Source organism: Melanotaenia boesemani, chromosome 7, assembly GCF_017639745.1.
Source record: "Melanotaenia boesemani isolate fMelBoe1 chromosome 7, fMelBoe1.pri, whole genome shotgun sequence".
Lineage (NCBI taxonomy): Eukaryota > Metazoa > Chordata > Actinopteri > Atheriniformes > Melanotaeniidae > Melanotaenia > Melanotaenia boesemani.
Window position 1 is genome coordinate 27,019,157 of NC_055688.1, and position 140,494 is coordinate 27,159,650.

Below are 140,494 nucleotides of genomic sequence, written 5' to 3' on the forward strand. Positions count from 1 at the left end.
AAACACATTTATAGCCCACATGATAAAGAGCAGTAAGTGAAAGATCAAGCAAGTGTAAAGACGATTACAGATTTTCAAGGAATGAGAAATGTGCTGGAGGGTTTGTGACTCATCTGCTATAAATGGAGCCTCACGTGAAGGTCTTCTTAAAGATCGCTGCTATGTGTTTGTGTTATGCATAAACACACACTCACAGATGAAGCGAGCACGTGTATAGCTCTCACATGCACATCAGCTAATCTGCATGCTTTGCATTCCATGCTGTAAACAATAAGGTCATACATGTATAAACATCCACAATCTGTATATTTTTTTATTCACATAGCATCATTCATTTTGGCAGATTTGTGTTCTCTCACAGTTTGTGTCTTCTGACAAAAATGTACAAAAAAATAAATCTGTTTGTCTGATTTGTTTTTCTTTCTGCTTATCAACCTGTTATTTTTTCCATGCTTCCTCTTTCTCTTCCATCTGTGTCTTCTCTGCCTGTGTTTTTGCCCTCCATCAGTACAGTTACCCGGAGACAGAGCTGGGGCTGAGGAAATGGATGGTGAGTCTATTTTTAGAATCAGGGAAGGAGGGCAAACAAAAAGTAAGCCATACAGAGAGAGGGAGCATGAGGGAGCGCGGGTGGAGGAGGGATGTGAAGAGGAGATAAATCTCCATTCTACCTCTGCCTCCAGTTAGAGGCAGCTGAGGCTACAGAGCAGCATAACTGGATGGAAACGGGATTATACATAACAAAAAGCAGACAGATGCAGGTTGATATTTGAAACTACAAGAGCACAAGAGGGAAGAATACATCAAGTGGGCTTAACAAAGACCATCTGTGAACAGGTGAGTGTAAAAGCCAATTGTGCAGAAATCCTGCATGAAAACTGAAAATGCATGCAATAAAAAAAAAAAATAAACATAAACACACACTAGCTACCTATTGTGTGTTTTAGCCTTGAGCTGCAGCTAGGGAGCCATTTTCGGATGCTATATACCGAAGATGGGGTCTAAATTTAGTAATGGTTACCCCTCAGAAGAGACTGGAAGAGGCTGGCACTTTGGTTTGGCATGCTCTATTTTTGGCTTGGAGCTTGAGTCAGAAATATATTGTGGGCTTCACTCGGGGTTACGACAATATGGGGTTGCATAAGAAAACATAGACTGAGACATTCTGTGGCTTTATATGACTGAGATGGTAGTTAAAATAGTGGTCTATTTATGCAGCCTCCTGCTCCTTGTAAGGATGTTTGTATTTTGGGCTGTTAATGCTGCCACTCCAAAGTAAGCAGGGACCGATGAACAAGATCAGCAAGATGAGAGTCAGGAGGAGCAGAGGGAGGCTTATATGTTTGATGTGATTGATACTGTCGGAGAATGGTAGTGTTTGGAAACAGGCTACTAGCTGTTTTGTATCATGTGAGCAACCTCTAGATTATGTCACTGGAAAAATACATTAGTCTGATCAGATGTTTGAAAAAAGAAGGTAGTGTTACAAAATGCATGTAGTCTGATTTTGGATGTATAATAGATTACACTGTCAGAAGCTCTATTCAGTGCCTTACAGTCAAAGCCTTATTACCACTGCTATCACAACACCAGCCTTCTGAAAAGATATGGCAAATTTACTGGAAAACACTAAACAAATTAATGGGAAAACAGCATTTCTGAGGATTGTGTTGCATTGCCTGCATGCTCCTGTACAGCTGAGGAATCTGAAGGCTCTTTTACCTCTTAGAAATGACCTTTCCCCCCTGATCTTTCTCTCAGCTATGCGGCCACGGTCCAGATTGCTGTTCAAGAGAGGACTCATGCTGCCCACAATCAGAGAGGGCACAGAAGAGACAGTGAGGGATTTCAATGAAGCCATCACACTTCACATTGGCGATCATGGCCAGGCTGTCTCATCAGAGGACTACCTTCTCTCCATCTGCCACTTGGCCTGCCCCACCTTCCCCAGCAGAGATGTTTCCCCTGAAAACATCCACTTACGGCAGCAGGACGCTGTTCAGCATAGGCTGAGGCCATCGCGGCTCATTGGGCCTACGGTAACAAGTTTGGAAAAGGAAGCACAAAACAGTGACGTGCAGCAGGGGGAGGAAAAAGAACTGAATGGAGAGTCAATATACGGCAGCTATGACCCTCTGGAGTATCTTTACGGACACCAGAACAACCTCTCAACCCTTTCCGGAAGTGTTAGAAAAGCATTTGTTGAGGAAAGGTTTGTGAGGCAACATGGGAGTGTCTGGGAGAGCCAGGCTCGCCCCAGAACCAACAGCATCCCCCTTGCTTCAGTTCCAGATTGCCCAAGCCGGCGAAAGAGCAGCTGTCCTGAAATCCACACCAACACCAAGATTTCAATTCCAAATGTCTCCCCAAAACACAGCTTATCCATGTCAGAGGCAATGCGAGTTTGCCCAGTGGACCAAGGAGCAGAGAGGGAAAGACTGAGTCCAGTCCTCAAACAGTCCCTCATCTCCCAGTGGATCTCTGACTGCAGGTCAGCTTGGAGGGAGGCACGCGTACGTGCTTGTATGTTGCCTGCCATTGCTGAGGTCTAAGAAGCACATTGTAACATTCCTCAAAACATATCATAATCTTATTGTGTAAGAGCATGAGACATTAAGAAATATGTAGAAATACATGTTTGAAAAATCCAGAGACAGTAAATATTGTCAAGATTGAAATTCTGTTTGGTTTTTAGCAGTGTTTTTATTTATTGTAATATCGTTCCCATTCTGGTGATCATGCAGTTATGGAAATGGATAAGCCTGGGAGACCTGTTTTATATCTTCCATTGTTTGGTGAATTGTAAATCAGTAAATAAACAAGTCTTTTTATACTCTTTTGACAGCATCAGTGGTTATCTTATAACTCAAATTTGTGTTTCTTGCCTACTGAAACCCCTGAAAAGATGAACTCCACTCTCAGCTCTGGTGGTGCCTGGCAGTGGAGTTTCTATGGTAACTGTCGTGGGATCCTGCACTGGTAAACACAAGTGTGGAGGAACACAGGCTGAGCAAAGATGACACCACTGAGCCCACACATGCAAGATGCGGGTCATTTGTTGTTGCACTGGAACAACAGCAGCGCCTGAATTGTAAGAAAAAAAGAAAAACACAAGATCTCTGTGGACAATGAACGGTCTGGTGATGACAGGGAGTCACACTGATAGGCAAACATATTATCATGACAAATACTAGATTATTCTGAATTTATTTGTAGAATAATCCACCTATTGTTGACATTTTGATTTCTAGGAGATTCGAATGTAACCACAACACAAATTTGAATTTGAACTTTTAAATCTGAACCACTAGAGGGCAGACTTGTGTTGTTATCCATAAAATGCTTTGCATAACCCATCACTCGTTTTATAACATCAAATCCCCTCTAAGCTGATCAAACTCCTGCAGTATTTTTGACATAGAGGTAACTGTTAAATGTGTGAAGAAGAAGAAGAAGAAGAAGAAGAAGAAGAAGAAAAATTGAGTATTTTAATATTTTTTGTTGCATTTAGTTTTATTCAAATTGCTGATATCTGTTAGATTAAATCAAAGCTTTTAAATTTATTAACATGTTCATAAGATGTTTTATAAGACATAAGCAAAACTGGCCATCAATGCCACAGGTAAGGATGCCCTACAATCTCAAATGGGTAAGATTTTATGTTCCTAGTAAAATTTTGCACACAACTGGACAATATATATATATATATATATATATATATATATATATATTTGAAAGGGCTAGATATAGACTTGAGATTAAAGAGATGTGAATTTTCTCCCAATTTTTTTCTTGAGTCCGGCTTTAAAGGGTAAATAACAATAATCTTATATATGCATGGGGACAAATGTAGAGAGAAACAGGGTGAAGTCCCCAGCATTCTGATCCTATGGCAGCATAACATTAACCATAAGCTTTATTTGATGGGACTTATTGAGACTAAAATACAGGATACAATAAGTGTTGTTATTAACTGCCACAACACTGTGAATATCAAGTACTTAGATTTACCAACATTATGCAAGTTTATTTCCAAATAGCAAGCAGTAAATGTTAAATTTTTTTTATCTTTAAAGCAAACAAATTTAATTTAAACTTTAAAAAGTACTGCAAATTAAGTGATTTGCAATATGTTTTGTGAAACAGAAAGTGAATACATAACCATTCAAATGCTTCCACTTGCATGTGAGCTTGTTAATCATGCTTCCTATTCTTGAGAATCACTGTGTTTCAAAGAACTGGCCACAGCAAAACAGAATCAGAGTAAACAGAGACAACAGTGTCACCTGTTGGCCAGCTGAGATATAGACAGGCCCAGAAAAGCACAATCAGATCCCCAGTAACTGAATGAGGCAAAAGACGCATATGGCCATGAGAAGCTCTTTCATAGCAGAAACTAGTCTTTTAAATAAATGTATAGTGTGGCATTGTTAACATTTTTCTAACCCATGTTGTTTTTTTCCTCGCCAAGTAGACAGTACAAGTAAAGACTGTGAACGTTTGCTGCTATAAGTGCAATAAAACATTTTAAAGGAATAAATCCATCTGAATCTTTTACCAAATCACCTGTTTATGAAGCTCAGACAAGTTGAAAAGAAATAGTTTTAATTCGCCCCCATTCATTACCACTAAGTTTGACACTATCATAGCAAGTTTCCTGTATGGCAACGTGTCCCTGAGTGACACGTCGCTCAGAAAAGGTAGAGCACGACGGCAATAATCAATGGCTCAATCATGTCCCCTTAATAAAACAAATGGTCAAAACAAAACATTTTTACACCATCAAATAAATAAAAAGAGGAAAGTCATTCAGATAATTTTTGGTGCTTAATAAAATCCTTCATGATATATGATGGGAGGCACTATTTGTGCCCCGAAGCTGCTTTATGGTTCAAAGCCATGAAAATTAACTATCCAATCAATTTAAAGCCTTTAAAATTCTCCATTAACTACACCCTTGAGCTTGCTTAATCTATGGTCAACATGAAACAGAGTGTTGCTGTAATAAGTGGGATAAATGTAGTATTTTCAAAATATTAACTTAATTTTAAACCTGTTTGTTCTATTTTTTTGTATATTATTGTTTCAACCATTCAAATATCAAAATATTGAGCTCTTTCGGGAGATGGGTGCTATGACTTTTGGTATGTATAACTTTTATCCTTTTTAAAATATTAAAATTAAAAACAAATTGTCATTGAAATGAATGAAGGAAGCTTCAGGTCATCAAAAAAACTGTTACCTCTTTTGCCAGGACAGAGTGTCTGATGCCATCCCCACTATCTTTTTAGGCCTTCTCACTTATTCAAACAGATGATTCTCACTCCTTCAGCTTTTATTGTTCTGCTAACAAATTATACATCAAAAGTTTGGAAAATGTTCCTAATGTTCCTGTGAATTACAGATTTTGAGCTACGCTGCTCCTACTTAGAAACACATTTATGGGCAAAGAGATATAAAACTGGTATAAGTAAAAAAAAATGTGCCAGCAAATGAAAGCGCTTACTATGTAACAGGAAACTTAAAATTTAAGGTCTGGAGACTTGTGTGGTTGACTGTCAGCTTACTTTTCACACCTACCTCAGCAAACCCCAGAAAGAAAGTCTGTTCTTACCAAACATTTGAAAACTTGATGGTATGTAAAATCTAGGCTGTGAAAAACTATTAAATGGATTTAGCCTTTATTACTTTACCACAAACTTGAAAAGTTTTCACGGAAAAACCATATTTTATGGCAAATTGTTTTGATCTTTGCTGTAGATCTTTGCACTTGTAGAAAGTGAATGAATGAAAAACTGATTCGTTCTGTGGAAGATTTCAGGCACATTTGGGTCATACAAAGGAGCAGTAGTTCTTGAAATGTCAAATGGTGCTACTTTTTACCCTTTTGACCTTTATCCAGGGAACAAAAAACACTGTAATACTCTGTCTGTGCACAATAGCCTTGGCTAATGGGCCGCTTATGATTCAAAGCTGTATTCAGAGAAAAGTCTTTTGATTTCTGCTTGATCTGTATGCATAAAACGAGCAAATCAAGATTAGTCATTTTTTGTTTATTTCCCCCTGTGTTCACTTCATGAACACTTATTTTTCTCACATATTTTCATTTTCTTTAAATAAGTGAAATTTTGTTATAAGGGAAATGAGAAGTGCAACCAGGCTGGAGAGAGTAGTCTACAGAGGAAGAGGCACTGCTGATGTTGCTTGTTCCGGGGTCACGCTGTGTGGTATTCACGCAGGGTTAAAAAAAGGAGAAGAAAAAATGAGGTGCCTCATAAAGATCAAGCATATTAAAGCTGGTAATCCCCTTACGCATATCCAAACCCACATTCAGCCCAGAATTAACAAGGCAGTTAGAAATACAAAGTTTCTACAAACCACTCTGGGCCTGACTGAACCGAAACCACTGTTTTAGATTCGTACCAGCTCAGGAATTTACAGGGACTTTGCAGAGACAAAGCACTCTTCAACTATTAATATGCAAACACAATTATAATATTAATAAAGAAAAATACGAAATATTCATGCTTAACAGGCCGGCAGCAACATCCTGCTTTTTTTTCTTAAATCTCACTGAAGAGTTTCTTCTTTTAATGCATTCATCATTTTGAACCTCATACATATTCATCCATTTAAGATTCATATGTACTTCGAGTGACTAATACATTCTGTGCGTGTGTGTCAGTACTATTCCACTGTATGAGCCATTATTAGTTAGTTCCTTCAGTAGATCTCAAGGTAGATGTCAAGGTCAACTATGTGGGAGCTGGTTTTCGAGCCAAATAACATGAAAGGAGCACACAGAGAGAAAAATCACTCTTGCTTTTTACAACTTTGGTTCTTTCCTCAGTTGAATAGATGTGGCAACCGCATACACTCATCTGAACCTCGGCCGAGCAATATTCTGTATAATACAAATAAATTGTTATACTTGAGGAATAAAATTTTGTCTTGACTTTTCTTCTAGCAGCCAACCTGAACATTGCTTACCTTTTTCTTCACTGGAAATTATTTATAAAAAGGCTTAATGTGACAAAGTATAAGGTCTTTTGTAACTGGGACTCTTTTCAAAGAAATCACACTTGCTGACCACCTAAGCACTTTTTGTCAGTCTGTGCTGTACGCAGCAGTAGATGGAAATCCCTTTCATGGCACTGTTATATCAGGGAAAACCCCTGTTTCGTAATTTAGAACAGCTGGACTCTGACCTGTTGTTTTGATTTAGATTTTTATTTGTCTCACATTTAGTATTTCATACATATGAATTTCAAAATATAAGGATTTGGATTTTTGGGGGGGTAGTTTTGAAGGAGTGCATGCTTCATAGACACTCACAAAGCCATTTTAAAGATGCACTGTTGGATCACTTCACCCAAAATTGAACAAGACAGCATAATTTTACATTTACCATTAAATAACAGCTCGTCCGTCGATTGTTTTGATTTAGTGGTTAGATTTTGAGATAGCAATCTTTGACACTTCACCCACTTCCTACTTAAAAAGATTTTTATCTCAAAACCCCCGCAAATATTACCAAATGTAGTAAGAGGATTTCACGGCATTGCTGATGGGAGACGTTTTGCTAGCATGATTATTTACACTGTGAGAAGCATCACGGCCAGCCGGTGCAAAGCTGCTCTCCTAATGCGTTGATGAGTGTGAAAATGAAGTAATGTACCATGGTTCTCACTGTTGGCACATCAAAACTAAGCTGGATTGATGTGAAAGACGAAACTCTTCAGAACAACAACCAAAAAATTTGAGGAAATTTTAATTCCATTTTCTCAGTTCCACAGACATCTGCTATATAATTAGTGCTGGATGCATGTGGTGTTGGATTTTTTACCAAAGATCTGAGCCTTTATTAATAAATTAAAAAAGAATTAGTCATTCTTTGTAGCTTAGTCCATCATGTCCATTACAAACAGTTGAACACATTACAAGAAAGGAGTTCAGGTTTTTTGTTTTGTTTCATTGCAGCTTTGTGGTATACAGTGGCCCAAAGAAACCTGCAGATTATAAAAATAGAGAAGGAAACAAAGCATTTCGCTTTGTTTATAAAAAATGAAAGAGGATACAAAACTGAAACTAAATTTAAAGCATTTTTTCTACTGAAACCAAACATTTTCTTTAGAACCATGATCCTGAGAGCAGATCATTTCAGGTTTACACTCTCTTAGGGTGATGTTGCTATCAAACAGCTATTACCTAAATGAAGATGATACTCCTTTACATTACCAGATTAGACTGATATAACAGATTTATTCACATAAAATGTCACAAGCAAAGACCACGCAACAAGTGGAAAAAAAATGTAAATTTCCTTTTTTCCGAGAGCTCATATGCTGATGCTGCAAATGCTAGAGGTGTTAACCACCGGCGCACACTGAATATACAAGGAAACCTCTGCTGCAAAAGATCATCAGCCCACAGTTTGAGGTGCCAAATAGAAAAAGCCCAAATGTCAAATGTTTGGAGTTTTTCTTTCTTTAAAAACAAAATAATAATCAAAAATCTGAAGAATATCAGAATTACAAGACTGGGTTTCAGTCCAGTCACATGTTGAATAATCAGATTTGTTTTGTTGTTTTATTTGTTTGATTTTTCAAAACTATTTAAAAAGATTTACTGTTTTATTCTTTTTGTCCCATTCTTATATTTTATTTTTCTCCATGTAATTTTAATGATGCTGTGAGTGACATTGTGTCATTAACAGCATAAATTTATTAGCTAATTAGCTCAGAAAGACTTAACAGGAAGTAACAAATCTTATTTTTCCAACACTGTGTTCATATGCTTTTCTTTTGCACATGGGGGAAACAAAAGGGAAATACAAAGAAGAAATGAAACAAATGAAACAATTTAACTTTCATAAGTTTTACTTATATCCTCAAGATTCTATTCTTGTTCATCCTTATTGAAATAATCTTTTCATGCCAGCATGTGATCACATGTGAGAAAATAATAAAAGGGATGAAGTAGAGTGGGACGGGACACTGTTTTTTTCCTTCTGTGGCTTTCGGGTTTCACTTTCCAGTCTGAAAAATTTCCCCATTGTCTCCGGAAACATGAGGTATGCGGCTTAAGAGAAAGTATTTAAGAGGACCATCGTCCTCTACCCCTCACAGAGCTCCTGTCAACAAACTTGCTTTAACTCTTGCAGAGACATCTTGCTGCACTTTCAGCGTCATCCAGCTTTTTTTCCAGCCTCAGCATCAGCTCGATTGAAGTGGAAAGCCAACCATGTCCATCATCATCAAGGGATTTCTGCTGCTGGCCATCGTGGTCTGCATCTCTTACGCCCAGGGTAAATTTTAAATAATTTTTTCATCAGTTCGTACCAACAAAATTGTGATATTTTTACAAAAATGAACTACAATTTGAACAATAAGATGATGAGTCTATGTTTTCTTTTTGCTTTTTGCATTTCTAGTAAATGAAGCAGGACAGCAGTGTCTGTGTCAGCGTGTCAGGAACCGCATGGAAAAAAGGTCTGAAATAAAGGACATCCAGATCTACCAGGCTACCGTCTTCTGTACAAAAGTAGAGATTGTGTAAGTTATGAAAATTAAAATTTTAGAAATATCAGATTTTATTTAGAAATCCAGTGTTTTATTATAAAACACTATAAAGATTCTTGAATAAACTGTAATTGTAATTGTAACTGTAATGAACACTTCCAGTAATTGTTTATGTACAAGGCTTATTAGTGTATATTTTTATGTTTTTCTGATGTGTTTTTAACAAAAAAATCTCCTTTATTCAACAGTGTTACCAACAACAACGGCCTTCGCTATTGCCTGAACCCTGATCTGAAAGCTGTAAAAATGATTGTGACCAACATTTTGTAAGTATTACAGGAACATGAGCATCTTATTAGTGATAATGTTTGGGGTAATCACTTCATAAATAACAGAATGCCAATCTAAATGGAACCTGTTTGCTTTTGTTTTACGTTTCTAGAAAGAATAAAAAGATTGCAGCCACCACTTCCACTGGTTTGACCTCTTCCACTTCCACTTAAGCCAAGACCTCAACCCCTTTCTGATTCTCCTCTTCACCAGCTTGTTAAAGAAGAAGCTTGTTTAAGCTCTGAGCCCTCAACGAATGTAGATGTGAACAAGTTGAAACTTGTGAAACTAAGCTATTTATCTTGTATTTATTCTAATGTGCTCTTACTACTTACTGTTTATCTAATCGTTTTCATATTGCTGTGTTTTGTAGGTAAATTTATGTTTACTATTTTTCTGTTTTTTTACTTGCTTCAGATGTTTTGTCAATGCATTCATATTTGTTCAACTTGTTCTATACATTGTGTTGTTTCAGATTTTTTTTCATAATAAAATAGAAAATCAACAGAGATCTAACAAATTGTTTTATTGTTCGAAGCCCGATACATTTTCTATCTAGTAACAACAGCCCCACCCTGTGGATTAAGTCTGCTGATGCAAGACATTTCCACAAAAACATTTTACTGTACTAATCCAATGGTCTCATGCATTCTTAGAGAATTGTGTTTTAAATATCAGGATTTAAAATGTTTTTATTCTAGACATATAAACATAGGCCTCTTCTAAATGTGACCGACAGCAACACTACACACTGATACCACAAGGTCAATAAACAGCAACACTAAATGTTTCCATGATGCTCAAATGTCCAACTGTGATGGTTTAAAGCTAAAGGGTTTTCTCCAAAAGCAAGCAAATGCAAACCTTATGTTAAATTATCTACTATACAAAACTGGGCTCTGCCATTTTATTGACAGAAATTTAAATTTGTTTTATTCAACCTATTTAATTATGTTTTAAAGTCCCAATCTGCCCTAAAGTTACTATAACTACAGCTCTAAGACTAATCGGATAGCGCACACATTTGGGCATGATTTGGGCTGCTTTTTTAGCTGGTTCAGCACTGGCAGGTGTTATTTGGGCCAGATGCCCAAAGAAGATGCAGATTTTTCTCATCGCTGAGTCAACATCAACAATAAGAAAAAGTCTAGACCAATAAAAGACAATAATTTAGGCTAAAATTTGTTTAATGTCTGGGGAAAGAGCAATGCTAACCTTCCAAAGATGTAGTGCGGTAAATAGCTAAATGTGGAACCACTGAAGAAAGGTACAAGTACCCCACCAGAATAAATTCCATGCCCATACATTCCAGCCCTCGGCCCTACATACCAACTAATTCATGGTATAGATGGATAATTTCCTGCATGTCAACCCTGATTCTTCTCCTTCTTTTTTCAACAATTCTTAACACAGCTTACTCAGCACAGACCACAGCCAGAAATGACAACTGTATCCACTGCTGAGTCATGTTTGGCCAAATTTTGCTTTGTTATCACTAATATGATTTCCAACAGTTGTGCATTTTATTTTATGCTGCAGCACTTGTCCCCGAAGATTCTGCAGGATTTAGAGGTTTCAGAAAGTTATTTCTACTGGCTGAGCGGCCAGATTTCTGTGTTCACTTGTGTCATGTGACACTGTGTGTGATCAGACTTGAACTTATAATAAAATCGATGAAAGAGACTTTGTTGTTTGTTTTTGTTTTCTCTTGTGGTTTTTTAGGTTTCACTTTCTAGTCTGAAAAATTCTCCACCGTCAACGGAAAGATGAGGTATGCGGTTTAGAGTATTTAAGAGGACCATTAACCTCTAACCCTCACAGAGTTCCTGTCAACAAACTTGCTTTAACTCTTGCAGAACCATCTTGCTGCACTTTCAGCGTCATCCAGCTTTTTTTTCAGCGTCAGCATCAGCTCGATTGAAACGGAAAGCCAACCATGTCCATCATCGTCAAGGGATTTCTGCTGCTGGCCATCATGGTCTGCATCTCTTACGCCCAGGGTAAATTTTAAAAAAAAAATCCATCAGTTTGTACCAACAAAATTGTGATATTTTTACAAAAATGAACTACAATTTGAACAATAAGATGATGAGTCTATGTTTTCTTTTTGTTTTTTGCTTTTCTAGTAAATGAAGCAGGACAGCAGTGTCTGTGTCAGCATTTTAGGAACAACATGGGCTCAAGGTTTCGAAATAAAGGACATCCAGATCTACCAGGCTACCGTCTTCTGTAGAAAAGTAGAGATTGTGTAAGTTATGAAAATGAATTTTTTAGAAATATCAGATTTTATTTAGAAATCCAGTGTTTTATTATAAAACACTATAAAGATTCTTGAATAAACTGTAATTGTAATTGTAACTGTAATGAACACTTCCAGTAATTGTTTATGTACAAGGCTTATTAGTGTATATTTTTATGTTTTTCTGATGTGTTTTTAACAAAAAAATCTCCTTTATTCAACAGTGTTACCAACAACAATGGCCTTCGCTATGATGCTGTGAGTGACATTATGTGATTAACAGCATAAATTTATTAGCTAATTAGCTCAGAAAGACTTAACAGGAAGTAACAAATCTTATTTTTCCAACACTGTGTTCATATGCTTTTCTTTTGCACATGGGGGAAACAAAAGGGAAATAAAAAGAAAAGTGAAACAAATGAAACAATTTAACTTTCATAAGTTTTACTTATATCCTCAAGATTTTATTCTTGTTCATCCTTATTGAAATAATCTTTTCATGCCAGCATGTGATCACATGTGAGAAAATAATAAAAGGGATGAAGTAGAGTGGGACGGGACACTGTTTTTTTCCTTCTGTGGCTTTCGGGTTTCATTTTCCAGTCTAAAAAATTTCCCCATTGTCTCCGGAAACATGAGGTATGAGGCTTAAGAGAAAGTATTTAAGAGGACCATCGTCCTCTACCCCTCACAGAGCTCCTGTCAACAAACTTGCTTTAACTCTTGCAGAACCATCTTGCTGCACTTTCAGCGTCATCCAGCTTTTATTCCAGCGTCAGCATCAGCTCGATTGAAGTGGAAAGCCAACCATGTCCATCATCGTCAAGGGATTTCTGCTGCTGGCCATCGTGGTCTGCATCTCTTACGCCCAGGGTAAGTTTTAAATAACTTTTTCATCAGTTCGTACCAACAAAATTGTGATATTTTTACAAAAATGAACTACAATTTGAACAATAAGATGATGAGTCTATGTTTTCTTTTTGCTTTTCTAGTAAATGAAGCAGGACAGCAGTGTCTGTGTCAGCGTGTCAGGAACCGCATGGAAAAAAGGTCTGAAATAAAGGACATCCAGATCTACCAGGCTACCGTCTTCTGTAGAAAAGTAGAGATTGTGTAAGTTAAGAAAATTAAATTTTTAGAAATATCAGATTTTATTTAGAAATCCAGTGTTTTATTATAAAACACTATAAAGATTCTTGAATAAACTGTAATTGTAATTGTAACTGTAATGAACACTTCCAGTAATTGTTTATGTACAAGGCTTATTAGTGTATATTTTTATGTTTTTCTGATGTGTTTTTAACAAAAAAATCTCCTTTATTCAACAGTGTTACCAACAACAACGGCCTTCGCTATTGCCTGAACCCTGATCTGAAAGCTGTAAAAATGATTGTGACCAACATTTTGTAAGTATTACAGGAACATGAGCATCTTCCTAGTGATAATGTTTGGGGTAATCACTCACCACCAATCTAAATGGAACCTGTTTGCTTTTGTTTTACGTTTCTAGAAATAATAAAAGATTGCAGCCACCACTTCCACTGGTTTGACCTCTTCCACTTCCACTCAAACCAAGACCTCAACCCCTTTCTAATTCTCCTCTTCACCAGCTTGTTAAAGAAGAAGCTTGTTTAAGCTCTGAGCCCTCAACGAATGTAGATGTGAACAAGTTGAAACTTGTGAAACTAAGCTATTTATCTTGTATTTATTCTAATGTGCTCTTACTACTTACTGTTTATCTAATCGTTTTCATATTGCTGTTGTGATCATGGCCAGGCTGTCTTATCAGAGGACTACCTTCTCTCCATCTGCCACTTGGCCTGCCCCACCTTTCCCAGTAGAGATGTTTCCACTGAAAACATCCATTCATTGCCTCTGATGTCAGAGGCAATGAGTGGATGAATGGATCCCTGGTGGTGCCTGGCAGTGGAGTTTCTATGGTAACTGTCGTGGGATCCTGCACTGGTAAACACAAGTGTGGAGGAACACAGGCTGAGCAAAGATGACACCACTAAGCCCACACATGCAAGATGCGGGTCATTTGTTGTTCATTTGCACTGGAACAACAGCAGCGCCTGAATAGTGAAAAAAAAGAAAAACACAAGATCTCTGTGGACAATGAACGGTCTGGTGATGACAGGAAGTCACACTGATAGGCAAACATATTATCATGAAAAATACTAGATTATTCTGAATTTATTTGTAGAATAATCCACCTATTGTTGACATTTTGATTTCTAAGAGATTCGAATGTAACCACAACACAAATTTGAATTTGAACTTTTAAATCTGAACCACTAGAGGGCAGACTTGTGTTGTTATCCATAAAATGCTTTGCATAACCCATCACTCGTTTTATAACATCAAATCCCCTCTAAGCTGATCAAGCTCCTGCAGTATTTTTGACATAGAGGTATTTGCTAAATTAGTGTATTTTTACTTTTAATAAATTCACGAATGGTGTAAGTATCAGAAACCTCTCATTTGCAGTCTACTGGCCTCAAATGTTTTTGCCAACACAGAATTCTGGGGAATCAGCTTTTTCAAGATTTTTTTAATTTGCTGCATCAATTGTCATGAGTCTATCACTTCACCTGTATGTCAAAACAAAGAAAAACTGAATGTTCTAACATTTGGTTGCATTTAGTTTTATTCAAATTCCTGAAATCTATTACACTGAATCAAAGCTTTTCAATTTATTAACATGTTCATAAGATGTTTTATAAGACATAAGCAAAACTGGCCATCAGTGCCACAGGTAGAGACCCCCTACAAGTAACAAGTAAAGTTTTGCATAAACTAATCCTGACTAATTTTGAGCAGCTACTAGCAGGCCTGGTTGCCACAGAAGTGACTATAAACACACAAACATACTAAAGACTCAAAATAGTAATATTTCCATCTTCTATGTCTTTAAACAAAACAAACCACTCTCTGCTCACTGAGCAGCTGTTAGTAGCCGTGGCTCTGGGTTGCTCGCTGATGTCAGCCTTCCTGATTCACTTCAATTAAATTCAGTTCAGCCCCATAAAGGCCCCTTTATTATCCCTTGTGTACATAAAAGGTATATCCAATTTATGTATGTCCATTTTAAGCGTTGTCATGCGTCACGCCCTTCACACTTTCATTCGTCTTCAAGTTGCCTTGGTTATGAAGTCAATTCATCCACTAGTGGGCAGTGATGAGTTCAGAGTTCACTCCTGCATTCTTAAGTCAGTTTCGGACACCGATTAGCAGCAGTAATGTGTTGCTATAACGAAAAGAACAAAACCATCTTCTCAGGTTTGTTCCTTTCGCGGGTCGCATGTCAGCTTAACTCCTCAAAACTGATCCTGTGGTTTCTGGTGATATTGCTCCTTTTGGTGTGTCAAGCGATGCAAGGTCCTTGAAAATGCACTAATTAACCAAATAAACAACGCAGGGGATGGACAAAGCTGTCTGTTGATCTGTGTATCCATATTCTGCGTCAAGCATAAATGGGACTTAACTCTAAAGACCCATTTATGCTCGACGCAGAAGAAGGATATGCAGACAGACAGTTTCATCCATCACCTGCGTCGGTTACGCACGAAATTTGGTCCATTATCCGTTGCATGACGCAGAAGACAGAGCAATTCCACCAGAAATCATGGGGTAGGGCTGAGCAGAATAGATGACAGCGAAAGAAACAAGCCAGAGAATTAGAAGAGGATCAGGAAGGAAAAAGAAAGAGCAGAAGAAGAATGCAGACGAGGACAACAAATTGCATGAGCTTTTGAAAAAAGGCTATAAGAGTGTTTAGGGTGTGTTGTGCCGCTGGAAACAACTTCAAAGTAGCGCATTACCACTGTCAACCGTTGTCTGAAACTGACATCGGATCGCAGGAATGAATTCTGAACTCAGCACTGCCCACTAGTGGAGAAATTGACTTAACAACCATGGCAACGTAAAAGAAGCATGGAAGTATGAGAACGGTTACTCGAGCTGTTTTCTGCCCCCTTATCATTTTGCACAGATAAAGACTTGAGATTAAAAAGATGTGAATTTTCTCACAAATTTTTTCTTGGGTTGGGCTTTAAAGGGAAAATGACAATAATCTCATATATACATGGGAACAAAAGTAGAGAGAAATGGAGGGGAGTATTCAGTGCATTGTGACATGTGATGTTGATGATGTTGGTCTTGGAAATATTGTTGACAGATAAATACAAAAATAAAAAAATTACAGACTGGAGATGGCGTGAACACAGACTTTATTTACTTCCTTGTTCCCCAGCCAGCTCACACTCTGACTGGCTATATTCTGTACCACATCACCATCCACACAGCCAGAATGTATGAGTTGTCGCCGTTCCTCAGAAATTGGCTCCGAAATATGTTCAATATTCCCGATTGTCGGCTACTACCCGTTTCGGAGCAGATTATTAGGACAAATCTGCTTGTAACACACCACAGACCAAATGATAATTGGACAGGCAAATCTCACGATTATCGGGCGTTTGCTGTCCGAGGTCAGGAAGAGGCAAAATCGGGACAAAAACAATCCAAAAATCGTTATGTGTGTACCAGGCTTAAGATTCAGGCTAACAATAACTATAAACTTTATAACACAGAAAAATTTTAAGCCTAATATTAAAGACCACCCAAGCGCAAACTGGAAGCTGGTTCGATAAGCCTGGGGCCTGTTAACTGAGGGCTTTGCCTCCCAACGCACGGCTTGGGCTCTGGAACCACTGTCCTTGAGAGGGGCTGGACCCTCTTCCATTCAATAGTTGCTCCCGGTGAGAGGTGCGGAGCATTTGTGGGCATGTTCATTGCCCCCCAACTTGGTGCCTGTACGTTGGAGTTTACCCCAGTGGACGAAAAGGTAACCTCCCTTCGTCTTCAGGTGGGGGGATGGGTCCTGACTGTTGTTTGTGCTTGTGCACCAAACAGCACTTCAGAGTATCCACCCTTTTTGGAGTCCTTGAAGGGGGTGTTGGAGAGCACTCCTTCCTGTAACCCTCTCGTTTTGCTGGGGGAATTCAATGCCCACGTGGGCAATGACAGCAAGACCTGGAAGGGCGTGATTGGGAGGAATGCCCCCCAATCTAAATCCGAGTGGTGTTTTGTTGTTGGACTTCTGTGCTTGTCATGGATTGTCCATAGCAAACACCTTGTTCAGGCATAAGAGTGTCCACATGTGCACTTGGCACCAGGACACTCTAGACTGCAGTTCGATGATCGACTTTGTAGTCATATCATCGGACTTGCGGCTGCATGTCTTGGACACTTGGGTGAAGAGAGGGGCGGAGCTGTCAACTGATCACCACCTGGTGGGGGGTTAGCTCAGATGGTGGGGGAGGATGCCAGTCAGGCCTGGCAGACCCAAGCGTGTTCTGAGGTTCTGCTGGGAACGTCTGGCAGAGTCCCCTGTCATAAAGAGTTTCAACTCCCATCTCCGGCAAAGCTTTAACCATGTCCCAGGTGAGACAGGGGACATTGAGTCCGAGTGGACTGTGTTCCTTGCCTCTACTGTTGAGGCAGCCAGCCGCAGCTGTGGCCATAAGGTCGTCGGTGCCTGTCGTGGCGGTAACCCTGAACTCGTTGGAGGACACCAGCAGTAAGGGATGCCATCATGCTGAAGGAAGAAGTAGATTATTTCCCTCAATCAATGGTGTCACAGATGACGGGATAGCGAATGGTTTGCGGTGGGAGGGAAGAATCAAAAGAGTCCAGCTTTGAATCAGTCCAAAAAGAAAAACTCTGTAAACTGGTTCTGAAGTGTGGCAAGCCTGATTTAACCAGTTTCAAAATTAGAACCACAAAAAGGGTATCAAGAAGATAAAAACATAAACTAAAAATGGAAGCATCAACTGGAAAAGGCATAAACTAAACAGAGTTAATCAGTCTAAAATAGAGCAAAATCAATTATGCATTTGAATGCAGGCCCAAACTTAGTATCTGGTGATGTGCTTACATCACGGCAACTTAATTCTTTGGCTTCATCTCGCCATCTCTCTCGGGAGAGACTTCAGTAGCAGTTCTATGGCCACTCTGTATCCATTCCGGGTCTGTACAAAGACATGTCGCACATGGAGCAAGTCTGAAGAACTTTTGTCCCCAGAAAATCATCAGAAGTACTAATTTTTTTGTTCTAAGTTTAAGAAAGTTAATGTGGTAATGCCCACATGGATGTGGGTTTAAGACCATTTCCACCAATGAGCACTCAGTGGATTTTGGCTGGGTCAGATTAAATAACAATGACACATCCCAATGGAAAGAGGCCCCAGGGAAGACCCAGGACACGCTGGATGGACCACATCTCTCGGCTGGCCTGGGAAATCCTTGGGTTCCCCCCTGATTAGCTGGTAAATATGGCCAGGGAGAAAAAAGTCTGGGTTTCCATGCTTAGGCAGCTGCCCCTGCAACCTGACTCCATATAAGCAGCAGAAGATGGATGGATGGATTGTTTTGATCTTTGTTGACTCCACTTGTAGAAATTGAACAAATGAAAAACTGAGGAAGTTTCTTATTCGTTCTGTGGAAGCTTTCAGTCACATTTAGGAGCCATACAAAGAGCAATATTCATGAAATGTCAAATTGTGCTACTTTTTACCCTCATCCAGGCAACACAAAACACTGCTGTATTTGCACAATAGACTTGGCAAATGGGTCACTTCTGATTCAAAACTGTATTCAGAGGAGAGTCTTTTTTATTTCTACTTGATCTGTATGCATAAAATGTGCAAATCATGATTAGTCATTTGGGGGTTTTATTTCCCCCTGTGTTCACTTCATAAACACTTATTTTTCTTACATTTTTTTCAATTTTAGTTTCATTGTGCATTTTCTTTAAATAAGCCTAATTTTGTTATAAGGAAAATGAGAAGTGCAGCCAGGCTAGAGAGAGGTCTATAGAGGAAGCGAGAGTGCTGACATTACTTGTTCCTCTCAATTCATTTCAACACTGGGTCACGCTGTGTGGTAGTTAGGCAGGCTTAAAAAATGAAAAAAATGAGGTGCCTCATAAAGATGAAACATATTAAAGAATCCCCTTTTGCATACCCAAACCCACATGCAGCCCAGAATTAACAAGGCAATTAGAAATACAAAGTTTCTACGAACCACTCTGGGCCTGGTTGAACCAAAACCACTGTTTTAGATCCGTACCAGCTCAGAAATTTACAGGGGCCTTGCAGTATTTTCCTGATGTGAGTCAAAGCACTCTTCAACTCTTAATATGCAAACACAATTAAATATTACCAAAAGAAAAATATGAAAGATTTATGCTCAACTAGACAGCAGCAGCATGGGAGATGTTTTGATAACATGATTACTTTTATTGAGAGAAGCATCACGGCCAGCTGGTGCAAAGCTGCTCTGCATGAAAGGTCACCTAATGCTTTGATGAGTGTGAAAATGAAGTAATGTAACATGGTTCTCACAGTTGGCAGATCAAAAATAAGCTGAAAGCCTATGGATTGGTGTGAAAGACAATACTCTAACAAAAAACAAAATACTAAAGAAAGGAAATCTTAATTCCATTTTCTCAGTTCCACAGACATGTACTATAGAATTAGTGCTGGTTGCATGTGGTGGCCCAAAATTTAAGACACTTTTTGCAGGATAAGATACTTTTACCAAACAAAGATCTGAGCTTCTGTGTCTCATTTTGTGTAGCTTAGTCCATCATGCCCATTACAAACAGTTTAACACATTTCAAGAAAGGAGTTCAGGTTTCCTAATGAAAACTTGTTTGTTGTTTCATTGCAGCTTTGTAGTATACAGTGGCCCAAACAAAACTGCAGTAAAAACAGAGAAGGAAGCAAAGCATCATAGTTTATTTACAAAAATGGAAGAGGATACAAAACTGAAACCAGATTTAAAGCACATTTTCTACTGAAACCAAACATTTTCTTTAGAACCATGATCCTGAGAGCAGATCATTTCAGGTTTACACTCTCTTAGGGTGATGTTGCTATCAAACAGCTATTACCTAAATGAAGATGATAATCCTTCACATTACCAGATTAGACTGATATAACAGATTTATTCACATAAAATGTCACAAGCAAAGACCACGTAACAAGTGGAAAAAAAATGTAAATTTCCTTTTTTCCGAGAGCTCATATGCTGATGCTGCAAACGCTAGAGGTGTTAACCACCGGCGCACACTGAATATACAAGGAAACCTCTGCTGCAAAAGATCATCAACCCACAGTTTGAGGTGCCAAATAGAAAAAGTCCAAATGTCACTAATATAATTCTTTATTTCTTTATTTGGAGTTTTTCTTCCTTTAAAAACAAAAATAATAATCAAAAATCTGAAGAATATCAGAATTACAAGACTGGGTTTCAGTCCAGTCACATGTTGAATAATCAGATTTGTTTTGTTGTTTTATTTGTTTGATTTTTCAAAACTATTTAAAAAGATTTACTGTTTTATTCTTTTTGTCCCATTCTTATATTTTATTTTTCTCCATGTAATTTTAATGATGCTGTGAGTGACATTGTGTCATTAACAGCATAAATTTATTACCTAATTAGCTCAGAAAGACTTAACAGGAAGTAACTAATCTTATTTTTCCAACACTGTGTTCATATGCTTTTCTTTTGCACATGGGGGAAACAAAAGGGAAATACAAAGAAGAAATGAAACAAATGAAACAATTTAACTTTCATAAGTTTTACTTATATCCTCAAGATTTTATTCTTGTTCATCCTTACTGTTTTTCTTTCTTTAAAAACAACATAATAATCAAGGATCTGAAGAATATCAGGATTACAAGACTGGGTTTCAGTCCAGTCACATGTTGAATAATCAGATTTGTTTTGCTGTTTTATTTATTTGTTTTTTCAAAACTATTTGAAAAGATTTACTATTTTATTCTTTTTTTTAATCAGCTATTATCTAAATGAAGATGATAATCCTTCACATTACCAGATTAGACTGGTATAACAGATTGTAGCAATGTCGTTATGTCAGGGGTTACCCAGCACAGAGAAACACTACAACTCGGCAGGCCTAGACACAAATTTATTGTCACACAGACACAAGCAGGATGTCTCTCCATGCTCCTTGTCCTTCCTCCCCGAGGCCCCAGCATGCTATTGCAGATAAAGAGTTCGGGATTAGACTTGCATTACAGCTGTGCCCCTGGTACAATCCGTACAGAATGGAGAATGCCATTTGTTCCCTAGACTCCTAGCAGTGAACAATCACCCCAGGGAGCGTCTCTCGATATGGTGTTGTATCAGGCTCACTAAGACTCTGGAGTCTCTGTCCATCTTATTTAGGTTGAGGTGATAAATTTGCACCGTCCCGGCCCTGTCAGCCCCTTGTGCCCCTTGTCTCCCAGCTAGAAACGTGTCAGCTGCACCCCCCATCATACAGATATTGCTGACACTCTTGCACCCGAAGCAAATTCTCCTGTGATATTTGCCTCAATGAATGGAGTTTTGCTCTCAGGTCCAAGACGTACTGGACGATACCTACTTGCACTTTGGTGAAACAGTCTGATTAAATCCATCCTGACGCGTTCATACGGCACCTCCAGTAAAGGGAGAGGCTGCAGGGGCGTCAGTGGTATAACAAGCGGATTCACCAGCTGGCATTCTGTGCAAGATGCACACCAACAGTGTAAATCAGCCCAAATACCAGGGAGGTAAAATCTGTCCACTATCCTGTTTAATGTGTTATTGGCTCCCATGTGACTGGCCATTGGGTTATAGTGAGCCGCCTGGAAAACCATTTCCTGCCGGCTCACTATAACCCAATGACCCATGACTCACTTGATATAACCGGTCTCTGATGATAACAAAATGTGGATATGTAGGAACTGCCTCTGGGCGCACCACCTAACCTTCAATTTTCATCACTTGGTCGAAGGTGGAGCATAATGTGTCATCGCGTTATTGCTTGAGTGGAAAGTCTTCCATGGGATGTATGACTGGAACCAGTGGGATCCCCTGTGGCGGTTCAGCTGACCACCCTCCCCAGCACCGTCCAACAACCTTGCGTCACCACCAAGGGCACTACACATTCCACATGGGTTCACTACTTGTGAACCCATCCCCACACACTGTCACACTAGGTCAGTGGTATTCAACTAAAATCTAAAGAGGTCCAGTTAGAGAAAAACTTTTGGAGCCAAGGTCTGGGAGATCATAATGACCACGCCATGCATATCTATGCATGTATGTCTTTGAAAATGAGTGAAGTCTTAAAAACTTGTATTTAAGTCTGAGTTCATTATAGTGCAGGTATACATTCTGATGGCTATCAGAAATTGTGACATAGATCACCCCTCTTATAGTCTGGACTCTTCTAACATAATATCCGGTATTGTGGACAGCTGTAAGAGAATCAGAGGGGCTTCATAACAGGAGCAAGACAAGCCCAAATAAGCAACTACACTCAGAACTACAACTACAAGCTAAAAAACCCACAACTGATCTTTGCAACAGACTTAACAGAAAAACCAGCTCAAAGTCGCTGATAACAGGCAGATTTAGCAAATCTGCTGCCTTTCTCCGGCCCATTCATCTTTTCCTTGCTTTGTTTGATCTAGCGGGCAGTTTACCGCCATGCCGGGAGCCTCATACATTGATTGCCTGAGTGCACCACATGGGATGGCTTACCTCACGTGCAATTGGTCCACATGTTTCCTGTTCAGTACCGTAAAGACTGTAAAAGTTGCGGCAGTTAAAATGAAAGCAGCCGGTAATATTTTATATTTCCATGTGGAACAGGATCTGGGTCCAGATCCGGATCACGCTCTGCTTGTTAGTGACCTCTGCACTAGGTTATCAAATCCCATCCAATCCGTACCAAGAATCAGGGGGTGTGTAAGGTGGGAAGTAACTGCTGCCTTAATTCTATGCTTTTTCACCTTTTAAACAATGCCAACCAGCACAAGAAGCTATTTGTGGACATCCCCATGTGTACACCTAATATCCACCTGAGAAGCTTCCATCAGAGCCCTGGGTCAAACTAGGCTTTGGTGGATCAGAGACTGATTACAGCCTGAATCCACCAGTGCCTGGTAGGTTCTTCTTCTCAACCTTACCGGAACACGGTATGCTGCTTCTGGACTGGGGAAAGTAGTTGGCGGACTGGCCACCTAAACCACCTGACCCACCTCCATGTGTGGACACTCACTGCAGAGGTGGCTGGGCTGCCCGCACTGCCAACACTCCTGCCAGGGCACACGAAAAGCCACCTGTGGGCTGGGAGCAGCAGCCCAGACTTGAGAGGGAGGCAGAGAGACATGATTAATGGATGTGGAAACAGCATGATTGTTGTTCTGAGAAGTGGGTGTGACAAGGGAATGTCAATGAGGTGCTTGAACTGGACAATTGATGAAGGAAAGCTGCGGTCCGTGCTCGAAATCCCAGAATGCATGACCATATGATCCTTGACAAGAGTAATCACTGCGTCCATGTCCTTTTAGCCGATGACAGTGCACCCATGCCGCTGTCCCAGGAGGAAACCCCTCCAGAAACTGCTCCAACACGACCATGCCCAACATCACCTTTTCTGCCACACATCACTAATATAATTCTTAATTTCTTTTATAGTTTTTCTTTCTTAAAAAAAAAAACAATAATCAAAAATCGGAAAAATATCAGGATTACAAGATTGGCTTTTGGTCCATTAACATGTTAAATAATCAGATTTTTTTTGTTGTTGTTTGTTTTTTCAAAACTATTTAAGAAGATTTACTATTTCACCTCTTTTTTCCCCCCCATTCTCATTTTTTATTTTTCTCCATATAATTTTGATGATGCTGTGAATGACTGTCATTAACGGCATAAATTCATTAGCTAATTAGCTCAGAAAGACTTAACAGGAAGTAACAAATCTTACTTTCCAACACTGCATTATATGCCTTTCCTTTGCACATGGGGGAAACAAAAGGGAAAAGAAACGACAAGTCAAACGAGTGTCACAATTCAACTTTCACATAACAACATTCCTTTTATTCTTGTGCTTCCTTATCAACATGTGAGATATAATAAAAGGGATGAAGGGACATCTTTTTTTTTTTTTTTTCTGTGGCTTTCGAGTTTCACATTCCAGTCTAAAAAAACTTCCCCTTTGTCTCCGGACACATGGGGTATGTGGCTTAAGAGAAAGTATTTAAGAGGACCATCGTCCTCTACCCCTCACAGAGCTCCTGTCAACAAACTTGCTTTAACTCTTGCAGAACCATCTTGCTGCACTTTCAGCTTCATCTAACTTTTTTTTCCAGCCTCAGCATCACCTTGATTGAAGCGGAAAGCCAACCATGTCCATCATCGTCAAGGGATTTCTGCTGCTGGCCATCGTGGTCTGCATCTCTTACGCCCAGGGTAAGTTTTAAATAATTTTTTCATCAGTTCGTACCAACAAAATTGTGATTTTTTACAAAAATGAGCTACAACTTGAGTAATCAGATGATGAGTCTATGTTTTCTTTTTCTTTTTTTTTTTTTTTTTTTGTTTCCCTTTTCTAGTAAATGAAGCAGGACAGCAGTGTCTGTGTCAGCGTGTCAGGAACCGCATGGAAAAAAGGTCTGAAATAAAGGACATCCAGATCTACCAGGCTACCGTCCTCTGTAGAAAAGTAGAGATTGTGTAAGTTATGAAAATGAAGATAACAAAAAAAGATCTCATTTGGAAATTGTGTTTTATTATAAAACACTATAAAGATTCTTGAATAAACTGTAATTGTAATTGTAATTGTCACTTCCAGTAATTGCTTATGTACAATGCCTATTCATGTATATCTTTATGTTTCTCTGAAGTGTTTTTACTGAACAAGCTTGATTATTCAACAGTGTTACCAACAACAACGGCCTTCGCTATTGCCTGAACCCTGATCTGAAAGCTGTAAAAATGATCGTGACCAACATTTTGTAAGTATTACAAGAATATGAGCACCTTCTTAAAGATGATGTGCGGGGTAATCACTTCCTAAATAACAGAATGATAATCTAAATGGTAATGCTTTTGTTTTACATTTCTAGAAGGATTAAAAAGATTGCACCCATCGATTCCACTGGTTTGACCTCTTCCACTTCACTCAAGCCAGAACCTCAGCCAGCTTCTGATTCTTCTCTTCACTAGCTTGTTAACCTGTTAAACCATAGGCGTTTTTTGGATGGGTGATTCGCCTAAACAGACCTTCCCAAATTAAATCAACAATAATTATCAAGTCAATAAGCATAATCTTGGTCTCATTGTATAGCTAAGACCCAACAAAATGTAATCCCAGTATCAGAAAAATTGTGAATGTTAATATGTCTGAGCAAATTGTGATAAACCAGAGGAAAAAAAAATTATTTTTATCCTCGCCTAATTGGTTTTTAATTTACACAGCAAAAAACATCATGATAGAAATGATTCTATGTATAAAGATGACTTTGCATGCATTCAGCAACACCTTGACTACAACTGTATCAAGTTAGATGAGAAAAGCTCAAAAATAATTGATTTTATTAAGGTTTTAGTTTGGATAGTACCAGGCGGACTCTGTATTTGGCCATTTGCCAAAGTGTGCCACATTGGTATTTTACTCTTTGGAAGAGAATCTGGCTACAAAATACTGTGTGCATACAATTCACCAACTGGCCCTGGCATTTAGCCATTATATCATCATTTCCTACCACTGTGCATAGTGTATCATGAAATCAGTGCCATAGTTAGCATTAGCATCGCTGCTAGCTTCAGAACTGGATATAACTGCATCTCTGTGTTTACTTGAGACCTTCTAAGAGGTTGCATTTATTTTTTCAAGGTCTCTTGGACATGCTGATCACTTTTAGCCTTCTTGTAAATGAGTAAGATCTCTAAATCTATGAAAGAAAAAAAGAATTTTGCATAAACAGAGATTTACTGTTATGTAAAATATATCTGCAGTTCTATATTGGGATATTGTGGGGACTAAAATTATGTTTGTAAATCACTTGCCAATAAAACAGTTAGTTGATGAAATGAGGAGAGTTTGTATGGGAGTTTCTTCAGGTCATAACCCCAAAGGAGAAATTTAATGTGTTTTACCTTTCCAAATGAAGTTAAAGTTTGCTTAATTATCGCTTTAATTGCTCCTTTGGGTACTGTTAGTGACTGAGCTGGGTAGATGAAGCGAGAAATGGTTTCAGTTTTTGTAAGTAGTGTTCAACCAATAATAGAAAGTTCTCTCTCAGACCAAGAATTGAGATGAGCTTTACATTTTTCCAAGTTTCCCCAGATATTAAGTTTGATTAATAAATTCATATCTTTAGTAATTTGTATGCCTAGATATTTAACTGTTGTTTTCACGAGGATGGAATGAATGGTTGACAAATTACAATCATGAATAGTGTTGTAGAAAAATGACCAAGAGTCTGGAATGAGTAAAAGTATATAAGGTTTGTTTACAGGAGAAGTATTGGAGAAATAATTACTTGCAAGTAAAAAGAGTGGTCGTCCTGACTCACATGAAGTCGAGAGAGACTCTGGGGATTCATCAAAGAGAAACTGTTTTATTCAGCTGGTCCCCAGCTGAAGGTCAAACAGCAAAATAATAAATGAGGAATAGACGACTGAGTGGCGCCACTTTCTTCCAGTTTTCAGAAAAAGCCCACATACCACAACAAGCTGATATCCCAAACAACTATTGCTATCTAGCAGGTCGAAAACCAGTCTCAACTCGGCCATATTAGAGTTCTGGGAAGAAAGTGGTCAGTCTGACCTCACACACACACCCACACACACACACAGTGAAAACTGTAACTTCCGTATTCTGTGGAATGAGAACACACAATATGAAAATGTAAAAGTGAATGGATTAACAATATTAAATTAATAAAGAAAACTGAATATATATGTGATTATTATGAGTATATATGAGTGATTACCATATGCAGCTAAATTTCTTTCACAATAGGTAGAAGTTCACATTTATTGAGGTTCAAGTTAGTTTTTCACAATCAGACTTTTTAAAAAAGAATAGATAGCATCTCGGCTGCAGTAATAAATAATAGCGGAAATAGGGCATCCCTGCTTAATTCCTTTTTAAATTGGAAATCTTGGGGATGTACCCTGTGGCAGAAGAACTGTACTATTTGTATTTTTATTAATTAATTTAACTCTGTTTATAAATTGTTCACCAAATCCTATTAGCTCTAATGTACGAAACATAAAGCTGTGTTCAACTGAATCAAACACAAGCAAATCATGTATAAGTCGAATATTATTATGTATTGAACGTCCCCTGATGAAGCCCGATTGTATGTCTGAGACTATGTCCTCAATCTCCAATCTAAGTCTGTTTGCAAAAATATGAGTCAGCAGTTTTTAATCGTTGTTAAGAAGAGTTATGGGTCAGAGATTATCAATTATCTATGAGTTTTTACCAGGTCTGGGAATTAGGGTGATGACTCCTTGTGTCATTGTAGTTGGTAAAATAAACATATTACATATTTCTTTGAGCATATTAAATAAAAGATCTTTTAGGTTATCCCAGAAATGCTTGTAAAAGTTACTCGTTATACCACCTGACCCTGGGAATTTATTTTATTTTAAGCAGTTTAGGGCTTTCTCAACTTCTTCTATTTTAATTTCAGTATCACAAGTATTTTTAAAACATTCATCAATCTTTGGGATCTGTTCATTGATTGGTTCAAAAGAAGTATCAGCAGCAACATGTGAATAAGAGGAAGAATATAATTGACCATAAAACTGGAAAATTGTTTTGGAGATCTTAGGATCAGTGCATTCTTGGTCGTCAATTATTAACATTTTTACAGCGTTCTGTTCCCGCGAGATGTAGAGCGGATGTATGCTCCTTTACCTTTATTAATATAAATGCAGTCCAGCGAGGAATCCAGAGTGGTCAATTTTTGTTTACCATCCTAATTTATCAAAGTTTTATTGCAAATATTACAGATTTTTTTTTTATATAATATGCATTTCTTTTTGTTTACAGTCTCTACATAAAACTTTGCTGAACGAGATGGAGATTTGACGTATTTTGTATTTTAAATATTCCCATTCATCTCTAAAACTCGTGAGTGATGAGTCACTGTTTATGTCTTTAATAGTTCTTTTTTATTTCTTGACAATAAGGATCATGATTGAGGAGATTTGAGGTGAATTTGCAATATCCTTTCATTTTTTTGCCCCTATGAGATGGTGTAACATTAATTTTAACCAGACAGTGATCTGTTAGTGGTGCAGCTGAGATGTGTGCATTTTATTTCAGAGTCAGGTTTAGTATTAGACATAAGCCAATAGTCTAACCTAGATTTAATTGTTCCATCTGGTTTAAACCAAGTAAACATTTGAGTATATGGGTTTGGATAGCTCCAAACATCTCTCAGTTTGAGAGAGTTACAGAATTCAACTAAAACTGTATTGTGGGGCATCTATCAAGCCAATCAGCTCTGTTAGAAGTTTTTTTGTTCTGGTTCTGGTTGTTAGAACCATAAATATCCCCTAGGATAAAAAAAATCTGTAACTCATTTCAAAAACACAAATTATCCAACGACCCAGAGGGTCCCTCGTTGTGGCTATTATTTTCCTAAGAAAGTTATTCAGGAGTATGGCGACCCCTGCTGACCTATTTGAACTGTGGCTAAAAATGATTTTGTCTCCCTGCTGATTTGATTTGACCAAAATTTTGCTGTGAGTTTCTTAAATAAGATAACCATGTGCTTTTCATTTTTTAAGTACAAAAATGTAGCTTTTCTTTTTATACAAGCTCTTAAACCCCTAGTGTTCAGTGTTGCAAACGGATCCCACTCTTCTTTGCAGAACTTCGAGTTTTAAGTCAGTCTCCAGATTTCATTCCTGTGATACCCCATGATGAATTGGATCATCATTTGAGGGTCCCTCTTATTTTCTGTTTTCCCAAGTTCATGAACACTGTCAACAACTGTTTCCATGGTAGGGGACCACTGTGGTGCAATCTCTGAAAGGATGCTTATGACTTATTGACGGATCTGTTCATTTTCGTTTTCTTTAAAACCTTGTATTTTAAGGTTCCAGCGCCGCTTGTATGTTTCCAGCTCAGTGACTCTCTCTTTAAAGGTCTTTATTTAAGTAACATAAATGCAGTACCAAACACTCTAAACTAGCCCAACACAAACCTCCATTAACATCTAAAGTTTAAACACAAATACTGAATCTAAGGCAGAACACAAAGAACCTCAAAGAGCAGCCAAAAGAGCTGTATGCTACACAAAGGCAAAGCCAAACCAAAACGAGACAACAAATACTACGAATACACAGTCAGGTTTAACCCTGCTGAAACCTCTAAGTAGCCTACGTACCAAATAGCCACCACTAAGCATAGCAAATATACAGTCAATTATTGACTATGTAGCATCCCCTATTCTTTTTATTAATATTCTGTCTCAAACTATACATGATTTTATTGCTAACAGAACATAGAAAACTTATAAATTTTTAAATTCAGATGGAAAATATGAACTCATCTTGAATTTGATGGCAGCTACATGCCTCAAAAAGGGTCATGTTTACCACTATGTAGCATCCCCTACTCTTTTTATTAATAGTCTGTCTCAAAGATATGGAAACTCAAGTTTAAAACCAACTCTCAACCTTCAAACACTTTTATATGAAAAACTGGCAAGCACTCTAAATGTTTCCATGACACTCAAATGCCCAACTGTGATGGTTTAAAGCTAAATGCAAGCAAATGCAAACCTTGTACATACATACAAACTAATTCATGGTATAGTTAGATTATTTCCTGCATGCCAACTCTGATTCTTTTCCTTCTTTTTTCACCACTTCTAAACACAGCTTACTCAGCACAGACCAGAGCCAAAAATGACAACTGTATCCACTGCTGAGTCATGTTTGGCCAAATTTTGCTTTGTTATCACTAATAAGATTTCCAACAGCTGTATATTTTATTTTATGTTGCAGCACTTGTTCCCAAAGATTCTGCAGGATTTCACGTTTCAGAAAGTTATTTCTACTGGCTGAGCGGCCAGATTTCTGTTTCCTTGTGCCATGTGACACTGTGTGTGATCAGATTTGAACTTATAATAAAGGAAAGAAGGAGACTTGGTTGGTGCTTTTTGTTTTCTTTTGTGGTTCTTTAGGTTTCACTTTCCAGTCTGAAAAATTCCCCACTGTCACCGGAAAGATGAGGTATGCGGCTTAAGAAAGTATTTAAGAGGACCATTAGCCTCTATCCCTCACAGAGCTCCTGTCATCAAACCTGCTACTACTCTTTCTGCTTTGTCGGCTCTACCTAACGTTTTCAGTGGTTGCATCATCTTAACGGCTGCAGAAAACCAACCATGTCCATCATCATTAAGGGTTTTCTCTTCCTGGCTGTCGTGGTCTGCATTTCTGAATCCCAAAGTAAGTTTACCTTTGTTTTATTTTATCTTTTCTGTTTGTTTGTTTTCATCAGATAATAAAAATGTGATTTTTTTTTTTTTACAGAGATTTATTACTGTTTGTTCAGTCAGATGACGAGTTGATTGTTTTTCTTGTTTCCCTTTTCTAGTAAATGAAGCAGGACAGCAGTGTCTGTGTCAGCGTGTCAGGAACCGCATGGACAAAAGGTCTGAGATAAAGGACATCCAGATCTACCAGGCTACCGTCTTCTGCAGAAAAGTAGAGATTGTGTAAGTTATGAAAATGAAATTTTTAGAAATATCAGATTTTATTTAGAAATCCAGTGTTTTATTATAAAGCACTATAAAGATTCTTGAATAAACTGTAATTGTAATTGTAACTGTAATGAACACTTCCAGTAATTGTTTATGTACAAGGCTTATTAGTGTATATTTTTATGTTTTTCTGATGTGTTTTTAACAAAAAAATCTCCTTTATTCAACAGCATTACCAACAAGAAAGGTCTTCGCTATTGCCTGAACCCTGCTCTGCAGCCTGTAAAAATGATCGTGACCAGAATGTTGTAAGTATTACATGAATATGTGCACCTTCCTCATTACATAGATTACCCAACTACCAGTTATGTTTGTAGTAACCGCTTTATAAATAACAGAATATCAGTCTAAATGGTAACCTGTTTGCTTTTTTGAAATTTCTAGAAATAATAAAAGATTGCAGCCACCACTTCCGCTGGTTTGACCTCTTCCACTTCCACTCAAGCCAGAACCTCAGCCCACTTCTGATTCTCCTCTTCACCAGTTTGTTAAAGAAGGAGCTTGTTTGACCTCTGACCCCTCAACAAATGTAAATATAAACAGGTTGAAACTTGAGAAACTGAACTATTTATCTTGTATTTATTCTAATGTGCTCTTACTACATACTGCATATCTAATCTGTCATAGTTTAATCTTTTTTTTATTGCCGTGTTTTGTAGGTAAATTTGTGTTTCCTATTTTTGGTTGTTTCAGATGTTTTGTTTATTTATGATTGTTATTTTTATGTATATTTTGTTGTTTCATTTATTTAATAATAAAAAAAAGAAAATAAATTAATTCATGCAGTCATCAATATGTCCACAAATAAGTCATTTTACATCAAAATATAGATTTTAGTACTGTACCATTGAATTTGTTTACCTGTATACTTAAATAAGATCATGCTGAGACAGCTGTGGCTTAGACTGAAGAGGGTCAGTGGTTCAGTTCCTAGCTTCCTCTGTCCAAATGCAAACACGTGGGCAAGAACCCACACATTTACACTACCAGTCACATTCACCCATTTACACACATATTCACATAGCACTGTCTGCAATGCATTAGGACATCAGGGGTAATTACATAAGTATATTATTTGTAGCCTTATTGCAAACGTTGCTCATTTATACAATAACATGTTACTTTACTTATCCAGTGGTCTCATGCAATGTGGGAGTTGTGCTTTAAAATATCAGTTTTATTCTAGACATGTAAACATAGGCATCTTCTAAACATGACTGACAGCAACACTACACACTGATAACACAAGGTCAATAAGCAGCAACACTAAATGTTTCCACTCTGTTCTGACAGGAGTGGCTCAGCTCTCTTGATCCTTATAGGCTGTTATTCCTCCACACCCCCCTCCACATATGCACAATGTCTCTTTAACATTGATCCAATTTCTTCACTTCTAATCACAAGCTTAGTCATACAGTTACAACTTTAATGCTGAGTGAAATGTAAATTCAAACAGAATGCAATCGTTGTCAGGACTCCTAAACTATTATTTTATTCCTAACAGAACATAGAAAACATATAAATGTTGAAATTCAGAAGGGAAATATGAACTCATCTTGAATTTGATGGCAGCTACATGCCTCGAAAGGGTCATATTTACCATTATGTAGCATCCCCTCTTCTTAACAATAGTCTGTCTCGAACATCTGGAAACTCGAGTTTAAAACCATCTCTAAACCTTCAAACACGCTTATATGGAAAAATGGAAAGCACTCTAAATGTTCCTGTTGTTTATTTGTTCTTGACAACATTGTGTAGTTTTGTGAAGTCATTCCAAAAACAACAGACATCCTCTAACTTATGTCTGACATCTTTCCTAAAGCTATCATGTAGGAAACATCTTGCACTGCTTCCTATGGAATTTACCTAACTTACATCATAGGGGTATTTTGAGAGTCATTGTGTTGTTTGTATCTTTATGAGAACTATGGAAGCAGACATTGTGTCTAAAATTATTTAGTAGATCTAAATGTGATCATACAACCTGCATAATGCTTAACCTATACAATGTTAAGGAATTATAATTATGAAATGCTGAGGACCAGACACTTCATTCTCACAATGCTCAAATGCCCAACTGTGATGGTTTAAAGTTAAAAGGTTTTCTCCAAAAGCAAGCAAATGCAAACCTTGTTTCATAAAAACATTAAAGCATTCTAAGTTAAATAAGTGTAGGATCCACCATACTAAATTGGGCTATGTAATTCTAATGTCAGAGTTGTTCACTAAAATAAATAAACAAAAATCAACCTATTTGATCACCTTTTTAAAGGCTAAATTTGATATAAAGTTACTTTACAACTTTAAGATTAATCAGATAGCACACACATCTGGCCTTGATTTCAGCTGCTTTTGGCACTGATAGCTGGTACAGCACTGGCAGGTGTTTTAGGGCCCACATAAGAAGCAAATAAAAGCTAATGGATATGTGGGTGGTCTGAGTAGGTCAACGTCAGCAGACAAGGACAAGTCTTGGCCAAAACACAAGACTTTAGGCCAAATTTTAAATCTGAGAAACGGGCTATTCCACCCCTCCAACCCCACCTGAGTGAAGGCTCTTGTTCACACATTCCAGCCCTGCATTCAAACTAAGACATGGTTTCATTTCCTGCATACCAACCCTGTCTCTTCTCCTTCTCTTCACCACACCTCAACACAGACCGAAGCCAAAAGTGACGTCTGCATTCACTGCTGAGTCACGTATATGGCCAAATATAACACTTTTAAAAAGCTGCTGACACCAGCTAAGCTGCTGACACTAACTGTATGTAGTATTTTGTGTTGTACTACTTTGTCCCTTAAAAATCTCCAGGGTTTCAAGTTTCAGTCACTTCCGCTGATTGGGCGCCCGGAATGTTGCGTTCACTGGTGCGGTGTGTCGATGTTCGCTGTTTGCTTGTCCAAAAGTCATGGGCGAACTAACCGGTCAACAAACATGCAGCAGTCGTTCCTACAGATCGTTTGCCAAATTGTCGCGACAGTAAGAAAGAAGTCAGTGCATCTGCGGAGTATTTTAACAGCGGAAAGGAAATATTGACATTTGAGGTGAGTGTTCCTGAAAATAGCATGCATGAGAAGCTGCTGCCCTTCATGCAAAACGCAACAGCAATTTACAAGCTGTGATTTAGTTAAGCAGATACAAGTTTGTCGATAAAGAAGTTGAAAATGGTTTAAATGTGAAGATAAAAACAAAGACACTGGATTTGCAACGCATAACTTGTCTCCCGGGAAATATAGTCATTGTCATCATTACCTTCATGTTTATTTTCTATAACAAATCTTACTTTGGGTGCTATCTTAACCCCCTTGGCGTGACTTCGGTTTTGCTTTTTGCAAGTCACGGTGCCGACGTGAACAGCAATCAGCTGTCAGGAAAGCAGCAGGATACTAAAGAGGAATTCACCGACACAAACATGGAAAAATCAGATTTCTGCCAAAGTAGTCTGGAGATTTTGAACCATATTCTCCTGCTTCGTCTAAGCAAGGAATTAATTTTCATATAAATGAGCTCAGATAAGGCTGACATAGAAAAAGTATTCATTATAAATAAGACATGGTTTGCCATTCTTGCTGTGTTATTTAGTAGGGAACCAACTAAAGCAGAATCCATGCCAAATTAACACTCACAGTTTCATTTCCATTTGGAAAAAAGAACCTATTTAAATTCAGCTTGGTTGTTTTGCTGATGATAAGCAGACTGATATGTGAGAGGGACTCTGATGTAAACTCATTGATGGCGGTGCTGTACAGTAACCAGACTCCAGTTCTATTTTAAAACCGGCCAAGAACAGGACACGGTGCACCTTGCACCTTACATATTTAGTCTGATCACTATATTATTTGATTTGACCAAAATTGCTTTGTGCGTTTTGTGTTTCTTTGTGGGACTTTCGGTCAAATCCTGTACTGAAATTATCTAAATGTTTGAGATATAAATCACAAGTGTGATCAATATTGTATCAAATCAGAGGATAAATGATTTGCCAAAATCACTAATTCTGTCACCATGCTATTTTAATCAAATTAAACTCATAAGCCAGCAAATGATGTGAAACAATATTACGCTGATTTAATCCAGTCGTCTTCAATCATATTACTCACATCACTCATCAAATTAAAATGAGAGATTTTGGTTGTTATAAAAAAGCAAATGGAAACTATTTCACATTTTCCCTAAATGCCTTCTACAAATGATTACTGTATCAATGTTTGATCAATGCTATTGGATTGTTGATCATCAATGGATGTAGACTGCTGAATTGCTTCACCCCTAGTAAATGTGTTGTTGCACTGCCCTTCAGTCTAATGACCCTTTTACCCTGTATAATGTCATGTGACGCAGGTCTAAGTGAATGTAGAGTCACCTTCCTGTTTCCATTGGTCAGACGTTTGATCTTGTGTCAAAATGGCTTCAGGGAGGGAAGACATTCCAGGTAATGCTTTCATTTAAATGAGATGCATGAACAAAAAGATGAGAGTTCTAATCTTTATCAGAAATGGTTTTTAATGCAAATTAAAGCACAGCGGCAACCTGCCTTCTCTGTTCCCATCTTTCAGCACTTGAGTCTGGCATGCCATCTGGCTTTTGTGCTGCCTTGTCATGTCCAATTGGGATAACTCGACACAATATCAGCTACGATGAGCACATGGAGACTCCCATGCATTCGCCTCCTCCAGACATGTCTGTCAAGATTTATTGGAAAGACCCAGTCATCCCAAAGCACAGATTCAGAAACACTGCAGAGGTGCTTTTCTTTTTGTTTTTTATGTTTTTTTTTTTCCTAACTTGCATTGTTTTGAACTGGTTCCCTGAACAAAATGTTGTTTTTTTGTTTTGTTTTGGCTTGTGTGAAACCTGTTTTTGAGGATTAGGTGCACACTTGGGTGCTATGGATTTGCTAACTTGGCTGGTGTGGAACTACTTTGTAAGTTAATCCTAACACTGTAAACTTGTGTGACTAGGAACGTGAGAGCGGTGGGAAGTTACTGCCACTTGAGGCAGCAGTGCCTCCAGCAGTGTCTCCAGTTCCTGTGGTGAAAACCAAAGCCACATCTTTAATGAGCTCACTTATGATAAGTAAGTCAACTAAATGAACTAAAATAATTAGACAAATATAATTTTCCTTTAAGTAATTACAGCCCCAATGCAAAAAAAAAGTTGAGATGCTGTGTAAATGTAAATAAAAACCAAATGCAATGATTTGCTAATCTTATTAACCCACATTTTATTCCCACCAGAATATAAACAACATATCGGATGTTGAAACTGAGACATTTTCCCATTTCAAGGAAAATATTGGCTTGTTTTTAATTTGATGCCAGCAATTGTTGTTTATGCTCCATCGGAAATAAAACATGGGTTTATAAGATGTGCAAATCAGTGCATTCTGTTTTTATTTGCACTGTATACAGCATCCCAACTCCAGTGGACATGAAAGTTCCAGGGACATTTTCTTTACTCCGTGTCACACACTCATGCATGCACACAGAACTGAAATCTTATTTCCCAAATGCTTGCTGCCTATAGACAAACAAACTGAAAAAAACAACCTGTGGTTCCAAATTAATTTCAGCACATTCATACTTTGACTATGAGCACATTTTAACTTCATGCCCATCTACACTTAGAACAAACCCAGGAGAACCTCCAGAAGTTTGAGCATCAGGCAGGATTGACAGATGATGTTTATTCGCCCCACAAGGGCCTCTCTGCTGAGGAAACCCGCTCTCACCGACTTGTTGATGGCACCTTACCAGTGAGTATGAAAAGGTGTGATGTATCAGGAGCTGTGTCACAAACAATAAAAAATGTGTGCGTGACATGACTTGGAAAAAAAGCTGCAAAAATATGACTTCTCCACATTTATTTACTTAAATCGTGTCATTAAAGTTTAGATGAATGTCAGGCATTTGGTTTAAGCTTTATTTACAGTACATGAAAGACCTTTTCAGGTATAGGCCTGCTTTATGAACTCAGGTCATTAATAAATCCTGTTTAAAAAAACAAAAAAAAAAAACAATGAGAAGAGGGTGAGTTTTGTCTACAAATTGTAAGTTTATCTAACATACAGATCAAATTTAATGAATTGTTATACTGTCACAACTTTAATAACAAAGAAATTAAAATAATGCTGAGGATACAGTATTACAAGGTCAAAAAAATATCATTTGCACAAACAGAAGATGAGAATTTATTTTAATTGTTGTCCATATATATATATTTGGTTATACCTTTCATGTGAGATATTGCTTACTTTCCAGAAAGCCACTGAGTACAACAGCGAACATTCATAAGGCACCTGTTACTGCGTGTATGCACAGAGGTTATGTTTATAACTAAGCATGTAAACTTTTCCAGTTGTCATGCCCACTTTGTTTCTATCCCATGCTCACGTTTTTACAAGATATCAACTGACTTTTTCCAGTTTCACAATGTATTGCTGAAATCTCAGATTATAACTGTTCTCTTGAAACAAATGTTCTCTCGCTTTGAATAAGAAGGAATTATGTTAAAAACACAGAAATTATCACCAGCCGCAGTGATAACGGGAAAAACATGGGGCTACATTTTTGTAAACAAATTACGTAATAATCTAAATGCTGTTGTTCTAGCAGTTCTGTTGCCAAGCAACGTTCTTACATGAACCTAGCCCCTTTGTATTCTGAAACCGACCAACCAGAGAGCTCATGACAAATAGGGCCCGCTGCAGTGCATATCGCCGACCTTTTTTTCTTTGAAAAGTAATCGTCACCGAAATAGCAAATAATGGATAAAATGAAGGAATCTGTTGAACTGAGGCGTCAGAGAAGACTTATCATAAAAAGGTTTGTCTAGAACAAGCTGTATTTTGCTGCCGACATTAGGAGCTTCTGCCTGAAAGAGGCCCGTTAGCATAGCAACCTTGGAAGCTAACTAGCGCAGATTGTTTGGAAGCTAACTCGAGAAAAAACAAACTGACTGTTGGTTTATTAGCAGTTCATTTAACCCTATGCTAACTTTAATAAAGCTATTGTGACGCGCACGAAATAAGCGTATATTCACTAGTTGGCTACATAGTATCAGCCTAGGGTATATCTCAAAGGGTTGTCACAGTATGTAGCCATAAATGTAGTTATCTGGCAATGGTTAGCATAGCACCTGCTCGCTCATATAAAACGTTTAACGGTGATTTTCTCGACCGTGAATGGAAACTGTAGAGGGTGAAATCAATGAGTTAATATTAAATGACGGTCGAGGGGTTTGTGGTGGTTTTGTTTGTTTCAGAATGTCAGTTTCCATCAAACCCTAGACCCAGTTTGAGCCAGTTATTGTCACGTGGTCAAGCGTTAACTTTAAATGGACAGCTACACATTGGGGTTACAGTGCCACCTATCCAACTGTAGGTTGGCGTGTGTGCGTCTGACCAATAATTTCATTATTTTAGGCGTTATTCACACCACAAGTCAATATGAGTTTAACAATAATAATATAAATAATAACAAGTACTCGAAAACGTATTTGTATTTCTTCATAGACAGCGATTCTTGGGGGAAAAAAGATAATAAAATAAATAATATACTTGAGTCCAGTTCCCAACTCATCTATAAGTAAATTTATTTAAACGTAAACAACAAAAGAGCTCATATTTGCAACAAGTTTGGATTGTTCACTTGGTTTGTGGCTGAAAACAGCCTCAGGCTCTCTTAATTGCACAAGCTTGACCTTACTTTTGTTTGTAGAACTTCAAACAGGCTGCAAATGTAGTTTACAGCTATTTTCAGGTCCTTTTAGACATGCCCAGCTGGATTTAGGAGCAGTCTAGCACATTTTCGCCAGATTAAAAACCTAAAAACAGCGTTTCTCTGGTGCAACTCCTGTGTAGTCTGTATGCCTTGGTTCTTTTGTCTTTTTTAAAATGTAAACATTCAAAGGAAATCCAAGTAATCTAATCTGAGGATTTTGATTAGGATGACTTTGGAGTGTTGTGTGCCTTTACTCCAACTCCACTTTAGTTAAATATGGCTTCTGCTTGTCAATTTTACCACCTATTACACATGCTGCATATATTGTCTTTTAGTGGTGTGATACATTCACAATCATCACTGCGATTTGGTTATTGGTTACCTGTTCAGTTGAGGCCCTTCTTCCACAATACTGACTTTAGATGACTGGCCTGATCTAGAAAGCTTGGTAGTTATTTCAGACTTCTTTTTTAAATGATAGGTGAGGGGAAAAAATGATGGTGGGTTTTTATAGATGTGTGCACATTTCATGAAGAATACTGAAAGTATTCAAGCATAGGTGGTTTCCAGTTGATAGAACATACACCTGGGCTCAGTTGTAAGTCTGGTAACAAATGCCTTAATGCATTTATGAATCATGCTTTCTGTTTTCTAATATAATAACTAAATGCTACAAAAATTTGCCCTTGTAGCATGTTTCTGACAGGAAGGAGAGAAACAATGCAATCTCAAATTTGTTGAATCCTGCAGGGTTTGCACGATGAAATCTGACAGGTTACTAACCCACATCAATCAACAGGGATAAAAAGCCATGCAGATGCCTTCTGTCGTGTATTTTCAAGATGACTTCTGCCATGAACCAAAAGCAGGATGTTTACACATTTAATATGAATTCCGAAGTATGTCCAAGAAATGGACGGGAATTTACCTGCATCAAATGGAAACTGATTTTTGGCAATTGTATTCCAGAGCTCATTACTCAAATAAACCAAAATGTTGAGGCATGTATGGTTGAACATTATTTTTATCAGAAACTATGTGTATTTTTAATATTCTCTGCTTAAAAAACAGTAAAGCTTGTATGGTTATTTTACTTGGTGTTTGACTGATGTTGGAGAGAGAGAAAATGTTTTCTTGGTGAACTGAATTCATATAGTCTGTGATGGTTTATGCCAACTTATTAATATTTTTAATTATAATGTATTTAATTGTGAAATTACTCATTCCCTGCCTCCCAATGTTTCTCCTTTCCCACCCACATGACACAATAACAGATGGTAGGCACAGATATGTGATTCACTGTTTTTGATCTTCACAGCCAGTTAAAGACTGCAGACCTTTTGCATTGTGTACCAAGGGTTGTTTCCTTTGTAGATAAGATCAACATCAACTCTTACTCATTCACATATAACAAACCAGTCAAACTTATTATATATATATATTTATCTTTTTATTCCTTTTAATTTTCCAGGCTGATTTTTGACCAGTAAAAAAATTCTTTATTTTGTTAATGATCTTTTTTTGTTTAATTTTTGCTTGAGCAGAAGTTGAGAATGCCAAGCGGGGACTTCAAGGAGGACAGGCTTACAACATCAGCACAATCCACCCCAAGTGGCACCCCCTCGGTCACCCCTTCTGTCACCCCCTGCGTTAGCCCCCTCTCATCACCAGCTGTTAATCGCAGGTGAGTGTTGTGCTTCTAAAACACTTTGCTCATTTACTCACTCGGCAATTCCAGATCTGCAGTTTTGCATTTAAATGAGTAGATGTGGAACTTGCAGAACTCGCGGGTGATTTCCAAAAATAAGCTTTAGTAGTTGTTGTGTGGCAGATGTTGTCATTTTCCTTGTATATTCATACCTTGCTCTTCATGGATGGGGACACAGGAACTGGTTCCAGCTGAATTCAGCACCTTTTCTGGTGCCTCCAGAGTCTAACAAACTTAGCCCCAACATAGACATGGGAGGAACTGAGGGAGGAGGAGGAGGAGGATTGGAAAGGTGGAGCCTCTTTGGAACTCGGTCTGGAGTACATAAATCCCCTACTGATCCTGGCTCTGAAACCAGCACAGGTGAGAGAATTGTATTTACTGTTCTGTTTCTGAGATGCACAACAGTAAACAAGAAGTCTAGTTTTACTGTAAAGCTTTTATATTTCTAGCAGAAGAGTAAATCCTCCTAACTAATAAATCACACTTTGATGGGGCCTCTGTTATGTTTTGGTTTGTTTAACTAAATACAGAAATGATGAATACTGTTGCAAAGCGAGGCAGTAAAACCACTGAACTCCAGAAAAACGCATCTCTTTAAAACAGCATTTCTATGGCAGCTTCTTATGACATTAAGTGTTCAGGTTGTTAATAACGATATGAACCACACCTCTCTCCTGCAGGCTTCTCATTACAGTCCTACTTTGGCCTTCAGAAGTCTTCTACCATGGATGGCACCAACACCCAAATCAACCTGAAGGTGGAGGACCCTGCAAATTTTATGCCTCCCAAGATCGACATCTCAGGCACTGAAGCCAAGCGGGCTTCCACACGGCCACACAAACTTAAACCTCGGGACATGAATGTTTTAACACCTTCGGGTTTCTGAAGTCGGGCCAGCTGTCTAGTTCCTCCTCGTGGTACATCCTCAGCATTCATTCTTTCACCAACTGATTGCTCATTTGATTTCCTGCCTTCTCCTGCAGTACCTTGTAAATTTCCTGATGCTGAGAGGACTGAGGGCCACCTACAGTATTAGCTCATCAGCCCCAAAGACATCACTGCACTGTTACTCCCTTTTCGGAGACCCGGTGAAATTGATTCTTGTCTTCTAAGTTCCATTTCAGTCTCTCCCAGCCATTGGTCCAATTAAAAAACAAATAGTTATTTAATTTGTCACACTTGAAGATGTTTTGTGTTACTGTTGCATCACATATTAATGAGTGCATTGGTCTGTATTGCCTTGCTGTCCTCATTCCATTGTCAGCAATGATGTTAAATCAAAGTTGAAATAGCTTGTCAGTCATTTAGCAAAAGTTAATCTCTTATGCATTGCCTCTCATACTAAAACTGACCACCTATTTCAATTAATAATGTTCAGATGCCTCATTTTTATTATTTTTGTAAGTTATTAGTTCAAATAACCCCCCAGATGTATTGTTGTGTAGTGCATCTCTATGTCAGCATGTAGAGTATAGAGTGGTGAATGACTGATATTGTGCCTAAACTTGCAACATGTTTGCATTTGGCTTCCAAGTTTAGCTTAAGTTTTTTTTTTTTTTTTTTTTTTTTTTTTTTCATTATTATGTGAAAGAGTATCTTAGAGTACCTTGACTCAGAATGATTGCTGACCTGAAGTGATTTTTATTGTTTTAACTCAGTGATTTTTATATCACCCTGCTTTAAATGAGCTTTGTTTATTCTAAGTAGTGAGTAGTACATTTTGTTGGGTTTTTACTTTCTTTGCATAAGACTGCAATGTTGGTTAAATAAGCTATAAACAAAGAGAGCATTCAACAGCTAATTGAGATTTGGGGAAATTGTGTTTTAAGAACTTTGCTGGTTTGTTGGAAAATGTTAAATTCCATTAAGTAATTGCACAAGGGAGGGAATCTCCCACAAACATCCGTAAATAAATCTCATAACAAGGAAAGATGGACGTCTTGTTTATTCTTTTATAAAAACATGCACAGGTTTAGCAAATATATTTAACATTCTTTCCATTAAATACTGTGTTTAGCATATAAAATTTCAATTCTGTTAATCTTTTTGTTGTGTACATAAACAAATTTAACTAATAACCCACTTAAACCCACTTGATTTTCTCAGAAAATAAAAAAGAATTAGGCATTGATATAATTAGATAATATGATCCCTTTCACAATTATTGTAAACTGCAGCAAATTATGTCATCAGGACAAAGGAGTAATGACATCATTTATCCAGAAGGTGGTACCAAAGTTCATGAAATCAAAGGATTGCTGCAGGCTTAGTTAGAATCTGTAATGGAGGAATCAAAGCTGTATTCGTGTTTCCCTGAACTGAAAAGTGTGATCAATAATAAGGAGATAATTTTCCCACATAGACATAAAGAAGATTATTTGTCTGTGGTGAGTTGTCCATCAGGCCTGTTGCTGTGCACGTGCCTTAAATTAATTAGTCTTTTCCTGCTGTCAGACTGACTGATTTTAATGCATCAGTTATCAACAGCTCAACATGACAGCTGAATATTTTGTACCGGTCAACCTCATTTCTCCCCATCAAAAGAAGGAGAAAAAAAAAAAAAAAACAACAAATCTAGGCCATTTGACAAGGAGCCAGCAGGGAGGTGCAGTATAGAGCAGAGGTCTCTTCCTTGTAAGCGCAGCCTGAATTACAGCCTTGTTAAAGCTCCCAACAGTCAACATCTGATGCCCTGTATATCGTGTGTGTGCTAGAGTCAACAGCAGTGTGTCTCTGTGTAAATGCAGCTGATTTATTCTAGGGTGTGCCTACTGCCCCTGGTTTCACCACTTCCACAAGCACTAAAGAGAAAATATAACACTTTTCAATTATAAGTTAATTAATGATCAAAAGTACTAGTGAATTAAGAGTCTTTCTTTGGATATTTTGCTGTGATTTTTACATTATTAGCCTCTTAACTTGAGGTGACTGTGATTTTCTTGAAGGGAATGCTGTTTTGCTTAATTACAGGCTGTTAAAGAATCCACTTCTGGTTTCCAGGTAGTGCAACAGGAACAAAGCTGAACATTTAACAGAAAAGACACGAATGAACAGAACAGAGAGCCTTGCGACAGTTAAAATGATTGACAGGTGGACACAAAATAAAAAGAAAACTGAACATGAGGAGAAGCAAAAGAAAGTCATGGCAAGAGAAAATGTTCTGGTAAAACTACAAAGATCTTTAGTCTTGAGTCACATTCTTGTGAGGCATGCAACATGGCACACAAGCAGCTGGGTCACAATGACTGTTTAAGTAACATTAAACCAAAAACACACAGCAGCACGGCAGAGGCAAGAGAGGCGGTGGGTGGGGAAGTCTGGAAGGGAGAGCAAAGGGTGGAGTGCTCCCGCAGCCATGACGTAACACAGATGGTTCTCTTTCTGGATCCGACATGACGTGATTGTTTAGCCCCCCCCCGGACCCCTCTGCTGCCCTCATCCCAAACTCCAACCCCACTCTGCTTGGTTCTGCTCTGATCCCACAAAAACCATTTTAGCTTACTCACAGATGTGCAACAAGAAGCACCACCCTGCCAGGGTGACCGCACAAAACACCAAAACTAACACCCTGTCTGACAAACTCACGTACTCATCTACATGTTGAAAAAATGGTCCTGCCCGTTCCTCCCTGGTGACCTCAAAACAAAAACTTTGATTTCTTCTCAGCTTTGACAATGACATAACTTAGACCTGCCAGTCTAACCAAATCACTCTAACGTGGACAAGCAAACAGGAAACCAGACCCAATTAATCCGAAACCACATCAGCTACCTCTGCAGGTCCAGGTTCATTGTACTGATAATAATATGTCTGGAAAAAAGCCGTTGGTGTCCAAATGTGTATAAAGGTCAGATTTGAAAAAGACTGAATTAACTTTTATTGGGTACTTGTAGGAGTGGTAAAGCACTTCATGTCAAGGTCACTCCAGGAATATGATGGGAATCCCTTTTACAGTACACACATTTAATTAGAGGGATTTTGTGGTCTACAGATATGAGGCAGCAGTGCCTGACCTACAGAGGAGTCATTTTCGGGAACAATGTGTTGCAATGGTTTTATTCTCTGTTAGCTGTAGAAGGGAGGATCCTGCCTACTTATGAATACAGCCAAAAGAAACTTCTTACGGCACACTGGAGTGGTTGATTAGATTATCATATCTATCAAAGACTTTATTACCAATACTGTCCCTCGTTTATAGCTTTCTGGTTATATATTAATTGTCTCTTATCCATGTAACCAGTATTGCTAAAACTAGTGGAAATTAGCATGCTCTTTGTGAGGATTAATAAGTATTCACACTAGTGATAACTAAATCTAATGAGGGAATTACAGGGGTCCCTTTTGGCGTTCTTGTGATGTCATATGCTGTAAAATGTGACTCCAAAATTCCAGATCCACATCTGGGGCTTATTCATAGATGACCCATTGAGACTGGGATGAGTACACGGGGATGTGTGTGTTTGGGAGTGGAGGGAATGAAGGATCTTTAGCGGAGCTGATGGTTGTCTTAAGATATCCTGTGAAAGTAAAACCCATGTGCTCACTACCTGGAGATAGGGTTACAGTCTTATGGCATCTGATATGGATTGTGTGTTGCATAACAAGAAACGTCTGAACAACATAAATCGATAAGATGTGACGTCTAACAGCATGTCCTCAGAAGTCCCAGTAGAATTTGACTGCGAGAACAGATTAAATCAAAAATGTTCCACAACAACAAATCAGGAAACGTTGGTACAGTATGGGATATGTAAATTTAAAGAAATTAAATCCTACATTTACTTTGACTTTTAATCCACTGCAGATAAACCTAAGATAATTAATCCTTTATTTATTTATTTATTTATTTTTTATTTGATAGAATATATTCATTTATTGCATTTCATGATCCAAAAAACAACTGGGACAATTAAAACAAGTAATGAGATGGGGAAAAGTGTCACCTTTAATCGGACTGTAATTTGGTATTAGTAACAAAGGTGTGCAGAGGGTCTCCAGTTGGTCAAAAAATGTTTAAATGAAACAATGGTTCTCAAAACAAAACTGGAAAGAATTTGCAGATTTCTTCATCTAGACTGCAGAATATTATTCTAATAGTGATGCAGTTTGGGGAAATTCCCTCAGACTTCACTGTATCAAGAACCCTTATTTGTCAGTAGCTAACAGAACCATCTGGAGAAGTGATTAAAACTTGTGGAAACTGTGGGAAACTTGGTCAAGCACTACAGTACAGAGTTACATTCACAAATGGAAATAAAAATGTTATGCTATTGTGCAAAAAGAATTTTGAGGTGGAGTTCATTATGATGTGTTTGCCAGAAGTGTGGGACATCCCTCCATTTTCTGAATTGGACTATGCCACTTAGACCAATTCAGGGTTGCAAGAAAGCTGGAGCATATTCCAGCAATTAGCAGGTGAGAGGCAGGTACACCCCGGACAGGTTGCCAGGCCATCGCAGAGCCAACACTGAGAGACAAACAACCAGTCACGCTCACACTCACTCCTAGGGAGAATTTAGAGTGACCAATTAACCTAACATGCATGTCTTTGGACAGTGGGAGGAAGCCGGAGAAATGCATACAGGGAGAACATGCAAACTCCACACAGAAAGACCACTGTTTGAACCTACCCCCAACTGAGGATCGAACTGGTGATCTTCCTCCTGTGACGATGCTGTGCTGACCACCACACCACAATGCAAGTATGCCACAAAATTAAAACAATTCATGAGGAAAAAAAAAGATTAAATACTTTAGGGTGGTATTACCTGCAACTGAAATTAAAGTCAAAGTAAATGTAACTATCACTGTTTTATTTAAATGAGCATTCTTTATATGGTTCCAAGTTTCTCTGATGTGGAGTTGTACTTGAAAATAAACATTTCTGATTTCATTAGTAATGCAAGTAATAGAAGTCATCCACTAATCCCAAGCTTCACATTTCCTGCGACAAGACACAGAACTCCAAGTTTCTCCCAGTAATACACAGTGATCCTTGCTATCTAACTTTGCATTTGCATGGGCAACCAGTGTGTCTGACAGTTTTACATATTGTGTCAGAATAGTCTAACGAAAGTCCATTTTTAAAGCCTTATCCGCCAGTTTCAGCTACTTAATCAAAACAGCATGCCTATAAGTGGGTTACACTGATAGAAAACAGTTTATGAAGAAGTATGACATGGCACTTCAAACAAAATGTAAAAAGCTGGAGGTAGCCCTGATGAACACACAGAATCAAAGGCAGGTTTATTCTTGGTCTAAGGATTTTGAATGGCTGCTCAGTCAAAATGTGTATGCGTGTAAGAGAGAAGAAAAACACTTTGTAAAACGTTTTGTAGTGTCTGGCTGCAATCTTGGGACTCTTTTCTGCTCATCTGAAACTATTGGACATTGTTTGTCTCCAGTTTCCAGTGCCAACATTAATGTGTTTCAGCTACCATTTAAAACAACCATTTGTTTACCTGAAAGAGCTAACATACTCAGAGGCTGGTCCATCCTAAAACATAGGGGGGCACTGCACTGTTTTTCTTTGGGGTGCATGTTGTGTACACAGTGTGGGGGTTAGGTCAAGTAGGATATCCCTTGTATACTTGGCAAATTTGCTTCTTTTTGTTCTTAATGTAAGTAATGAAAGCAACTTTAAATGTTACCTGTTTTATAAAGATCCAGTTTGCTGCCTCAGGCCAACAGGCTGTTGGTCTCTGTGCTGTTCAATTGGCCTTCGCTTGCCATCCCCCACCAAGAAAGACTGCTGGGCCCTCCTGTGGTGGCCTCAAGACCCTAACACGAAGCAGATGTGGACAAGGAGAATACCCTACAACTATGTCTCAACAGTCAGCTTGGGGTGCTCAGTTCACTGGAGCCACATCCGATCAATGCACCCAAACTTTGAATGTTCATTTAAAAACTGTGCACATGCAGAGGCTGCTGATGTCTAACACTTAAAGAGTAAAAACATGAAAGACACTGTGTGTGTGTCTGTGTGAGTAGCCCTGCTTGTGTGAGCGTGCCGTGTCACATGTAAGTGTGTGAGGTGATTCACATCTTGGATTTGACGCTATAAGGGATGAATTTGAAACAGTTGTGTCACTGACCAAAGTGCAGAATACTTTCATAATCTAAATCACCACTTTATCAAGAACCCTTATTCGTCAGTAGCTAACAGAACCATCCGGAGAAGTGATTACTGTGGGAAACATGGTCAGGCACTACAGTACAGAGTTACATTCACAAATGGACATAAAAATGTTATGCTAGTGTGCAAAAAAAAAAAAAAAAAAAAAAAAAAGAGGAAGAAAAGCCTTTTAGGATCCTTATCCACAGGCAGGATTGACTTTTCTCGGCTTGGATCACACAGTGCAAATGTGTATTGTGGTAAGAATTCAGAATAATTAGTGTGCCAGATCTTATGGACGAAAGACAAAATGGGTCATTCAGGCAATTATCAAGAACAGGTCTAAAAGCCAGGCTCTGAGATGTCACGTGCTAAAGCTAATTTTTACTTGTGTAAAAGTTCCATTGATACAGAGAAAGTTCACTGAGACTTTAGGGCAGCATCGTCTTCTTACAAAAATTACATCTTTTCCAGACTTTGAATGTTAATTTAAAAACTGTGCACAGGCAGAGGCTGCTGATGTCTAACACTTAAAGAGGAAAAACATGAAAGTGTGTGTGTGTGAGTAGCCCTGCTTGTGTGAGCGTGCCTTTAAAAGTGGCACATGTAAGTGTGTGAGGTGATTCATTTCTTGGATTTGCTGCTATAAGGGATGAATTTGAGACAGTTGTGTCACTGACCAAAGTGCAGAATATTTTTATAATCTAATAATAATCACCTCATTCATCTTGGAGTCCGGCTCCAAGATGAATGTGTCTCCATTCAAATCACATCATGTGGCTACTATTGCCAGTCTTTGTTATGATCCAGATATATATCACTGCTGCTGCCAAAACATTTAAATTAAGAACTTAATTTTCATCTGGAGCAGGAAATAAAAATAAATAAATAAAAATTGACATTGCCAACATCCTGGTTCATCTTTATTGTGTCTTTCCTGAGTAAAAGATTTATCCTAGTGTAAGTGAATGAATACTTTAGATGGCTTCACTGCCATTAAATCGCCTGGTACAACCAGGTCAAATCATAAACTAATCATAATCATAAACCACGTGACAGCAGAGAAAGGTTAATGGTTCAGCAGATAAAGTAGCGACGGAGTGATATGAATAAACTCCTTGGCATTTCTTGACAAGCTGTTTGCCCATCATTTTATATCAACATAGTCATTAAGAACCTTTGATCCTTGGGTTGGATCTCATTGGATAACAGCATCATACTAGTTAATCCCTTAAGCCAGGTGAGGAATTTGGTCCTTTGGCTCTTGGTGCCGGATCTCACTCACGCAAATCTACAGTACACCTGGACACATGTTAACAATCAAGACAAAGCACGTCCATCCCTACACTCTTTCAGAGCATTGGCATCAACTTACTTAGGGCCTTTTGGTTACCATTCAGCTGAGATACAGGCAGGCTGAAACTGAGATAAGCAGTGTTTGAAACTCCCTCTCACATTTTGGATTTTTTTTTTCTTATGATAGCCACAGCATGGAGGCAATTTAGATAAGAACAAATAAATAAACAATAATTTATACAAGAATATGTCCCTCAGTATTTGTCCAGTGCAGCAGGGCCGTCAAAAACAAAAAAACATTTATTTATTTATTTGACTTATTTTACATGTGTATTTGATTTTCCTTCCATTTTAACATCTAAAAGAAGCTAGAATATTCTGTTGATGACGAGCTCCTCGCCTGACCTGCTGCCGCTGCTGCGGGCAGGTAAGGTGAGAGAGTCGGGGGAGGGGTGGAGCGACACATCCAGGTTGATGGATGATGTCACCTTGTCGTGTGTTGCCAACAAGAAAATCATTTTTTTAGAAAAAAGTTTATAATGAAAAGACAATCCAAGCCGTCAGGTGCTGTTTACAGAAAACGAAGAAAGGAAGAAGAGGAAAAACGCAGAAAAAAAGAAAAAAGTTAATTAACGTTAAGGCTTTGTGTCAACTTTTCATTTTCACATCGACAGCAGGCTAACGCTACTGTAACAATATCTTTACAACATAATAATTAAGGTACCACCAATATTATTTAATAAAAAAACATACATGTCATGTTGAAAATGACATAATGTAAAGGTTTAATATAACGTAATAATTTTCTAATTGTATTTGCAATGCATTATTTACGCAACTGTTTTTTCTGTTTATTTTAAGGGTAGGCTAATGCTATTTAATGCTACTGCTATGAGCGTAAGTCCAGATGCACTGAGAAAATTTGTGCATCCACAACAGGCACCTGTTGAAGCTAGAGAGGAGGCCTCGGCCTCATTGCCTAGAGGCTCCCAGTGAAGAATGTAAGTTAATTTAACAAAGTATAATGACTGCTGTACTATTACGTTTGGAAAGCAGACCAAAGATTTGTGTGACATCCTCAAATCTGGAAATCAGCCTGATTTGAATCATGAGGAACTGGTTGTGGAGGTGCAGCCTTTTCTACCATGGCCAAAACAAAAGATAACAGCAAACTCCTAATCTTCCTTAAAAGAGGTGTATCCAAACGTGGGTGGATTTGAGAATTGCTGTTACAATTATGAGCATTAATTGGTGAAATGTGCAGACATGTTTCATATGATGCCTTTGCAGCTCACAAGGCAAGACATGTAAAGTGTTAAACAAAAACACTTGACAAAAGGGTAATGGTTTTCCTTACCCAGTTAGGACTTTTGCACTAAACTTGGAAGTGTCATTTATTGTTGTAGTGGTTTGTTTAGTTTAGTGTTTCAGTGTGATTTTGTCTTATTTGTTAATAAAGAAACAAAAATGTGTACATTAGTTACAAAAGGTGTGCGATTGAGTTATGTAGCTTAAGTTTCCGTAAACATTTTGCCACACATAAATCTGCCAGAGCCATTTAGGTTTTGTGAATTATTGTTTTAATTATTGCCCTGGCATCAGATCAAAGCCCTGGCAGCACCTTTGCACGGAGAAATGTTAGAGGCTGTAGGAGTTTTCAGGGTGTTTTCAGGACTTAGACTAAATGAATGACCTCAAAGCTGGAGAGCTGTTTGTGTCAGGACTGTATTTATGTTTTTGCTTCTGTTTTGTCAAGGTCCCTTACTGCTACTTTTGTGGTACAACTCTGGTTATTCAGAGATTTTTGGAGTTTTGTGTACAGTGGATGACTCCTAACGTTCCTGCTTTGTCTTGTTATCTTACCTTTACAGAAGAGTTCCATTTCCCAGCCTGAAAGATCCACCACAAGCCATTGTTTGGCCCTCTGCCCCTCCACAACCTGTGCCTTAGTTTTTATTACTCCTCCAAGGACTTGGGTTTTTCCCTAATAAAGCTTTGCTACTGCTTACCAAATCTGCTGTCTGCTTCTTCCTGGTTTCAGCCTATCTTCCTACAAACCTTAACAGTTTGGTTTTGATTTAATAAGGAAACAACTTTATGTAATGATGTAATGCAGTAAATATTTGAATAAATAATGAGTAAGCTTGTTTCCTTATAGTCAAATGAAGATCTTTTACAATCTCAGGAAATTACTATATCTTTAATTGTTCACCTGGCTGTTGTGTTACTATTAGGCGCCCCCCTTTGATAGGTGCTTCAAAACAATTTTTACATGAGATTATGTCAAAAGTCTTTACAAAACTACAAAGTTAGCTGAAGATTCAAAATTTTAGGAGAAGTAATACTCAGAGATGAGACGAATCACTTTGTATCAACCAGAAGGTTATGGTGAAAACCAATATATATTTACACCTATATTTTTTTCCAATTTATCCACCTTACCCCTACCATCACATCATACTGGAGTGGAAATATGTAAGAGATTTTTCTTTTATTTACAAAGTGCAGCTAGCGCTCCATCAAGAATAGGTATTTTGTGAATCTGGCACGTTCCTTGGAAAGGAAGTATGTTTATTTTAAGCAACAACCACACCTAGTCCCATCCCTAAAAAATCTAATTAATCGATACTTCCTAAGTAACACCCAATGCAGGATTGCAGGATATCCTTTTTGCATTATTTAAAAGCAATGTAGTCTGGGAACTATTTGCCAAGAATTCGGTCACCTGTGTACTGACCAAGAAGTTCCTGGGTAAACTGAGTTACTTGGTTTCTAAGTCAAAGATGACTCAGTGACTCAAAAACAATAATAATTCGGTTTGAATCAGATTTTCTGACCACTTTTCTTTGGTATAATTAAGAACTATGATTTATTGTTCAGGAATCTGTAAACACTGAAAGCATAACTCTTTCCTCAGGTGTTACATTTTACTTAAAGCCTGATAATTATGACTTCCTTCTAGTCACTTCCTTCTATTTTTGTGTCCAGACGGGGATCATGTGCACAATTGTTCACTGGCAATTTATTCGAAAATTTATTTAGGAGCATCAAGTTACTCCATCTGTTATATCACAATGAATATGCACTGTGGAGTAAGCAGAATACAGTTTCAATTAAAAGGAACTGAGCATTAGCCACTTCATTATATAGTTGTAGTTATATGTATGTATATATATATATATATATATATATATATATATATATATATATATATATATATATCAAGAGTGGGACTTTAATGTATTAATTACGATTAATTACAAAAGATTAAAACCAGAAACCAGGATACAATGGCAAGAATTGTCTACTAGAACACAAAATAGGTGCTACTGGATGCTAATATTCTAGTAACCCTAGTGAGCAGGGCTACATGAAGAGAATGTGGGATATATGGTTACTCACATTCTACACTGACATCAAGCTCAGTGTTCCAACATCTGCTATCACAGTCAGAGACTGAGGAGATACAACACACTAATGCTACGGCAAAGGGGAGCCAGGATGATAGGTCAGAAGGGGGAGTTAACATCAGAGATTGAACAATAATGGAAAAACATGGGAGAAAGAAGAAGCATCACACAACAGTGAAGCAAGTAGTAAAAAAAAACTAAGAGTGGACCACAGCTTCCTCTCTGAACAAAGCTCAGTTACCATCACAGTGGCAGATATCCAAATCTCAGGTATGAAGAACTGGTCAGCACCTGGCCTGGACATGATCCATGCCTACTGTAAAGATGCTAACTTCACTCCATGAGCGCCTAGTGGCACAAATGAACCAACTGCTGAGGGATGGGACCCACACTGGATGGCTGACCAAGGGATGGCTAGTCCTGATACTGAAAGATCCCCAGAAGGGAACAGTCCCATCCAATTATTGGCCTATAACCTGTCTCTCCACAACATGGAAGCTCCTTTCAGGCATCATGTGGCTAAGATAAGTGAGCACATGGATCAATAAATGACAGAGACACAGCAAGGCATTGGTAAATGTACCAGAGGAGCAAAACATCTGCTGCTGGTTGATAGAATTGTCGCCCAAGAATGCAAAACTAGACAGACCAACCTGTGTACTTCCTGGATTGATTACCAGAAAGCCACTGACTTAATGCCACATACGCCATTTTGGAATGCAAAGCGCCGTTTTGGAAATTCCAGTGAGCCACTTGCAGCTCCGGACGTTGCAGATCCCAGATTCAGTATTTGTAAACCAAAATGTACTGTATTTTCTTCATAAAGCAGTAGGCCTTAATTTAAAGGAAAGGGATATTTTGTGCATAACAATGTGATTTATTACATAATTATATGTATATTATAATAATTATTTAAATAAACATTCTTACAATTATTGAATGATTGATCAAATGTAGCCTACCAATCCTTGTATTGTGAACAATAGATTTATAATTGAAAAAGTGAAATGGAAGCCAACTTTCCTACCAGACCAAGACAAAATATTATATTCATCTTTTGGATGCCTTGCATAAAACTAAAGATGCTGTATTTATAGTCTGATTCTCCTCTAATATTATTCATTTATAGACTGTTTGGAGAAAAAGGTTCATGTTGACTCAACAGGTTAGAATAAATCAAAAATGAAAAGCAAACCAAAAGAGTGGTAGGATGGTAGTCACTGAAGTGGCCATCTATGTTTGACAGACTGGGGTTCAAATCTGTGGATGACAACCTGAGTGGCCACCCCATCCATTCATTCAGATGAGGTGTTAAAACCTGTGCTTCTGCAGGGCGGTAACAGGACGGGGGGGCAGGCCTTAGAGGAGGTGGGGCAGCTGTCTCTCCAGGAAACACTACATTGATAAAAAGGGGAGTGTGCATGAGCGTGCGTTTCATCCAGATTTAACAGAGACTGAAGCATCACTTCAACAGGGAAACTACAAGTCGTCTTCTTACAGAACCGTGTCCAGCGGCGCATGAATAATGTGTGGTAAGATTTGTTTTTAGTCAGTTACGTGTATATGAAATAGTTGGAAATAATTGTTTGTATTTCTCGAGGCAGACATCAGTCACTCATTTGAGTGAGAAAGCGACCAAATGGCAAAAATGGTCAGAACGCAAATAGTTACGTTATTGATATTCTAGTTTTATTGTTGATAGTTATTCCCGGAAAATATCTGTTGGTTTGATGTCTGTCATCTGATCTGTGTGCATTCGTGTGCCTTGCGCTCAACTGCTACGCGTCAGTGCCTTTACGAATGTAAACTACAGGACAGGGAAGTCACAGTCACCAAATAGTCTACTAAATGTAAATAAGTCTTATTTAATAGTTATGATCTTGTGTCCTGAGCAGCGTACCGTGTAGATAACTCAATGTTCATCTCGAACATTTTGACAATCTTACGTCTCGCACTCTTTATCCGTGGGAAGTTTACGGCCGAAAGTAAATCTTTAACAGTCATATCGTCTCTGCAAAGAGTAAGAGTAGGAGGAGACAGGGCATTTGAGGGTTTTACCGCACCCTGTCTACCTGGCTGCTCCAACACTGCGCGCAATGTGCGTCCGTCAATGGCCAGCTGTGTGCCTGCGGGAGCGGAGCTGCCCGGAACATTCCTCTCTCTCTCTCTCTCTCTCTCTCTCTCTCTCTCTCTCTCTCTCTCTCTCTCTCTCACACACACACACACACACACATAAACCACACACAGCCGTGTTTCCAATGCTTCAGACGACATTATACTTATCCTCAGTATTTCTGTGACTATATCAATGTGTTGATAAATAATAATAATAATAATACATTTTATTTCTTGGTGCCTTTCTACACCCAAGGTCACTGTACACAAAAGGAAAAATAAATAAATAAGTTTAAAAAAAATAATAAAAAATAAGAGAACTTATCCTGAATTTATAAACCTGAAAAGCATACACTGACATAACTCATGCTTTTGAATGTACCTTGATGTTTATTTTGCCGGTTTCCCAAAAATAGAAATGATGAATGGATGAATAAATTCATGAATAAAGCTGACACAGGTTAAAATGTATACAGCTGGTTGTAAGAAACAGACTTAAGCTAATAAAACACTGATTATCAATGTGAAATTGATGACTGTTTGCTCTCCCAATTGTTCCTTTATCTCAAGTTGTGGGACTTGTCCTTCATAGATATGAGTACCAAGCGAAAGCAGATAAAAGATACTACTGCAGCCTTTGCAGTTGAGTAAACTCTCAGAGGACTTATGTTTCTGCATCTCCTTCTTTAAAAGGAATCTTTGCCTACCTAAATTACCGAGTGTCTCGCACCAGAAAGGAGATATATGAGACGCTGGTGAAGGGACTGCAGAGGCTGGAGTACAGAGGGTACGATTCAGCAGGTAGGATACTCAGCTTCACATTGGCACACACAAACACCAACACACATACAGACAAGTTGCACAGAAGCTTTTAGCAGTCCTTGTCAGCACCTGCTCTTAAAATTAGAAATCTCTGCAATAAAACAAATAAATTTACTATCAAACTTGTAAGAAGTGGCCTACTGACTGAAAATGTTTGGTTAATTGTGTCCAGTCCTTTGACTTTCATATGACATGCGGAACTAAGAGCAATAAAACATTGTACTTTCTTGTAGGTTTGGTACTGCAATAAAATCAATCCTGATTATGTGAACTCTGGGCATAAATGTGAAAGCATTCCAGTTGAGGACAAAACATCATCTGGAAAGAATAAAACTGGTGTAACAGGTGACACCTGCTGAGATTGCAATCACGCAACTGCAACAATAAGGGACATCAGATTAACTGATGCATTATGAAGGATAATTCTGGTTTATTTTCAACTCGGAAAACGGTCTGACTTATTGCATCAACAGGTGGGATTTTTCTTCCAATCAAACATTTCCTGCATGTACTGATTGGAGATACAACAGGAAAAAAGAACAAAGTCATCCTAAATAAATGAAGACTTCTAACTCAGAGACTTTTGTAACCTGGGTATTTAATATGGGCGGCTGTAGCTCAGGAGGAAGAGCTGTTGTCTTTCAACTGGAAGGTAGGCGGATCGATTCCAGGATTCCACTGACTACATGCCGAACTGTCCTTGGGCAAGACACTTAACCCCACGTTGCCTCCCGATGTGCCTATTGGGGTGTGAATGTGATAAGTAGTGTAAAGCGCTTTGAGTGGTCAAACTGACTGGAAAAGCGCTATATAAGTCCATTTACCACAAAGTCACACCCAGACACACACATGCATTTTCTGTTTGTTCATCCTGTTAGAACAGGATGAAATGCTTTACACAGACATTTGTTCAGGATATAACGAGATATCACACTGACTTGCATTAATTTTATTATATTTGCTCCAACCTCAATCATAATTGCTGCTTGCCAACACCTAATCCTAACACGACCTTAAACCTGACATAACCTTTCGCTTTATCACTCCTATAGAGAAGATTCCTACAAAGTGACTGGAAACAGATTGTGATCTGCGCACACATATGCATTGACAAGTTATTCTAGAAATGATTCTTAAAAACTACAGAAACTATTTGTATGGAGTCTAAAGTCAGCTATCCCCTCTGTCTGACTGCAGGTATTGCTGTAGATGGCCCTAACAAGACAACCACTGAGATCAACAACAACTCTATCTGCTTGATCAAAAAGAAGGGGAAGGTCAAGGCTCTGGATGAGGAGCTATACAGTAAGTTTCTGCACATTTGATTATTATTTCTTGTATTTTAAATCATTTTGTGAAGACAGAACAGCCTCTGTCTTGGATGTCTTTGGTTGTGTTATCTTCTTTAGATTTCCCCTGAATTCTGTCCACATTATAAAAATGCAAGCATATGTTGTGTTTTGCTTGTTCAGAGAAAGACTCACTGGAACTCGACACGGAGCTGTACACACACTTTGGACTGGCTCACACTCGCTGGGCCACACACGGTGAGCCGAGCCCTGTCAACAGCCATCCTCAGCGCTCTGACAAGGACAACGGTAAGATGCTCTATTATGTTTTCTTGCATTCTCACATACTCATTGTTAATGCGTTTAAAAGCCATGGTGACACACTGGTTCTCATGCTTTGCATTATTTCATTGTCAGAAATGACCTCTATGGCTAATAGCCATTGCATTGGCATTGAAATGACAAAGTAACACAATTTTATTACCTTCACCACCTCTACACACCCTCTGTTCTTATAAAAAAAAACACATCCTTTTGGATTAGTGTTGAAGGGTGTGTCACTTATGTGTTTCGCCTTTAGACCAGCCCGTGTGTGGCCATAAAAGTCTAAAATGTAACTTTTTATCACGTAACATAGGATTTTTGCTATAGAAAGTCAGAAAGACTGTGATATTTTTAGTTATTTATTTTTACCTTGTTATTGTGGTAAAACAAAACAAAGGCCTTTGACGGCTACTTTGTCAGAAGGAGCTATCTTGGTAAACTTGCTTCTCCACAAAGTGAAATATTTTTGTTAGGCGTGGTGTCTTTATTTTATTTCTTTGTATAGTTTATAGAGTCCTTCAGTTACAAATAAATGCAAATGATCTTCTGCCTCCTCTCTAACGCTTCTTTTACCCTTACTACCTTTTCCTCAGAGTTTGTCGTCATCCACAATGGCATCATAACCAACTACAAAGAGCTGAAGGAATACCTGGTAACACATCACATCACTCGAAATTCCTCCTACACAAGTAATGCTTCAGCGCAAGCATGGCATTCAGCCATTATTGACGCACCTCTTATGTGAAAGGTCATACTGGTTTCAGAGGCTTAATTTTTATAGTGGAAAGCTTCTTTGTTAACTCCTCTGTGACACGCTAATACATTTAGGTGATGTGAACGTTGTATCAGGACTTATAAGTACCAACACTTGTACAGTCTAGCCGCATATGCAGTGCAGGCTGACATTTAATATGTGTATTAACCTGGGTTTGTTTGAAAAATTTGGTTTGTGTACTGCACAACCACATAAACAAGCCATGAGGGGATGATATCTTACCCATATGCACATTGTTAAGAATTAAAATTATAAAAATTAATTTGTTGCCACAATATACTTTAAGCAAAAGTTATTGCTTAGATAAATATACAAACCTCTATCATGAAACTCCAGTTTTAAACCACTACCAGAACCATACATCTAAAAATTAAAAGGATGCTGCTCAGTAGAAGTAATTGTATTTTTGCTGATAAAAAAAAAGAAAAAAAACAAAGCAACTTAAGATTTCTTTTTAAAAGATTCACTTCAGGTTAAATCTCCCCTCACCTGAGGAATTTTTTTAACTATGTTTTACAAAATCAAAGTTTTTAATTTGTTAACATATGGATGAATTAAAATCAGCCATCAGCCATTGTTTGGGGTTTTTTTTAAAGGCCGATGTTCCATGTTATGTTTGTGAATGTGAAAGAATGAAATCAGATTCTGTGAGCATTAATGTGGTTCCCCAAAGGGGTTTAACTTTTACAAAATTGGATTCAACTTTTTTGGAAACATGCTATGTCTCATCAAACGTATGCTGACACACCATGTCAGACTTCTCACAGAACAAACAAAGAGGTCATGAAATGAAAGTGAAAGTTGTAAGTTTAAACCTTTTCTGATGTTTAAAGAATTCATAGCTCTGAGTTTATTTTCCCTTCAGAATCTGATGTCATGTAAAGATATTTTCCTTCCGTTTACCCTACCACTTGCCCTGGAGCAGTAACGTATCATTTAGTAGAGGTAGTGTAGCCCTCCATCCAGATATACCCAATGTCCTGGATGAAGGGCTAGATGAAAACTACTGAATTAAAAGGGGCACCTAACTTCACTAAAATGGAGGGGTTGGAGCATAGAGGCCAGTTTTTGATCAAGTATGGTGGTATAAAAATCCAGAAAACCCTTAGGTTCTCAGGTTTTCTGGTGTCTTCATACAAATATTCTCCTCTATCCTCTTCAGATCACCAAAGGATATGAGTTTGAGTCAGAGACGGACACAGAGGTGATCCCAAAACTGATCAAATATGTTTATGACAACCGAGAGAACGACAGCGTCACCTTCTCCATGCTGGTAGAGAGGGTCATCCAGCAGCTGGTGAGTTACTCATTTAGCCCAATTCACAGCAGCACAGACAAGGCCCTCGTTTTCATCTCACACTTCTTTTGTTCACTAATGTTTAACACCAGTAGTTTTATTTTGTCTCTCTTCAGACAAAATTATGGAAATTTTTATAAGCAGTTTTCTGTGTGGTGTCATAAAGTGTATCTTTGACCAGTCATACACAATTATATGAGTTTTTACTCACTGTGTGAAACTGTGTAAATTTCCTGTCCAATAAAAACAGTACACTTGTTTTCCATGGTAACAGTCCCAACAGCATCACAAGTGACATCATCACTCATAGAAATCTGTTTTTTGGGGGTGAGATTGAGCAAGGCTTTCTTTTCCATTATGTGAGCAATGCTTCACACTCAGTGAGGAGGAGGCCAAAACATACAGTTTGTATTGAGAGTAATGGGAACCAGATAGTCAAACTCACACCAATCACTTCCTCTGCTCACCTCCTGCTCCATGCTTGCTTATCCCTGCTCCCCACTACAATCAAACTCCCAGCAGCTCTGCTTCAGTTAAAACCACAAGCTGCCTTGTAGCCAGAGCTTTCAAAATATAGATAATGTTATACAATAGATGTCCTTATTCCGCTTAACTCCCCCTACCCGAGCCTTCCTGCTGGCTCTTTCCAGCACTCTCAAAGACACCCCTTCAGCTTATTTATCAAACCCAGCTATTCTTTCATGAATAATAGTTTCTCCTCCCTTGCTCTAAGAGTTCATGCCAACATTTATGTCTTCTCATCTTTTCATTAAACTGGTTTAAATTGGGGTTTTCTTCTGTGTTAGGAGGGAGCCTTTGCGTTGGTGTTTAAAAGCCGTCATTACCCTGGAGAGGCAGTGTCTACCAGGTTAGTAAGCACACATTTACACACACTGCCCTGATGTTTCACTTCTCATATTGCCCATCTGCTCATGAATCATTCTTGTTACTATGAAACAAGATAAAATATGATTAAAAGAGGCCCTGTTTGATTTATACCTTGTGGCTTATCTTAGTTTACACTGTGAATGTGACATGACTGGAACATACTTTGCTTACAATCATGGGCAAATATGTTGTTGTTTAATTGTTCATGTGAACATGAGTTCATTCCTATCTGGCGGTGTGTGTCAGCATTATCTGCTTCTTAAGACCAGGGGTTGAAATAAGGTTCCCCGTCTCCCTTCTGGGCCTCTGGCTCCTGAGCTGTCACTGCTTCATCTGTGACTCATTAACCCAGAGACCAGTTTCCTGTTTTATCTCTGGGAAATGGGCCAGGTTAATTACTTCTCAAGATTTTATTAGACGTCATATCTTTCCTTGGTCAGTAACCTATCACTGATATTGGAGACTGATAAAGGTGGGCTGGGGGGGGGTGGTTTATGCAAAGTTGCCCGGCAACTCTGCTGTTATCAAGATTACCTCTCATCAGACATGCTGCCCACATCAGGAACCTTTGCCATCTTAGTTATCAGCTATGTGCCTGCAATTCCTAAAGGAAGTATTCTGGACATAGCATAGCATGTGCTAATCATTGAAGTTTTATGGTTTGGATCTTACGCATTTTCAGCCAAGATGGAGCAAAGTGTAAATATTTGTAGTTATCTAGTTATGGTAGTCACCTCCCATTCTTTATTATCAGGGCCCAGCCTTTCTTTACATGTGCTACTCTATTTTTATGGCTCTTCTATTTTCCCTCTTTGCAAGATCTTCTCTTTTTCCACCAACTCTGCAATTTCATGCTTAAAAGTAATTTAATATAATCCTGCTTCTCTTTATGTCTGTTTAATTACTATTTAAGCTTTAAAATGAATGATTAGTCAAAACCTAAAACCTAAACAATATTTCTGTCACAATGTGTGGAGGATGTGGACCCAAAAACAAGGACTGACAAGGCAAGAGGCAGACAGATGCAGGAACGGATGATTTAATGAAAATATAGTGTGGTGAACTAACAAGGAGCAGGACAAGCAAAGTAGCAAATTAAACCAGGTATGCTGATGAACAGAAAGTGAAGCTAACAGAATACACAAGAGGAAAACCCTACAAAATAAAACAAGAAACAAGACAGCAACTTAGACAACAGCAACACTAACAAAAACACAAACCTAAACCCACAGATCCTAACAGCTTTAACATCACTGCGATACTTTTATGTGTTTGAGACTAAACTGAAATGTGTTCTTAAAATATGCACCAGGCTATATGCATCTAAATAAGTAGGATTAATATGAAAGCTGAAACATAGACCCTTTGCTGAAGTGATGTCTGCTTCCTAATCTTCTATCTATAATCCATTTGCTTCCTTTTCTCCCATCTCATGATTAGCGTAAATATTGTATTGGATAGCGACCACATGTTTCTGTTTGGAAGCCCCACACCCACTAAAGTAGTCAGAGGCCTTGCGTCAGTATGGCCCTGGAGAAATGCTAAGCAGAAAGAAAAGATGGATCCAGACATAAGAAAAATGAGAAGTAAGGAGAGGCCCCTTGTTTCCCAACAGCTAGTGTCATAATGACCAAATTGCCTCACAAAGGATTGGTTTTCATAGTGTGTTAATATTGAATTGATTCTTCTTAGTCTTCCTTTCTTATCTGTGGTATGCAATTGTACCTTCTTAACCTCCACAGCCAAAAGGAGAGTCCACATGGATTCAGTAGCCAATCAGGATGCAGTGACTAAGTCCAGGAACTCTCAAAAAAGACTAAACGTGATGTAAACCAGTGGAGGATCAGTTTATTTGTCAAATGTTCAAGATCTAGCATTTTAGAAGAGATTTAAAACAAGTGGATAAACTCAACCCCAGGATTGTGTACAGAATCACAGGAAGCAGCACTAAGACAGTGATGAAAAAGGAAATGGATAGATAGGTAAAGTGAGAAAAACCTGTTTTATTTGGAATGACATTTGGATGTCAGGTTAGAAAGCACCATGTGTGATTGAATTTGACAGTGTTGTGTGTGTAGAAAGGCTAATCCCTCACTCACTAACCCACACTCTTTGTCCTTATCCCTCTCTCCACCCCTTCTCCTCCACCGGCTTCATTCTTGTCTCGGCAGGAGAGGAAGTCCGCTGCTCATCGGTGTGCGAAGTGAGCATGAGCTGCCGACTGAGCACATCCCCGTCCAGTACAACAGCTGTGAGCCTCATTTTTCCTCTTGTTAGCCATTATCCGCTTACTCTGCTCCTTAGATCTCTGCAAAAATGCATGATGTAAAAACACACACTCACAGCAGTATGCAGAGCTAAGGATTCATCACCTGAGAGAATATGTTTTCATTTAAAGACATAATAGATTATAAAAAATGCTCAGTCAGCTATTATAGCTTTACTAATCAATGAAGTTCGAAACCTGCTTGCTTTGTCAAGGAGTTTAAAAGATTAATGAAACATTACATAGTGCTCTAGTGTCTGAGTCTTTTAGTGAGCTCAGCTGCACTACTTTTTAAGCCAATTTTTGTACCTGGATTACATAAAAAAAAAAATGGCAGGGTTTTGAATCTTCAGATCGTGCATTTAATAAGCAAAACTCACAATGCATTAGCATTCAGATTTGACTCGTGAACGGAACTCTGCTTTTAGTGTATTCAGGAATAGACAGTATAGATCTGGAAAATGGGACTTACTTCTGTTTAAATATAGACCAAATGAAGAAATATCTAAGACACTGAGTTTCTGCTAATTCAAATAGAAGTAAAAAGTAAATATCTGTTTGGCTGCACCTATAACCACTAATAGGATGCAGGACAATAGCAGGATAGTGTGTAAGGGACTAAGTGATGTGTTTTAATCATTTTTGGACCACACATGGAGCTTTTGTGCTAAATGAGATTTTCATAGTGTTGTCTTGTTGTGGTTAATCTTAGCTCACTGGTTAAGTATGTATGAAATGAAGCACTACAATGGCTCTGTTGGCTGAGTGATGTGGACTGTAGCTTATCATAGTGCAAAAAATCTGACAGACTACTACATAAAACTTCATAAATGACAAATATTTTGAGGGAAAAGGAGAATTGTCCTGCTGGGTTATAATTTAATTTGACTGTTCTGATTTCTAATCAGATGCAGCCTAGGGAAACAAATCCACTCTGTTTGCCAAAAGGATTATCCTGGCCAAATGTTGAAGTTGCACAAACTGTCTTGGACCTCTGCTGTCTGTTCATGCAATAACAGGACTTTCTTAGAAAGCCACTTCCCTGAAAGGTTGCCATGGGACATCTGTGTGGAGTTTTCAAGTTGTTAATCTTTTGGAAACTTAGATGCTGTCAAAAAGTCTGATTGAAAATCACTGAATTCTTACAAGTAGAGGCACTACTACACTAAGAGTTTCTGTTTAATTCTGTTTAATACTCAGTGTTTTAGTTGAATTGTTTTATTCATGACTATAGGAAGCAACAACCTGCTTGTTTCGTTTGTTTCTTTGCTTCTGCCATGCTGCCGTGTGCCTTCACTGTCTTATCAGCTAAATCTTTGGTTGTCTATGGCTCGAGTTAAACTGGTGCAAAGTCCAAAGCAGGGTTAGGTGGTTTCAGGTTAGGGGAAAAAATCTTGGTGCTTTGAGGATTTAATGGAGGAAACTGGGCTTTAAAGTTTCTTTAAATCCTCCTCTTGTTAACAACACATAAATGGAGAAACAGCTTTTCGGTGAAAACTATGCAAATGTCATTTCAAAACATTTGATTTGTGCATGAAATTATGGTGAATCGCAAAAAGAGAGAATTGATTAGCTTATTGACATTAGCCTATAACCTTCTTTTATGCTTATCTAAATGCTGAACATATTTTCCTTGATGGGCAGTACTGTGGGTCACCCTCTACGTTTGGCTGGCAAATCGTCTTTAGCCCTCCCTCCATCATCCCCATCATCCAATGCAGCTATGAAAAATATCTTACTTTCTGATCTTGGTATCCTTCAGACACTTTCTAATAAAAATAAAAAATTGGCAGTAATTTGTGCTTTTCGAAAGTTACTTCATTATATTCTCTTGTGCTGCAAAGCTGCTAAATATATGTGTTAATGCTTTAAATATGCTGCTGAAATGAACAACAAAATTAAACAAAAATTAACGTTCAAATTAAATGTAACACAAGGGAAAACATTCAGTAACCCAGTGTCATTGAAGATGTGTTTATTGTGTCTATTGTGTCTACCATACTCATGGCTGAATGTTTTAACAATAAAGATGTTTGATTCTATTTTATTTTTTACTTTATAAACTTTCACATCTGGGAACTGAGAAGGAGTTTAGTTTAGTCCCTAAAAAGTGCCACCACTGACCCTTGACTTTTGGATCTGCAGCTCATCTTAAGGAGGGAGTCCAAGAGAAGAACAGCCATAACCGGACTGACTGCCCCAATGCCATTAACTCTGTGGGGGATGGCAGACCTGTGGAGTATTACTTTGCATCTGATGCAAGGTGAGGAAACAATTATCTGTGTCTGCTGTACTGAATCCAACATGAAGCCATGTTATTGAACTGTTGTTTGTCCCATTTTCCTTCTTATTTGCTACTCTATATCTCAAATGTGATTAAAAATATTAGAAAAATTCACATCTGTTGCTCTCTTTCTTGTGGTTTCTGTTCCCACAGTGCCATAATTGAGCACACCAACAAAGTGCTGTACCTGGAGGATAATGACATTGCAGCTGTAAGAGGAGGGAATCTCTCAATCCACAGGATAAACCGGCAGGCAGGCGAAGATCCAGTGAGAGCCATTCAGACCCTGCAGATGGAGCTGCAGCAGATCATGAAAGGTCAGATAATTGAGGGAAAACATTTTATATATGTGTCCAATATAATGACACTTCATTAGTTTTATTTTAGTTTCGTTTTGACAAGTGGTTTGGCTTCAACAAAAGACATTAAAACAGATCAGGGTTTTGAATAAAGTCTGATAAACTGATACTTGCTTGCCCTCTGCTGGCTGAATAAGTTACAACACACTCCATAAATTTTCATCTCATCTCCAGAAATCTCTATTTTCTTTCATCTTTTCAGGGGAAAACATTCAGAATGTATCACAAAGTATGGGAGGCAGCTCAACTTATCTCTCCCTCTTCCTTTTGCAGGAAACTTTGATGCCTTCATGCAGAAGGAGATCTTTGAGCAGCCAGAGTCAGTATTTAACACTATGAGAGGCCGGATTTGTTTCGACACCAACACAGGTGATCTGGGACCTGTCCAAATTTGTTTAAAACATGTGTAGTGTTCTGCATATCAATGGGGAGTGTCCCATTCTAAAGTTATATAAATGTAACTGTCGTTAATGTGTCCTAAGTGGTTCTCGGAGGGCTGAAGGACCACCTGAAGGAGATCAAACGTTGCCGACGGCTAATTGTGATCGGTTGTGGCACCAGTTTCCATGCTGCAGTCGCTGTGAGTGGCACCACTGACTTATCACTTCAGCATGTGTGGGAGTGATGGTGATATTTCATGTGATGTACAGTATTTAGGAGTATAAACAGTACTTGAATGAAGCTAGATGATAATAATAAAGGAGCTGTTTAAATTTGCCCCCTCTTCAGACCAGACAGATCCTGGAGGAGCTGACAGAGCTGCCTGTCATGGTGGAGCTGGCAAGTGACTTCCTGGACCGCAACACACCTGTCTTCAGAGACGACGTTTGCTTTTTCATCAGCCAATCAGGTTACAATAGCTTGCAATTATCTCCACTGTTGGCTGTTACTGTTAATCAGAACATGTTTTTTGTTGTTTTTGCTGTAGAAGACAAAAACCTTGAAACTGTCTTTAAAAAAATCTCTTCATGCTGTCAGGTCTCAGGCGAAACCTGCTGATAGTGTTACTTACTTCTTTATCATGAACATACATTTTCATTCTGCCCCGCACCATCAGGTGAGACCGCGGACACTCTGATGGCACTGCGCTACTGCAAAGAGCGTGGTGCTCTGACAGCTGGTGTAACCAACACCGTGGGAAGCTCCATTTGCAGAGAAACTGACTGTGGAGTCCACATCAATGCTGGGCCAGAGATAGGAGTCGCTAGCACTAAGGTACGGTTTACATTCCACATTCATGGGTTAATTAAATCTTTTCAAAACCTTTACTTCTGTGTATTTATTATTTTAAATGCCTTTAAGCATCATTTAAGTTCCCTATCTATGTTTTTGCTCTGTTTTGCAAACCTTGTGTTTGATGGTATAATACAGACAACTAGAGTCATTTAATAAAAATTAACTCTACTACTGTTACACTGTCTATTTTAAAATGACTTGGGGTGTTATAGAAGTGTCTCCTGTGTGTGTGATCCAGGCATATACCAGTCAGTTTGTGGCACTCATCATGTTTGGCTTAATGATGAGTGAGGACAGACTCTCCCTGCAGACGAGAAGACTGGAGATAATCAGCAGCCTCAAGGTGCTACCTGGTCAGTGTTCCAACAAAATGAAAGAACCTCTGTGGTCAACATGTACATAACATCTTTAAATGTGGACACAGATGCTGAACTATTTTAGCCACGTGTACAAAGTACCTTAAGTTAGGATGTTCATTTAAACCTAATTAGGATTTCCTCATATTAAATTAAATGGCAGAAAACACCAATAAATCCTTATGATTTATTTAAAACCTATTTAATGTTTTCTCTCCACCTTGACCTTATACTTGAGTAGTTAATTCAAATGAGTTAATCAAAACATCAAAACCCGAGTAATTATCCTAAGGAAAAAAGCATAAGGTTTCTCAAATTCTATCTTAACCTCAACATGATGAAATTTATAGGAAGAAAAAATGAATCCAGTATATCCAGGGTTAGATTTGAAAGGCCCACAACGTGTGGTTTGTCTGGCAGTTTGCAGTTAGATCTACTTTTTGCAGAGCTGTGCTCTTCCTGCCACTTTGCAGTATAATGCTGCAGGATCTTTCCTATCAGTCATTTAGGATGAATTCATGTCCATGAGTCAATGCTGTACTGGTTCATCCAGTTCACTCATCCTCATTTGCCCTTTTACCCACAGTGGTGAAGGTCATTCAGTACTGATGGAGGAGAAGATAATGTAGATTTTGCTTCCCAACAATGTGTGCGGCAATCAACAGCACACGTGTCAAAATTTGAGCACGACATAAAGATCATGCCATTGACAAAAATAATATAATTTCATTCAATGTACAGTTAGTTTGTAGTCATGCAAATGAAATGAGCACCTTTGGTTTTCTGTTTTTCGTTTCTTAAAGAGCATCGCCACATTTTTTGTGTGAGCTGATAACAGTTAAAGCAAAGCAATAAACAGTCTATCAGGAAACCAGAGTTTCATCACCTGAAAATAGTCTACACTGCAGTTAATTAAATAACAGTTTTCCACAATTTAGGATAGCTTCTATGATAATTTGTGCAACACTGCAAAGTGAGACACACAGATAAGAAGAGATTAAGTGTCACAGTTCAGGAGAAAGGTTAAAGCTGCTTTGTTTAACTGGCTGAGGTGCTGTGTACACTCACCTAGAGACATTTGCTTAAACAATTTTTCATTTTCCACCCACACAGAACTGATAAGAAAGGTGTTGTCACTGGATGAAAAGATTAAGACCATTGCCAATGAATTATATCAGCAAAGGTCCCTTCTGGTTATGGGCCGAGGTTACAATTACGCTACCTGTCTTGAGGGGGCGCTGGTGAGTTTTTAAAATGATTCACAAAAATTTGTCAAACTACAATTAATTTCTTCTTGTGTAATATGAAAACTAGTTTAGAATAACAGCTTTAAATAATTCAACGGTTGTGATGTTATCATAGTGCTCTGAGCCACTTTTCTTTATTTTGATGCAGAAAATTAAAGAGATCACGTACATGCACTCGGAGGGCATCCTGGCCGGAGAGCTGAAGCATGGTCCTCTGGCACTTATAGACAAGCACATGCCCATCATCATGGTCATCATGCGTGATGCCTGCTATATAAAGTGTCAGAATGCTCTGCAGCAAGTCTCTGCCAGATCGGTAAAGCCTGGAAAACACATTCACTGAAATGCTGTGCAGACAATGACGCACACACCCGAAGTGCACCTCTACAAATCCAACCATTAATATAAATGCTTCCCATCTTGGCTTCTGTCTCCCAATAGGGTCGACCTATCATCATCTGTTGCCAGGGCGATTCTGATGTGACCAAGAATGCCTACCAGACCATTGAGCTGCCACAAACTGTGGACTGTCTCCAGGGTGTCCTTAGTGTCATCCCCCTGCAGCTGCTTTCATTCCACTTGGCTGTTCTGCGTGGATATGATGTAAGTTGTCGAGTTTTTACCAACCAAAACTTTAAGAAGATTTTATCTGCTAATTTGCCCTATAGTTGGGAGCTCCAGGAATAAGATAAATCATATATAATCATCATATATAGAGCCTATAAATGTAAGGGGACCAAGACACTTGTTTTTACCTGAAATATTTCTGGAAAACACTGATCTCAAAGTTTGTTTGTTTTTTTGTTTTTTTTTTTGCCCATGAGTGAATCTAAAGGTATTAAAATCTGATTTCAACTTTTGGATCAAATTTGATTGAGTCACACAAGACTTTGCAAGCCTTTTGCCTGCAGATGATTATATATCAAACTTTGTCTCAGAAAAGAAAGAAAGATTTAAAAAAAGACTGATCATGCAGGTTAGCATGGTAAGCAGGCTTAGTTTCTGAAAATATTACAATACTCACCTTGATCAGGTGATTGATCAGGTGATTGGACAACCATTGTTGATATGCCAGAGTCCCCATGCAGTTGTTTGTAGCAGTGCAGTACTGATCATGTTCCTCATTACAACAGTCTGTGGCCACAATCACTATAAAAACATTACAGTATCCCATGAAATCCACACAATCAAAGATTGGTGGGTTTAGTTAGAAACCTGGGGGGTTATTTTTCCTGGTTTGCATCGCGACCACCACAAGCCTCAGTGGTACATTTTACATTTCAATCTGATGGAATGAAGTATGGATGCGAAGAAAAAAGAGAAAATAGGTCATCTGTTCAGATGAGCCTAAAATTGAACTTTTTGGTTGTCACAGGAAATGTTATGTCTACAAAAACCATCACTCCAAGAACACCATCCCCACAGTGAGGAATGGTGGTGGCAGCATCATGCTGTGGGAATGGTTTTCATCATCATGGATGGTGATGAATACAGGGAATTTTGTGAGGAAAATCTGTTTAGACTGGGAATCAAATCAAATCAAATCATAAAAACCCTCCAAATATCCATTTTAATTCCATGTTGTAGGGCAAATATATCAACAGTGTGATAATTTTTGCAAGTCGTTGCATAGTGTTAGTCACATAGCCACACTGTAGGTACAGAGTAGATTCATCGAGTATATATGTGTAGTTCTGGACATCAGTGTGTGCTTTTTTTCCATGCCTCAATGGGAGCTGTTTACTCATGTCTCCATCTTTCGTAGCCTGTTAAAGCATTTCTCATTGTAAGAAAAGCTCATGTTCCTTAGTTACTGTGTGATGAGTGTACTTAATGAGTCCTACTTTGATAGCGAAATCTATATCATGCCAATGTTACATCCACCTATCCTAATATGATGTCATGATGTCAACATATTGCCAAAGTGTTCAGTCTCATGTAATCACGTGTAATTTGTTTATGTATTTATTTTTTTCCAGGTTGATTGTCCCAGAAACTTGGCCAAGTCTGTAACGGTGGAATAATTGCTGTTCAGAAAGCCCAGAAGATAAGAGAAGTGGCTTTACGAAATTTACAGTTCAGTTGTGCAATCAAATATTCTGTGTGTGTGTGTGTGGGTGGGGGGGGTGAATGTGTGCGTGATTGTGTGACAGGGGAAGTATGGAGCCTGGGTTTATTTGTGTGGATGAGCTGAAGTAGTGAGACTGAAAGAAAGTGATGGATGAAAGAAAGTACAAGATATGATGAATTTAAAAGTAGAAAAATGTGAAATCTGACCAATCCACTGCTGCAGAATGGACTGTACCATTGAGGTCTTGTGGAACAACCTATGAAGACAACACTTTAACCTGCTGTGCCTTTTTAAAATCGTGACTTGAGCCAAACACGTCACGGGTATAACAGAAAAACATTGAAATGGTACAATGAAGTGTTTATAACTGTGCAATATGGGCACCAAATGTGCATTATGAATGTACACAATCACATGGTGATTATTTTCTCTTCTTATTTTATGAATTTATCTTGTCCATAGAAAGGGGGGCGGGGTGTTACTGTTTTTGTATAATTACAAAATAGTCATAACAATCTCGCTTTTGTATATTTCCTTTTAAATTCATTATTGTACATGAAGGGGTTGTAGTCCATAATCTTATTTTCGTATTTTATATTTTATTTTAATTAAAATATATTGTTCGAAGCTCATTGCAGAATGACCCCCACCCCCTTTAAAAAAAAAACAATCTGCACTTCTTTAGAAAAGCATTATTGGTCTTATTGGAAGAGTAATCACGTCAGGCAACAAATGATGCATTGTAACTTTTAATACTTTTTGGTCAGCTGTTTGTGTGGATTTTATCGTGATAATAATATGTATTTAACTGATTATTTTTGTTTGTTTTTTATGGGCCTAAAGAGATTGATTTATATCTTTATTATGGTATTTTATACACTGTTTTACAGACAAAAACTGGCATCATCAATCAATAAATCAATGGAAAATTATTTTCAAAGTGATCCTTGTTTCCTTTTTTGTATGTTTGGGTATGTTTTGGCAAAAAATTCATACTGAGGATGTTTTATTACTGACCCCCTTGAAAACGAGATGTTGCATCACAAGGGGCTATCCATTTAAATAAAAATTTCAAAATTACCATATTTAAAATATCTAAACAGTAAATGTCCATGTTGCATGCATGTTTGCTTTAGATGATTACATTTTACATTATTTGTTTATTGAGTTTATTTTCACACATAATGAAATCAAACAAAGCTAAACAAAAAAGAAAAAGCAAAGGAAAGAAAAAAATATAACAGTTTGAAGAGGTTTTGTTGTTCATAGCTAGAGCCTGATGGCTAAAATCCAAAAGAAAGAAAAGAAAGAAAGAAAAAAGAAGAGAATTGTTTGATAAATGACAGACTGAAGCTACCCAAAATAGAGAAATTCAAAATTTGTTCTGATATTGCCTAAGTAAAGATAAGACTATAAGACTATGGTATAAAATTAAACTCACATGGCTCATTCAACAGCAAAATGTTTTATTTTAATTTAAACAGGTGGCATGAAACTGTATGTTTAACACAAAATGCTTGTTTATAATTTATCATTAGTGGGTTTCACTCCTTTCTTTGATTGTTATACTGATATTTCAGTTAGTCAAATGCAAAATAAGAAGTTTCTCCAGAAAGTTATGGAGAAAAAAAAACTCTGTCCAACGTAAACTATGCGTGATGACGTCATCTAGTGCTCCGTCTTGCTTGTTGTGGCTCCTCAGCACCCGTCGCTCCTTTCCTCCGTGCTGCCGCTGGAGTTAGCTAGGAACCAGAGGAAGGTCTGTCAGTCGTGACAGTCGGGGGGGTTTATTCTCCTAAACTTTTCCAAGTAACAGTTGTACCTGAAAGACGAGGAGAGTGTTTGGTCTGTGCATGGGAGCTCCCTGGGAACGGCGAAGGGAGAAGGTAGGTTCGCTGCTGCAGCTGCCGCTTTTTACCGTCCCCTGGTCCATCAGAGCTTTCAGGTCAGCCCAGGCGGCCCGACTACCGCATTGCTGGCGAAAGAACGGAGAGAGGCTGGCAGTGTAGGCCCTGCTAACTTTGTAACCCAACAGACATGAAGCGAATTCGGCTGGTTTTTATTTTGGTGTAACTTTGGCGGTGTGAACCGATTATTTCTGACTGGAGGAGGCGCCGAGTGCCAGCAGTGCTGCGGCCACCGTGTGTCATACACGAGTGACTCCATACCTCGGCGTGTCTGCGTGTATTAAACAACAGGAGCGTTCCGTGTGGACATTACACAAAATTCATAGTGGTATGCTACTGCTATAACACCGCTTTGTCAACGATACACAGGTTAACATCAGTTTTGGTGTTCATTTAGCCCGTATGAATGACATTTCAGTGGTTCCGTGGCTCATGTTTTCAAAGCTGTATTACAGTTAACAAGAAGCACAAGTGCAGATGTGATGAAAACATGTATTTTTTTTTAAAAAAAGGTCATCAAGTTTATTTGGTATGTCAGTAGCTTGTCGGCGAGTCAAGCTATGTATTAATCTGTCCTGTCGTCGACAAGCATTTCCTAGCACAGGCGGAGTTGTGTAACCCATAAATTTGGTGGGATCCTACATATCCTACATAAATGCTCTGTGAAAGGATACTGTCCATTAAGAAGGTTTCATGAGGAACAGATGTTCCGCTGGCCTTGCTTTACACACACACACACACACACACACACACACACACACACACACACACACATATATATATATATATATTCTTCATCCTTTTATCCTCACCAAGAGGCTGTACCTTAAGACTAAATCAATATCTTAAGAAGCAGCAGCCTAGATGTAGTTTTAGGCACCCTGCTGTGTTTTATAACCCTGCTACATCAGGATGAGACTTTGGGTGTTCAGGCCATGTTAATCTGATATCATTGCCAGCTCACTGACTCGGATCCAGCTCCCTACTGGGAGCCACGTTAGACCTTAAGGCACTTGGCTGAACTGGGCAGTAGCCATGATGGGTTTGGGATGAGGATGATGATGCTTTTGTGAAGGTCACTTCCCTCATCAGTTCTACCAGCAGTAAAACTAACAAAAGCATGTTGTTGCAAAATGCTTTGGAAGCTATAAGAGGATATTTTTTCATTTATACATCTTGTATGATGATGAATCACAGTTGCAATGAATTCAACACGGCTTTTACTATTCTTTATCCGTACAGTGCCAACATATAAGAGGCTGCCATAGTGAGGCATTCAAACACACAACTGTTTTGTTTCAGTCTACTTAACCAGTTTTTATCTAACATCTGTTTCATGTTTTTTTTTTTTTTTTAAACTGTGACACTTAAAAGCAGAGTCAAGAGAGAAAGAGTCAATTTTTATTATCTGATTAGTGGTTTAATCCCAGCCTTGAAGTGCCCTTAAACCCAATATTGTCTCAAAATTGAGTATCTGGGGGGAAACAGTTAGCTTTGTGAAAGAATGCCAACCAGATTAACAGTTTATTATTTTTTTGTAGTTTTTATGTTTTTAGGGAAAATTTTAACGAAAGGTTTTAGTTATTTGTCCTGATCTCTCTTAGAAATGCACATTCACTGCAAATAAACCTTAAAGTAATGTTCTTTTTTTTTGATAACCAGCTTTTCCTTCCATTAAGTGTTCAGTCTTTTTCTTATGTGAAATATAAATCAAAATGGATCCGAACTATTCAGAAAGAGAAAGCAGGTTTTGCAGACAGGCTTGTCAGTTACGGCTTTCTTTGTAAATTTTGTAGGTAGTTTAGTGCTTACTTGATGTTTTTCCTGAGAAATTTAGCTGAATTTTGAAGCACAGCAACATTTATTATTATTTTACTCATGTTTCCCCCCCCCCCTCTGAGCAATCAATAAGATATTAGTATTTGTCCACATTCACAGGACCAGTTGTGTCATGATGTTGTCATCGCTGAGGGCTAGAAATGTGATAGCAGGCAAATGTTTGGTGCTGTGACTCATCCATTTTGCAGTGTACCTTCAGTGAAGCCAGGTTTTCCTGAGGGACATCAACTCGAATCTACACTAATCAAATCCTGCTTGTATATGAACAAATTCCTTTGTGCCGGCAGGCCATAACTAAATGGGTTTATGCTTCAATGTAATATTTATTTTACATTTAGCCTGTAGTTACGACTATCTTATTAGCTTATAAAGTATTATACATCTGCTGTTCTGTCTCTAGCTGCAATGAATCTAGGTTATAATCAATGCCCCATGCCAGCATGATGTGTGTTTTCTGAATCTATGCATCAGGCATTTGGGTTAAAAAAGTAATAATAAATTATAAAAAAATGTGAAAACAGACAATGTTGTAGCATCCTGGCTTAAATAGAAAGATATTGTGGAATATAACACAACCTTTAGTGTATTGAACTGGATGAAATCTTTGCATTTCCATTCAATTTCTCCAGTAATTTCAACAATTACTTAATCAAGCAGAGCTTTTCCTGCATACCATAATCGCAGTATTCAATCATCAGTCTCTTAAGTGGGGAGAATTTGAGAGAAAATTAGAAAGAAGCAGAAAAGTGAGGGGATGCCAAAAGAACCAAAAGCCCAGTGAGAAAGGAGTAAAGGAAGTTAGGTTTTTTTCGCAGCTCTCCCTTTGGGTTCAGATAGAGAGCCAGCTGGATGTACGTGTAATAAGGAGAAATGGCCAGGAAGCAGAGGACAAAAGTTGACAGAGATGTGAGGGCCTTTTTATTTTCTTCCCAAGGTTTAGTTTATGAAGCAGTACTGAAAAGAAGACAGGTGGCAAGTTAGAGAGAGATTGGCACAAGTTCATTTAATTTTCGAGCAAGTGTTTATGACTGTTACCTCAGCAAAGTGCATCAAAGGCTCCTGGTGTGTATAATTTGTTTCTGCATCCACAAATGCAAGATAAAACTATACCATGCAAAGGACAATGCAAGTATGAGGAAGGTCCACTTTTATCTTTTTGTAAGTTCTTTTTGATTAATCTAGGAATTAATTTCTGTTTATTTGCTGAAAATATGGTTAATTTTACAAATAAATAAAAACATATTTTTCAATAATTTCCTCAAGAATTTTCTCGTACAAGTAGAAATTACAAATCCCAACAGAAAATAAATGAATGGGGGGGGGAATCCAAAATATATTGAGACTTTATCAGACGCGATATAGAATGAGGGAATAATGTTTCTTTTTCGCATCTTTTCGTTTGCATTTTGCACAGCTGTATTTTTGTTATGGTCATTGAAAAGTATTTTTCATTCATTTTGATTTAGGAGCATTTAATTTAATATTAAGCTACTTTAATTTCAGTCAACTTTGCCATGTGTCATGATAATGACCCGTCCTTCGTTGGGTCTGTAATGCTTTTCATGTACATTGCGTCGCTAAAGTTGTGCTAGCCTAGCTTTAGCTACGCCCTGTCAGTTTATGTTATCAATAACATCGCTATGGTTATGCCAACTTAGCATAGTGTTTGCTAACAGCTTAAAAGTCAGCCATTAACTGCAGAAAAACCGTGTACAAAATAGTAGAGAGTACAGAATGAGAGTTCATCACTGCATTATAACATTACAGCTTCATAATACATAACATTATATGTTAAAACTCTGTTAAACATCACTGTTTTGATATCTGAAAAAAGGTGTCTCTGGTTTTTATTTTGGGTTATATGAGTCATGACTTCATGGCCAAGAAAATAATGGTGTAGAGATAATTTGATTTAACAGTAAAGGCCATCAGAGGGCTGCATAAATAACGTTTTACCAGTGACTTTAGTCATTATATTGCTTATATATATAGCATACACCTATGGTCTAAATCTAAAGATAAATTCATCAGTACAACTGGTAGCTATATTGATGTATGCTCCATAGAAAGAAAAAATCACTATGCAAATTTAAAATAAATAAAATAGAAGTTTTAGCTTTTAGCCGGTTAATCAGTTATCTGAATTTTTTTTCTGACAAATATCAGGATCGGCATCAACCTCAAAAAATCAGTATCGGTCAGGCTCTAATTTTGCAGGCTGCAAGTAAACAGTCGGGTCCGTCAATGCAAATCAACTTAATTACATAATCAACATGATTATTAACTTTGATGCTCTTTTTACAGACATGTTTTAAAAGCCACTGTGATGGAAAAATGAATAATAGCTTCTGACAATGATCCAGATGAGAAAATCCATTCAGGTTTATTAAAGCTCATCCACGAAGGCAGAGTCATGCAGAGTTACAAGCACATCTGAAGAGTCTTTAAAGAGGAGAGGTGTGTGTGTCGTTTATATTTGCAGGTTGGCCTTGCAGGAACAATGGTATTATTGGCATACAACGGACAAACCTGATCTACAGTGGTCAAACCTGATCTGTTCAGTACAGTGATTATTGACATACAATATGATTATTAAAAAGAAGGTTTGGTCTCTTAATCATCTCTGGGAAGTACCCTGACATACGATTGTCAAACCTGATCTACCCGGTCGGTATAGTGAAGATTAGCATACGATGGGAGTAACCCGGTCTGCTCATGCCAAAAGCACATCTCTAAACTAGTTTAGTCTAAATACATGTTTTGAACAAGAAAATAATCATTAAAATGAAATAATGATTAATTACATTTATTTTAATTTAAAAGTCGTTGGTCCAACAGTAACTTTTGATTTAGTTAGCGGGCAGTTGCGCCACCTCTGCGTAGCGATGTAGCTCTTCAGTCACACGCTCTGTCAAAGCTGAGACTGAGTTGTTTTTACAGTTCATGCAGCATGAAATGTTTCCAGGCTCCATGCGATCATAACCTCCCCCCTGCTGCTTCTTTCTGTTCAGCACTTTATCTCCCTGACAATCAAAACCAGTCAATCTTTTTTTCTTTTTGTTCTCTTTACTTTTTTCCCCCCTGTCAAACAGAAAAGGATAAAAAAATTGCACTCCATCTAACTTGTGGCTGTTTTCTGAGGAAATGACAACCAACCATGACTGCTCGCTGTTGCATAGCTACATGATTGTGTGTCCTTGCCCACACACACAAAAACAACTGCCAAGAATAATGCGCCTCCACTCCCTGCCTCAGGAATTGGTGCTAAAGCTGCCATATTTGTTTTGACCACACCAACGCATCATGTGTTTTATTAACATGTATGTCCTCATGTAGTGCTCATGGCTGTACAGAGAAGCACAGAATAACAAACATGCACAAATCAAAATACTGTCCGCACGAGTGTGTGTGTTATGTTTGTGTTTATTGAGCGTGAGTGTGTCAGTTTGAGTTAAGAGATGGCAGCAAGGGCCCCAGGAACTCCACGCTGTCAGTCTCTGCTCTCTATGATGCACTTACAGTCATGCACCACGTTAACAGCTACAACGTCAGCCCCAGCCCAGTGTTACTGTTGCCAGATAAACAAACTGGGCAGAGAGCCGAGATGAATTGTCTGGCTTTAGACTGAAATGAAAATGAAATGAGTAATCTGTTAACAGTGGCATCATTTTATCTTACTGATGGAGGCTTATTGATATACTAGAACTTGTTACTTGGTGAACTGCCTGGCATGAGCTCTATCGTGTTAATCTGTGTTTGCTTTCTCTGTATGTGTGTGTTTTTTGTTGATCCTCTACAGACTGTGCTGGTGGTCCTGACAGTTTAGCAGGATGAGTGAGGCGGATGGCCATTTCTACAGTGTTCAGGTGGGAGACTCCACCTTCACTGTTCTCAAGCGCTACCAACAGCTTCGTGCCATCGGCTCGGGGGCCCAAGGCATTGTCTGGTGAGAGGCTTGTATAACCTCATCATTCCCACCTGATCTCTGGTGACCCAGTCACCATTTTGTTTGATAAACTCTAAAATTTCTCCAATAACACTTTTGTCAATATAGGCATGCTATACCTTCGCTTAGATTCACCGCAATCAAGCCAGTAATTTATTTTACAGTATTCCTAAACACCAAAACACAGTTAGTAAAAGAACTGTTATGGCTAGTGACAAAGCTAATGGGACTTCCTACTTGTTTGGTGGTCATGACGTCACCTTATCGATCTATTCCGTGATTCCATGTATTACTTTTCCCCAGAAGGTTCAAGTGTTATAAAATGGTAAATGGTCTGTATTTATATAGCCCTTTACTGTACCTGGAATGATAACCAAAGCACTTTACATTATATATCACATTCACCCAATCACACACACATTCCCGAACTGATGGCGGAAGCTGCCATGCAAGGCGCTCAACAACGAGCCCTCAGGAGCAATTAGAGGTTCGGTGTCTTGCCCAAGGACACCTCGACTTGGCCGAAAATCGAACCGGCAACCCTCAGGCTACAAGAGGGCCATTCTACCTTGCTGAGCCACACTCAGCCACGTCGCCCCTAAAATAAATAGTTTCCCACGAAGCTATTCCAAGTTATGTATTTTTCCAGTATAGTCCTTATGAATGTCTGTGAACCCAGTGTTGTTGGGTACATTTGTATTTCTCATCATCCCAGGACACCTGGCGACAACAAGTGCTCCCTGCTTGACTAGCCAAGACGCATGTGCTCCTTTTCTTTGCGGCTTGAACAATTCTGTGATGATAGGCTGTCATTCATGCCAGTCACTTACAAGTATAGCTAATCAGCAGGCCTTTCGAAAGATGTAGGGCATGACCAGGTTAACCATGTCAACAGCAGGTTATCAACGAGCGTAACCGGTGCGCCGAGGCTGGGCTGACAGCAGAAGGCGGACGTACATCAGAGAGAGCAGGCGCAAAATACACTGAAGACACCTGACAACTCGTTTTTTTTCCGGTAATTCGTCATGTCATGTGAAAGAAAGCAAGCTGTATGGGGGAAAAAGTAAGCTGACCCTCAGTGTATTTGGGTACCGTATCATCAGAAAAAGCCAAAGCAGTGAAATGACTTGGACAATGTTTTAGATGCATGAGCAATATTATCTTTTCTGTTGTACTGCACATAATGTGTTGTAAAACGGTTTTTACTGTGATTATTCTTGACATGATTAAGTAGAATGGATGCTGTGGGTTAGATAGATGATTGAAGAATGGTATAGAAAGAGTTGTTAAACGCCATGTATAGCAGAAAGTACAGTAGTACTTCATTTTGTATCTAAATGGATGCCAGCTGTGTAAAGAGGTGGCAAACACGTGTAGAGTAGAAAGTGCATACTTGACTGGCATCCATTTTGTGTCAAAATGAATGTGTTTTGCATTCAGCTACAACTAAATAGCTCAGAAATGTGTCCAGTCTCACAGAAATAAGTAAAAACATTTAGCACAATTCGGATAAGTTTGGTCATTTGAGACTAAAAAGTCCATAACTCCCATAAGGTTTAACCTAGAAACCTAGAAACCAGGTTTGGTTAACAAAGTGTAGAGGATATGTAGTAAATATTTTGTGTTGGACATGAATCATCTTAAAATTACATTTATTCAATAATAGGTGCAAAAACATGCATAAGGGAAAAAAAAGGTTTACAGTTAAATTTTTGCCTGATGTGGATCAGGTTATATTTCAGCCACATATTAAAAGAGATAATTTTATGAAACTAGAGCTTATTATCTTTTAAATGAGGTATCATTAAATAAATTTGACCAAGTAATTCTTGAGTTATAACCTTTGAAACTTAGTAATGTCAATAGACGGAAATAATCACAAAATTAGGTGGGAATGGAGAGGATAGAGTCGTGCTGATTGTGTAACCAGCCCAGCCCAGTAACCAGCAGATATCCCAAGCGCCTCCTAATTAAAAAAGAATTTTAGCTGTCATATAAGCAAAGTAAACTTTCTGCCCACAAGGCCTTTTGTCATTGCTAACATTTTGATTTATAGTTTCAGGAAAAGCACAGGTGTGAACAATAACACCAGTAATTAACTCCGCCAAAGGTGGAGGTCATGTATTCGGCGACTTTATCCGTCTGTTGGACAGATTTTTAACAATTTTTTAGGAAATGTAATAAGGAACAAGTAATTAGATTTGGGGCGTGATCCTTATCACTGCCTGGATCCAGAAATTTTTAAAGGATTCTTTAATACTAGGAAACGGATAATTTGAGAAATTAGAGCTTCTAACTCAAAAATCATTTTCATAATTATTGGCCAAAAAAAACAAAAGAATTACAATTACTTGGCAGAGGTCTGCTCTCTCTGAGTGCTTCTATTTGCTGAAATTATTCAGCCTTTTTGATTTCAGTTTTGTGTTGTGCACGTGGGCTCGTCATTACAGTATACGGACTTATAGGACACTTGAATGGAGCCATTACTAAAAGTTATAGTTGTGCTTTTTCTTCTTTACTTTTCCTGTCCAGCTTTATAGCAAGCAGATTAATGGTCTGACTGGCATGTTGTGCTGGGCAAATTTGCTTTGACAAGGGGAGTTTTGTGGATTTAAAGCTCTCCCTGATGCTTGACTATTGTTCTTTATTTTGGCAACTGCAGTGTTACATGTTTATGCTGGATGTGACAAGCGGGAACACAGGAGAGGAGTGTGAAGAGAAGAAAGAGGAGAAAAGCTACAAAAGATAGAAAACAACAGCAACAACTGTACAATCGAAACAGAAAAACAAAACAACCAGCTGCTACGCTTGTAAAGAAACTTAACAGAAAATATCCTAAATTCTCTGTAAGACAACAAAGTAGACAATCATTGGAAGCACCTATAGGAAGACAAGCTGAGAAAAACAGGACAGAATAGCAACAACACCAGCAGCAAGTAAATGAAATCATATATTATCATGGCTTTTAGGACACTTGAATGGAGCCATTGCCATATATATATATATATATATATATATATATAAACTACATTTTGAAAAAATTCAAATATCGCTAAAAGGTTTTTGCAGTCTCATGAGGTGGCTTTTCAGATGTGTCGACATAGAAGTATGTCCCAAAAGTGTAATGGAAAAACGTTTTTCACACTTACCCGTCACTGTGACATACGGAGTCACATGACCAGTTTATTTTAAGTAAAGATGGCGCAGTTTGTATGGACAGAGGAGGAGATGGAAATCTTTTTACAAATGAATAAATAGAAAAATACAACCATCATCCTTAATAGCAAACAACAGCGAAATGTTTTATAAGGAATTAGAAATCTCCTCAAAGTGGGCGAGATTTTAGGAGAATTACGGCTAATATGCTAAACACCATTTAATGGAAACACCTGCAAATCATAATAGTACTTTGTCGAAATTTTAGAAATGTCGCTTTTAAAACCAGTAAAGGAATCACAGCTACTGTTGTGCTTTTTCTACTAAATGTCTCTTTTCACGCACAGCGGGACCTTAATCTAAACAAGACAGCATTGCAAATATGATGTGTACATGATTTACACGTCAGGATGTCACAGGACGTAAATCATTCATATTCCTGTTTTACATCTTACAGAGCATTATCTGATTAATGCATCACATTCCCATTACACACCCAAGCAATTGTGAATTTTACAGCCATCCAAAGTATTTATTATATCTAAAGTCGCCTACACAGATTTTCCCATCAGGCCACAAGTGTGTCTTATTTTTACCGCTGGCTGCAGTCTGCATTGAACTCTGCCAAAAACTATCCCAGAGTTGCTCACAGTAAGCTCACCTAGCCTCTGTGGAGCCTCGAACACCTACTGTATAGCAGCCATTGTGTGTCATGAGATGCTGTAAAAACTCACAGTGGGATGTAAGAGTGAGATTATAGCATGTTCATGTTTATATAATACAACAAAGATCAAAATACCCCACATTTCTAAATTTGTTTATTGCTCACTTTAAATATTGACCTTATTTGGGTTAAAGTTTTTAGAAAAAAACTATTTACTTGCCAATCTCTTATTTAGAGTAATGTCTTAATTATAATAATAAGGCGCAAGGCAATATGCTGATTTATGAATAAAGGTTTATGAAGAATTAATGCATTGTATTCTTCATAAACCTGTTTTAAATTCCTTTTAATTAAAGCTGTATAATCTTTGTATAATCTTCAAAAATGGACACCTAAGACATGATTTTCATGGCTAAATCACAATTAAAAAGTAAAACTCCAGATTTATTTAAATATATTCTTCAAATTTCAGAGTGATGCAAACACTTCTACTAGTGAGGCAATGAAAGTAATAGTCACAGATATGACATTATAATTATGTACGTATACAGGTTTTGCCTGCAGATTGAAGCTGTTTATTTATATAATGGTATAGCATGCTGATATATTTATCAGCAGTGGACTGCTACAAGGACAAAAGTGTTATTTTGATTAGCAGTTGATAATGTTTATTTTGCGATTAAATCAGCTAGTCGGCCATGAAAGGACTAGCTTGCTACAGTTAGCAAGTTGGCCGTGTCAGGCAGCAGACATCTGTGTTTGCATTTGATCCTATAATCTGTGAAAAATTAATTTTTCCTTCCACATGTAAGAATTGCCTCTAAAATTGTTCTCATGTATTTTCACAATGCAGATTATAATAAACATGACAGACTGAAATCTTCTTGAAACTGATTCCATCCTTTTGGGGAACTGATTTAATTGATTTTTCTTTTTTTTAGTCCCTAATGGAAAAATGTGTTTGAATCTTTGAATGTTTTCAAAGATTAATGTGAACAGATGGGTAGCTAACTTCTCTCGCCTTTACGCAAACAAAATATTTCCTCAACAGTATTCCTTTTTTGTTTCTTTGCTAACCTTTGTCTTTTTCCTCCTCCTGCAATGTGTGACCAGCTCTGCTCTAGATACAGTCCTTCGTATACCTGTGGCAGTAAAAAAGCTATGTCGGCCCTTCCAGAACCAGACCCATGCAAAGCGTGCATACAGGGAACTGGTGCTACTCAAATGTGTCAACCACAAAAATGTAAGACCCAGATTTAATACAATCCTCTTTTTCTACCTGTTTGAAGGCGTCCTGTGTGCTTTTGTAGTAAATGTGCAAAAACAATTTCTTAAAAAATTAGTGAAGCTAGTTAGGCTCTGTAATTTGACTGACCACAAACAATATCTGATCATTAAATTAGATATTTTTAGAGTGAATGGAAAACTGACAGGAATATTTTAATTTTAAGTTGACGCACCAACTTGTGAGAGTAGCATACTAAATTCTCTGCTATGGTCATGAAGTTTCTTGCTCAGAGTGACAAAATCTAAACAGAATCCTCTGTAGTGCTTTGCCCACAGTTGGATAGATCTCCACAGTGAAGTGGATGTAAATAGGAGAGTAACAGAGTGGACTAATGGCCCTGTCTCTCTGCTTGCAGATCATCCGTCTGATCAATGTTTTCACGCCTCAGAAATCTCTGGAGGAGTTCCAGGATCTGTGAGTGGCAGTGGAGTGTTTTGAGACTTTAACAAATTACTTTGCTTTGGGTTTCTTTTGGGTTTCTTGGTTTCAAAATTGTGTTGTTTTTTTTCCCATTTTACTCAAATCTGCCTGTTTATATGTCAACTAATTTCACTGTTTTGAGTTTATTTTATACTTAAATATTTTCTACTTTGATAACTTTGATCTCTGGTCCTTCATGGGCTTCTGTGCTGTCTTTTTTCCTCTTTCTATTTGGTTTTCCTGTTAACTCTTTCCTCTTAACACTAACTGTAGCACAACCTTTATTTCATCCTCTTCCTTAATCCCTCTCTCAGGTATCTGGTGATGGAGCTGATGGATGCCAGTCTATGTCAGGTGATCCACATGGACCTGGACCATGAGAGGATGTCCTACCTGCTTTACCAGATCCTTTGTGGCATCAGACATCTGCACTCAGCTGGGATCATCCACAGGGTAAATACAGATCATGATTGTGCTGTGGGCTTAAAGAGTCTGAAAATTCATGTTTAATTCTTAAATTATACTGGTACCCTTGGAATAAACGGGAGAATTTTTTTCATTTTCTTTTTAACCTATTTGTACAAATGTAAAGATCAATACAAATATACATGGATTTTCCTCTAGTCGTCATTTCTGTATAAACCAGTCATTAATATGTAATGTTTGTGTCTGCATATTTTTCTGTAGATTGATAGATTTTCTATCCCCTCAGGATCTGAAGCCTAGCAACATTGTTGTGAAGTCAGATTGCACTCTGAAGATTTTGGATTTTGGCCTGGCAAGGACAGCCTGTACTAACTTCATGATGACCCCTTACGTGGTAACCAGATACTACCGTGCCCCTGAGGTTATTCTGGGTATGAAGTATAAGGAGAATGGTAAATACAACCACACAAATTGTCTCACAGCAATAATTTAAATGAATAAATTACATTTCTTGAAACACTGGCACAAGTCAACACATAGAGTGGTCTCTGAAAGATGGTGAACTGCTCAGAATTGTCTTAGTATCTCCATAAATATAAAATAGAACATACGTTTCAGAAATGCCTTAAAAATGGTTGAAGACCCATTTAAACAAAAAAACATCTTAATCTTGAGATCTGTGAGTGGCGAATGTAAAAGAAGCTTTAGATTTACAGATAATATGGAGGTTAATAAGTCAGCTACTTTCATTCATAGGTTGTGAGCGGGTGCCATTCCCTATTTAAAAACACAGATTTATTACAGTCTGACTTTCACAACGTGTTCGTGGAAGTGTACTATTGCATAAATAATAGTGATTTCTGAGAACTTCAGAGAAAAAACTGATGTTCCCCTTCAGGTTTGGAAATGCCACACAACCCTCGTCAGTCCAGTCAAACAGATCTTTTACAGACGAAAGAAATTATTGAGTAAATAAACTGAAATCATAGAATTTTATTTAAAAAAATCTTGAAATTGGACAGTAAACGTTTTCCACCACAGACAGGGGCTGGTCATCCAAGACAATAAAATAGTGCAAAATAAATAAATAAATAAAGCCAAGTGTTGCTGCTTCTCAGCCTACCAACTCCAAACAATTGTCATGAAAGTCAAGACAGACAGACAGATGAGCTCCAGAGGGGTCAATACAGTCTGTAATTAGACTAAGTCTTATCTATCTATCTATCTATCTATCTATCTATCTATCTATCTATCTGTCTGTCTGTCTGTCTGTCTGTCTGTCTGTCTGTCTGTCTGTCTGTCTGTCTGTCTGTCTGTCTGTCTGTCTGTCTAAATTTTAGAAGTAATACTCAGAGATGAGAAAAATCACTTTGTATCAATCAGAAGGTTATGGTGAAAACCAATATATATTTCCACCGATATGTTTTTTTCCAATTTATCCACCTTACCCCTACCATCACATCATACTGGAGTGGAAATATGTAAGGGATGTTTGTTTATTTACAAGGTGCAGCTAGCGCTCCATCAAGAATAGGTATTTTATGAATCTGGCAGGCTACTTGGAAAGGAAGTATGTTTATTTTAAGCAACAACCACACCTAGTCCCATCCCTAAAAAATCTAATTAATCGATACTTCCTAAGTAACACCCAACGCAGGATTGCAGGATATCCTTTTTGCATTATTTAAAAGCAATGTAGTCTGGGAACTATTTGCCAAGAATTCAGTCACCTGTGTACTGACCAAGAAGTTCCTGGGTAAACTGAGTTACTTGGTTTCTAAGTCAAAGATGACTCAGTGACACAAAAACAATAATAATTCGGTTTGAATCTGATTTTCTGACTACTTTTCTTTGGTATAATTAAGAACTACGATTTATTGTTCAGGAATCTGTAAACACTGAAAGCATAACTCTTTCCTCAGGTGTTACATTTTACTTAAAGCCTGATAATTATGACTTCCTTCTAGTCACTTCCTTCTATTTTTGTGTCCAGACGGGGATCATGTGCACAATTGTTCACTGGCAATTTATTCGAAAATTTATTTAGGAGCATCAAGTTACTCCATCTGTTATATCACAATGAATATGCACTGTGGAGTAAGCAGAATGCAGTTTCAATTAAAAGGAACTGAGCATTAGCCACTTCATTATATAGTTGTAGTTATATATATTAGTGCTGGACACATTAACGCGTTTTTTGTTTTTGTTTTGTTTTTTTGCTGGCCACTGGCTTTGATGACAGAAACATGGCGTCCATGTCTCCCTTCCCTGCTGCAGTGGTGCGTCAGATGTAATCAGGAGAGAGCGAGTTTATTAGAATGAAGAGACTTTTTCTGTCTGGAACTTAAGAAAGAAGAAGAAGAACCGACGTTTCTCTTTGTCTAAACCCATGCAGATGGCAGGACATTGTGTTTTTTGGACGGGAAACTGCTCCCAAAAGACAATGAGAAACTTTTAATTGTCTTTCTTTTTTTTTAATAAATGCGGTTTTAATTTATACAAGACAGCAAAGGTAAGACATGCTTTCTGACTTTTACAAGAGTAAAGCTTAAATCGGGTCTTCTTCTGCCTCTGGTTCGGTGAATCTTGGTCATAGCGAGATGAAACTTCCAGCTGTGGAATCTGTGAGATGTGAGCTTTTAGTAGAGGAACCGTTTGTCTGTGTTCATGCTGTCGGGTGGACAGAGGGAGACATCATCTTACATATTTTTCGGACTTTATGTAGCTGGTCTTTGAATTATTGTTGTCTTAACTGTGTTTGTTGGTGATAGAAATGGTTTTGCTGAGCTGGTAGCTGAGACTTTGGACTTCCTGGGGATACCACACATGTTTATAGTTACATCTACAGACCTGACGTTTCACCCGGAAACGAGATGTTAACCCCTTAACTCCCGGTAGCGGAGGCTGCAGGTGCAGTCAAGCTAAAAATGAAAGTTTAGAGAATTTATAGGCCTGAAATCTGGATAATGAAGCACTGAAGGTACATGGATGGAAGTTATTGTGCATATTGTGAATATTTCTCTCTCCTCACCATCTAGAAGCTGTGAGATTCTCATCCTGCTTTCTGTCTGTTCACCTGATGCTGATATTCAGCACATATTGTTCCTTCTGTGTTTAGAAGGAAGCAGCTTCACAGCTTTAAATTCATCCTGTTGATCTGCAACCTTTCCAATCCAAAGAGCCATTTTTCCCTCAGCCAGCTAAATAAAACTCCTTTAGAGCTGCAAATGTTACGAGACTTTTCAAAAAGGCAACTTAATAGATATATTTTTATTGAAGAGCCACCGTAGGATATTTGTTATTTTTGAAGAACCACATTTTTATTTCCATTTTTAGGTTTTAAAATAAAGAAAAACATAAAACCTTTATAAAAAGAGGATAAACAGACTTTCTTCTAAGGGATGTAGATATTTGTGGGAAATGATGTAAAGTAAAAGAAAAAAAAGTTCCTGGTTTTCAACCTAATGACAAGAAAGACACATTAAAAAAAAATATTTTAGCCACATATTTAGAGGCATTGTGGAAGGTCCAGAGAGAGACTTGCAGCTCCAGAGTCGCAGGTAGGAGACCCCTGATGTCGTGTTTGTAAACCAAAATTTACTGCATTTTCTTTATATAGCTGTAGGCCTTCTTTTAAAGGAAAGAGACATTTTGAGACAATGTGATTAATCGCGATTAATCGCAGAATGTCATGCGATTAATCGTTGCCCAGCGCTAATGAGTGGGACTTTAATGTATCAATTACAATTAATTACAAAAAATTAAACAAAATTATTAAACTAGAAACCAGGATACAATGGCAAGAATTGTCTACTAGAACACAAAATAGGTGCTACTGGATGCTAATATTCTAGTAACCCTAGTGAGCAGGGCTACATGAAGAGAATGTGAGATATATGGTTACTCACATTCTACACTGACTTCAAGCTCAGTGTTCCAACATCTGCTATCACATTTAGAGACTGAGGAGATACAACACACTAATGCTATGGCAAAGGGGAGCCAGGACGATAGGTCAGAAGGGGGAGTTAACATCAGAGATTGAACAATAATGGAAAAACATGGGAGAAAGAAGAAGCATCACACAACAGTGAAGCACAGTAGTAAAAAAAAAACTAAGAGTGGACCACGGCTTCCTCTCTGAACAAAGCCCAGTTACCATCACAGTGGCAGATATCCAAAAACAATCTCAGGTATGAAGAACTGGTCAGCACTTGGCCTGGACATGATCCATGCCTACTGTAAAGATGCTAACTTGACTCCATGAGCACCTAGTGGCACAAATGAACCAACTGCTGAGGGATGGGACCCACACTGGATGGCTGACCAAGGGATGGCTAGTCCTGATACTGAAAGATCCCCAGAAGGGAACAGTCTCATCCAATTATTGGCCTATAACCTGTCTCTCCACAACATGAAGCTCCTTTCAGGCATCATGTGGCTAAGATAAGTGAGCACATGGATCAATAAATGACAGAGACACAGCAAGGCATTGGTAAATGTACCAGAGGAGCAAAACATCTGCTGCTGGTGGATAGAGTTGTCGCCCAAGAATGCAAAACTAGACAGACCAACCTGTGTACTTCCTGGATTGATTACCAGAAAGCCACTGACTCAATGCCACATTTTGGAATGCCAAGCGCAGTTTTGGAAATTCCAGCAAGGCACTTGCAGCTCTGGACGTTGCAGATCCCAGATTCAGTATTTGTTAACCAAAAAATTTTTTTTCTTCATAAAGCAGTAGGCCTTACTTTAAAGGAAAAGGACATTTTGTGCATAACAATGTGATTAATCTCGATTAATTGCAACATTTCAATTGTTTAATTGTGATGTATCTATCTATCTATCTGTCTATCTATCTATCTATCTATCTATCTATCTATCTATCTATCTATCTATCTATCTATCTATCTATCTATCTGTCTGTCTGTCTGTCTGTCTGTCTGTCTGTCTGTCTGTCTGTCTGTCTGTCTGTCCGTCCGTCCGTCCGTCCGTCCGTCCGTCCGTCCGTCCGTCCGTCCGTCCGTCCGTCCGTCCGTCCGTCCGTCCGTCCGTCCGTCCGTCCGTCCGTCCGTCCGTCCGTCCGTCCGTCCGTCCGTCCGTCCGTCCGTCCGTCCGTCCGTCCGTCCGTCCGTCCGTCCGTCAACTGTTTGTGTTTACAGGAAAAAAAACATTTTCATTATGTTTATTTGAATTTATGTGTTTATTTACTTGAATAACTACTCTTACCCTTGTTTATTGTTGCCTTCAAGAAGTGGTCCCAAATCTTTGATCCAGTCTTGCTCTTGTTAGGTTTCACGTTTGGCTGTATTGGTTATTGACGATGACAATGAATGCTTTTACTGTGCTACTATTCTTCTTCAGTGGACCTGTGGTCAGTCGGCTGCATAATGGCTGAAATGATCTCTAACAAAGTCCTCTTTCCTGGAAAGGACTGTATCCTTCCTTGTGCGTCTCATGTAACTGGAGAGTTATTTTTTCCACTGACTGAGATGCTGTTGTTAACGACATAGATTGTTAAGCTATTTTGTTTAAACCAATTCCAGAAAGACAGAAAATTAGAAGGATTGTAGTAAATGGGATGTAATCCTAGCTAGAAAAACTTTATTAGTGATAGGTTATATAGGTTTCTAGCTGTGAGAAGGACATTCCCTGGCAGCTCCAGACATTTTCAGAGAAAGTTGATTGTATGGATAAAAGGAAGCTGTAGTTTTAGTTATCATAATCAGAACTGGTGGAAATTATGGAGGCACAACACTCGTAGGATGTTCATTCAGGTTTTCCCTTTTGGAACTAAAGTAAGTAAAACACAGATATGACACAACCATTTTATTTAATAGCTTAACATTCTGGCTTTGTAAAATATACATAGAAGTTTTTATACAATTGTAATTTTTGAAATATCTTTTTCTGATCAAGTTGACTGGGAACACCAAATATCTTTTGGAGTTTTATAAATTTACCCAAAGTTTAAATTAACAGCTCTCTTGTTGGGATATCTTTTTTTGTTCCAGTTGTGCAGACATTTGTTTTAGAAATTCATATTTTCTCTTATTTTAGTCTGTAAAAAGAATGCAACTCTTGTATTACAAAGAAACAATGTTCAGCTATTAATTAAATACCAGCTTTGAAACCATTTATTAAGGACGTCAAATCTGAGTTAACGTCTTCCAAGGGTTCCACCATTCTATGATGTTTTGCAAGGCTTGTATAATGACCTAAGACATTACAGGTTGGGCAATTTTTCCAATTTCTCAACATTCAGAAATTCCTAAATGCTTTTGTAAAATAAATTTTAAATGCGTTTAATATAGTTTGAATTTATGGCAAATAGCAGAATTAGACTTTAGAGGCTGAATGGCTTCTTGTCTGTAGGGGAAAGGTCTATATTTCTACACTTTGGCTCAGGGGAGGTTTACATTCTCAGGCTTACAAAGCCACTGCTGTCCCCACTGCAAAGTTTACATTTACGATTCATGTAATGCCAGTGTAGACTTGGCCAGTAACTCTGTAGAGGTCTGGAGATGTTATCAAAGAGAGCTCTTTCAGCCTCAGTGAAACTGGAATAGAGGAAAGGCTAAGAGGCCATTTACCACTTATAAACGCTCTCAAGCAAACATCCAACTTAAAAAGCGAAGGGGAGAGACAAACTGTGTCTCACCCGGTTAAGCACACACTCTTACACACAGAGGGAAAGCGAGAGAGAGAGAGACAGAGAGCAGCAGCTGTATAAACTGATAAGAGGTGGCGAGGAGAAAGGCCTGGAAGGCTGCAACCACTTGCAAGCCAGGGAAAAGAAATCCAGCCTGAAAATGAAAGAGTCAAAAGCATCAAGCAATGGCGCAGCAGGAGGACACAGCAAAACAATGAGATCTGGTGTTTTGTATTTTAGTCTTTGTCATTCAAATTTCAACCACGCAGCATGTTCATCTATGCAGCCTCCATCGTGTCGTCTTACTGTACATCTACTGTGAATCGTATTATATGGTTGATGTTATGATATCACTTTGATTTAATATTGTCCGTGTGTCTGTCTCTGTCTTGTCTGTGTGCATGTTTGTGTGTTTTCTGTTCCCAGTGGACATCTGGTCAGTGGGCTGTATCATGGGAGAGATGGTAAAAGGCAGCGTCATCTTCCAAGGCACCGATCGTATCCTTCGCTCATCGTCTCTGTGCCACTTGTTGTCCCTTTTCTTGCGTCTTTCACCCTCCGTCAAACCTCCATGAAAGTTTTTTGTGTGATAATTATCAAAACACACTTATCAATTTAAATTTCTTGTGTTAAGCCCTACAAACGATCTGTATAGCAGATAATCCAGAGATTATCTGTTGCAGTTAAAATGGAGATCTGTGCATTCGGTTCATTAAATTATCTGCAAGCTTGTTCAGATCTTATTAATCTTGTAATGAAATGAAAAATACTTCATTCTAATTATTACTTTATTAATTAAAATTGCTAGAAGGAATCAAACTGAAGTGATTCTGTTGCGTTTATAGTATCGGTATCTGTTTCTAATGGCTTTAGATGCCTTTCACTCACCAACAACCACATTTACATGCGAGTGCTGTGAATGGATGCAGGGCAAAGGTGGGATTTGGTTAGATAGCTTTTCATCCTGGGAAGTAATGCCCTTCTGCAATTGCAAGCCTGTAAGTAGATCTGTATTTTTAGCCATGCCAAAATGGTTCTGTGGATTGTAATGTTGCTCTTTTTAGTTTGCCGCGTCACTACGTTGGCCCAGACTGAAAAATCACTTGATAAATTGTCACAGAATTTTAAGCAGGCATATATTGAGTTTGTTTTTTTTCCATAGTTTTGTTTGCATTGGTTTCCAAAACAAATGTCAATCTCATTAAACTCAGCTGTCCTTTTGTTTCACGCTAATTTCTGAGTGTTGCATTTTTAGTACATATCACTCAAAACCACTGCACTTTGTATTTGTATTATATGGGTCATCGTCTCTAAAGTGGGTTCTTGTAACATAATACGTTGTTGTTGTTTTTGTGTTCTTTTTTTCCTCCTTCACTGTTTTCCGGACTATACGCTGTGATTATTCATTCATTCATCATTTCAGTTGCTTTCATTATGTCCTTTTCATTTGCTTTGCATTGGTTTGTGCCCTCGATGCCTCTGGATTTGTCCTTAACAAGTTTACTGTCTAGACATCGACCAGTGGAATAAGGTGATTGAAATCCTGGGCACGCCCAGTCTGGAGTTTATGAACCGACTGATGGAGACCGTGAGGAACTATGTGATGAACAAGCCACAGTATCCAGGCGTCAGCTTTGCTGAACTTTTCCCAGACTGGGCTTTTCCTTCCGAGTCAGAACATGACAAACTAAAGAGTAAGAACGCTCAATACTTCCATACTCAAAATTTATTTTACTTTCAGTTACTTACCAAAGACATTGATGTAATGTATTGATTTTTGTGTCTTTTCCTGTACTATATTAATCTAACAAGAAAAAATATCAAGACACAAATGCCTAAAACTTCTCTTCTTCATTAGTTGAATGAATGACAGTTTTCGACCCTAATCTGTGTTATTTACAATTACAAATTGCATCATCACAGCTATTATTTCTTGCAAGAGATGTTGCCCAGCACAAATTAAATGATGCCACGCACTTGTTTCCATGGTAACTCTGCCTTTCCTGTGTTGGTGAAACAGCTGGTCAAGCACGAGACTTGCTCTCCAAAATGCTGGTCATTGATCCTGAGTGCCGCATCTCTGTAGAAGAGGCCCTCAATCATCCCTACATCCACGTTTGGTACGACCCTGCAGAGGCAGATGCGGTGAGGAGACTATTCCATTAAAGTGGTGGGATTCTCCCTCAGTGTTGTAGCTGTGTAGGGCCTTGCTCTGATATATGTATTTCTTTTTATTTTACAGCCTCCTCCCCAGATTTCAGATAAACAGTTGGAAGAGAGAGAACACACTATTGAGCAGTGGAAAGGTAGTAAACACCGCCACCTAGGGACTCAAGTGTACATTGCACTTTACCTTGTTCATGTTAATTACTGATAAATTAATGTTTAACACATCTGTATGGATAAATATCATGAATAAGAAGGAGCCAGTCAGGTTTTATTTACACAAAGTGTGCTCATTCTGTTAGTAACAGTTAAAAGAATAAATAAGCCAAAACTTGCTCTGTGTGAACTCTACGTGGCATGTTCACTGTCAACAATAACATTATCCAGTGTCCCCTAGAGTGAGCTGAGCTCACTTCGCTTTCATCTGTTAAATTCTGCTTTGTTCAGTTCAAACTTCAGGGAAAATGTGAAAGCTGCTTTTGAATGTTCATGCAATGCACTGATACCAAGCCTCACAGGGAAATAATCTGGATGCTGATGTTCTTAGATGTCAGGCTTTCAAGTTAAAGCAAAAACTTTGTCAAGCAGGTTAAAGAACGACTAACAGCAGTTGAATCTGACTCTGCCATATTGTCTGTTAAAAGAGACGTAATTCATGACACAGTGCATGTCATTTAGGAAAATATCATTTATACTTGGGAGATATTAGAAAAGATTTGGAAACCATTCGTTTAATTTACAATGATAGAGTATGAGAGTGTAACAGGGTTGTTAAATGTGGGGCAATCAACATTAGGTAGTTTATATATAAGAAGCTGTATTACTGTATAAGAACCACAGGCAGAGCATTTGTTTACACTGACCTGCTCTGTGCCCACAGAACTAATTTATGAGGAGGTGATCGACTGGGAGGAGAGGAACAAGAACGGTCTAATGAAAGAAGATTGTCCAGGTACGTGAAAGCACCGTCAGCCAGATTATCAAATGTAAGTGTCAAAGCATAACTAGCTTGACATGAAAACAAGCCTGCTGAAATTAGCTGTCATCTTCATATGTGCCTCACAAATAAGTGCCACACACGCTCAGTATTAACTTAGTTTTTTTTTTTTGTTGTTGTTGTTTTTTATCACAGCCCAGTTGAAACTTTGCATGTGTCACGTCTGTTTTTTGTGTGTGTTACTTCTCAGATGTGGTGTCCGGTTCAGCGTCCCAGTCTTCCTCTGCAAATGATATCTCCTCCATGTCCACGGAGCACACCTTAGCGTCGGACACAGACAGCAGCAGCATCGACACACTGACAGGACCACTGGACGAGAGTCAGTAAACGCAGCCTGTCCACCGACAGCTGTCCTCTCCCCCACGATATCTAAGTATCTATCAACCCTCTCGTTTTATTTTTGTTCTGTTTTTCTCATCTTTTCTCTGAAACTTCAATGAACGGGTCTGTTTTTCTGTTTTCTTTCCTTGTGTGATGTGGTGGAGCTTGTTGATCCTCTTCTTCTGCAAACTTTATTTGAGGTCAAAGCTATCAATGCTATCCTTTAAGTCAAAAGGTTTTTTTTTCCTTTTCTTCTTTTTCATGGATGTTTAACTTGATCATGTATACAAACATGCATCCATACTGATTTTCAGGTTTCTAGAAATAGGTGGGGGATTATTGTTAGGTCTGTATTCCTGTATTTTAACAGTTTTATTATTTCTTTTTAGGAAATATTAAGTTGCAATAAGACTTTGTCATTTGATTAGAGCAGACTCGCACTTAAACATTAGGCCGCAGTCGCTAGGTGCTCTCATGCATGTTACGCCAAAAAGAACAAAAAGCTTGTCGACATCTGGTGTTCATTTGATGATCAAATGCTGATCTTAAGTTTGAATGAATCTCTAGCTCGCTCTAAGTATGCATATATACACTGTGGTGCATTCTGCACAGTGTTTTCTAATTAATTGGCATGAGTGACGTGGATTTTGAGCTTTTACTCCTGACAGCTAGGAAAAGCTGTGGTTGCAGTGTTACAGTTTTATTTCCTGATATAATGTACTGTATTTAAAAATGTCAAGATCCAACACTCGCAGTTGTTGTAGACCCTTTCATTGCAAATAGATAAGGTGTGCTCATTCTGTTAGGACATTACACATATCTGTAAGAACTACATATATAGATATATCACAATCACCCCTCTTTGACTTAAGGTACCTGCTATCTACGTGTATATCAAAAGCAGCTTATAACCCTATAAATCTGAAAGGGGCATAATGATACATGTATTTATTTTTTTGTTTTTGCAAAATGTTGCACACACGCTGCACCGAAGCCCGTGGAAATCAAGCCTTTTATTAAAACATTTCATAGTTAAATAAATCATGGGCTGCTCCTTTTCTAAACCATTCCAGTAAAGTTATAGAATTAATCATTAAATTAGACAACCTGTGGAAGACCGTAAAACACAACGGCTGTGTTTAACTTGCATGAAGGCACCGTGCCTACAAGATACAGTAGGTTTTGGTATAATCAGAAATCCATTCGGGCCTGTTTTCTTTTTGTTTCTTTTCTTCCTCAGTACCCTGGTGCTCTTGGTTCTGAGAGCCTGATTGAGAGATGTATTTTTTTGCCTCGTAAGCCTGTATGTGATATCAAAATGTACTGTGCAGCACTATTTTTATTATCTTCTTTGAGTCATCCTTAAAGACAGCAGGTGCCCTGTTTGTAAATCAAATGTTTATGGAGTAGATTTACCCAGCAAGAAACATGTTGTAGTTTAAAATGGTGAATGAGACAGTGGAGAATGTGGAGTCTTGTAACTCAAGATTGAAGCTTAAAGATGACCCTTGGAAATGGACTGAAGAGCTGCTTTTTGCATAAATGATTGCACAGTGTGATGGACATGCAGGAATATGACACTACGGAATCACTGAGGACTTTGCACCATGTTGTACAGAACCATGACTTTATTCTTTCTGTCATGCCTTAAATGACCTGAAGAGTGGCCAACTCATTCTCTAAAACAGTAGCAGATAAGGACTGAACCTCCAAAATCTCCTGTGTGATTGCAAAGACCACATTGTCACTTGGCCAACATCTTTTACCCATGCTCAGAACTAATAAAGTGGACATCAGTGATTCCTTTTCTTTGGTTCATGTTGTTTTGAGTGATTTCTTCATTCTTTCTGAGAAAAATCATCATACACTTTACATTATAACATACGACCATAGTTAGGGTTTAAGATGAGCCCATCTTTTGTATTCTTTTCACAATTGTTACACACACAGTTCAAATCATCAAACACCATTCATGTAATCTTCCTCAAAAGCTCTTAACAATGTATTCGGTCTTCTTCGCCTCATTGTTGAGCTCTCCAAAGGTGTCAAAGAACTGCTCCATCTCCTTTTGCAGCGTTGCGTTGTGGAGTTCTGCCGAAGCACGGGCCCTCTCGGACTCCACAATCTTAGCCTGGACAACTTGGTACCAGTGTCGCTGCTGTGAGAGGTTTGTTTTCAAACGAACAACCTCGACCTGCAGCTCTTCGTTTCTTTGCTCCAGGCTGCATCACAAGAAAGATTGTAGTAAAATTACAGGTTCAATACAAAAAGCTGAGAACTGGTTTAGTGCCTGATGTATAAGTTTAATCCTTACATTTAAAAACGTTTGATAGCTTGATTACAAACCCTCAAAACACCATAATGTTGACAATTTCTTTCAATTTAAGCAGTTTGAATCCGGTGAATGACCTTAAAGGGCATTAAAGGTAAGTGGTTTGTTGCCCAGATGATGTGGGAAAGTTAGAAAATTAGTTATAGGAAAATTTGAATTGGAGCAATAAATTGTGACTTTTTGGGGGTAATTTTGCTGTAAATATATGATTTCTATTTGCTGTTCTTTGGCCCTTTTGAGTCCAGTTAAGCGTCCATGTTGGACAGGTAGTCCTCAGTCTTTGTACAAGCAAGGACTGGGCAGATCAGTCCAAGTATTTTTGCTGGGCTCAATACCAGCATGATGGGATTGGTACTTTTCTCTTTTACAAAGCAGGGACCAAAAGTTAGACAAGTTTAATAATTCCTTGGACACAAAATGGTTTTGGGGCAAAAAGCCAAAAACTGATAAGAGCCAATAACAGTTTGCACTTTTAGTTATTTGCACTTCATTTTTCAAAATTATCTGCACTTAGTTTATGAAATAAAGTATAATAAAATAAAAGTTATTTATTTCTGCTCTGCTTTATAAAAGTAAATAAGCAGCTTTCAGAAATAAAGAGTATTGAAATCATCAGACCCTCCAATCCTTAGTATTGAATCAATTTTAATGTTGACTAGTACAAACAGAAAGATGCCTAAGCACTGCCTGTTTGACAATATAGTGCCAGAAAAAATAACAATCCAATGCTTAAGACAATCTGTAAAAATCCACTGTGTAGTATTCACTCTTTTATGTTGTTACTTTTTTTTATGGTTTGCCCGTCACCCTCCCTGGTTCTGTCAACTGAGATCACTCTGACCGCTTTGGGATACCATTCCTGCTCCAGTGGAAGTAAATTAAGCCTCGAAAGTTACGACAAACCTGCTGGGAATTTGTAAGTGATGGCTCACTTGACCACAGTCATAGTTTTTGTAGCTTTACCTTAACTCATCTGTCAGTTTGTGAAGTCTGTGCTGGTCCTCTGTTATCTGAAGCATATTGTTCCATTTCTCTAATGTTTTAACTCACTTAAGTCACTTGACCAAAACGCCAGTCTTCCTTTGTTATTTACTCTTTTTCTCGCAAAAGTGCTGCTTCTTACTTTCTTCTGCAGAACCAAAATCTTTCACTAGAAAATTGCATAGTTTCTCTAATAATGTTGTACAAGCAGGGTTTGTACATAACTAGTTCTTCTTAGAGGTGTTTGCATAACAACATTACACATTTTTTAATCAAATGCATTTGCAACTCACCTTTGTTTAGTTAGATAATCAGACTTGGCCAGCTTAAATTGAAATAAAAACTAGGAAACCACCAGTGTTGTGTAACTTCTGACAGATAATGTATTAAACTCCCTTTTTTTAAAACCCATGTCAGACTAAAAGAATAGTCTTCTCTTCTTGTCTTCACCAACTAGTTCTAATGCATGACCTTACACTGGGACAGGCTCTATCTATATCAGTAATAAATGAGGCATGTGTTGTGTCTAGGTCAGCAGCATGGCCTCTTAAATTAGCTCTCTTTCCAGTGTCAGGAGCTGTTTTCTATATGTCAACCACACAGGCTGTGCTTTCCTGTACTTTTAAACCAACTAGAAAAAGCTGTTATTGCATAACAGCAAGTGTGAATGCTGTCATGCTGAATGATTGAAATAAAATGCTGAAAAGTGGCTGAAGATGGTTAAAAAAGGCTGAAATGTCTTTGTTGAATAAGTATTTATTAAGCTGAAGTGAAAAGTTGAAGGATTTAAAGCTCAAAGTGGAGTTAAAGGGTGCTGAAAGTCTGAAAGGTTGAACTGAAATGTGCTTAAGATTGCTGAAGATGGTTGAAAAGAGCTGAAACATGGTTGTTGAAGAAGTATATATGAAGGTGAAATGGAGAGTTCAACAATTTAAAGCAGAAATTGCTGTTTAAATGTAGTTAAAATGGTGGAAAGTTGAACTGAAATGTGCTTAAGATTACTGAAGATGGCTGAAAAGGGCTGAAATATGGTTGTTGAAGAAGTATATATGAAGCTTAAGTCAATAGTTGGAAGGATTTAAAGCACAAGCAGGTGTTTAAATGTAGTTAAAAAGGTGGAAAGCTGAACTGAAATGTGCTTAAGATCGCTGAAGATGGCTGAAAAGGGCTGAAATATGGTTGTTGAAGAAGTATATATGAAGCTTAAGTCAGTAGTTGGAAGGATTTAAAGCTCAAACTGGTGTTTAAATGTAGTTAAAATGGTGGAAAGTTTAACTTAAATGTGCTTAAGACAGTTCAACATGGCTGAAAATGGCTGAAGTCTGCTTCCTTAAGCACCAGCTGCAGTAATCATGAAGCTGAAGTAAATAGTTAAAGGATTTACAGCTGAAAGTGAATATTAAAGGTGCTGAACTGGTTGAATGTAGAAGTAATGATTGTAAAAGGCAGAAAGAGCTGAAAAAGAGGTGAATTGGCAGCTGAAACACAGTCCATCATGTAAATGAGCAGCAAAAGACATGATGAGAGGACAGACAGAGGAGGAGAGATAGAGGAGGACATGTGGCCTGTTGTAATGAGATGGACAAGGAGGAGACAGGAGAAGAGGACAGAGGGACATGCCTGGACTCAATAGGAGGCCAAAACCAGGTGAGAAGTCCATGATCTGGATCAATAAAACTGAATGGATTAGGGCAAAGGTCAGCTGGCTCCTAACAGCTGAGAGCAGTCAGTGAGTTGTCATGACGACGGCCCCCACCTCAGCTGATAGGCACACAGAGAAGAGGCCAGAGCTGCACTGTTCTCATCACTCTGCGCACCTCCCGAACAACTGTTCATTAAAAGAAAACTATAAGAGTTATCCAGATAATTTTTTCACCGTGAGCGCCAGGAGGGTCTGGGGAACGCAGGGATGTAATTTATTTTACTGTAATGCGAACAGAATTTAAATGGTGGCGGGTTGAAAACACAGGAGAAATGCACTTTGGGCCCAGAGTCCAGAAGGCCTTTAGAATGGAGTTCAATGGAGGGCGTAGGTAGACTTTAGAGCAGCGTAGCTCAAAATCCGTAGCTCCCAGCTCCATTATCATCCAGGGTTCATTTGTAGCCACGAAGATTTCCTCCGTTTTGATATATAATTTGTGTCTGTACGATAAACGGTGTAGGAGTTATGAGAGTTTGTTTGAGGAGTGAAAAAAGCAGAAAAATCAGAGTGTGAAACAGATATCCAAGTTTTAGTGATTTTTAACCTGGCATATCTCATAAACCATAAAAGATATCAAAATTCTGAATAGAAGATTTATAGCCCAGTCCCTTGTGATCGATTTAAACTTTGAATGGAGTCTCTAGCCCAAAGTATGCAGGAGAAGAAAGGTTTCAAAGGAGACCATGTTTTTGGAGGCTCTGCCAAGATTCCCCATTCATTCCTATGGAAAAATGGTGGGTCGAACAACCCTCGATATCTTAAAAAGTTTAATAGATACAGACAACAGGAGTCATAGCAGACATCTACAGGCCGAGCCGATCGATTTGATGTATGAACGGAGTCTGTGGCCCGAACGCTGCGAGAGGAGTAGGCGGACGACCGATGTTCACACCCCAGAGAAGAGGGAAAAACAATTCTATCACTAGAAAAAGCTGTTATTGCATAACAGCAAGTGTGAATGCTGTCATGCTGAATGATTGAAATAAAATGCTGAAAAGTGGCTGAAGATGGTTAAAAAAGGCTGAAATGTCTTTGTTGAATAAGTATTTATTAAGCTGAAGTGAAAAGTTGAAGGATTTAAAGCTCAAAGTGGAGTTAAAGGGTGCTGAAAGTCTGAAAGGTTGAACTAAAATGTGCTTAAGATTGCTGAAGATGGTTGAAAAGAGCTGAAACATGGTTGTTGAAGAAGTATATATGAAGGTGAAATGGAGAGTTCAACAATTTAAAGCAGAAATTGCTGTTTAAATGTAGTTAAAATGGTGGAAAGTTGAACTGAAATGTGCTTAAGATTACTGAAGATGGCTGAAAAGGGCTGAAATATGGTTGTTGAAGAAGTATATATGAAGCTTAAGTCAATAGTTGGAAGGATTTAAAGCACAAGCAGGTGTTTAAATGTAGTTAAAAAGGTGGAAAGCTGAACTGAAATGTGCTTAAGATCGCTGAAGATGGCTGAAAAGGGCTGAAATATGGTTGTTGAAGAAGTATATATGAAGCTTAAGTCAATACTTGGAAGGATTTAAAGCACAAGCAGGTGTTTAAATGTAGTTCAAATGGTGGAAAGTTGAAGTGAAATGTGCTTAAGATAGTTCAACATGGCTGAAAAGGGCTGAATTATGGTTGTTGAAGAAGTATATATGAAGATGAAGTCAATAGTTGGAAGGATTTAAAGCTCAAGCAGGTGTTTAAATGTAGTTAAAATGGTGGAAAGTTGAACTTAAATGTGCTTAAGATAGTTTAACATGGCTGAAAATGGATGAAGTCTGCTTCCTTAAGCACCAGCTGAAGTCAATAGTTAAAGGATTTACAGCTGAAAGTGAATGTTAAAGGTGCTGAACTGGTTGGATGTAGAACAAATCATTGTAAAAGGCAGAAAGAGCTGAAACAGAGTTGAATTGGCAGCTGAAACACAGTCCATCATGTAAGTGAGCAGCAAAGGACATGATGGGAGGACAGATAGAGGAGGAGAGATAGAGGAGGACATGTGGCCTGTTGTAATAAGGACAAGGAGGAGACAAGAGAAGAAAACAGAGGGACATACGTGGACTCAATAGGAGGACAAAACCAGGTGAGAAGTCCATAATCTGGATCAATAGGACTGAATGAATTAGGTCAAAGGTCAGCTGGCTGCTCACAGCTGAGAGCACTCAGTGAGTTGTCATGACGACGGCCCCTCACTTAACTGACAAGCAGAGGGCAGAACTGCACTGTTCCAATCACTCTGCGCACCTCCCGAACAACTCTTCATTAAAAGACAATTATGAGAGTTATCCAAATAATTTTTTCACCGTGAGCGCCAGGAGGGTCTGGGGAACGCAGGGATGTGATTTATTTTACTGTAATGTGAACAGAATTTAAATGGTGACGAGTTAAAAACACATGAGAAATGCATTTTCCTCTTAGAATCCGGATTTGAATGGAAGTCTATGGGAGCAAAAGTAGACTTTTCCTCGCTTGGAGAGGCATAGCTCGAAATCTGTAAATCCCAGCTCTGTCATTCTTGGTTCTATTCGAAGCCAACTAAAATTCCTCCGTTTTGATGTATAATTTATGCCTCTACGATGAAAGTTGTAGGAGTTATGAGAATTTGTTTGGAGTAGTGGAACAGGCTGAAAGGTTAGAGTGAGAGCTAGAGTGGGAGAGAGTGGAGTGAACATTCTAAAAGTTATTGATTTTTAAACTGCCATAAATCAATAACGGTAAAAGATATCAAAAAGTTGAATAGAAGTTTAATAGCCCAATCCCTTGTGAGTTGTTTAAAGTTTGAATGGTGTTTCTAGCTGAAAGTATGCTGAAGTTCTAAGAGCTGAAAGAGCTGAAAGTTTTGAAGGAGTTGAAGGCTGAAGAGCTGAAATGCCATTCATTTCAATGGGAGCTGAAGATCAATAAATTGATCAATAACTTGAAAAGTTGAACAGATATCAAAAAGTTGAATAGAAGCATAAATGTCCTGAACGAGCTGAACGTTTTGATACCAAAATTGTTGAAATCGGCTGAAGCTAGCTCAAGATGTTGAACGACAAAAAACGGCGGAAGAATAATAGAAAATAATAAAGAGAAACAGGAAAACTATAGTGTGAATGCTTAAAAGCATTCACACAATTATCTGTTTACTTATACACAAAAAGATTATTTTAGTTTTCAGTGGATGCCACACATATGAATACAGTGTAAATACAGGACCAATTTTCAGTGTTGACTGAACCCTAAAAGTGTAGCTGTGTTTACACAAAATGCACATAATAGTTTTCTTTTGCTCAATACAGCCAACGCTTGCATCATAGTGCATCGTGAGAGACTTGTGGGAAACTTCAAAGGAATTTAATCCAGTGCTGGTGCTCTGTGAACTAAACAGGATATAGGGTGAAGCTTGGAGTCAACTTAGGAACCAAAACAGCACAGCTGAGTGGACACACATTTTATCTGGGAACATTGTGTTACCCTTCACTGAAAATACATCACTAGCTGGAAAAAAGTCAGTGAACTGAAAGTGTTGAAGCCATGAGCACCAGCACATTAAATTCAAGACATCAATCTTTATATGACATGATTAATCTCTGTGGAAAGTGTGAGAAAAACAAATTAAAATGACCTGATTATCCTTGCTTCGTACTCCTCCCTTTGCCGGATTATCTGCTGCTGGAGGCTGGTGAGGAGGCTTCGGAGAGCACTGGCTGAGGGATCGGCGAGGGGTACTGGAGGCGGTACCCTTGGAGACCCTGATGGCTGCTTTGGGTGCTGAGTTTCAGCAGGAGACAGCAGGACCTGGCTCTTAGTTTGGCATAACTGAAGGGGACTTGGAGTAAGATGTTGAGGAAGTGGCATCAGGAACTTGGGTTGCTTTACAAGGTCCCCCTGCACAAATCCACAGGATCCTGAGTCCAGCTCTGGGTCGCTTTCTTGCTCCTTGTCTTTGTCTTGATTCTGGCCCTGCTTACTAGAACAACTTTTAGCAAGGACCATCTCACAAGAAGACCAGTGGCTCTTGTCTTGACTTGCAGCATCACCTTGCACCAGTCCCCGAATCTGTTCAGGGACCAGTGTTTGGTACATGTCCCCCTGTAAGTGTTCCTGGAAGCTTGTTTCCATGTCAAAGACCTCCTGGAGGCTTTCCGTTCTTCCAGCAATAGAAAGATTGTCATACAGAGACAAGGCACTACAATGCTCCTCACTCTGTGATGGGCTGGGACTTTGGCTTAGACGAGCTCTGTCCTCTATTACCCAGCTATATCCCTGCACTCCTCTTGCTTTGTTTGTGTCTGGACTAAGCTCTGCTTCCCAGGGCTGTCTTCCCAGGCCTCCTCTACAGCTGTAGTAGCTGCGATCTGGCCATGGGCCAGCCTCTCTTCCTCCACCAACCACTGTCTGAACCTCAGCCAAAGCTGGGACCAGACCAGGCAGAGGGCTGCCGGGCTTTGGGAGTCTGGTTACAAGAGGACACACAACTCTGCTCTCCATTTCCTTCTCTTTGGCCTTTTCTCGCTGGATGAAGGGTGGGCAGTTGTCGTACAGGGGATCCGTGGAGCAGGAGCTGGCTGTGGTGGGGGTTTCAGTAGGAAGACAGTGCAGCTCCATGATCCAAGCAGGCACATGGGGGTGCTGAAAGCATTAGATGAACCTCCACTTTTCTGTCTGCAGTAATTTGGGATTAAAGGCTTGGTTTGTGGATTTGTGAGCGTGGTATGGAGCCTCCCCTGTGCCAAGTGCTGATGTGTCGTGGGAAAAAGGAAGGTGTAGGAGCCCTCCTCCCCTTTTGCTGGCTCTCTGCTGTGTCTTTGATGGTAGTGTTGGACAGGTTGTAGTGTGGGTTGTAGCCACCAGGAACGGTGTGTGTATGTGTGTACGTCTTTAAGCAGGACTGACATCAGCTGTTACTTTAGCACAGCTTCTGGGGGAGGGACCAGGGTGTAATATAGTCGGGCTCATTCCTAAAGACAGTCACACATAACTGGAACCACAGAAATAGAAGATGGCCGTGGGCACAAAGTGTAAAACACACAATGAATCTTCACACATTATTAGTGTGGTAAACTGACAAAATACAAGAAGCCACACACTAGAAATATGGGTTTGCAATCGTATAATATTTCTAACATTTCAAAAAAATGCTTATTGTGTTCACTCTGAATTTAGCACTTTGAAAAAAAAGGACACATGACAAATCCGAGAGGGTGCAGATGTAGAGCATTGAGAGGAAGGAAAAATCTAACAGGTGTCCACAAAAATTGCTAGTTTTTTTTTTTTTTTTTTAAGAACAGATGAAAGAGCCAGCAGGGTAATAGAAAGAACAGAAAATAAGAATAAATTAAATGGCTGCATGGTCATAGGGACAAAACAAATAGGCTTTTCTGTTTTTTGTTTTTTTTTTTGTCTTTGGTTTTCTTATTTTTTTTTATTATTACCAGTGTTAGATCTATTTTATAGAAAATTCATATAGATTAGTGATTCCTAACCTGGGGTTCGGACGCACCAAGGAGGTCCCCCAAGTGCACAGAGGGTCTCCAAGGTTTTGACCATTCTGAGCCATTGTGATTAAAAATTATGACCATGTTCACACAGAAATGAGTGGAAGTATGGTGTCTCCACTCAAGATTTTTTTTTCATCTGGACAATTTGTTCTAATGGAGCTGGTGTTTGGAAGCCTGAAACCTCTAACCTTTTACACCAGATCACAAAGTGAATAAATGGGGTAACCAAAATATGCTATACAACACATGTATCCCTAGCCACTTATAAGACTACAACTTGTGCATCCAATAGATTTTCGTCCATGTATTGGGGTTTAGTGAGGTTAGTGAGCAGGTGGAGCCTCAGTAGTGGAGCACTTCATGTCTATCATGCTAACTTTGATTTTTTTAGAGCAGATGAATTGGCCATATTTGAGAAGAAAAAAAAGTGAGTCTGTATGTTAATTTGTTTTGCTTCACCAAGGCATAAGACTCAGCAAGAATACAGTATTTTTGGTGAGTCTTGCTAATGAAAGCATGAAACAAGGCATGGTTTCAGCATGAGGTGGGGCAGAGGGTCCACAGCTTTTTAGGATTTGCATAAAGGGGGCTTCAAGGAAAATAGGTTGGGAACCACTGAAATATATAATAAATAAATTAACATTAAGTCTATGGAGAGCTATTTGTTTAAACATTACAATGACTCGCACAAAATTTTCCCTCCATTTTTTTCTGTCAATGATATTTTCAGATACAGGCACCAAATATAGAACAAAATACTTTATATTATTCATCCTTTCTTGTCAAGTGTATATATTTACTTTTTTACTTTACTAATAATGTTTTAGATGAATGGCTATGTAGCACCACTTTCATGTCCAGTGTGTGTTAAACCACGAGGTGGCGCTGTAGTTAACATTATGAACAGGTTTTGTTTTACATGAATGGGCAGCATACCATACTGGAGACAATAACTGTTTTTTTTTTTTAATACTAAACTGTTTAAATATGATTTAAGTTGTATGATTCTCTTTTTTAACTTAATCTTGATATAATCTTCAGATGGCTGCACAGTGTACAGAAGTCTAAGCATTCTCTGCAGTGTTTCTCAAATGCTCTTTAAACATTTCCACACTGGCATACTAAACAGTCACATTGTCCATCAACAGTGATAAAACTGCTCTTTAATGTGCTCTTTGTAAATCCGGCTGCATCCTTCAGAGTTGCACCAACACATTGGCGGTTTGTAAACCATAAACGTTGGCAGTTTCTTAAAGCATTTTTATGCATTTCGAAATTCCTCCTTTTGCTGGCCTGAACTCATAGAGGGAGCTTCTCTGGAATATGGCTACAGTGTTGCTGTAGGCCTGAAAGTAAGGCCAGAAAATACTGTAGCAGGAAAAGAGTAACCAGCTGGAACGCCAAACATTAGATTTAATCTCTCTGATATCCATTAGCCAGTTCCCCTGACCCTCATTTGTCACTGAATGAAGGACGGCCAAACTCATCACTACTCACTTCGCCCTGTGACATATCCCAGCTTGATCTCTCACCTTGTCTAGGATGAGCCTCCCACAAGACCCTTTATCAACCTACTCTTCTGTATTTTTTCCAATTTTTGTACATCTGCGTAGTTGTTTGTAGCCATGACGACAGAATCCATGGCAACACTGTTCCTCATGGTACTAAATAATAAAGGTGGATGTACTGGGGATAAAAGGAGGGATCTGACTATTATAGCAAGTGTCTCGATGGAGAGTAATTGAGTTTGGCCCTTGCTGATATGAAACGGTGCATGTAACAGACAAAGCGCAGCACCGCCATCCTTTCTTTGAATTGCTGCATATTTGAATAGCTTGGCAATACAGGCATGCTACAAATGCATGACTGGGTATAAATGCAAATAAATAAATAAATAAAACACAAGAAAGAAATCAAGGAAACTGTGGCTGTGCAGCTGAGGAAGATGAGAGACAACGAGTCAAGCTGATGAAAAACAACCTGGATTCCGGGAAAGAAAAGCAATAAGAGAAAGTAGCAGCAGCAGTATGTGTGGGTTGTACTGGTTGTTTCTGCATGCAGGTGTGTTTCTGCGAGATGAACATCCTGCCTTTCCTTGAATACCAGCCCCTCTCTGTCTGGGTTCATTTAAGCTATTGTTCTATTTAAGCAGTTATGTATAGTTTTTTTTGTTTGTTTGTTTTTTTTTTTTTTTTACTGTGTGTTCATTTTTTAAATGTTTTAAGTTTTTACTGTATCCATGGTGTCTTTCTCAGGGATCACTTACGTAGCTCCCACCAAGCCCCTCTAACTTCAAAAGTGGGATGTTTTGGGATGAGAACATGATTATGTATTTTATATATTGAAAAAAAATCTTTCCACCTGATTCTCCAAAGCTGGTGATGATATTATAAACTGTAGATGGTGGGATCAAAGTCTTCTCAATTTTATGTTGAAGAACAATGTTAGACTTACATTGTCTCAGATTGATGAACCTCTGCTCATCTTTACATCTAAGCTGCTCAGTTTTTTTACTGACCTTTTGCCAATTAACCTATTAGTTGTCAAATGCTCTTTCATTTGTGTTGGATTTGTGTCTCTTACTTTTCCAGCCTTATGTTGCCCCTTTTTTCAACCTATTTGACAAATTTTGAAGCCATCAAATTCAAATTGAGTAAATGTTTTCCATGAAATGCTAGTACTATGTTACTGGTATGTTTATGTTCTGTTAATAATAAAAATGGGTTTATGATATTTGCAAATCTTTGCATTATTTATTTACATGTAACAATGTGTCTTAACTTTTTTGGAAACCATGGGGATATGTATTGTTTATAGAATTTGAGCATGAATTACCACCTATTTCTACCACTAAAACTGAATTTACACAAGATCCCAAATACATAAAGCTATATGTTAAATTTTGTCATTGGTTGGTGTCTCCATAAACATTTTAGATGAAAGATTTTATCCTCCTTCCACCACTGTGTTTTCAGGCAACCTGAAGCATACACACACATGGATACACACGTTTCATCTTCGCTGTTAGACAATCCCACGTGAATTTATATATCAGTTACATGCGTCACTCGTATCCATGTGTGGGCAGGTTATGTTGCTGCCATGCTAAATTGGATTATGTTGTTTTTTTTTAAAAAACCATTTCACCATTGTGTGTGCTCTCAATTAAAACTGTTGACACATTTAACTTGTGATGTGTTTATGCCTTTCATCGCAGCTCACAAAATTAACATTTTGCTAGATAAGTCATATTATCATGTGTTGAAGCAGATGTGCAATGTGATTCTGATTCGGATTTATCAGTGATATCTACTGGCTTGCTTCAAGGATGCGTCCTCTCCCCTCTGATGTTTTTACTGTTAAGCAAACGACAGCAGTGGCACATTTAAAAACCATCATATACTGAAGTTTGCATAGATGACACTGTAATTGTGAGTCTGCTGAAGAGCTGAAAACTTTAATGGTCCTGTAGTCGACTATTCTTTATAATGGTGTTAAGATTTTTTTTTTTTTTATCTCTGAATGCGTCAAAGACATAGGATGTGTATAGATTTTAGACGCTCTCTCTCTCCTGACAGCACAATGACTGATGAACCGGATGTAGAGATTGTAGTCCTGTATTTAGAAACCATTATAGACAATAAGACATTTGAGAGTAATACTGACACGATCTACAAGAGAAGCCAGCAGCGTTGTTTTTGTCTTAGGAAACTCTCCAAATTCCAGGTTGACTCAATGCTCTTTTATCAAGTCTGTGATTCTTCTCCCTTATTTGTTGGTTCCAATTACTGAAGGTGAAACAAAAGAAATCTACTAAATAAGGTGGTTAATGTCTGCTCTAAAATAACTGCCACTGCTCAGAAAACTTTACAGGACATTTACAACAAACAGTTGTATAAAAAGCAGAATCCATCCTGCTCTCATCCTCTACATCTACAGTTTCAGTTTCTTCCATCTGGTTGACTTCTCAAACTTCTAATTGCTAAAACAAACAGATTATTTTGTACCTTGATTGACTGATTGGTTGGTTGGTTGGTTGGTTGATTGATTGATTGATTGATTGATTGTTTGTTTGTTTGTTTGTTTGTCTACCAGTGATAGGATGGGGTGCATTTTTTGCAAGATTTCCTTCATACTAGGGCATTGCACATTTTGACAGACAATTAAAAGACCTGACAGTTTCCATAGTAACAACTTATTTTATAATTAGCTTAACCTCGGCTGACTGTAGCCACATATGTTACATGTATCTATGTGAACACTATTTGTGCCACACAGCTGTCATCCCAGACTGAGACAGATGTTCACTTTACTTCAGCTGAAAATATATTAGAAAGAAATGTGAATTTCCCCAGAAGTCACTTTTGGACTTCAGTTTTATTGGAGCATCCCGCTGTCAGGTTCCCAAGTGAAGAAAGGGAATTCTGTGCAATAGCAAATAAAACAAAATGAATAAACCCATTTTACAGAAGTCTGGAGTCGATGGCAGGAGAGAAAAAACAAGAAGAAGCAGCAAAATGATGGAAATATGCAGAGGGGACAAAGAAGGGGTGAAAACAAATGCAGGAGCTGCACCGCGGCTTTGAAGGCTCGAGGACAAACAAAAGCCATGAAGGATAAAAAAAAATATTCTTGTGGGTTGAAAAGAAAACAGACAAAAAGGTTCAGGCCTGAAGATAGAAGGTATAAATAAAAATGCTGCTGATGTGATGGCTTATTCAGGGTTTCTCCAGAGCGTTCTTCTAAGGATCTCTTTGAAAACACACAGGTTTGAAGTCTGTGCATTTTTGATAGTCTGTGTGTCAGCAGGAGATGGAACAGGGGAGGAACAGACAGAAGGATGGACGGAGAGTGTGACAAGATGTGATACTGGAAAGAAGAGGATTCCTGGAAATAAGAGGAATACGAGAGAGAAAGGCAGAATGTCAATACTCAGCTCTGGAGACAATGTAAAATCACAAAACCAGGTTTTTAAAAAGACCTTAGAGGTATATACATATATAGCTGAATTCAGTGGAGCAAGATGAAAAGTTTTTAAATGAACAAATGAACAGAAGGCAGCAATGAAACAGAGGAGGATGTGAGGAGGTTAGAAAATGGGATGTGAGAAAAAACAAATAACAAATCAGTAAGAATAAAATATCTACATAAAAAGACTAAAAATGTCTAAAATTATATGGCTAACTCGGGCTTTATAAAGAAAGCTTTCAGCTCTAACATGAAGTTTGTTACATCCTAGTTAGACAAAGGTTTTAACTGAAACCGAATTAGTAAAAACCCTTTTCAGGTGCTAAAATGTATTTTGGATTAATTCACATGAACATAAATAAATATTTCTAATACTTTGTGAGGGATCCTTTTCAGGCAATTTCTGCCTAGAATCCAAACCATATAAACATCACCACACCAGTCGGTTTCTTCCTTTGGGATGGTTTGCCGGGCCTGTTGCTGTTTTTTGTGGGTCTTTCTTCCATTTGCTCAAACTTGATTACCTTGAGATGATTGATTCAGAATACAGTATATTTCACTTCTTTATGGGTTATATAAGCTGGATACTTTTGGTCATTGTTCCTCTGCACTGTGAAGCACCCTGCAATAAATTTTGGTATTCTTGGCTAAATCTTTGCAGACAGTATTCTTTTGAATGCTGCAGAATTTTGCTTTTGATTTTTGTCTCATCTTCATTGGCAATTGATGATTTATTGTTAAAAAATACTTTAACATTATAATCTTCCTTTGGGAATTAATAAGATGTTTGTTTTACTTTTAAATTTTAGTACATTTTTATTATATCATTGTGCCTGTAACGGTGAATCTTAGTTTCATTTCCAAACAATGTTTTTCCAGAACTGCTCTGGCTTTTTATTATCTTTCTTTACCTCAACATTCTGTAATTAAGGCTCATAAATTATGATAAATCTCTTGTATTTGCCCTTGTGAAAACTTCTCTGTCTACTACAAGGGTGTTGTAAATGGTTGTTGGGAGCAGGGTTTTTTTTATTTATTTATTTATTTTTTGGGGGAATGATAGAATAGAATAGAAAGACTTTATTAATCCTTTTGGAGAGTCCTCAGGGAAATTTGGGATGATCAACCCCTACTACAGTCCTCCATTAGTATCATCATCATATCTTTTACCTCGAATGCACCAGTCTGATCATTTGGCCAGTCGTAATGTTTTCATTCATTGCATGGTGTTGTCTGTTTAAAGAAGCAGACTGCACATGCACTTGCATTTCTTAGAATAAATGACCAATCTTTTACCACTCAGCTGATTAAGAAAAATCACTATTAAAAGCCCACAACTGCTCATTAAACACCTTTTAAGATCATCGAACAACTTTTTGTCCCTTAAAATGCCTTAAAACTATTTGAAAACCCTCAAATAAAGAACAGATTACACTTCAAGTTGGTATCTATAATACTTAAACTACAAAGTGTTTTATAAACAGCTAGCATCACAAAAATCTGTGTCCAACCGTATGCTGGGAACTGTCTTAACTGCACTGTCAATGTTGCAGGGAGCATCAACCTTTCTACGGCATTGTGGGAAGCAGGAAAATATCCAAGCTTCTAGCTGGTGATTGAGCAAACAGAGGGCTGATGGTTTCTCAGTTTAACAGGACAATCTGGACTCGCAGTGTTGGCTCCCAGGCTCCCAGCATGTATGGGTGTGTGTGCGTGTGGCTGAGTACACATTTGAAAAGAATCCAGCTCGCACCGAAATCTGGGAAAACTCGGCCCATTGGCCAGAGCTGTCGTTGCTGTTGGAGACAGCTGATTGGGTCTGGGTGGGTAAACAACAGGATGATGGGAAAAGCCAGTCAAGAGGTCAAATGTCACGAGAATGGATCACACACATGAGCTGTCACATTTTTTGGAGTATAGCCAAAGCTATCAAACAAATCACATGCAGTTTACTTCAAATATTCTTTAATGAAAATGAATGCATGGCTATTTTTTTTAAATTACATTATTCTAAGCTTTTTCTCAGACTGTGTGTAGATGTGATAAGGCTCAGGCTACACTGCATGCATACACCATCCAGGTTTACAGGCCCTCATGCAGCATGTTAAAGACAACCATTTTGCTCAGGTTTCTCTTGTGTTTATAAGTTTAGAAAAGGCTGCAGCTCATATTTATTTATATGACTGATTTACGCTGATAGGGCTGAGGGCTTTTACACAGCAGATACACAGGGATATATGAGTTTCATTTTTATTTCATTTATTTGTTTATTTGATGAGGACAATGCACATTAATGAACACTTTTCACATTTTCATGACATTGTGTAAATATGCCAGATTTAGTTGGAACTACTATCCATTCATTGTTCTCAAACATTTAAAAACAACAACATGGCAAACAATAACAAATAGCATTTACAATACATACACAAATAATGACATACATTAAATACATTTAACCTCAGTCATGTTGACACATTTGGTTGGTTTTGAGCCATTTTTTTTTAGCTCTTTTCAAAAAGTAATAAAGGTGGAACTCTCTCGTACAGTTATTGGAAGATTATTCCACTTCATGCAACCCGTAACAGAAATTGTGTTTTGTCCTGTAGCCATTCATCTAAGTGGCACCTCACAGTCCCCTCTAGAAGCAGATCTGGTCCTAAGGTTACTATCCTTACGTCTTATAAATTTCTCCAGGGGAAAAGGGGCAAGGCTATGAAGAGATTTATAGATGAAGCAAGCATATTTAAAATATTTAAAACTGTCAAATCTTAAAAGTTGGTATTTCTCTAAAATTTCACCAGAGGGTTGAACTTGGGTTTTTGCAAACACCTTGATGACTTTTTTTAAACAGTTGCTCTTTTCTTACAGTGGTGCCTGCAAATGACCATATTATAAAACAATATTCAATATGAGACAGAACCATGCAATGAAGGTATGATTTTGCAGCATTATTTGAGATAAAAGGCCTGGTTTGTTTAAAGTTTTGAAGATTAATGTTTACAGTGTTGACAACTTTCTTTTACATGTTGTTTGAAGGTAAGATTTGAGTCACAAAAAGATTCCAAGGCACCTGAATTGGGATACCATTTCAAGTGTCTCTCCACCGCTAGACACTTTAAGGCTGTTCTGCTTTACTGGCATTTTTGTAAATGTCATGCAAAATGTTTTATTTGTATTAAGCATAAGTCAGTTGTCATTAAGCCAATCTTGCACTTTCTTTAAACCATTGGTCGGTTTGGATGAGATGATATCACTTGTAGAACCATGAGTGTAAATGACTGCATCATCTGCATACATGTGAATGTTAAGATCCTGACATACATCAGGGAGGTCATTTATGTACAATGAAAATAATAATGGCCCAAGGATCGATCCCTGTGGGACACCTACAGTACAACTGAGAAATGAAGATTTGACCCCGTCAACAGTTATACATTGTTTTCTTTTTGAAAGGCAGGTCTGAAACCATTGTACAGCATCATCAGAAAAATTAAAGTTTGTCAGTTTATTGAGTAGGACTTGCAGGCTAACAGTGTCAGGTGCCTTCCTGAATTCAAGAAACACGGCTCCTACATAGTGATGCTTATCCAACAAACAGTTAACCTTTTCAGTAAACATACAGTCAACCGGGGTGTCCAGCTCCGGTCCTCGAGGGCCGCTGTCCTGCAGGTTTTCAATGGTTCCTGGTTCAACACACCTGACTCAAATTAATGAGTAATTATGCTAAACCTATTTGGCTGTTGGATCCATTTAATTTGAGTCAGGTGTGTTGAAGTAGGAAACATTGAAACCCTGCAGGACAGCGGCCCTCGAGGACCGACTTTGGACACCCCTGCCGTTAGCTGATTCAGCTGAGTGGTGTGCACGAAAACTGCATTTGATGTAATGGTGTGAACCCCTTATCAAGTATTTTGATCAATTGATTTCCAACCCATTTTTCAACTACTTTGGAAATAACTGGGAGGATGCTAACTGGCCTAAACTGGCCTCTTGAGTTTTACAGCCAGATTTAAAAATGGGAGTCACTGAAGCAACTCTCCAAGCTGATGGGACTGTTTTATGATGAATTGATAAATTACCCAAATGGGTGATGGGTTGTATTAATGCATCTGCATGTGATTTAACAAAATTTGTATCAATATTAGATAGATCTTTGGTTTTGGTGCATTTAAGGCCCTTAAAAATTTTAAATATTTCTGTTATTTTTTCCAACTGAAAAAGGGGTTGTTCATGGTTAAGCAAACAAGGTATGACAGAGAAACGAGTAAACAGTTTTGTTATACTAACCGCACTATTTAAAAAATATGATGAGCTCAATGTTAGCATGCTTTATAGACAGACTGCAGTGTTTCATGGATGTGTGTTTGTGCATCTTTTTTCACTTTTGCAGACCCCAAAGGTTTTCATAATACCTATAGGTTATGATTGACCTGTGCTGACAACATGCGGCACGTTTGTGTGAACAGTAAATGTGCTTCTGTTGCCAGAGCTTCCAGACTGTCATTCCCCCCCTGAGAACAGTGGAAAGAAGAAAGATTTCAGTGCCACCTATACAGTTTAAGGATAAGAACTTTGCTTAGTCCAAAGATGTCTTCTTGGTGAAGTTATGCAAATGTTTCTTTTTGTAAGACAGTTAAGAAATTAAGGTATAAGACCTTTTAACTTGACATGTTTTGGCTACTTCCTGTAGCCTTCCTCGAAAGGGTCACATGATGTTGCTGTAAATACTCTTGTAGGTTCTCTCTTAGGTTTTCCAGACATTCAGAGGAAGACTACCCCACCCCTGCTGTCTTGTGTCCTGTGGAGAATGGTATCAAGGATGGTAAAATCACAAAAAGACCCCTGTTTTATTTAAGTAGCTTATCATTGCTTTGACCCCATTCATGGTCTGTCAGTCTCAGCTGTAATCTGTAAAATAAAAAAAGGAACAAACGTTTAAAGAACCATCCTTCATCATTGCACATGAAAATGCTAGCAAGGACTGTAAGCTTTTGAGCAGGGCTCACCAACTTTGGTCCTGAAAGGCCACCATCCTGCAGGGTTCCCTACTGCAACACACCGGATTCAAATTAAATTTATCTCCAACAGCTTGTTGTCAAGTTCTGCACAAGCCTGTTAATGACCCATTAATTTGAATCTGGTGTGTTGCAGCACACCTGACTGCAGGTTCTTTAACTCTGGTGATGAGTTCTGGTGATGAAGACCACTGCCTGCAGGTTTTAGATGTTTGCCAAATTCAACTTCAACAGGCATGTGCAAAACTGGAGGACAAGGTATTGTGATGTGATGGTGGTACTTACCTGAGTCATTTGAGAGAGAGATAGACGGAATACAGACAGGTGTCTGCAATTAAGAGAGAAGATAAAACTGAGAGGAGAGGCAGACACTGTGTGTGAGCTTCCAGTCAAAACTGTGTGGCATCTTTAGGGAGGGAGTGTTGTTTGCAGTTGTTTAGGGCTGCAAGTGACAAAGACAGCAAGATAGGCAGTTTGCTGTTCCTGTGGAGTTGCAGTGGTGATAACTTTGGAAGAAATAACTGTCTTGGGGAGTGTGGAAGGTTTCTGGTTGGATCCATCCTCAGTTTGAATTAACTTTTGAGAACTTAATAAAGATAATTGTTTTCTTCTAATGTTGTCTGGTGTGATTGTTTAAAGGCTTAAACCAGAGGCGTATTCTGCTGTCTCTGTTTCACACCACTGTCTGCCTTAGTGGGAGAGCTGATGATCACATACTCAACTGTCTGCTTCTCTGTGTGATCTGCACACCTACCACTTCCAGCCCTGCAGGCACAGACATTTTCTATCTATAGAAAGATTGCTCCCTCTTTAGTTCATGCTCAGTGGAGACTTGTGCTACAAATGCCAATAAGGAAAGATTCATGAAATAATAATTTGCTTCTCTCACTGGATAGTCCTTCAGATCTCCCGACACAGGAGGGTTTATACTGCACAATAGGAAGCCCAAGACAACATTTGTCACACCTAATTCCTAAACTATTATCTGTCTGCCCTCGAAAAAAATATCCAACTATTGATAGGCAGAGTATTATCTTCTATAAGATATGGTTATGAGTGAAAAAGACCATGAAGTGGAGATTTAATAGGCAGAAGCTACTCTTTCAATATACCTGCTGCTGTAGAGACCCACATTCATCCCATACACTTTAAATTCTCTCACCACAATGACAGGAAATAAGCTCATTCAAGTTCATACAGAAGCCATAGAAAATCTAATTATTGAATATAATACACTCTTTCTTCCTGCTGTTTCTACCTTTTTTCATCTTTATTTTTAAGCGTTTCCCAGATTTCATTCTATTGTGTCCATGAACTAACTTTGTGGTGATTTTTTTTTAAATCTGGTTGATGAAATAGTAATATTTGAATTAAAATAGGAACATGGAGATAATTTGGTTCTCTGTATGATGGAATTTTGTTTAAAAAGCAGGAACTGAAACCAAAGGCTTAGATATACTGAAGGATGAACAAGCCATAAACAAGGTGAGGTGAATGAACTAATTAACCCTGGTGAACTGATGAACAGAAACCAGAAAACACAGAACCAAACATGATTCTAAATAAGAAACCATAAACATAAACCATGAACATAAAAACCAAACACACGAAACAAGAACATAAACTGTGAACCATGACAAACACCTGTTTGTGACAGCAGAGAATCAATAATAAAGGTGCTACAGAAGGCTGACATTAGTAATGCTGATCAAAGTGTTTGATATCCCTGAATTTCCTTCAAACAGCTTAAAAAGGACCAGTTTTGAAAATCATGTATTATTTTAGAATTCAAAGTCACAGAACAAAGACAAAAGGCTTATTTTGTAAAATGAAAAAATGCAAACAGAAAATGTAGCAGAGACAGTTTTATTGGCACGCTTGAAGTCTTGAACTCATCTCATCTCTCATCTGCAAGGCTTTCTCATCCAGTTCTGAGCTAACGAAGGCTTTCAGACAGGAAAAGAGATGCCCATTTACTCTCTATTCAAGCATTTAGAAAGCTGGAGGACTGAAAATCTACACTCACATTGTGTTAATTATTAACTAACTATCTTTAACAACTGAAACAGAGTTGTTCTTTATTTGGTTGTGTGTGTGTGTGTGTGTAGCTGAGCCTTTTTCCCACTTTCTTTCTGTCTTCAAGGCCATTTATACCTACTTCATTACATTTGCGAAGCCTCTTACATTGGTTTGTGTTTTGTAATTGCTTTCTATGTTTCATAAGACGCCCAATCTCACACACCCATAATGACTATTCCCTTGGATCTTATTAGGCCTCGCATTCAGAAAAATCAATGAGGACCTAGAGAAAAACTTCAGAGACTTCTTACACTAATAAGCCAGCAGTTAAAGATGAAATGTGTAGTCATTATTTAACCATTAGATCCACATGGAGACATGCAATGAGCAGAGGATGCAACAAGCCTGCGTCTGTAATGCAGAGTGGAAGTAATGATGACAGAGATTAGGAGAAGGAAGATGAGCAAAGAAGAGAATGGGAAAGGGAACTACAAAATGATGCCTGACAGAGAAAAATCCAAATCAGCCCAAACCAAAGAGAGCTGAGGGAAGCAGAGGAAGGGGATGAAGTGACACAGAGAGATAAGTGGTCTCTAAAGGTTCCCGTCACAATCAAAAAGCCTCACTACACATAGCAGCTTCTCTTGTAACGTAAATTGCTTTGTAGAATTTTTATTTTATACACTGTATGGAGTACATCTTAGTATGCATGCAGCATTAAAATGAGTAGAAAGTGTTTTTAAAATCTGGTGATGTGATTTGGTCTGTCTCCTGTATCAGAAGTGCTTTACAGACAAAGGAGAAGCCCATGCCAGCTCTCCTCCCTCCTTCCCCTTCTCCCCCACCCTCCGACCCCCCCCCCCCCCAGCCGGTAGTCATTTCTCAACCATCCATTAACTTCACCAAATAGATGCCTTGAGGATGAGAGGGAAAGGGTTTCACTCTGTTAAAGAGATTTTCTGTGAGATGGAGGGAGTTTGAGAGGGAAAAAAACAGTAAAGAAAGGGTGAGGGAGATGGTGGATGAAGAAGTAGCTTTGAAATAGTAGCGTGGAGGGAAATAAGAAAACATGGATGGATGGATAGATGGCATTAAGCTCGGGCTGAAACAAGACATCGAAAATACCCTATGACCTACTTCTGCCATGTTGGTCATTACCTTCCTCTGGGCCATTTCCAGTTTACTGGTCACTGATTAACTTACTGTATATTCCTCTATTCACTATTCACATGGGATGGTGCCTTCAGCCTTAGCACAGAAAATCTAAACCCTGCTAAACTACAGTTACACTTATATTCAGGGGAAATGAAACACAACACCATGAAGCAGAAGAAGTCCTCCTTCTCTCAAACCAGCATCTGTTCCAAAAAAAAAGATTTTTTTCATGGTTTTACTTAAGTACAGGAAGAAGCAAGATGTGGGGATTTTTTTTTTATAAATATATATATATATATATTAAGCTGCATGAGTGTTACTCATACAGTAGGGGAAAGTACAGTTTGTGCTGATTATGATTTGAAAGAACATGAAGCAGAAGTTGTGGATTACTCATCAGATATTATCTACAATTCTAATAAAATTATTAAATGCAAACACAATAACAATCTAATTTTGTTGCTCTCTCCAAATACCTTGTTACTCCAGTTTCATGTTTTTAGTTTTTACTAACAGTAATAAAGAAAATTCTGAAAACACAACCAAAAACAACAGAAAATTAAGTATTTAAATAAATTAAAATATAAGAAGAAGGAACTAATCAAACAAACACCTGAGGCACAAAACCGCTGTTGAATATCTTCTTTTAACCCCTCATAGCATTAAATCCAGCTGGCTTTACCCATCCTGGAAATGTGTATAGAAGATTGTAAATCTCACTACTGATGATGGACACCCAAAGCTGGCACTCTGTGGAGTGATAGCCAAGTGGTTACAGAGGTTGGCTTGGGTCTGGAGAACCTGGGCTCAAGTCCCTAGGCTAGCAACAGAGGGTCCCCGAGCAAGGCCCTTAACCCCTAACTGTTCCCTGGGCACTGGAAAAACAGCAGCCCACTGCTCCTAGTGTAACTGGTAATGGGTTAAAAGCTGATGACTAATTTTGGTGTGTTTCGTAAGGTATATAATGACTAATGAAGATTTTTTTCTTCTTCTAGTTTGCATGAAAGTTGAGGTCAGGAGAATTTAAAATCTTCTTCATCATTTAAACCTTGTTTATGCTGGACCTTGCTGGAAATCACCAGCTAGCAGTGTAATGTCCACACTTATGTACCTGTACAGATATGCGGATGCCATAGTGTAGGTCGGACATTAAAGAGTGAGCAGTCTTTGATAATAAACTGGGTCGTGTGCACACCACACCGTACAGTTCCCTGGATAATTGTCCCAGCTCAATCTGCTGTCACCCCCTGGGAAATAATAGAAGTTCAACATTTAATACTGTCTAATGGAAGTCATAGCAAGAGTCAAAGTGAATGGGTATAGGCACGTCACTTATTAAAGAAGGTCAGGTGTGAAACCATTGCTGTACATGCATCACATAGTCCCACACAGATACAGTAGAAATAGATCTGCTTGCAGTCAAACGAATTATAAAACTACATCCTACAAGGCTTTGTTGTGGAATACAACAGGGAATAGCCTGAATCTAGATGTAAATCAGGACTCAGACGCCAGACACATGCAGTTTCTCTGTCACTGTGGCTTTGAATGCTTTCAACCTCTTCTAACCTCCCAGAATGAAGTAATGGATGAGCTGAATGCTTTTAATTCTCCTCAGCATTTTTAGTTTTCTGTGTTCTGTGTTTCCTTTAATAACCTTACAGAAGAAATCTTGTCTAGTCAAGTTTGTCTTGTTCTTTGATCTAATGACACACTGATTTTGGAAAAATGAAGTGTGATTATGAATGTGTAATGAACAACAATAGGGTTTATTAACCAAAACAATGGGTTCACGCTCAGTCTCTGGCTTAGAAACCACTATGGCAATTTTCATATATCTGTATAGTATCTGTAAAGTGTAGTTGACTTGCTGTTGTTCCTGTTTGCTAATTCACACGAAGAGAAACAAAAGAAGCTCAGCCTAGTATCAATATGTGCTCAAACACATGGCATTGCAAAATCTGCTGCATGACAGCAGCATCTCACAACCAGGCAGACAACATGGCAAGTTGAAGAATAACATCTACACGATTATCCCTGGTATATGCAAAAAGCATTAATGCAGAGACCAGTGCATCTGGGTTTGTTGAAAAATCCCAGAAAGATATTTTCTGGTCTGTTTTTCTGTCAATGACTCAAGATAGCAAAGATGGAGAGGAGTAAAACAGGGAAACTTCAAATAAAAGCTTTCACAGTAACATAGGCCAAGCATGAAGTAAACAAACCTCAAAATGTATTAATCTGTAGTTACTCTCCATGGGCTGATGGGCAAACAGCCATGATTGTGTTTTGTCCATTTGCAAGTGAGATACATCTGCCCTGTCTTTGTGTGCAACATGTGTCTCCCACATAATCTAAATCTAATATAGTGCATATGGAGGCTAAAATGAGGGATATTGACCAGCTCTGTTCGAGGCTCTCTTGGGTCTTTCTGAGATAGAAAAACACGTTCTAACTGCTTCACGTGATTCCGTTTCCTTCCAACTTCTTGCACACATTAAGGCTCCTCTTTGTCTGCAGACATCTCTGCTTTTCCTGCACATGTCCTTCCATTCGCCCACGTTGGAACATTATTTCTTCTTCCTCTCCAGTGGCCTCCAAAACCAGTGGTCACAAAACCTTCCAGATGAACACAAATCTTTATCATTGACTTACTCCTTGGCCTCATGCTTTGATTTATGGCAACTTTGGAAGTGAAACTCATGACTCATTTGGACACAAAGACAATGACTTGATCTGACGTGTCCTGTTTTGCAATTTAAGCCAGAGTTTGCTTGAAAAAAAAAAAACACTGTAAAGCAATATTCAAATTCATATATATAAATAATATTAGGTTAAGTTAATTTTACATTAGCCTTGTTTGTTGTTTTGCTGTCTTTCTGGTGTCTATGCCCTTTTCCAAAACTTCTGTTAACTACCATCAGTCATAACAGTTGTAGATGTCTGAAAATTAGATTGTTAAGTCAGTCTTGCTAAATAGAGGACAAAGCAGCATCTCCACATCTTAAAACATTCACATACCACTTGCCACAAGCTCCAAGATTAAGTCAAGATAAACGCTTCAGAAATCTGCTTTAATGTTTAACCTGTGCTTACAGGGGTGTTGGGGCGGGGGTAATTAATGGTGCCCTGGTTCCTGGGGTGTGTGGCTCAAACATTGGGGTGGATGTGAGCCCGCACCTGGTGGTCGTCTGGGGGTGGCCTGGTCCTCCTTGGCATGGCACGAGCCTTGTGCCTTGCGGAGGGGGTGGCAGGGTGGAGGGAGGCTCCTTGGGCCTTGGGCCCTTCACTTTGGCTGCACTGGATAGCTGGTGCCTGGCAGGGTTGGCGGCTGCTGAACTTGGCCTGCCGGGGCCTGTGCCCTGTTGCCCCGTTGCCCTGTTGCACCATTGCTCCGTGACCGTAGGGGCCATGGGGAGGTTGAGGCTCGTGCTCCGGGATTGCTGCTAATCACCCGGGTCTCTGGACCCCCCTATTCTGCCTCTGGCCTTCAGAGAGGTGTGGTCATATTTGCATCTCTGATCACTCCTCATTCCTCATTCTCTGCATGCTGACACAGCCACTGAGTTGTCCAGTGGGTTTATACACTAAGAGATACTTTTGCTTAGGTTTTTTTGTGTGTGATTCTGGTACTTAGATTGTTGTTGTGATACATGTTTTTTTTTGTTTGTTTTGGTTATTTATTTATTATTTCAGGAGGTTCTGATGATTGTCAGCTTTGTTTTCTTGTAAAAGCTGTAGGAAATTCCCTGGTTTGTTTCTGTACAGGTGTATTAGTTGGTTGTCTAGTGTTAGGTTGGATTGAAGGGTTGTTGCCGTCTATCTACTATGTCTTTGTCTCCTCTTCTGTTTTTCTACTTTCCTTTTTACTTCTGTTCACTCTTCTCCTTTTTGTCTGTCCCCTCTGGTCAGGTCCAGCAAGATTAAATTTCATGATTCTAAATGAATGAATGAATAAATAAATAAATGAGATTTAAAAAAAAAATCTAAATATAAAGAGGTGCCTTACACCCATAAACCTCCCCTTGCCAAAGCAAATTTGTCCAGCACAACAAAGCAGGCAGACCATCATTCTGCTGCTACCATGCTGGACAGGACAAGTTTAAAAAAAAATATATATATATATATTTGTGTTTGGTTGCAACCAGGTGATTGGTCGGCTGTGCCCTCACACGCCTGCGATTGGATCAAACTTCTGTTGCCCACCTGGGCTCCACTGCTTAAGCACGCTTCTAACAGCATGTCAAGGAAGCTATGGTTGTTCAGAAAACCTGCTATTTTAGGTCTTTGGACTTGTGGCTCTACTCATGTTTCAGGGCTATAAGGAATAGAATAATTTTAAAAATGTGATGGAGACTTAAGATCATAACCCAAGAAAGTGGTACAGATTTTTTCTGCTCCAGAATTTGGGGAAAGTACAGTATCTTCCAGAAACTGGCACCCGATTTGGGAGTTAATTTTCAGTCTATCTTCTGTCTGATCTTTGATAATGGCAGCCCATCTGGTACCCTTCCTCCACCCTGACTGTGGACCTAAGTTGGTTTGTCCCTGCTGATCCAGGATGGGTCCACCCTTCTGCTCTCCTTTTATGTTAAACAAATCTGTCTTCAAATATCTCTTGGCCTAATATTAACACTTGTGAATATCTTTCAGTGGTGGGTATGCTTCAGCCTTTTGTACTTAGGTCACGTTTCCAAACACGTCCCTCCTGATTATAAACAATCCAGCTTTATGCAGCATTTAAAAGAAGTTCTTTTCATTGCAAAATGATAATAGCCTCTGCTGAAAGTCCCAGCTCTGCCTGCAGAAAATTAATTTTTCTTTACAATGAGTAATGCAACCTGACAGATACAGCAGAGCCATCTGATATAAATGTGATGAGAGAAACAACAAATAAATGATGATGAAACAAGACATTGTGATGTCACAGTTGATGGAATAAAAGAACATAATGTAATTTATTTAATCTCATTTCACTACACACATCATTTAGCTCAGGATGATGTCATTTACAGCAGTCATTTCATGGCCATAAGTTGTGGGAATATGGAACGCCTTATGTCAATAAGGATCCTCACAAGTTGTGAGACCACGTGTGTGAGACCACGCACCGGAAACATAATGAACTACAGTCTGATGATGACAAATTGGAGAGCAGAAACACAAGCACCCTTGCAAAATGAGATTACCAAAGCATTAGAGGTGACGTCACTTTAAAGGGTTGGCGAAGATTTACTGGTACTGAAAGCAGAGAACACTTACAATATGCACATTCAATATCTCATCATTTAAACAGATTTATTGCTTTAAGTATACACTTCAGTTTTCACTGGGTATTGTGCTTTTTGAAAAAATGTAAAGAAACATTTAAAGAAATAAATCAATGTAAGATCTACATGTACAAGAGAGGTATAAATACATACAGGAGTGTAACATGTGTTATACTTTCACTTAAACTTTCAACCTCAATAACATTGTTAAATGATTTCAGTGTGTTTACATGCAGAATTACACAGAAAAAAAATGTGAAACTGTGCTAACAGTAATTAATTACTTAAAAAAACACTAAAATAACATTTTGCTGATGCTAATAAAATGAGCTAATTCAGCAGTCAGTTATATACACACACACACACACACACACATATATATATATATGTGTGTGTGTGTCTGTGATAGTGAAGAAATTGTGAAAACCTCAGCAAAAAAAAAAAAAATTTTTTTTACATGTTGTTCAGAATAAATGAGAACAAAGTTAGTCTCATTATTCACTTCCTTTCTCTGCCCAGACATTAAATGTCATTGGCCAGACTGTGGTCATTCGTTGACCCTGTACACAGTTTTGCCCTGCCTCTCTGATGAAGAGGAGAGCCCTTTTGATACTCGGTCATAACTCATGCACAGGCACAGTCAGCCTGGTGGTGCAACATGGAGGCTTTCTTCCCTACATAGTACATTTCTGAGCAGCTTTCAGAGCTACTATGCACCAGAGTCTCAGACAGTGTTGCCAGATTTTTTACAGAAACAAACGACCTGATTTAGGTTTGTTTAAAATGCCACGAGATGACCTCTGCTGAAAGTGAATCTTTGAAACATGTCTAAAACAAGCAACTGGTTCCTTTAAAAAAAAAAAAGCCAAAAGGAGGCCCAAACACTAAGTGGGCCTGGCAACCACGTTACCAGATGTTCTAAGGAAGAGATAATGTGCTTATGTGCCTGTCTGTTTCATCTGTTCTTTCTTAACAATTTCATGAAAGTGTGCAAATATCTCTTTCTGTTACCTGTCCACTTCTGAAACTACTCACCCTGTTAAGATATACTGTCTTCAAACAGCCTTAATAACAGATGTGATTATGTGGATTAAAGTCCAGTTATCGGAATGATATAGGAGCTGGTTTTCCACTTGCTGGTGTGGGACTTCACATGGGGAACAGAATGTGGCGGAGACTAATCCTTCACCCTAGTACAGCTCTTCCAGCTGTCGCCCAAGCCCCCAGGAATGAAGATGGATAATGGTAAATGGTCACAATCAGTGGGAGTGGGAACTCATTCTGTAGTGAGAGAAAGAAATGAAAATTTGTATGTGTGTGCATGTATTACTGATGTTGTGGGGACATAAATCTGCTTACACAGTTACATTGTGGGGACCCGTTTCCCTTTTGAAAGTGAAGTGTAAGTCAGTAATGTCCTCTGAAGTCATGGAAATATAACTTGTGTGTGTATATGCTCCAGCTGTAGAGCTGTGATAGAGGAGTGAGACCATGCTATTTTCACAGGCCATTTCACCAGGCTCTTTGTATGCACATCGGAGCCTACAGAGACATTGCAAAGATAGGGGGCAACTATTCGTACCGCTTAAGATAATAAAAGTAAGAGAAAAAGACTGCAAGGATAAATATATAGCATAACTCCAGATAAAGACACAAATGCAAAAAACGTTGCACACTTTAATCAAGGTGAGATTGTTGGATCAGCTTGCTTATTTTCCACTTTGATTCAAACGGTCACAGCAACTGACAATTTGATGTTTGTTTATTTTATGTTTTTCAAAGGGAATTCTAATGTTTTTGGGGTTTCCCTGGTCCGTCCTCAATAACTGATCATTTGGCTTGTATTAACTGCTGCACTCACACTGAATTAAAATCAAGTGGTCCAGCATGAAATATAAAAAAAAATCAAAACTGATCTCCATTTAGAAATCACAAGATTTTGAAATATGCTGGTGCATCACACGACACGGGATTTTCTGAACATGATGGTGTAAGCGATCATGGAGCAATCCCCTACCTCACTTTAATAAAATTTAAATAAATCTGTACAAATTGAATAACTGATTGAACACAAACAATACAATACAATCTTAAATTTAATTTTAGTTAAAATACTGACTAGCTAACATTAGCTCCACTGGCTAGTATATTTGCAGTTGCTTGGCAACTTGGCTGCTGCAGATTTTTTAAGAATGCAGATTTTTACCCCTAAATATCAAACGTGATATTGTACAGATTAGTTTAGGAGCAATTTGCAAGGGTTTAAACTAGAATCTGAAAATCTCTCACATTAGTCTATAATCTAAACATCTTTACCAAACAAAGTCTTGGACCATTGCTTATTCCTCTGAACACTGAGAGGTGCGAATCGGGCACTAATTGCCTTAAACTGGATTACTATAAGCATGGGATTAGTTGACTAAGCTTACTAACTTTGGTGACTTTTTAGCTGACCAAGTTCCTGTCCAACAACATGCCTTCTCATTTAGAGTATGAACCATATCCCTCTTCTAAATTTGAACCATTTGAACCAATTTTATCAAAACTAAGCAGATCTTGCATCTAAAAAGTTGGTGCCAAGCTTTTTTTAGTACATACCCTGACCTCTTTCAGGTTGGACTGTGCATGCTTTACTACATTTGGTCTGAAAAATGTGTGCAGGCTTGCTAGACAACATCAAGGTCCCAACCAACCATGTCAAGACCCAGATATAACTTAGCTGACAAAGTGAACCGAAAGTAATACTAACAGAGCTAGTTCACAATCTAGCAGATGTCCATCTAAGAAATAAAAGTTGGTAATAAAGTGTTACATTGCATTTTGTGCATAAAAATACCACAGAAAGTTAAATGATGCTGTGTGTGCAGCTCATTTAATGATAGTCACACAGGAAGAAATGTTGAACATAGTATTCCCACTCTTTCATGTTAATGTGAAAAACAGCCATTTTGGGTTTTGAGGTCTGGGTTGGTGAATGCCTCTGACTTTCCAGGTCGGAAATCCGGCTTCTGCAAGCATACCAGATATTTCCTCAAGAACACTTGGAAATCCAGACTTCCAGTTCAAATGGAACACATCATTAATAAAAACATCCACTTCACTCAGCACAATTTTAATGACAAAATATTTTTTTCTTTTCAAACATATATACAACCTAGAACTTGTTCTTAACAGAATATTTCATTTTAACTCTGCTTATTATTTGTGAAGTGTTTTCCATTAAGATCTTTGTCATACTGTGTATGACAGTTGTTCTCAGGACAGGCGAATGACAACAATCAACTTTATAAATGTAATGTAATGCACATGACATTTTAATTAGTCTGATTGTGGCAGCACTCTAAGTTCTTTTGTGTTCTGCTGCCAAAGGCTTTGGCGAGGATTCATATGGACAATATGGGCAAAAAGTTGTAGCCCAGTGGAGCTGAGCTTCTTGATTTAAGGTTTTTCTTCTTTCTGCAGAATTTATTTTTGTATAATTATCATTATTTCTTTTAAGACGGAATGGCTGTTGGAGCATGTGCGAACAGAAGTGAAAGTGGGTGAGATTTTTGAGAAAAGGCTGCTCTGCAAAACATGCTGTGAAACATGCATGCTCGTGAGTTTTCGGAGGGAAAACTATGGATTGAATGGAAGTTGGAATATCTCAAGCATCACATTGTTCACAAAAGTTATTTGAATGCTTTTGCAATTGTACAAAGACAGAAGATGAGAATAAGCATCAGTACATTATTGCAAGAGAGCACAGAAGATCGAGAAGAGAGAAACAAGCTGTTGCACAAAAAGAGCCAACCCAGAGCAAGTTTAATTCCCTCAAGGCACAAGCAAACACAAGTGTGAAACCTGAACAAAAATATTAAAAGAATGACGATACAGTGTCAGTTTGACATAAAAAATAGCATGCACAGCTTGTAAAATAATCTTTTACCTAACACACCTAACAGAACAACACTGCATGGCCCATAGAGAGGACTTGGGCACTGATGATGTCTGGAAAGATTTGCCTTTGAAGTGAGATGTGGAAATGTGGAGTATATTACACTTTCTCTTGGTCTACTGTAAAGAGGGGCAGAATGGAGGACCTAGCAAAGATTCTCAGTGAGGAAACATTGTCATTTAGGCCTGAGTGAAATGCGATGGCTGTCTCAGCACCAAGCTGTGAATGCTGTTCTGAGGAACTCCACTGTGCTTGAATAATTCTACAAGAGAGGATCCAGTGATAACAGAGATCCAGTGGCAAATTACTGCTTCAAAAAGCTGAGTGATTCAAAGTTCAAGGTTACTCTCAATGCTCTGGGAGAGGTTTAAGGGGAGCTGGCACAGCTCTGACCTTTCTTCTCATAGATGCAGCCTGACTGTAATGGAAGGACCCTGCTTTGCAAGAGCACAGATTGAGAAGCTGCGTTTCCAATACTTGACGGATGAGAAGGATGTTCAGTAGAGTGAACGCGTCAAACAAGTGACGAGGACCTCATCAGCTGATGGCAGAAATACTCTTTGTATTCATAAGCTCTGTGATCACTTGGATGCCCATTTTCCAGAGGATGGATGAAAGGAATGGTCTGCATTTGACATTGAAGCACTGAGCTCAAACATCAGTTTTGAGTATGGATCGGCAGACATTGCTACACTGGCAAATAAGTGTGAAGCCATTCTCCACCACCCACTGTCTAAAAAGGCTATTAACAGTGAATAAACTGAATTCAAGTACATAGTGAAGCAAAAACTTAAACAAGGGTCAGTCAGCGCACTCTCAGATGGCTGCAGCAATTAGATGTAAGAAGCTAAATGAGATCTCACAGTGTGTGGATATTTGTGCTACATTTCAAACATCCGGTGCAGCTTGTGAAAGAGGCTTTAATTTAATGAATCATATCAAACAGCATCCAGACTTAAAGAAGAAAGAAACACAGATGGGAAAAATAAGGTGATATTTAAGTCCCTGATCCAATTAGTCTTTTATTAAGAATTCTCATTTATGATATTAATCATTAAATGCTGTTAATAGATTATGAGCAGTAGATATGCTAATAAAAACTATGTAATTATATATTTTAATCACTTCTCTTGGCTGGGCTGGAAGCGCCTTGGGATCTCCCCAGACAAGTTGGCAAATGTGGCTGGGGAGAGGGACGTCTGGGCTTCGCTGCTTAGACAGATGCCTCCGCAACCCGACCCCGGATAAGAAAATGGATGGATAGATAAAGAGTTACAGGAATTTACACTGTATCACATGTTTGTGCTACAACACGCATCTCATGGTGCAAAATGTGAATGTTTTATTGTGAGCAAAATTTGATCTCTGAAAGGTTTACATGTCTCAATTCTTCCAAAGCAGGAGCTTCACCCTGCTATACAACATACTACACAGCTCATGAAAAAACTTAAAAAATTAAAAGTAATCTAAAGGGAATTACTGCTGTTATTTGATTCTTTTAATAAGCCATGTAAATTGTTAAAGTATACAATATATGCAACTCATTGCAATGTAACATCTGATTTTACTTTAGCAAGATTATGTTTGTTTTTTTATACAGTTATTTGATTTTAATGGATTTCAGCATTATCTTATCACATGATTTGACTAGTGGGAGTGCAGGATTTATCCAGAGGAACACTCTTTTTGGAGTCCCGTTTTGACCTGTCACACATTTGTTGATAAGATTTTAATGAGTTTGACAATTTTCCTGGTCACAAGCACACATGTTCTCCAGCATTAGTTACCATGGTAACTAAATTAGGACTAATTTAATCCACAATGATGGAATGTAACTCTCACTTTGACAAGCCAGACTTATCATAATAAGCGAGATTTTCTCTTAATACTGGTTCATGGAATACCCCTTCAATTCTGCATTGGGCTCCTTGACTTGCTGGGGAGGCAGAGAGTGCGGAAAATTTCAAAATACAATAGCACAGAGCAAAGCATTGCATTTAACAACAAAAATAATAATAATGCTCTATTTGTTTAGCCCTTTTCAACAACCCTCAGGTGACCAAAGTGTTTTACAAAAGATAAAGCATCATTAAAGCTAATCACACAAAGAAATTAAACAAAAAATACAGAAATATAAATGCGTAATAAAAAGTAAACATTTAAGAGTAAAAGGTGAACAGAATAACAGGGGAAGCTTATTCCAGGGCATCGGAGCAGCAACTGAAAACCTTGGTCATCTTTCTATTTACATCTAGATCTGGGGACATTCAGTAGAAGCTGGTGGGGAAAAAACATGTAAGTACAAAAGCATGAAGATGGACTTGCAAAGAAAAAAGCATTAGAGTACAATGAATTGCAATAAGTACTTCAAATCAGATGCGAAACAAGAACAGGAAGCACGCTAAGCAGACATACACAAAGAAAAAACAAAAACCACACATGCATGTTCACACGTGCATGGCTCACAAATGTGCTCGTCTTTCCATCCGCTTCTGACTAGATGTTGCTGATGTTTGTGTGTTGGTACATTTCTCTGCAGGTACGTTTGATGACTTTTTCATATCATCATTATCCTATTTTCTTCATGTATCATGTAGTACTATGGTGGTTTTTATTGTTTTTTGTGATGTGTTTTAGGCAGCCTAGACAACTGTTATTTCCACATTTTAATCCTGTCCTTTTCTTCCTTTTTTCCCCCTTCTTCCTCTATCTCCATGTTAGGTTCGGCACTGACATAGAAAGACTAAAGAAAATAAGATTAAAATTAAAATAATAAAATATCAAGGGCAGCCATGTATATAACATGTCTCCCTTGGTGGAGCAAATCTGTCAAGCAAAATATGGCACACAGACCAGCATTCTGTATGCTAGGATGCTAAAGAGGACGGGGTTGGCAGCACGATATGCTCACAAAAAGAGTATATGGTATGTTCATAATCTATTTTGAGCCATGAGAGGCACATTTACTGTAACTTGTTTCTCATTTATCTTTTTTCCTTTGGTTTAAGAAGGCAGTAAACTAAAATATAATCAGTTTCCTCCACTTCACATGGGGTTAATCACTTAGAAAAACATGACTGGCACAGAAGAGGAGGTTATATAAGCACTTAAGCAATAAGTGAAATATAAACATGTCCACTCAAATGCCTCCTGTTATCTTTGAACCTGAGTGACATTTCAAATACCTATACCTGCTGGCTCATTGGAAAAACACTATTTTTCTATTCTGTGACTATGCAAGCACATGCTCGTACACATGCATTTTATGCTGTTAATCCTCCAGCTTTGTGTTCCTCAAATCAAACTGAGCAGACACCACAGTGAACACCACAAATGCAATATGGCTCCCAGTTAGCTGTGGAAGAGGTGAACAATCATCAGATAACTGTGGCTGAAATATTTGTTGAGAATCTGACACCTTGCTGCTACAACACAGACTGTCTCTGCTCTGGAGTTACACACTGAGTCATTTCTGTACTATACTGGAGACAAAGCAAGAACAGGAAGCTGGAAATAGAGGCACACAAACACAGGGATACAAGATGCTCACACACACACACACTGGGAATATGAATGCACCTTCCGTCATAACCTCCTACATGCACAAATTATTCTGTGAGAACTTAAAATGTGTACAGATAAACACACATGCATACATTCATGTGTGTTCTTTGAGGGAGGAACAACATACGCACGGAAAATGAACCCAGTCTTATTACCCCATCCCCCCAGTGAGACTGCCAGCACATGCCAGTACAAGTGGGTTTGCAGTATTTTGTTTAAGCAGCCCTGACTGATCAGTGTGGGTGTGTGGGTATGGTGGGCACATCATCTTCAAAAACTTGTTATTTAGTGACAAAGAGGGGATAATAAATCCCCAAGATGAGGAGTAAAACCATTTGTGCTCGATCCACGCACATATACGTTTTCTATAGAGCTACGACAGTTATGCTGTTATGTAATCAGATGTGTATTGAAGCTGTCAGAGTCTTTAGCTGGCTGCAAACACACTCTATACATAGACCTCTGTTCCTGCCACAGCAGGCCTACACTCTCTGACTCATCAACAGCCCCACACACAGTCTCCACCAACATTTACATTTAAGCCCTCCTTCACTAAAACCTTATTCAGCGGCCTTGTTAACATGTCAGTAAAATGTCTTATTAGTTACAAGACATGACTAACATCAGCCACCACTGCTGTAGCTGGGCATTTCTTTGAATTTCCAGACCACCACCTAAAGTCACAGAAAGGTGAGGTTACACAGCCCATGTTCCAAATATTAGCTTGAAAGCTAATTTGAAGACATTGTGACGAACTGATGATGAAACAAGCAAAAGCAAAATACAATTAGATGTTTGTAGAGAGCTAGTTGGTACCAGAGGTTGCATTTTACTTTTTTTTTTATTTTAACAAGTCAGGGAGTCTCTCTGAAGGTCAGATTTCACAGTTCTTCAAACATTCATTTAACTGGGAAGAAATCCCACATCCCACACTCCCCCAGCACCAATGGAGTGGCTGCATGCTCCTTTATCACATATACCCCCATTCTGAGCAAAGTGGCTTCGGTGCTAGTTCAACACTGCTGCCAGAGCCAGCTCTAAGTTGGTTCTGGCAAAGAAGTGGTTTGGTTTTCAACAGCCATTGAGCCACTACAGAACTACATCCTTACGCCACTCTAGTGTATTTTAAAATTCTGTAGAGGATCACAATGCATGGAGACAGTTTCAGGGAAAATCAATCCTGGTCCTCAAGGGCTGGTATCCTGCAGGTTTTTGAAGTTCCCCTGCTGCAGCACACCTTACTCAAATCAATGGGTGTAGCAAACTGCGCTGAAGTCTAAGTCTGAGTAGCAGGGAAACATCTAAAACCTGCAGGACCCCAACCCTCGAGGTACAGGATTGAGGATCCCTCATTTCTCTTCTTAACAAAAAACCAGATTACAGTGTTTGTCTCATTGTCCAAACTGTCCCAGTTATCAGCTGTCTATGTCAATTTTTTAATCCTGTATTAAACAGTAGTTGGACTTTCTGAAAGCTCTCTGCAGTGCTGACTGGATTCATCCTAACAGGTCTTTATGAATAGCAGTTTAAATATGAATTACATGGGCTGTCTCGAGCTGGATTTATAAATTTCAAATGGCTTCATTAAAACACCTAAAAGAAAAAAAACAAAACAAAAAAAAAAAACATTCTGTTTAAAATTTCAGCCCTTTGCTCTGGCCCAGCAACAGGTTGGACCTAGCAGAAGTTTTTCATTGCTTTGGCAGTCAAGTCATAACGAACTGGTTTTAAAAACCCTTTAGTGGTCACAGATGTGCTCCATGCCGCCATAGTTCTTAAGAGTGTTCTGAGCACCAGCATAGCAAGATGTACTGAGTATGGTGTCTAGGTTAGCGATGACACCACATAAGACAGCAAAATAGCTAATTAAAATGGACACTCTGTCCCTACTGGATAGATGTATTACAAGTGAGCTGTGTGTATTTTTTTATGAATATTGTGTATTATATTGATTACTATTATAATTGCTCATCTTATTATTTTACCATTGTGGTGATTGATTGTATTACTGTGAATGATGTAATGATATGACGCTTAAAACAATGAACAACGTTCAGATGTTTTTCACTATTGTTAAAATCTTTCATAGCAAAAATTGGAAGATAAACTATTTTGAACAACACAGTTGTTACGCAGGGACTCCTCAGAGACAAAAGGGCAGGTTAACCATTCTTTATTAAACACAAGGGAAAGGTCTGACTTAGACGGACACTGAAGGAGTTGGTTAGAGCAGAGGTCCCCAACCCTGGTCCTCAAGGCCCACTATCCTGCAGGTCTTAGATGTCTCCCTGCTGCAACACACCTGATTCAAATGAATGGCTCAGTTGCAGACTTGTGCAGAGCCTGTCAGAGAGCCGTTTAATTTGAATCAGGTGTGTTGCAGCAGGGAGACATCTAAGACCTGCAGGATAGTGGGCCTTGAGGACCAGGGTTGGGGACCTCTGGGTTAGAGGACGGGAACCATGGAGCCAGGAACGGAGAAGGGATGAGTCCATGATGTGCGTAGATTAAGGTCCGACAGGGAGTGACTGTGGTGCTGGTGTATATGAGGACTGGTGAGTCAATGGGAGACAGGTGTGACAGGTTGGCTAGATTGGAGAGATGGGATCAGGGACAGGTGTGGAGGATCAGGGGAGTGCCAATGGAGGATTGGCAGGACAGGCCGTGACAACAGTGAAGTTATAGGAGATTATTAACTGCTGGAGTAAAACTTTCAAGTTACAGTCCCCTGCAGTTTAACAGCTGTATGAGCTGCTTTGTCTTCTATGTTTTAGGAAGAGTGTAATTAAAAGAAGTCAGCCTAGTTGTATTTAGTAAATCATGGCACACTGAGAAAAAGGAAATAGAGTGCAACATTAGTAATGTTGCACAGCTCTTCACCATAGTAACCAGTCTAGTCTGTGGAGGAAGGTGGGCCTTAGCTGGAGGCTGAGTGGAAATGACACAAACAAATGATAGAGCTTGAGCCAATCATAGATTTTTAGTACAAATTTCTTTTTTTGCCCTGTGTTTGTTTGCATCTCAAATCATGCCTTCAGGATGTAGACATTTCAATAACTTTGCATAGTATAAAGGAAATCCTTGCAGGGATATTTTGTTCAGTACATCCTCCATAAAATGGAAGAGAAGGATTGGTAGGTATTTGCTTGTGAGAATGCTTTAACAACATTCACTTTAAAGAGAGACATAATAATATGCTATTGAATTCAAATCAGTCATTGAGAGCTGGTGTTTTAAAGGTGATGTATGGGAATTTATGCACTTTAGTGTTTTGTAGCCTTTAATATAAAATCAGTTTTATCTTGTTGATGAAAAGTGGCACAGGGGTTGAGGTGAATATTTAGCCTGAAGGAAAATCTTTTATCACTGTACAACTTGTTCCAGTCTGCTCAACAATTCCACCCACACAATACCATGTGGAAAACACACATAAACACACATGCCTTCCAAATGTACACACAAAGATACACTCCCAAGTCCACATTACAAATTTGGACATACTGTTTCTGCTTTTCCTTGCGGCACTTTGTACTAGGAAAGATATATTACTTTTTCCATCCTCCTCAGCTTCTCCACCAGTCCTCACCTTCCTCCTCTTCCTCCTCTATCTTTCCTGCTCAATTTTTTTCTCCTGTTGTCAGTTAATATAAATTTATTCTTAGCTATAACTAATAGTCCCTGTACAATGACATTAGTAAGCTGCATGTAAATGTGTATCTAAAAGGTGCACTGCAACAATTTCTATTTAGTATTTTGAAAAGCAGGAACAATCAGTCTGCAGCCAAATCTGAGGGACTGAAAGCTAGCAGGGATTTTAGTTCAATGTTAATCTCACCATGTTAACATGCTCACATGAAAATGCTGTTTAGAGAGTATACTCATAGGGATTTATCTTAAGGGAGAAAAGAATACTGTAAGTCAGTCCCATAAAGAAATAACATGTGCATACAAAGTAGATGGGTAACCATCTAGGACACGACTGTGAGCAGGTGTGGGTACATATCCAAACAGCTTCCCTTCCATTAAAGTAATTAAAGGCCAATCAGGATGGGGACAGCTACCCCCACCACCACCAGCCTTCACACAGACCTGTTGCTAGGAAACCCAGCAGAGGCCCTGTGGAAAGACTATCAAAAACAGACCAGCGTTGTGCCTGATAATAAATTCCCTGCATCACAGAAGATAATGCTGAATGAGCCTCTGTCAAACACAGACATGAAGATTTGATAGGACATTTGTAAGGCTTAAATGCAGGGCTGAAAGAGGGCTGATAGGAATAATAGGTTTCTCCTCAGGTTAGGAATGGGTGCTAAGAAGTGACGTTAAATTGGTTTTATTTGAGTCAGTCTTGAAGTGCATCTATTTTACCTTGCAAGGTTTAAAGCAGTGTTTCTCAATCTTGGTCCTCAGGACCCACTGCCTTGCATGTTTTAGAGGTAATCATTCTTTAATAAACCTGAATTAAATGAATGGTTCATTAACAGGGTTGCAAAGAACATGATGAGGAAGTCCATAAATCTGAATCAGGTGTGTTGGAGTAGGAATATGGCTAAGAGATGCAGGACAGTGGGTCCTGAGGACCTGGATTGAGAAATACTGGTTTAAAGGGTAAAAAACCCAAAAGAAAAATGAAAGTGTTATAATGCATTGTGCTTTCTTTGTACTTCCACAACAGTGCCAATGAGGGTATTGTATGTGCTGCCCAGTGTGTACTAATCCCAGTAATGATGGAGCAGTGTGCGGGTAATTAGGGAGAAGATAGGACCACATGGGTTAATTACAACACATAATTAGGCAAGATGCTTTGTCTTCACACATCTTATCGGTCTCTGCACCATTCACACTTGTTTCCTTCTCTTTTCTTTCTTACCCTCTATATAACTTACTTGCCTTTTCACAAAAAAACAATCATATATGTTTCCTAATTGGATTAGTTGTCTCTGTGCATTTCCCCCCAGATGAATAAGAGTAAAAAGTCCTTCAAGGCTTGATGAAGAGCGACTACCAGCAGTCAAGTAAAGGACTGAGGGCAGGAGTGGTTTGCACCACACAGACTGCTCCTGCAAAACTAAGAATTCCCTCTGGAAATCAGCAACTGTAGGTGTCATCATACTGGTTAAAGCATCTACCTAGAAGTGACCCAGTTGCTCCAGAGACGGAAGACCAGGAAAGCTCCAGGCCAGATGGAGTGTACCCCTCCTGTCTGTGGGCCTGTGCAGATCAGCTGGCTCCCGTCCTCACTCAGCTCCAACAGATTTCTGAAGCTGAGTGAAGTCCCCTTCTGCTTGAAGCACTCCACCATCATTCCGGTCCCCAAGAAAACCACCATCACAGGACTGAATGACTACAGGCCTGTTGGATTGACATCTGTAGTGATAAAGTCCTTTGAATGCCTGGTGGTGGGCCACCTGAAGTCCCTCACAGGAAACCTGCTGGACCGCCTGCAGTTGGTGGATGATGCAGTTAATATGGGACTGCATTATATCCTGCAGCACCTGGATCATCCTGGGAACTATGCACAGATCCTGTTTGTGGACTTTAGCTCTGCTTTCAACATCATCGTCCCCACTCCCTCTGTACCAAACTGCCCCAGCTGACTGTACCACCTGCCCTCTCTAAGTGGGTCCTCAGCTTCCTTAATAACAGAAGTCAGCAAGTGAGGCTGGGGCAGTTCACCTCAGACACCCGAACCACAAGCAATGGTTCTCCCCACAGATGTGTCCTCTCTCCATGGCTTTTCTCTCCCTCTACGCCAATGACTGCACTTCCACGGACCCCTCTATGAAGCTCCTGAAGTTTGCAGACGACGTCACCATCATCAGTCTTGTCCATAATGGTGACAATTCTGCATATCGACAGCAAGTGGATCAGCTCAAGGTCTGGTGTAGTCAGAACAATCTGGAGCTAAATATGCTCAAGATGGTAGAGATGATTATGGAGTTACACCCCCCCAGCTCTATTCAGGACCTGTACTCCTCCAGGAGTCAAATAAGGGCAGGGAACATCATAAAGGACTGCTTTCACCCTGCACGCAGTCTTTTTGAACTGCTCCCATCTGGCAGGCGTCTCAGAACCCTGCAGACCAGGACTAACAGGCACTGGAACAGCTTCTTCCCCACTGCATTTTATTGAACAGATAAACTTCTCCGGTTGCACAATCCACAATTGCACCTTATCACTCACATGTTTCATTTTATTCCAGTCCTCTACTGCATCTACTGTTTACAGTGTATATGGATTTGATATTTGTAGTTGTATTTGTATTTGTTTATACTGTTCTGTATATAGTAGACATCACTATATAAGAGTCTGTTTTATTACTTTGTTTATTTTATTCCTTTACTTATTTTATTATTTTTTACTTATCCTAATACTCCCAATAGAGTGACAACATCTGCTGGCAAAAAATTCCTTGCATGTGTTCATGCTTGGTGAATAAAAACTGATTCTGATTCTGATTCTATCCTGTAATATTCCCCAGGAGGAATAATAAGCAGCTGCAGCAAATGCTGTGAAATTTAACATAATCCAAACCTACACAAAACAGTCTTAAATCATTGTCCATGAGTCACACTAATGCAGTCCTCTTATTGCTTTTTTCTTTGCATAATGTATATATGAAGATTTGACACATGCCAAGTACTCCTATAGAGTTCTCAGCATGTGTCATGACTGGAAGCAGAACTCACAGTCATGTGCATGCTTCAGTTGGCAGCTCTGAGTAATAAGCCATGAACTATAGATCATCAATAGTGATATAAAGTCACACGTCACGGGTGACCAACTCAAAAAGGTCTCTATATCCTTTTGCTGAAGTAATGGCTTTAATGGAACCTTTTTGTAAGTGTGTGCACATTGCCTAAGTTCTCTAAATGAATCCTGCTTATGGGTTTTTTGCTGTCAAGGCACGTGCCTTTTTCACCCCAGTGTGATCTGTATGCATGCTCTGTCAGTGTGCCGCTGTAACGCTGAAGCATTTTCACTGCAGAGAGCACTTTTTTTCTTTATCGCTTTTTTTCCCTCCCTCTCATACTAATGCTGTCAGAATTGCTGAAAGTATGGAGCTGACTTAGCAACATACCGGGACAGTCAACCATGTTGATGTTCACAGCCAGAATTGTGGTCAGTTTCATCTTTAAAATATTACCCTCAACTCTGACAGCCATTTTAATCTCCTGGCACTGACTAAATCCACCCCCGGAGAACTGTGGTAATATGAGTAGAAGACTCAAAGACAGTCTTTATTGCCTCACATTATTTATTAAGTTCTGTGTCCTACTTTGTCACAGACACTGAATACAGGATCATTGATTTTTATTATAACTGAAATAGATTTTTTTTTTTTTCAAATTATGCTGAACTCTTGATAATTAAAACAAAGGATATTTATTATGTAACATCTGACATTTCATGCAATTTTGTGGTGTGAAACCAATTTCCCAGGGAATCATTTTCAGTTGATTTTCGTTCTTTTTTTATTTTTGGAGTCTCATCAATCCTGCAAAATGTGCATTTGTGTGTGTGTGTGTGTGTGTGTGTGCCAACACCTGTGCAGCTGTGTGAATCTCACATTGTCCTCCTAGTGCTGTCACATACCACTACTGAGCATCTGACATGATGTTCATTATCTACCCATAATTAAACATGTCACATACCTGGTGAACAAAATGTGTGAGATGCTGCCAAATGGGAGATGATTCAGATGTGTTTGCAAGGCTATGTATGATGTATTTTTGTGAGTACACATGAATATCTGTGTGTGTAACCAAAGAGAGTGTGTATGCAGCCTGTCATGACTAACATGACAGTCTCACTTGTCCACCGTCTTCCCTAATTATCTCAACAGACAGCTCAGCGTCTGACCTTGTTCCCACATCTGCTTCTTCTCTTCGCTCACATTTGGCTCCCCACAGGGTGATAATATACTTACCTTCAAATACCAGTACAGAACTTGAGATGGGATGAAGGGTTGATATCAGGCCAGGTGCAATGATATTCAGATATCTACCATAGTGTGAGGCATATGATGAGCTGGAAATATACCATTCTGTTTGCCAAGGTATCTATCAACATATTGATAACTTTAAAACTACACTGTTCGACCATTACAAACTTAAACAAAGTAAACATCAGTCTACTTATTAAGTCTGTTGGTGAGGAATTTAAAAAAGATTAAAAAGCATTTTACTCCTATAGAATGATCCCCCCCCACTCCCCTCCCCTATGAACTGTAAAGATTCAATTGAATTAATATATTTATCACCGTATACCTGTTTTTTACACAGCTACCTGTGTTTCCTGTTTTCATCTAAATGTCGCGCGGACTGAGAGAAATGGGAAAACTTGGTGAAATGGAAGCATAGTCTAATCAAGAAACAGATTCAGTAAATAAATGATAACATACAAAAATCACATGAATGTATGAAGTTTTAGCAGAATTCTTTCAAGAGCCCATACTAACATACCAAAGCGGATGTCTGCCTGTCTGCAACATAACTGAAAAAGTAATGGACAGATTTTGATAAAAAAATTTCAGGAAATGTCAGAAATAAAATAAAGGAATAAATAAAAGTGATTCCATTTTGGGGGTGATCCGGATCACTGTTTGGGTCCAGGAATACTGTTTATTGATACTTTACTACGGGAAGATAGGGATAACTTTATAAGATGAATATAAATTTACAAGATGACATTATGGTAGATGTTATAATCCAACATTGTCTGACCCGGATCATGTTGATATTCTGGGGCTGGTGATCCAGAAGGTTCAAATAATAAGAGGTACAGGTGAGTAACCCAATGGCTTGACGGAGGTCAATTTATGACACTGTGATGTCTGACCATCCTTTATTTGTGATTTATTTTAATGGTTTTTTGTTCTTGTTCTGCTGGCTAGAAAATGATCACCATGGATTCCATCTTAAAGATCTTAATTATCGCCTTGCTGCACTGGATGAGAATGTGCATAAATTAGCATTTTATCTAGCAAATGATCAGAATGTGCAAATGAAATTTTAAATTTTGGACTAAAACCCAGTTATGATGTTTTTAAGAAACCAGCACAGAGATGAGATGAAATACTGGGTCCTGAAAAGTCAAACATGGGATTTCTAAATATTCCTAATCTGAAGTATCCATCCTGGAAAGTATAGAGTATGACTGGATTAGACTCAACAGAAACCACAAAAGATGGTGGCATACACACAAGTTCTTACATGCAGGTAAGTGAGTCTGAATAGACTCTTAAATAGACTGAGTCTGAAATAGAGTCTAGATATGAGTCATGCTTTACACCTGGTTCAGTGTGATGGATGGCTGCATTAGTTCTGGAATGATCCAGGACTTGTAATCATTAGTAGTCAAGACTAAAACAGATTGTTAGGCTCCAGCAACTGTGATAGTTGACTCAAATGGATGATGATGTCAGTGCTGGCTGAAGGAAATGGCTACGACTCAGCACTAATAATGTCCAGGGCTTCACATTGGTGTCTAGAAGCTTGACTGGATAGGCGACAAGCACTATAGATGATGTAATTCATTTCACATGGCGTTGGCCTAGTTGTGCCAGGGTAACTGCCACTGTGAATGATGAACTGTGCTAATAGCAACTTTATTAGGGCTGATGCTTCGTGACAAAGCAAGAGCCTGACCGAAGAAAGGGAGGAAGGGGAGACAGGGATAAAATAAGAACCACTTTAGCTAGAGAGGTTGCCTCCAGGCGGTTTTCTGACCTGTTTTCATTGGTTTTGAACCAAAGACCTTTCAAATACCTTTGACTGAGCAAGAAGCTAAAACACTGAGGAAGAACAGAGAAATATCATCATTATTATGAATCACAGACAGGCCCTCACAGGCACTGGCCTGCTTTTTTAGGTGTGTGAACATTACGTTCCAGCCAGAAAGTGTGTGTGTGTGTGTGTGTGTGTCCCTCTTTCTCTCTCTCTCTCTCTCTCTCTCTTTCTCTCTCTCTCCAATCTAAGGTGACAGAAATTGAAAAAGAGTGTTTCAGCAGAGAAAGCCCATCTGTCACCTTGGCAACGGGAGAGGCGGAAAGGCTGATATCCAACAGAGTTTGAGTGTAGGTCTGTCAATCACTTCACCTGCTGCAAAAACTGAGATCAACAAAGAGTGTATAAAATGTGAAGAGATAAAACAGTGACAACAAAGTAAAGGTGAGTTGTTGATTTTTTTTTTCAGTTATTTAGTGAACTGTTTGTTTAGATGCACCTGATTAAAGTTGTCTGATACATGTTGTAGTTACATGTTTCATTTTAAGCAAGACTGCAGTCCCATATATGTACTGAAGGGAAACTAATATGCACTTAGTTTAATTTGTCTTAGAAACAATTAAGAAGACTGACTGGGAGGTGCAACGATTGCATCTATAACTTTGTACTTGTCAGAAAATACTTAGATGTAAACATAACTAAACAAGTTAATAAATAAAGATCTCCACTCAAATGTAATTACATTTAACAGAGTGGGAAAAACAAAGAAAAAGTATCTACAGTTTTTTATTGTCTTTTTTATCAAAACTGGAAAATTTGTCTTCTCTCTCACAATATAACACTACACACCAACAAACCAACACTTTTTGAGCTTCATGTCTCCAAATGACAGAAATTCCACTTACTATCAGACCTTTAGAGAAAATGTTCAAAGTAAACTAAAAATGGCCAAGTTTTTAACTCACCCATATGTCCATGTCACACTGGTGTGTGCCAGAAAGCCTTGGGTGCTCACTGTGGTACAACTGTATCAATAGTTTTTTTTTTTTTTTTGTTTTGGTTTTGTTTTTTTTTTTTGTTTTGGTTTTGTTTTTTTTTGGTTTGTTTTTTTTTTTTAAATAGGAGTGGTTTGAAGCTAAAAATGCCAGTGAATTTTCAGTCTAAGAAAAATCATGTTGCCAGTTAACATCAAAATGGAAACTACCACTGCCACTCAAAGCTTACAGCTGATAGACATTTGATAATTAACAGCTTCTCTTATCT

General features: G+C 38.5%; 9 protein-coding genes across 12 annotated transcripts; 8 read left to right on the forward strand and 1 right to left on the reverse strand.

Moving 5' to 3' along the window:
• Nucleotides 1-642: 642 nt before the first annotated feature.
• On the forward strand, nucleotides 643-2,829 carry si:dkeyp-72g9.4. The gene is made up of 2 exons (XM_041991217.1): nucleotides 643-837; nucleotides 1,762-2,829. Exon 2 carries the CDS (start codon nucleotides 1,764-1,766, stop codon nucleotides 2,550-2,552), a length of 789 nt encoding a protein of 262 aa, XP_041847151.1. The 5' UTR covers nucleotides 643-837; nucleotides 1,762-1,763; the 3' UTR covers nucleotides 2,553-2,829.
• A 6,306-nt stretch (nucleotides 2,830-9,135) lies between these two features.
• On the forward strand, nucleotides 9,136-10,365 carry LOC121643676 (C-X-C motif chemokine 6-like). The gene is made up of 4 exons (XM_041991218.1): nucleotides 9,136-9,307; nucleotides 9,434-9,554; nucleotides 9,770-9,847; nucleotides 9,964-10,365. Exons 1-4 carry the CDS (start codon nucleotides 9,244-9,246, stop codon nucleotides 10,022-10,024), a joined length of 324 nt encoding a protein of 107 aa, XP_041847152.1. The 5' UTR covers nucleotides 9,136-9,243; the 3' UTR covers nucleotides 10,025-10,365.
• A 1,422-nt stretch (nucleotides 10,366-11,787) lies between these two features.
• Nucleotides 11,788-14,565, forward strand: LOC121643677 (C-X-C motif chemokine 6-like). 2 transcript variants are annotated; one of them, XM_041991220.1, is made up of 4 exons: nucleotides 11,788-11,851; nucleotides 13,083-13,203; nucleotides 13,419-13,496; nucleotides 13,601-14,565. In XM_041991220.1, the coding sequence occupies exons 1-4, from the start codon at nucleotides 11,788-11,790 to the stop codon at nucleotides 13,638-13,640; spliced, it is 303 nt and encodes a 100-aa protein (XP_041847154.1). In that variant the 3' UTR covers nucleotides 13,641-14,565. The 2 variants fall into 2 exon arrangements, with proteins under 2 accessions (XP_041847154.1, XP_041847153.1); XM_041991219.1 differs by lacking the exon at nucleotides 11,788-11,851 and adding an exon at nucleotides 12,785-12,963 and having other exon boundaries at nucleotides 13,601-14,002.
• Nucleotides 14,566-24,216: 9,651 nt separating this feature from the next.
• LOC121643709 (C-X-C motif chemokine 10-like) lies at nucleotides 24,217-26,032 on the forward strand. Its single transcript, XM_041991265.1, has 4 exons — nucleotides 24,217-24,405; nucleotides 24,549-24,669; nucleotides 24,873-24,950; nucleotides 25,062-26,032. Exons 1-4 carry the CDS (start codon nucleotides 24,342-24,344, stop codon nucleotides 25,159-25,161), a joined length of 363 nt encoding a protein of 120 aa, XP_041847199.1. The 5' UTR covers nucleotides 24,217-24,341; the 3' UTR covers nucleotides 25,162-26,032.
• A 4,191-nt stretch (nucleotides 26,033-30,223) lies between these two features.
• LOC121643281 (interleukin-8-like) lies at nucleotides 30,224-31,404 on the forward strand. Its single transcript, XM_041990622.1, has 4 exons — nucleotides 30,224-30,414; nucleotides 30,563-30,683; nucleotides 30,899-30,976; nucleotides 31,113-31,404. The coding sequence occupies exons 1-4, from the start codon at nucleotides 30,351-30,353 to the stop codon at nucleotides 31,150-31,152; spliced, it is 303 nt and encodes a 100-aa protein (XP_041846556.1). The 5' UTR covers nucleotides 30,224-30,350; the 3' UTR covers nucleotides 31,153-31,404.
• Nucleotides 31,405-33,555: 2,151 nt separating this feature from the next.
• kiaa1191 (KIAA1191 ortholog) lies at nucleotides 33,556-42,091 on the forward strand. Of its 2 annotated transcripts, none has more exons than XM_041990330.1 (8): nucleotides 33,556-33,773; nucleotides 35,071-35,161; nucleotides 35,286-35,473; nucleotides 35,691-35,805; nucleotides 36,357-36,484; nucleotides 39,995-40,134; nucleotides 40,337-40,521; nucleotides 40,842-42,091. In XM_041990330.1, exons 2-8 carry the CDS (start codon nucleotides 35,134-35,136, stop codon nucleotides 41,045-41,047), a joined length of 990 nt encoding a protein of 329 aa, XP_041846264.1. In that variant the 5' UTR covers nucleotides 33,556-33,773; nucleotides 35,071-35,133; the 3' UTR covers nucleotides 41,048-42,091. The 2 variants fall into 2 exon arrangements, with proteins under 2 accessions (XP_041846264.1, XP_041846265.1); XM_041990331.1 differs by lacking the exon at nucleotides 33,556-33,773 and adding an exon at nucleotides 34,143-34,261.
• Nucleotides 42,092-53,391: 11,300 nt separating this feature from the next.
• gfpt2 (glutamine-fructose-6-phosphate transaminase 2) lies at nucleotides 53,392-70,022 on the forward strand. Its single transcript, XM_041989878.1, has 19 exons — nucleotides 53,392-53,513; nucleotides 54,790-54,897; nucleotides 56,116-56,223; nucleotides 56,391-56,516; nucleotides 57,125-57,183; nucleotides 58,469-58,603; nucleotides 59,410-59,471; nucleotides 61,663-61,742; nucleotides 63,903-64,020; nucleotides 64,195-64,358; nucleotides 64,674-64,769; nucleotides 64,883-64,980; nucleotides 65,130-65,250; nucleotides 65,458-65,615; nucleotides 65,875-65,989; nucleotides 67,106-67,233; nucleotides 67,388-67,555; nucleotides 67,681-67,842; nucleotides 69,219-70,022. The coding sequence occupies exons 1-19, from the start codon at nucleotides 53,507-53,509 to the stop codon at nucleotides 69,261-69,263; spliced, it is 2,058 nt and encodes a 685-aa protein (XP_041845812.1). The 5' UTR covers nucleotides 53,392-53,506; the 3' UTR covers nucleotides 69,264-70,022.
• Nucleotides 70,023-70,999: 977 nt separating this feature from the next.
• mapk9 (mitogen-activated protein kinase 9) lies at nucleotides 71,000-94,892 on the forward strand. Of its 2 annotated transcripts, none has more exons than XM_041989881.1 (12): nucleotides 71,000-71,196; nucleotides 76,856-77,002; nucleotides 81,936-82,065; nucleotides 82,466-82,524; nucleotides 82,845-82,983; nucleotides 83,243-83,408; nucleotides 88,321-88,392; nucleotides 91,120-91,302; nucleotides 91,629-91,753; nucleotides 91,851-91,914; nucleotides 92,655-92,726; nucleotides 92,962-94,892. In XM_041989881.1, exons 2-12 carry the CDS (start codon nucleotides 76,887-76,889, stop codon nucleotides 93,096-93,098), a joined length of 1,263 nt encoding a protein of 420 aa, XP_041845815.1. In that variant the 5' UTR covers nucleotides 71,000-71,196; nucleotides 76,856-76,886; the 3' UTR covers nucleotides 93,099-94,892. The 2 variants fall into 2 exon arrangements, with proteins under 2 accessions (XP_041845815.1, XP_041845814.1); XM_041989880.1 differs by lacking the exon at nucleotides 88,321-88,392 and adding an exon at nucleotides 90,035-90,106.
• A 66-nt stretch (nucleotides 94,893-94,958) lies between these two features.
• si:ch211-247j9.1 lies at nucleotides 94,959-102,866 on the reverse strand. The gene is made up of 2 exons (XM_041989882.1): nucleotides 101,697-102,866; nucleotides 94,959-95,314 (listed from the first exon to the last, which is right to left on the reverse strand). Exons 1-2 carry the CDS (start codon nucleotides 102,677-102,679, stop codon nucleotides 95,077-95,079), a joined length of 1,221 nt encoding a protein of 406 aa, XP_041845816.1. The 5' UTR covers nucleotides 102,680-102,866; the 3' UTR covers nucleotides 94,959-95,076.
• Between the last annotated feature and the right edge of the window lie 37,628 nt (nucleotides 102,867-140,494).

Coding starts and splice junctions, on each gene's coding strand:
- LOC121643709 (XM_041991265.1), top strand. CDS start 24,342: ATGTCCATCATCGTCAAGGGATTTCTGCTGCTGGCCATCGTGGTCTGC. Junction 24,406..24,548: donor CTGCATCTCTTACGCCCAGG/GTAAGTTTTAAA, acceptor TCCCTTTTCTAG/TAAATGAAGCAGGACAGCAG. Junction 24,670..24,872: donor TGTAGAAAAGTAGAGATTGT/GTAAGTTATGAA, acceptor ATTATTCAACAG/TGTTACCAACAACAACGGCC.
- gfpt2 (XM_041989878.1), top strand. Junction 58,604..59,409: donor AGAGGGTCATCCAGCAGCTG/GTGAGTTACTCA, acceptor CTTCTGTGTTAG/GAGGGAGCCTTTGCGTTGGT. Junction 59,472..61,662: donor GGAGAGGCAGTGTCTACCAG/GTTAGTAAGCAC, acceptor TTGTCTCGGCAG/GAGAGGAAGTCCGCTGCTCA.
- LOC121643677 (XM_041991220.1), top strand. CDS start 11,788: ATGTCCATCATCGTCAAGGGATTTCTGCTGCTGGCCATCATGGTCTGC. Junction 13,204..13,418: donor TGTAGAAAAGTAGAGATTGT/GTAAGTTAAGAA, acceptor TTTATTCAACAG/TGTTACCAACAACAACGGCC. Junction 13,497..13,600: donor ATGATTGTGACCAACATTTT/GTAAGTATTACA, acceptor TTACGTTTCTAG/AAATAATAAAAGATTGCAGC.
- mapk9 (XM_041989881.1), top strand. CDS start 76,887: ATGAGTGAGGCGGATGGCCATTTCTACAGTGTTCAGGTGGGAGACTCC. Junction 82,525..82,844: donor CTGGAGGAGTTCCAGGATCT/GTGAGTGGCAGT, acceptor TCCCTCTCTCAG/GTATCTGGTGATGGAGCTGA. Junction 91,754..91,850: donor ACCCTGCAGAGGCAGATGCG/GTGAGGAGACTA, acceptor TTTATTTTACAG/CCTCCTCCCCAGATTTCAGA.
- si:dkeyp-72g9.4 (XM_041991217.1), top strand. CDS start 1,764: ATGCGGCCACGGTCCAGATTGCTGTTCAAGAGAGGACTCATGCTGCCC.
- si:ch211-247j9.1 (XM_041989882.1), bottom strand. CDS start 102,679: ATGGAGCTGCACTGTCTTCCTACTGAAACCCCCACCACAGCCAGCTCC. Junction 95,315..101,696: donor TACGAAGCAAGGATAATCAG/GTCATTTTAATT, acceptor CTTGTGATGCAG/CCTGGAGCAAAGAAACGAAG.
- LOC121643281 (XM_041990622.1), top strand. CDS start 30,351: ATGTCCATCATCATTAAGGGTTTTCTCTTCCTGGCTGTCGTGGTCTGC. Junction 30,684..30,898: donor TGCAGAAAAGTAGAGATTGT/GTAAGTTATGAA, acceptor TTTATTCAACAG/CATTACCAACAAGAAAGGTC. Junction 30,977..31,112: donor ATGATCGTGACCAGAATGTT/GTAAGTATTACA, acceptor TGAAATTTCTAG/AAATAATAAAAGATTGCAGC.
- kiaa1191 (XM_041990330.1), top strand. CDS start 35,134: ATGGCTTCAGGGAGGGAAGACATTCCAG. Junction 36,485..39,994: donor TTGTTGATGGCACCTTACCA/GTGAGTATGAAA, acceptor TTGCTTGAGCAG/AAGTTGAGAATGCCAAGCGG. Junction 40,135..40,336: donor TCACCAGCTGTTAATCGCAG/GTGAGTGTTGTG, acceptor ATGGGGACACAG/GAACTGGTTCCAGCTGAATT.
- LOC121643676 (XM_041991218.1), top strand. CDS start 9,244: ATGTCCATCATCATCAAGGGATTTCTGCTGCTGGCCATCGTGGTCTGC. Junction 9,308..9,433: donor CTGCATCTCTTACGCCCAGG/GTAAATTTTAAA, acceptor TTGCATTTCTAG/TAAATGAAGCAGGACAGCAG. Junction 9,848..9,963: donor ATGATTGTGACCAACATTTT/GTAAGTATTACA, acceptor TTACGTTTCTAG/AAAGAATAAAAAGATTGCAG.